At 34.6% G+C, this 139,506-nt stretch overlaps 5 protein-coding genes and 2 pseudogenes across 15 annotated transcripts; 5 read left to right on the top strand and 2 right to left on the bottom strand.

The window, feature by feature from the left end:
- The first annotated feature begins 3,884 nt into the window (after nt 1-3,884).
- LOC132376307 (amine sulfotransferase-like) lies at nt 3,885-19,544 on the top strand. The gene is made up of 6 exons (XM_059941977.1): nt 3,885-4,026; nt 5,867-6,075; nt 8,876-9,002; nt 9,950-10,044; nt 17,814-18,000; nt 19,423-19,544. Exons 1-6 carry the CDS (start codon nt 3,885-3,887, stop codon nt 19,542-19,544), a joined length of 882 nt encoding a protein of 293 aa, XP_059797960.1.
- A 1,216-nt stretch (nt 19,545-20,760) lies between these two features.
- LOC132376083 (N6-adenosine-methyltransferase non-catalytic subunit-like) lies at nt 20,761-22,113 on the top strand (annotated as a pseudogene).
- Nucleotides 22,114-31,411: 9,298 nt separating this feature from the next.
- ZUP1 (zinc finger containing ubiquitin peptidase 1) lies at nt 31,412-86,838 on the bottom strand. 9 transcript variants are annotated; one of them, XR_009506174.1, is made up of 15 exons: nt 86,473-86,838; nt 84,669-85,244; nt 82,100-82,210; nt 79,921-80,042; nt 78,174-78,342; nt 71,677-71,865; nt 71,225-71,390; nt 67,758-67,909; nt 66,393-66,613; nt 64,806-64,857; nt 49,318-49,411; nt 46,109-46,533; nt 33,649-34,727; nt 32,811-32,978; nt 31,412-32,646 (listed from the first exon to the last, which is right to left on the bottom strand). XR_009506174.1 is itself a non-coding variant. In XM_059941361.1 (11 exons), the coding sequence occupies exons 1-10, from the start codon at nt 86,486-86,488 to the stop codon at nt 64,810-64,812; spliced, it is 1,770 nt and encodes a 589-aa protein (XP_059797344.1). In that variant the 5' UTR covers nt 86,489-86,838; the 3' UTR covers nt 58,854-58,872; nt 64,806-64,809. The 9 variants fall into 9 exon arrangements, 3 of the variants coding, with proteins under 3 accessions (XP_059797344.1, XP_059797343.1, XP_059797345.1); XR_009506172.1 differs by lacking the exon at nt 46,109-46,533 and having other exon boundaries at nt 33,649-33,703; nt 33,790-34,727; XR_009506171.1 differs by lacking the exon at nt 46,109-46,533.
- LOC132376306 (transmembrane protein 230-like) lies at nt 41,837-42,266 on the top strand. The gene is made up of 2 exons (XM_059941976.1): nt 41,837-41,956; nt 42,003-42,266. The coding sequence occupies exons 1-2, from the start codon at nt 41,837-41,839 to the stop codon at nt 42,264-42,266; spliced, it is 384 nt and encodes a 127-aa protein (XP_059797959.1).
- RSPH4A (radial spoke head component 4A) lies at nt 46,516-61,980 on the top strand. 2 transcript variants are annotated; one of them, XM_059941358.1, is made up of 6 exons: nt 46,516-47,192; nt 49,624-49,858; nt 54,895-55,623; nt 56,700-56,853; nt 60,096-60,213; nt 61,733-61,980. In XM_059941358.1, exons 1-6 carry the CDS (start codon nt 46,516-46,518, stop codon nt 61,968-61,970), a joined length of 2,151 nt encoding a protein of 716 aa, XP_059797341.1. In that variant the 3' UTR covers nt 61,971-61,980. The 2 variants fall into 2 exon arrangements, with proteins under 2 accessions (XP_059797341.1, XP_059797342.1); XM_059941359.1 differs by lacking the exon at nt 56,700-56,853 and having other exon boundaries at nt 61,733-61,755.
- Nucleotides 86,839-87,950: 1,112 nt separating the features above from the next.
- On the top strand, nt 87,951-129,449 carry KPNA5 (karyopherin subunit alpha 5). 2 transcript variants are annotated; one of them, XM_059941974.1, is made up of 14 exons: nt 87,951-88,101; nt 93,691-93,824; nt 95,219-95,320; nt 95,434-95,533; nt 100,488-100,582; nt 102,768-102,899; nt 104,812-104,900; nt 112,819-112,918; nt 115,860-116,023; nt 118,055-118,133; nt 120,071-120,196; nt 120,781-120,908; nt 123,635-123,813; nt 128,617-129,448. In XM_059941974.1, the coding sequence occupies exons 2-14, from the start codon at nt 93,696-93,698 to the stop codon at nt 128,802-128,804; spliced, it is 1,611 nt and encodes a 536-aa protein (XP_059797957.1). In that variant the 5' UTR covers nt 87,951-88,101; nt 93,691-93,695; the 3' UTR covers nt 128,805-129,448. The 2 variants fall into 2 exon arrangements, with proteins under 2 accessions (XP_059797957.1, XP_059797958.1); XM_059941975.1 differs by lacking the exons at nt 115,860-116,023; nt 118,055-118,133 and having other exon boundaries at nt 128,617-129,449.
- An 8,695-nt stretch (nt 129,450-138,144) lies between these two features.
- On the bottom strand, nt 138,145-138,245 carry LOC132376488 (U6 spliceosomal RNA; annotated as a pseudogene).
- Between the last annotated feature and the right edge of the window lie 1,261 nt (nt 138,246-139,506).

Below are 139,506 nucleotides of genomic sequence, written 5' to 3'. Positions count from 1 at the left end.
TATTCGGTGGGTTAAAGTTTTCCCTGGCTGCAGGGCTGATGCCCTCACAATGAAAAGGAAAAGGTTAGAAAATGTGTTTCCCACTTGGAGTGTATTTTCTACAGTCTCCAGTGATCAAGACATCCACTTCACTGGACAAATCATACAAGCCTTAACAAAAACTTCATGAACTTCTTGAAATTATCACTGTCACTCTCATCCTCAATCATCAGCCAAGGTCAATGAAACTAATGGAAAAACTGGGCTCAAACAGAACAAAGATTAATTATATGGGATTAAATGAACTGCTAAATATGACTAATTTTTATGACTTGTCTGACATACTACTGGCTTCTAATCTTTGTTTTTCAGATATAAAAAAGCCCTTTTCCTCAAGCTACTCATGATTTACAACAATTTGGTAATTTACACTTGTGGTTAAAATTAAAATATTTTTCTTTTCTTGCTGTTTGGTTCCTCCAGAAATTGGAGACTCTTGGGTTCTGAGCAACCTTATCAGGTGAATGGAAAAAACTGTCTCTTGGCAGGTGCAGAAATCTAGATATTCTGGTGACCCGGAAAAGAGACAAATTTGCCCAATATATATATATCACAGGCAGAATCCGAAGGCAAGCCATTGGCATGGCTTTCCTGGCCTTGAAAGGCCTTCTAAAAGTTCAGTCTGAGATTCCTAATGAAAAGTTCCAGTGCAGCCAATTTAAAAGAGCCTATATGAGCAATTACTTTTATATGAATAATCAGGCCATGTTTATTGAAACCAGACTTCTTTTGAACAAATCAGCCTTAATTTAGCTGGATTTAGTACAAATGAGGATAATCCAGAGAGAAAAATTATGTTTCAATAGTATACGTTTGTGGATATTGAAGTTTTGTATTTACTGAGGCTTTGCATTTATTATCTATGTCCAAGATGTCTCCTTGTTGCTATGTTACATTATTATAAGGTTTAATTGAATTAGTAAAAGAATATTCTAAGCTTGTTTCTAAAGCAGATCACAGTAATCTATCTTTGGTTGAAGATCAGATGCCCTGTGACCTACATCTAAGAGAATATGCATACTGGAAAAGACATCATTTAAAGGACTGTCTCCAAACTAAATAAAAGGACTCTTATCAGGTACTCTTAACTAGCACATGTACAACAGAACTGAAGGGAATTGACCTCTGCATTGGACTGTCTATAGAAAAGACTGCTGACCCCAAATGACACCCACACCAGGATGAGAAAAAGACAATAGCAGTGGAAGACAGCTGACATAAAAATCTGGACCAGACCTGTAAGAACCATCCAACTAATTCAATTGCACTGTTACCAAGTGTTTGTCTTCCTGTCAAAATGGAAATTTATTGTTTTACTTCTAACCATACTTTTGACCCCAATGTTCAGGATGAAAAGAAAATCCTCTAGTGAAGTTGTCACAGAGTATAACTATTCATGACATGTATCACTGCTTGTTTTAAGTGTATTGCTAAAAGCACATGTACAATGCTTGTGTGACAATTAAGTACAAGTGATAAAATGTATAGCCCACACAGCATTTCCCCATTAGCATACCTCCGAGCCTGTTCATGATATCTGATTTCCCCCCAATGTGGAGAACTAGGTAAACTAGTTTCTGGAGAGTTTTTTAAATCATAAATGGGTGTTTTTGAATTTTGTCAGAAACTTCTTCTGCATCTATTGGATGATCATATGGTTTTTATCCTTCAATCTGTTGATGTGGTGTATCACACAGATTGATTTGTGTTTTGTACAGATGCCAAAATTAAGTAAACAGGACTACTGTGTACCTGAAGCTCTCTAGTATTTGACTCCTTTGCTTTTTCTGGAGTAACCAGATAATCTTAATGTCAACTAAATCTTACCCAATTTATTTATCCAAATTGAGCTAGCTGTTTACACCCTAGAACACTACTCATTGGCCAAGACAAACTCTGCAGGGAATATTTCTTTCTCAACCACAAGTGGATCACTATCATCCTTAAAGTTATATCAGAAGTGGATTTTGCTTCCTCAGTTTATCTGTAACAGTGAGTAGAAAAAGGGTAGATTCAGAGCCTTTTCAAGTCTCACCCTCTCTTCAGCATACAAATGTATTTATTTTTTTCTCCTCAATTTTCTGTTTTTCCCTCTATTCTTTCAGACTTCAGTGAATGAATAAGAGGGAGACATTAGATGTCCTATCTCTTTATCCAAGCACTTTCTTCTATATTCATCAAGGAGATACAAACAATATATGATTTGCCAATACTGAGATCCTATATGAATCTACACTCTTTTTCTCTTGTTTCTGTGACAAAAAGCTCTCTAATTTTCTCTCTCCTGAGACAGTGCAAGAGAGATTAAGCTTACAAATAGCAAAAAAGAGTGATGTTCAGAATGTTTCTGTGGGCTGCCTGGCACTCTTTCCTCTCTTCTCAGCATTCTGAGTTTATGAAATTGGTGTTTTTTAGGGCATGTTTGGAGTGGCTTTGTGGGGCATCAGGAGGTATGTGACAGTGACTCACACTGTCATCCTTGGCTTTCACTTCAAGTTTGATTGTTTGTAAAGGGATTAATTGTTTCTTGACATGCAATTTAGACAAAACCATATGTGCAGCTTTTTAACAAATTCATTTTCTTGCTGTTCACAGAAATTTTAAAAAGTGCATAATGAAAATATATGCTTGTTCTAAATCTAACGTTATTAGAACTTCTGGGATCCCTCACCTATTTCACATTCAACATTTCTCAGGCATGGCTAATAAAGAAATGCTTGCCTGGTCCAATTTTAAACTTTTTTTAAAAATTTTTATTTATTTATTTATTTATTTTGGCTGCGTTGGGTCTTCGTTATTGTGCAGAGGCTTTCTCTAGTTGTGGCTAGCGGGGGCTACTCTTCGTTGTGGTGCGTGGGCTCCTCATTGTGGTGGCTTCTCTTATTGTGGAGCATGGGCTCTAGGTGCGTGGACTTCAGTAGTTGTGGCACGTGGGCTCAGTAGTTGTGGCGCCCAGGCTTAGCTGCTCTGTGACATGTGGATCTTCCCCGACCAGGGATTGAACCCGTGTCCCCAGCATTGGCAGGCGGATTCTTAACCACTGAGCCACCAGGGAAGTCCCTGGTCCAATTTTTGAACAGGTGTATCTTAGACAGTTTGCTTCTGATTTTGGGCTTTCATTTTTAGATTTATTTCAGAATTCGGATAAAAAAACTCCTTTTGGAAAATATGACGATCACCATAAAACATCTTGCAACTATATAAGGGAACATTTCCAAAGTAAATGCAATTAGTATTTCTCATGCAAAACATTTCCCACAATTCATTTCAAACAGTGTATCAGATCTCAAAGCCTCAGAAGCTTCTTTCACAGACAGCAGATTATTTATACTCCAGAAAAAGAACCAAACAGAAATTAAAATTGTATTAATTAAAGAATTTTCTATTTCTGGAACAATGAAAAAATGTAAGAATAAAAATATAAAGTATTAAGAAAATATGATAAAGTGATTAAAAGCATGGACTCTGGCTAAATTGTCTGGCATCACTCCTGCAGCTGGGCCACCTTGAACAGTTTGCCGAACCTCTTGTGCCTTAATTTTCTTATCTGTATGTTTGGAATCATGATTATAACTCATTCATGGGGTTTTAGGAAGAGATGTTTAACCTCTTAGTATCTTAGTTTCTTAATCCTTGAAGTAGTTGTAATAACAATACCTTTAGCAACTTTGGGTTGCTGTGAAGAGTAAATGATTTAATGTAGAGAAGGTGGTTTGTATGCTAAATGAGTTGATACACATGGGACATTTTGCACATACTGAACACTCAGGAAGTGTTAGTCGTTATTATGAAATACTCAGAACTTTGAAATAATTGTATCTGTTTTTACTTGTAGGTGAATAATTATGGACAACACAGACCCGTATTTACTGAACTTTAAAGGCTGTTATTTTCAACGTTCTTTACTTGATGTTGACCTTATAGAACATTTAGATGATTTTGAAATTAGAGATGATGATGTGTTTATAATTACATATCCAAAATCTGGTAAGTTTGAGGAGTGGCCACCTGTTTTAGTCTTCACCATGGTTTGGTAATTCATGTGTACAAATGTGCCCTTTTCCAGACATTGATGGTAACCCATCTACATTTACAGAACTGTTTAGGATCACAAAAAGCTAAATAAATATCAAATCTCTATGCATTTGAAATGCATATATTGTCATTTCTGTTAGAATATATGAAGAGACCAAATATTGAACCAAGAGGAGATACTTGGTAAATACTGACCTGTTGGCTTGGTCTGAGAATGGAAGAAAATATATTTAAAAACCTAGGAAGATTTTTGTTACCATCATATCTCAGTCAGAACTAATTCCTAGTATTCTTTTCAATTACTCTAATTGCTTTTTATTTACCTAGAATAAAGCAATAATTTTAAACTAAAATGAATTGCTCTTAATCTTACATTCCAAAAAAAAAAAAAAGACAAAAACCCAGCCTTATTTTTTATATTTCACTTTTCAGAACATAGGATGATAGGATGACTGGTGCCATTGAAGCAATGTTGTATGGAGTATTTAATGTGGTTCAAAGATATACTGGAGTCTAAGGCAATAAAAAAAGTATTCCTGATTTTCATGAAAATGCTCCAGTCCCTTCCTTTTAATCTACTTTGAAACTCATGACCTTGTTTACTTTCCCCAAATTAGTAACACATTGCTTTACCCCTGAATTCTTCCACTCTCAGAACTTATGAGCACATCTGATTGAGCTCTTTTTTCCCTGCATTAGATGTTAGTGGTATCTCAGTTTGCTTAGTTTTAGGTCAAGCACTGCAGTCCATAAAAGAGTCTTTTTTTCCCATTAATCCTAGTCTAGTGTTTGGGACACAACACACCAGTCCCCAGTGCAGCTTGCTGGATTCTCGCTCATCTTGGAGAGGAGATTAGTGAGTCTCCCCAGGATTCACTATAAATTGCATCAAATCGATCACGTAGGTACATCGGTTGCATAGTGACATTGTGAGACTTTTGGCATCTCACATCCTTTTAGAACATTGATGGTATTTTCATGGACAAAAATGCAAAAATCCTAAACCCAGTATAAGCAAAACACATTTAGCAATGTTAAAACATAAATACACTATGACAAAAGTGGGTTTATTTCAAGAGTCAAGATTGGTTTAAAAAATTATTAATGTAGTTCACCCACATTACTGAAGTATAAGAGAAAGCCTGAATTATCATCTCAATAAAGCATTCAAAAAATTCAGCAGTCATTCATAATGAAAACCATTAGCAAACTAAGGAGAAAAGGGAACTTGATAAAGAGAGTTTACCAAAATTTCCACAATATCATGTGCAACAGTGATACAAATAAATACTACATTTAAAATCAGGACCAAGACAAGAATACCTGCTATCACTACTGTTATTCAATATTGTGTGGGAAGACTTATGCTACACAATAAGTAAACAAAAAAAGTAAAAGAGGACTTGAGTTCTTAACTTGTCTTCTAAAAGATAACACTCTAAGAAAGGAGACTAAGGAAAGAGAAACAAAGGTAGTCAGAGAAAATTGTGGAAACAGACTTTACTTGAAGTACAGGAAAGAGAGGACCTGAAAGATTAATCTGAATCACTGCTATCATGGAGTCAGAAGCATCACAGCTCTTCAGCGTGAAAAAGGAACTGAGTCCTTGATTTTATCTTCATTAATTTTAATGTAAATGCAGACAAACAAAAAATTGGGCAAATTATTGGCATCCTTAGAGTGATTAAGAGAAATAAAAGTTCCAAATAATTTTGAGAAGGACAGCCTTACTGTTGACATTTATAATTAAAAATTAACTCAGAGTTGAAAACAAGATTATTTGTTTTCACAGGTACAATCTGGACTCAGCAGATATTAAGCTTGATTTATTTTGAAGGCCATCGTAACAGAAGTGAAATGGTGAACACATGTGATAGAGTCCCCTTCCTGGAACACAGTTCACACAAAGTGGACCATGTCAACAGACCATCCCCTCGTCTCTTCACTTCCCACATCCCATATTATTTAGCACCGAAAGGTCTCAAGAAGCAAAAAGCTAAAGTAAGTCACAGAAATAGCTTATAGACATTTTTCACAGACAAAATTACTTTATTCAGATATTGTTTTCCAGCCCCATTCATCCACATCTTTTCAAATGTGATTACTATAGTCTTTATAATCTTGTTTTACATAATAAAAATATATACAAAATTATAAGTATATATATAAATTGGGTCACCATACATCATTGTTTGCAGTATAATTATGTAACATATAGTAAAAATGATTTTATGTCAGCATGTATAGTTCTATCTTTTAATGGTTTAGTAGGATTTTGCTGTATGACTACACAATATTGAATGTGTATTGATGGACAGGTAGGTGGCAGCCAATGAACATATCATATAGCAATAAACATTCTCATAGATCTTTGCACTTTTTTGTTCTGATGAAATGCTTTCCTAAAGGTAGAATTTTCAGGTTAAAGTGTCCAGAAGTTTTGTGTTGGTACTTATTATCTATTTGCCTTCTATAATGTATCAATTCACACTTCTCAAATAGCAAGAATGATTTTTTCCTCACACACCAGAGATTGTGTGCTAGGTAAAAGCAATCTCATTCTTAAGTCACTGCAACCTTTTTGTTTTTAATAAGTTTGAGCATCTTTTTATATATTTCGAGATCTTGAAATATCTATTATATTCTTTGCCCATTTTTCTCTAGCTTGTCTTTTATTTACTGTTTTGCAGAAGCCTTTATATGGGGGAAATATTTTCCCAATTAACAATTTACCTTTACAAATTGTTGAATGATTCTAATATTATATAATCAACCTATCAATCTTTCTTTCATAGCTTCTGGATCTTGTGTCTTGCCAAGAAAACATTTCCCCACCAAAAGAAAAAAATATATGCAAATACACTCCAGATTTTTTCTAATTAACTTTATGTATTTATTTTTTTACATTTCACTGTAAATTATATCTGGTAATACATGTGATTTGAAATACGACTATTGCATGATATTTGCTAGGGGGTTGGCCAGTTGACCATCTATGAGTTGTTAAGTATTTAGTCTTTCCTACTAATTTGAAGTCTGCACTTTGATATACTACATTTCCATAGTTCCTCCCTCTGATCCTGCATTCTTCATACCAAAATTGGTACGATCTGTTTAATATGTGACAGTTCTTCATATTATAACTGATAAGGCAAATTGCCATCAACTTTATTTTTAATACGTTTATTCCCTCAATAATATTTAGATATTGATTAGAATTGATCAATTATATAGATTAATTCTAGGACAATCATTAGCATTGCAGTACTCCAACATTTCATCCTGCATTATTCTGATGCTCTATTTATCAGGTCTACTTTCAAACCCACCTCATGTGCTATGTTTTTCTCTGCATGTTTTTTACACATTTTTTTTTCCTGAAGTTGAAGTTTTTTATTCCTATTTTATGGATATTATGAACAGGTAATTTTTTCACAATTATTTTTTCTGTTTAGTTATAAAGTAAATGGCACTGATTTTGGTACACTATTATATTTGGCTTCCTTAATTTCTCTTATTAGTTTTATTAATTTTCCCTATATTCTCTGGAATATATATATATATATATATTTTTAAAGATTTCCTTGTGCTGTTTTTTCTTTTGTTATTTATTTATTTATTTATTTTTTATTTATTTATGGCTGTGTTGGGTCTTCGTTTCTGTGCGAGGGCTTTCTCTAGTTGTGGCAAGCGGGGGCCACCCTTCATCGCGGTGCGCGGGCCTCTCACTGTCGCGGCCTCTCTTGTTGCGGAGCACAGGCTCCAGACGCGCAGGCTCAGTAATTGTGGCTCACGGGCTCAGTTGCTCCGCGGCATGTGGGATCTTCCCAGACCAGGGCTCGAACCCGTGTCCCCTGCATCGGCAGGCAGATTCTCAACCTCTGCGCCACCAGGGAAGCCCTGGAATATATTTCTTCTTAAAATAATAATACATTTTATATTCCTTTACTTTCCAATATTTGCATTTCTATTTCCTTAGTTAAAATCTGCAGAAAAAAACAGAATAATGGAGGTGATGATGAATGTTGTTCTCTTGTCTTTATAGCATTTTTAATATCTTTTCTTAGTTTTGTTTTTTTGTTTTGCTTTGTTTTGCAATTGATTTTTGAAGCACATGATGCTGAGAAATAATTTTTTCCTGTTCTTAGTTTACTTGGAGTTTTACTTTTTTTTTTCTTTTTGCTGTTCAGAAAAGGTCTACTCACATAAAATGCCTTTTTTGACAAATCTGAAGGTACCACGTCTCCCCTCCTCCCCAAACCTCCCTTCAATTTACAGTGAAATGAAATTCATTAATAATTTACTAATGTTCTATTTCTGGAATAAATCCTACTTGTTTATAGTTTAGTACTTGTTTTAACATACTGCAAGAAGAGTTTTGTTTTCTTTTACTCAGAAATTTTTATCTGTAATTATTTAAAAATATACTTTAATTTTTTGCGATTGCTCTATCTTTATTTTAGTATTGCTTTTATTCTAGTCTTGTAAAATAAGTTTAGAAGCTTTTGGTATTTTTGCTAAGTTATCAAGTAGTTATAAATGTAAATCAACAGAATTTTTTGAAGATTTAATTAAAGTCCATTATAAGTATATCTGACCCTGTTACCTTCATAATTCCACAACATTTTTCCTTTTTCTTATGCGTTTATTGAAATTAGTTGTCTTTCCCTAAAACAGCATTATGATTTTCCTAGATAAAATAAATTATTATGCATTCATATGATGTAATACTATGTAGATGTTAAAAAATCTGTTAAGATAACCAAGAATTGTTAAAATTGTTTCACTCTTCCCCCTGCAGATTATTTACATCTATAGAAACCCCAAGGATGTTTTGACTTCATATTTTCATTTTTCAAATTGGTTAGTTACATTTGAACCTTCAGATAACATAGAACATTTCATGAAAAGGTTTCTAGATGGAAAAGGTAACTATTAATTCATTTCTCAGGAAACATGTTTATGAGGCAATGTTGCTGTTTGGTCAACAATTCTCAAACCTGTGGAACAAAGTTTGGAGAGATGGAGAAGGGTAATCATAGAAGGGGGAATTGCACATAAGCGGTCACTATTGTCTGTCAACTTAATCTGTCACCCAAAGGCTTTTCTATCCTCAGCAGGACCACTCTGGGGATTGTCAAGGTTGCAAAGATATATTTTGACCAAATGAAAAGAGATCTACAAATGGCCTAGCAATTCAAACTGGCTAGATCCAAAGTTAGATCCAGGTGTTTCAATATAGCTAATGTTTAGGTTGGGTGAAGTTTTTGTGCTCTGTCATGGCCCTTGGGTACGCCTTATATTGCAGCTGTGAAATGTTCATTCCAGCACTGAGGAGGATTAATTGATGCAAGAGGCTTGTGGAATGTACAATCAGGGCTCCCACTCATTTCAAAAATTATATTCAGGTTAGCTAAATATTGGGTTGGCCAAAAAGTTCTTTTGGGTTTTTCTCTAACATCTTATGGAGAAACCCGAATGAACTTTTTGGCCAACCCAATATAAATAAATAGCTAAACTTGCTCTGCACAGATCTTAAAATAGGCAACAAGAGGGTAAATAAAGACTTATGTTTTCAGGTGGAGGAAGTAGGAAAAGGAAGGGGCTTACCTTAAAGAAATCTTCAAAATGAATTCTTTGAGATTGTTTTTTCTGAATTCCCTATTCCTCACATACACAGAGTACCTTGCAAAGGCAGGTTTCTGTGAAAACCATGTACTTGTTTGCCCAAACACCATTTTAAAAAGGTAACATAGATCTAGTCCCGTGGTGGGTGCTTGATTTGTCTTGATGATCCAGAACAGAAAAGAAAAACTGTAGTTTGCTGTTCAATAAGTGCAACATCTTTACCTTCTTATGCATTAATTTTCCACAGTGATGGGAAGCCTTTGGTTTGATCACATCAGAGGCTGGTATGAACACAGACATGACTTCAATATTTTGTTCATGATGTATGAGGAGATGAAGAAGGTAGGAGGAGTGTTTTGTTTTTAAAATTATTCCTTTGAGAGCCTTTCTTATCTTGGTTAATGAACTGCATTCTCCTAGTTATCTTTGTATCACTGTATAGACTATAACTGAAACTATGATTGTGCATAAAATTGAGAGTGGGAAGGGAGAAAGGTAGAAAAAGAGGAGGAAGAAAGAAAGGGAGAAAGAGGAGACAGAGAGAAAAAAGAACTAGAGTCTGTAATTGAGAGACATTAAGACAAATAGTTTGGGTACAGAGAGAAAGCCTACCCAGGTAACAGAAAAGATACAATCAGAAACGTAGCAAGAAAAGAAGAGTGTGTGGTGACAGAAGCCACTTGGGTGCGTCAAGAATGATTTTTATGAACTTTTTAATCTTTAAGGGCTGAGAAATGAAGTAAAAACAAAAGTTTAAAATGTCCGTTAAATCTAGTTACATGACGTATAGAATGAAGTACATTAAACCAGATTGGAGTGGGTTTGGGAATAAATTATGGAATCCCATATATACAGATCAGCCCAGGCACATATATATTACACCTGTCTTCTATATACCCACTTGTATATCTAATATTTGACTTCAAACAAATCATGTTTAAAATAGAACTTAAGAAGCTGCTTCTCTTCCCATGAAATGCACTGTATCTCAAGTGACCCAAATCAGAAACCAGCCTCATACTTATCACCTCCTTGACTCTTGCTTCTTCATTTCATCAATCAATTAACAAGTCATGTGAATTCTGTTTCTGATTCCTTTGTGGAAGATGCAAATTTATCTCAATCTCTACTGCCCCTTCCTTAGTTCAGGTCATCATTTATAGCAGCCTTCCTAACCGGTTTGCCTACCTTCAATCTCAGCACATCTCTGTTTATTCTTCATTTTTCAACCAGAATTATCATCTCAAAATGCAAATCTTATACCTTCCCTATTTTTATATTTGAGTTCCTCCACAAGAACGTGCTCATAACAAAAGTATTAGTAAACAATAGAATTTATTGAAAATTTGGACATAGAAACCACAGAGTAAACTATGAAACCCTCTTGTATATTTCTCTGTTCCGTCATCAATATACTATCACCAAGTACCTCTTTTAACTTACCTTTCACCAAGTAGCTCATTTTTTATGTATTTTAATGTAGGTTTTTCACCAGTCTTTCAAATAAAACAATTTTAAAGTATATAATGGGGAGAGAATCTTCTTTCAATTTCCCCTGTTGGGGAAGATAGACTTTAGTCAACTCAAGTTTTTCTGCTTTAAAGCTCTTTCTAAGAAAAGATCCCAATTTTCTCGAGCAATTAAGTCCCATCAATGTTGATGTAGATTTTCAGGCCTTTCCTTGTCTACTACCTCCCTTGGAAATTTCTTTTTTTTAAAATAATTAATTAATTAATTAATTAATTTATATTTTTGGCTGTGTTGGGTCTTCGTTTCTGTGCGAGGGCTTTCTCTAGTTGTGGCAAGCGGGGGCCACTCTTCATCGCGGTGCGCGGGCCTCTTACTATCGCGGCGTCTCTTGTTGCGGAGCACAGGCTCCAGACGCGCAGGCTCAGTAGTTGTGGCTCACGGGCCTAGTTGCTCCGCGGCATGTGGGATCTTCCCAGACCAGGCCTCGGACCCGTGTCCCCTGCATTAGCAGGCAGACTCTCAACCACTTCGCCACCAGGGAAGCCCTGGAAATTTCTTGATAATTTTACCTAACATTGTTTATACCTGGTTCTCCAATGGCATTACATCAGAAGCTCCCAAAGCCCATGTAGGTTATCTCAGAGGATTTTGTACATTTTTCATGGGGATGGAGGTGCTATCCCTAGCACCACAGTGACTGTGAAGAGACAATCTCTGCCTCCTGGCCTCAAGGATCCAGCAATATGTAGTTGAAATGGAGATAGAAATAGCTCTATTGGAGTGTAATTGCTTTACAATGGTGTGTTAGTTTCTGCTTTATAAGAAAGTGAATCAGCTATACATATACATATATCCCCATATCTCCTCCCTCTTGCGCCTCCCTCCCACCCTCCCTATCCCACCCTTCTAGGTGGTCACAAAGCACCGAGCTGATCTCCCTGTGCTATGCGGCTGCTTCCCACTAGCTATCTGTTTTACATTTGGTAGTGTATATATGTCCATGTCACTCTCTCACTTAGTCCCAGCTTACCTTCCCCCTCCCTGTGTCCTCAAGTCCATTCTCTAGTCTGCATCTTTATTACTGTCCTGCCCCTAGTTTTTTCATAACCATTTTTTTTATTCCATATATATGTGTTAGCATACGGTATTTGTTTTTCTCTTTCTGACTTACTTCACTCTGTATGACAGACTCTAGGTCCATCCACTTCACTACAAATAACTCAATTTCGTTTCTTTTTATGGCTGAGTAATATTCCATTGTATATATATGCCACATCATCTTTATCCATTCATCTGTCGATGGACACTTAGGCTGCTTCCATGACCTGGCTATTGTAAATAGAGCTGCAATGAACATTGTGGTACATGACTCTTTTTGAATTATGGTTCTCTCAGAGTATATGACCAGTAGTGGGATTGCTGGGTCATATGTAGTTCTATTTTTAGTTTTTTAAGGAGCCTCCATACTGCTCTCCATAGTGGCTGTATCAATTTACATTCCCACCAGCAGAGCAAGAGGGTTCCCTTTTCTCCCCACCCTCTCCAGCATTTATTGTTTGTAGATTTTTTGATGATGGCCATTCTGACTGGTGTGAGGTGATACCTCATTGTAGTTTTGATTTGAATTTCTCTAATGATTAGTGATGTTGAGCATCCTTTCATGTGTTTGTTGGCAATCTGTATATCTTCTTTGGAGGAATGTCTATTTAGGTCTTCTGCACATTTTTGGATTGGGTTGCTTGTTTTTTTGATATTGAGCTGCATGAGCTGCTTGTAAATTTTGGAGATTAATCCTTTGCCAGTTGCTTCATTTGCAAATATTTTCTGCCATTCTGAGGGTTGTCTTTTCATCTTGTTTATGGTTTCCTTTGCTGTGCAAAAGCTTTCAAGTTTCATTAGGTCCCATTTGTTTATTTTTGTTTTTATTTCCATTTCTCTAGGGGGTGGGTCAAAAAGGATCTTGCTGTGATTGATGTCATAGAGTGTTCTGCCTATGTTTTCCTCTAAGAGTTTGATAGTGTCTGGCCTTACATTTAGGTCTTTAATCCATTTTGAGTTTATTTTTGTGTATGGTGTTAGGGAGTGTTCTAATTTCATTCTTTTACATGTAGCTGTCCAGTTTTCCCAGCACCACTTATTGAAGAGGCTGTCTTTTCTCCATTGTATACTCTTGCCTCCTTTGTCAAAGATAAGGTGACCATATGTGTATAGGTTTATCTCTGGGCTTTCTATCCTGTTCCATTGATCTATGTTTCTGTTTTTGTGCCAGCACCATATTGTCTTGATTACTGTAGCTTTGTAGTATAGTCTGAACATTATGTACCATTTGTTAAGTGTTTTTTTGTCCCTAGCTCCCAGTTTGCTGTCTCTCTATTCATCTGAGTCTAGTCTACTATTAAAATTATTCACCAAGGTCTTCATTTATATTCATCAATTGGGATCTTTTTTAAATTGGCTATGTTATTTTTTATTAGTATCCATGTTTCTGTCAAATTTTAATTTTTGTCTTTTATACCTTGAATATCATAAGTGTAGTAAGTTAAATATTCTTTCAGATAATTGAAGTATCTGTAATAACTTCATTAAATTTCTGTTATCTTCATTTCTGCTTGTTTCTGGCTATGCTGTAGTATCTTTTTAAATTGAAGTATAGTTGATTTATAACCTTGTGTTTGTTTCATGTACATAGCAAAGTGATTCAGTTTTACATATATATATGTATATATATTTATCCTTCTCTCACCCTTTCCCCTTTGGTAACTATAAGTTTGTTTTCTATGTCTGTGAGTCTGTTTCTGTTTTGTAAATAAGTTCATTTGTATTATTTTTTAGATTCCACATATAAGTGATATCATATAATATTTGTCATTCTCTGTGTAGCTTACTTCATTTAGTATGATAATCTCTAGGTCCATCCATGTTGCTCCAAATGGCAATATTTCATTCTTTTTTATGTCCAAGTTATATTCCACTGTATATATATTCTGTATCTTCTTTTTCTATTCATCTGTTGCTGGACACTCATGTTGCTTCCATGTCTTGGCTATTGTAATTAGTGCTGTAATGAACATTGGGGTGCATGCATCTTTTCAAACTGGAGTTTTTGTCTTTTCTGGATATATGTCCAGGTGTGGGATTGCTGGATTATATGGTAACTCTATTTTTAGTTTTTAAGGAACTGCCATAGCGTTTTCCATAGTGGCTGCACCAAGTTACATTCCCACCAACAGTGTAGGAGGGTTCCCTTTCCTCCGCACTCTCTCCAGCATTTATTATTTGTAGACTTTTTGAGGATGGCCATTCTGACTGGTGGAAGGTGATACCTCATTGTAGTTTTGATTTACATTTCTCTAATAATTAGTGATGTGGAGCATTTTTTCATGTACCTGTTGGCCACCTGTATGCCTTCTTTGGAGAAATGTCTATTTAGGTCTTCTGCCCATTTTTTGATTGGGTTTACATTGTATTAGCTTTTCATGTATCTTGATTGTATGCTAGTTATTTTATATAGAAATTATTTGTAGAAATAATTCGATAACTAAGATTCTGTTATTTTAATTACCCCATCCCACTCAACCTCTTCCACTAACTAAAAGGAAATACCATTTACCCAAAATATAAATACTAAAGTACACATCAAGCTTACAAGGCCATTTATCCTGTTTCCAACCTACCTTTTTAGTTACATTTTTGTGAATCTATCAAGTACCAAGCATATTGAAGTTCAATACTTGTTGAATATAAAAGGCTTTTCAAGTTTCTTTAGTTTGGGACTTACTCTCAAACTCAGAAAGGAATTTTCCCGCTTTTCTAGGGACATTTCTTGTCCTTCTATCTTCAATTGGAAGAAATGTTTTTTCTTCCTGAAAATTGCTCAAATCTCTCCAAGATAAATTTATCTCACTTTCCTATATGCTACCATTGCACAAGGTGTTTCTGTTTCCAGTTTTTCCCACCAGTGTATTTATTTTTATTGTGCCAAAATATCTATAACATAAAATTTAGCCCTTTAACCATTTTAAGTGTACAGTTCTGTGGTATTAAGTGTCTTCACATCGTTTTGCAACCATCACCATCATCCATCTCCAGAGTTTTTTCATCTTGAAAAACTGCTACTGTATTCCAAGACAATCAGTCCCCCTTCTCCCATCTCTTAGCCCCATTTTATTTTCTGTCACTACAAATATGACAACTCAGTAGCTCATGTGAGTAGACTAGTATTTAATTTTTTTGACTTGCCTATTTTAGTTAGCATAATGTCATCAAGATTCATCCAGGTTGTAGAATATGTCAGATTTTCCTTTCTTTTGAAGGGTGAATAATATTCCATTGTGGTATCTCTATGCCACATTTTGTTATTCATTCATCCATTGATGGACACATGGATTGCTTCTACCTTTTGGCAATTGTGAATAATGCTGCCACAAACGTGTGTGACAACTATCTGACCCCCTCTTTTGAATTCTTGTGGGTTTATACCCACAAGTGGAATTGTTGGATGATATCGTAATTATATACTTATTTTTTTGAGGAACCCCCATACTATTCATACTATTTTCCATACTGACTGCACCATTTTATTCCTACTAGTAGTACATGAGGTATTTCTAATTACTCCACATCTTCATCAACACTTGTTATTTTATTTATTTATTTATTTAAATAATAACCATTCTAGTCCTTGTGAAGTATCTCATTGTGGTTTTTGTTTTATGTTTCCTTAGTGATTAATAATGTTGAGTATCTTTTTATGTGCTTATATATTTTTTATATATTATCCTTGGAGAAATATATTTAAGCCTAATTCATTCTGAGTTAATTTTTGTAAATGGTATAAATAGCATACCATAGTTATCCTTTTGCATGTAGACATTCAGTTTTCTCAAAACTATTTATTGAAAAAGCTGTCCTTTCTCCATTGAATGATCTTGGTACCCTTCTCAAAATTCATTTGATCTTATATGTAGGGGTTTCTTTCTGGGCTGTACATTCTGTTCCATTGACCTATCTGTCTGACTTTATGTCAGCACCACACTGTTTTGATAAATGTGGTTTTGTGGTAAGTTTTGAACTCAGGAGTCTGATGCCTCCAACTTTCCTCTCTGTTTTCACGATTGCTTTAGACTTTCAGGGTCCCTTGAGATTCCACATAAATTTTAGAAGAAATTTTCTATGTGCAAAATGTCACTGGGATATTGATAAGGACTGCATTGAATCTGTGAATCACTTTGGGTAGTATTGATATCTTGACATTATTAAGTCTTCCAATTCATCAACATTGGATGTTGGTCCAGTTATTTGTGTCTTCCTTAATTTTTTTTTCAGTGACTTGCAGTTCTGAGTACACAAATCTTTCACCTCTTTGTTAAATTTATTCCTAAGTATTTTTTTCTTTTTGCTGAACTTGTAAATGGAATTTTAAAAAAATTTCCATTTGGATTTTTCTTTGTTATTATATAGAAAAGCGACTGACTTTTGCCTGTTGGTTTTATACTGTGCAGCATTTTAAAATTTGTATATTAGTCCTAACAGTTTGTTTTGCAGAATCTTAGGGTCTTCTATGTATAAAATCATATTGTCTGTGAAGAGAAATAATTTTACTTCTCTTCCAGTTTGGATGCCGGTTATTTCTTTTTCTTACCTAATTGCTCTGGCTTGGACTTCCAGTACTGTGTTGAAAAAAAGTGCCTTGTTCTTGATCGTTGCAAAGTATCTTCCAGTCTGTCACCATTGAGTACAATATTAGTAGTAGGTAATTCATATATGACCTTTTAGGTGGAGGTAGTTTCCTTCTATTCTTCCTTCATTCAGTGTTTTGTCACGAAAAGGTGAAGGATATTGTCAAATGCTTTTTCTTCATCAGTTGAGATAATCATGACGTTTCTTTATCTTTTTTCTGTAAATGTGGCATTACGTTATTGATTATCATATGTTTAACCTTGCTTGCATCACAGGAGTAAATCCCACTTGATCATGGTATATAATTCTCTTAATGTGTTGTTGGTTTATTTTGCTAGTAATTTGTTGAGGATTTTTGCATTTTTATCTTTTGTGATATTGGTCTTTAATTTTCTTTTCCCATAGTGTTTTTCTGGCTTTGGTATCAGGATAATGCTCCTTATTTAATGAGTTTGAAAGTATTCCCTTTTTTTCAATTTTTTGGAAGAGTTTGATGAGTATTGGTGTTAATTCTTTAAATGTTTTGTAGAAGTCACCAAAGAAGCCATCCAGACCTGGGCTTTTCTTTCTTGTGCCCATGGTATTTAATTACTTGCTTGACTCTACTCCTCATGATACTGTGGATTCTTAATGAACCCAGATAGCATGTTATTATTCTCTTAACCTTCTCCAGCATCTAGCACAGTTTCTTAAACTTATTAGCTATCCTAATAGTGTTGGTTATTTGAATGAACTGAGCTGAGTTCTCCTTATAAAATCAAACAGTAGGATGCTCTAACAGAGCTGACAACCAGAGCACTCATTTTCAAAGAACAAATAAGGTAGTGATATATTCTCGTCAAACTTTAGACTTAGAATAACCCCAAGCACTTTCAGTTTTCCAATATGTGATAAAGATGTTGGTCTGTAACTCATGTATTCCTTATAGGATTAATAGACTCTTATACACACAATTTTTTCAGGATCTCAGAAGTTCTGTGCTTAAAATCAGCAGTTTTCTTGAAAAAGAACTGAATGAAGAGGACTTGGATGCTGTTGTGAACCAGGCTACATTTCAGAACATGAAGCTTGATCCACAAGCAAATTACGATTATATTCTAAAATCTGAAAACTGGACAAGAACAAATGAAGGAGATTTCTTGCGCAAAGGTGATGCTCAGTTGTTAAGAGGAGCAAAATGTTGAACGTTTTCTTGACTCCTTGGCCCCTAGATTAATTAAGGAGTGCTTCCAACATTTCTTTCCGAGCACTGCCATCTGGGCCCTAGAGAGGACCAAAGATTCTAACTGAAAATAGCCTCTAAAAGTATCCCTGGAAACAGAACCACTCTGACTTATAAATATTAGGTTCTTTCCTTCTAGTACAAGTGACCCTACTCTTGAAAATGTGTTACCAAGTCTTATCCGGAGGCAAAGGATAGATGTGACCAGAATAGCTGCAAGTCTTTGTTTTATTTTTCCTAGAACATCCTAGAAGTAAAGTTAACATGTATTTTGTTTTGAGAGATGGGGTTTGAACTCTTGTAATTTCCTCATGTGTTAGATTTCCTTCATTGTCAAAAGTAGACTGATACCCCATTAACCTAATCTGCTATTCAATTATTCAACAACGTGTTATACATTTTTATTGTGCTCCTATAACATGCCAGGAGTTGTTAAGAAAGAAAGTATTTTACTTCTGATACTCGTTAACCTCAAAATTTTTTTAATTTAATCTTTTAATGTACATCATTCTAAAACTTAATGGGTACTTCTCTAATTTATTCCTATTTTATTCCCTAAAATATTCATAAGTTAGCATTATGTGATGGGCATTGATTGATCTTAATTATCTAAAGATCTTATTGAAATTGATGTAGATATTGATATTTCTTCTTTTGTCCCATGTATCATCAGCTTTCACTTCTCATTGCTCAATTAGATTACATATAAAGCATTTTTCATGCCCATAAAAGCTTGCTTACTATTCCACATTCCAACAATAACCTTTACATAAGAAAATCTGATACCTTAAAAATGCCAAATTATTAATCTTCATTGTAAAATTGTCTTAATAATGATGGTTTCAAACTTTTGTCATATAAAACTGCAGCAATGGCAGCTCTGGCCAACCTCTGTGACTTTGATTTCATTACTTGAAAACACTTGGGTCCAATTTTTTTAATGAAGTAGTACTTATCTTGAAGTGTTGGTTAAGAATTATATTCATGATAGATGTAGTTTGCCAAGTGTGGTGCCTGGCACTTACTGAAATATTTTCAAATATTCTAATCTCTTCATGTATTTTAGCTTTATTTTTCCTTCTAAGGAAAGGCTATAATTTAATGCCGTGGCTGGTGGAAGTCTAATACATAAGGAAGTGGACGATAACTCTATTTTCTGTTACTGCATCCTAAGATTTTTTCTTAGCTCAACCCTGTATAAGAAAAAAGTAAGGTATCAAGCCCCATGGGGAACTAACAGATAGACCTTTAGCTTGCCTTGGAGAACAGATTAGAGTGGGTTGCAGGAAACTTTTGTCCTGATAGTGCTATCTCCTCACCAAGTGCTGTCCATGTGCTTATCTCACTAGGTACCATCGGAGACTGGAAACATCACTTGACCGTGGAGCAAAATGAAAGATTTGACAGAATATTCCAAATGAAGATGAAAGATTTTCCCTTGAAGTTCATCTGGGATATAAATGAGGAGTAGAATCAGTGTATAACAATCACATAAAAAATCTACTAGCCAGAAAGCATATTTTAAATATACATACTAATTTGCACTGCTCACATAAATGTTAATTATACGACTTCATTAATAACCAAAATGAGTAAGCTGTACTTACATTAGTTGCCATGAGTTTGATGGACATTTTGAACATTTTAAATTAAAATGATTTGAGTAATATTCGGCATTGGTAGCCAATATGACAAAAGGAAAAATAGCATGCAAAATGAATTCTACATGTCTTTTGATTTGAGATTGAGATTTCTCAAATGATTGAGATTTCTGTTGACTGTATTTTTTCTTTATCTATAATTACATTTAGAATTAATCAACATTAAAAGTCCTTTCTTTCTTCTAATTAAACATTAATTCTTTGGTTTAAAATCAGTATGAGTGTTGAAATAAAGAAAACACATGTAAACACATGCATCTGTTAATAATTTATGAGATCACAAAATTTGCACTGAAGATCGAAGTTTCAAAGGTGGATTACTTCATGTAATGGTGCAATTATTTAACTATTTGGATTAAAAATAGATGTATTCATAACATGTCACTCAATAAACGAATTCAAAGTGTATTTAATAGTTAAGGGCTTCCCTGGTGGTGCAGTGGTTGGGAGTCTGCCTGCCAATGCAGGGGATACGGGTTCAAGCCCTGGTCTGGGAAGATCCCACATTGCCACGGAGCGGCTAGGCCCGTGAGCCACAATTACTGAGCCTGAGCGTCTGGAGCCTGTGCTCCGCAACAGGAGAGGCCGCGATGATGAGAGGCCCGTGCACTGCAATGAAGAATGGCCCCCACTTGCCACAACTAGAGAAAGCCCTCGCACAGAAACGAAGACCCAACACAGCCGTAAATAAATAAATTTTAAAAAAAAGTATCCCTTGCTTAAAAACAAACAAACAAACAAAACACAAAAAAACCAAAAAAAAAAAAAAAAAGTTAAATATTTAAGATAAAATCATTTTGAAGAACTAGAAAAATATAGCTGAATGAGTTTGTAATTCCCAAATGGCGAAAAACTTGTGAAGCATAAATACATTGGAAGAGGAAACACCTATTGAAAAAATACTGGGTACACGTCGCCTGAAACTCCTGGAGAATTTTGTGTTCCACAGTCTCCGAGGAAAAATTGGACGGGGATTCATCCACTAATTGCCAAGTTTTCGAGGTAGTGGAAAACAAGTGTTGAGACATGGGCAGCCACTTGCAGGAGATCCGGGAGCGGCAGAAGTTACCGCGACAGCTTCTGGCGCAGCAGTTGGGAGCTGAAAGTGCTGCCAGTTTAGGTGCTGTGTTAAATAGCAAAGACGAGCAGAGAGAAATTGCTGAAACAAGAGAAACTTGCAGGGCTTCCTATGATACCTCTGCTCCAAATGCAAAACGTTAAGTATCAGGATGAAGGAGAGACAGATAAAGACAAAATGGAAGAATGTAAGGATGAATTAGAAATGCAACAGGAGGAAGAGAATTTGCCATATGAAGAAGAGATTTACAAAGATTCTAGTACTTTTCTTAAGGGAACACAGAGTTTAAATCCCCATAATGATTACTGCCAACATTTTGTAGACACTGGACATAGACCTCAAAATTTCATCAGAGATGTAGGTTTGGCTGACAGATTTGAAGAATACCCTAAACTGAGGGAGCTTATCAGGCTGAAGGATGAGTTAATAGATAAATCTAACACTCCTCTTATGTACTTACAAGCAGATATAGAAGCCTTTGACATCAGAGAACTAACACCCAAATTTGATGTGATTCTTCTTGAACCCCCTTTAGAAGAATATTACAGAGAGACTGGCATCACTGCTAATGAAAAATGCTGGTCTTGGGGTGATATCATGAAGTTAGAAATTGATGAGATTGCAGCACCTCGATCATTTATTTTTCTCTGGTGTGGTTCTGGGGAGAGATTGGACCTTGGAAGAGTGTGTTTATGCAAGTAGGGTTACAGATGTGAAGATATTTGTTGGACTAAAACCAATAAAAATAATCCTGGGAAGACTAAGACTTTAGATCCAAAGGCTGTCTTCCAGAGAACAAAGGAACACTGCCTTATGGGGATCAAAGGAACTGTTAAGCGTAGCACAGGTGGGACTTCATTCATGCTAATGTTGACATTGACTTGATTATCACAGAAGAACCTGAAATTGGCAATATAGAAAAGCCCGTAGAAATTTTTCATATAATTGAACTTTTTTGTCTTGGTAGAAGACGCCTTCATTTATTTGGAAGAGATAGTACAATTCGACCAGGCTGGCTTGCAGCTGGACCAACTCTTACAAATAGCAACTACAATGCAGAAATGTATGCATCCTACTTCAGTGCCCCAAATTCTTACTTGACTGGATGTACAGAAGAAATTGAGAGACTTAGACCAAAATAACCTCCTCCCAAATCTAAATCTGATCGGGGAGGTGGAGCTCCCAGAGGAGGAGGAAGAGGTGGAACTAAAGCACTTTGCTTTAGTTTCTCCAAACTGCAGGAATATTTTAGCCAACCTCCGCTGCAGTTGTCACTGTCTGGTTTTGTCCAGAATAAATGAGTCATCCTGTCTTTTGTCATGTGCATGTAACCGAACAGAATGGAACAACACAAATACCTTCACTTTCAGAGACTGAATTTATTCTGATAGATTTCAACTAATTACAAAGGCTTTTGCTTTTTAGAAATAAAGTGAGCAGTGAAAAAGACCCAATCTGGATTATCATACTAGTGCTGACAGTAGTTGATAATGGGCATCCTGCCACTGCTGTCACAGCAAGTGGGAAGCTGTTTGAGAGCCTTGATGGAATGGAGTTGGGACAGATGGTAAACTTCTCTTAGGCTTTTAATATTTTCTTGTTGAAACAATAAAAGGAGACTTCTTTTTTCTTCCTTTTTGAAAAATCTTAAATAACTCATATAATTTGACCACAGAAGAAATTGAGAGACTTGGAACAAAATCACCTCCTCCCAAATCTAAATCTGATTGGGGAGGTGGAGCTCCCAGGGGTGGGCAGGGAAGAGGTAGAACCTAGTAGGCAGACATTACAACGAGAAAAAAGAAATACTCATTATAATCTCAGTTGTGCAGCTACTGATGACTGTAATCAAACTTCCTAAAAAGCGAACAAGGACAAATATCCAAGTGCTAGAACTTTGGTATGGACTTGATCTTGGATTGAGTTTCAAAACAGTTTCATATTCCTTAACAAAATAATAGAATTGGAGGCAACAGAGACACCTGGTTATCAGGTACATGGTTTAAACATTTTGGGGAATAAAGTACTTGGTAATGAGGAAATGACATGCATCTTTAAACTTGTTATGGAGAAAACAATGTAAAACCAATTACAGAAGACCCTCAACTTAAGAAGAGAGCTTGGAAAATGGAACTACAGTGCCTTTTAAGGGACTGGTTTTCCAGATCAGTTAGTTGTGTGAGACTTTATGTTGTCATTTCTCTTTCTATACTGTAACTCATATTTTAAATGAATTTGCTGAATGAAATAATGCCATTATTGTTCTTGATAAATATATTTTTTATTTTGTGTATGATTTTTCTAATGAAACTTTAAACCTTTAAAAAAAATTGGAAGAGACTGAAAAGAAAAAATTTAGTAAATTCACAATCATTGATACTTGAAGGCACCATCGTCCATAATAGCCAACAAATGGAAAGAATCCAATGTTCGTGACAGTAAAATGAATAAGTAAATTGTGACATTTCATAAAAGGAGAAACAGTAAGGATGCGTGAATTACACTACTTGAAAACATTCATGAATCTCAGAAACATACTACTCAGTGGAAAAAACCAGACACTGATTTCATGCTTCATTATATAAGATTAAAAAATAGGTAAAATTAATTTATGGGTTTAGAAGGAGAGTTGGTTCTCTTTGGGAGATGGTATAACTGGCCAGGCAAATGAGAGCATTCCTAGGGTGTTGGTAATATTCTGCTTCTTGATCTTAGTGCTGGCTCCACAGGTGTAGACACTGTGACTTGTTGGAAGCCATCCAGACGCTGCAACGCCATGACAAGGTCATGGGGCGCTCCAGTGCGGAACTGCAAGGCGGAACCACACGTGGAAGGTGGACTACACTCCTCGTAAAAGCAATACTTATAATTTCTATATATGTAAATTTAAGTGTGGCAGGATTTGCCCCAAGGAAAAATCTTAGATTTCCTGACTTCCCCTTTGAGTACTGTTTGGCAAGGCCCGGTACCTAAAGAGGGACATTGGGAAACAGTGACTAAATCTGGACATAGGGAAATGTTTCTTTGGAAAACACCATCCTCCCTAGAGATACGGCCATATGAGGGTGTTTATGATGGTAATAATAATTTGTGGTTCAATATTAATGGTAGTTTAATGATATTTGATCAATTAACTGGTGAACAGATATGTTCTAGATTAGGGACAAATAGAAATGATTTGGAAAGTTATTCTTTAATAGATTATTGGGATCCTAATATTGTTTGTTGCTATATTAAACTGCCTTTGAGTAACAATATTCAAAATAGAAATTGTAAAATATATTTTAGATATTTTTATGGCATTATAAAAAAGGAATGTCCAAGTAGGAAAAGCTATGCGGGGGCTAAGGATATATAGAATATAAGGATATATTTAGACTTAGGTGTTAAGGTTGGTTAACCACCAAGAATAATTCTTAGAACATGTGCTGTACGTAATGGTAACCTTGGAATTTATCTTATGAGAAAATCTAGAAACTAAAAGGTATGGTTTATGTAATCTTTTAAGGAAATCTTTGTGGGTTCAAAATGATTCATTCTTTCGACTCAAAACAATAATATTACAATGTATGTTAATGATTTATGTAATTCTACTGTAATCTATATATGAGTATATGAAATAAAGAAAGCACGAGATGGTGCTATTTTTTTACTTGGCTGAGTCCACGAGTCTCAGTCTCCTTCCTGTTGACTTGGCTGAGTCCACGAGTCTCAGTCTCCTTCCTGTTGTTCATCGCCGACGCTGTCCATCCTTTTGGGGATCCTGGATCCTGTTGGAGCTGGACTCCAACAGTGACTATACATTGCACTGTGCATGTATAATTTGTGAAGTTTTCGGTATTTTTTCATATATTAATAGAATTTGTGAAATAATTCACAGGCATGAAAATTTTCTGGGCTACCAGACGAAAAAAACCCTTGCAGTTTGGAGAAAAGATAAAACATTGGGATTCATAACTGGCAAAAGTTTAAAACCCTAGGAATGCTCAATGTTAGAGTAAGGCAAAATGAATGTTGTCTCATATAAATTGTGACAAAACTAGTTCAAGTGTTCTTTATAGCAATTTTGAAACAGGATCAAAAGTCTTAAGAATGGTCACATTCTATAATCCTGTAATTTCTTCTCTAGGAAACTTCCAAACTCCTATCTGTTAAGTCAATTTTCTGCAGTTTAAATTTTACTTTCACTACATTTCTTTTTTTCAACTAACTACTTTTCCATGTGCATGCAATTAGCTTATTTTTATTGCACAGGTAAAACGTCTATTTACATCTTTGTGAAGAACATTAAATCTGAGATTTTCTCTCATTTTCGAAACTCTTTCTCCTTGCATCTCGGTCAAGCTACTTCTAAGCAGCTAATTTAAAATAGGGTAGTTCATTAAAATGATTCACAGAACAACAGAATAAGAATTTTCTTGAACTTCTTGAAGATCTAGAACCAAGAAGTATGAAACTGTCAGGGATTCATATCTTTTTGACATTTTTTTCTCTCTCTCTCTCTCGTCTTAGAACTTCATGGTCTCTCATCTCTGTTCTGCATGTGAAGGACGCATTCTTCTCTCCCTCTGTTTCTGAAGACTGGCTTTGCTTCAGCATGGTGGCAGTCATATACTATGTCCAAAAGTAGCAGAGAAGAACAAACTTGACTCCACATTGGAGGTATTCTTTTACCTCTAAACTTTGTGCTCTGTTGCCTGTGCTTAGTCATGCTGGCTCTGCACCTTTGTCTAAAAGAATGTTGCCTATAGCCTGAATATACATAATAGCCCTTTCTCAAGGCTCTGCATCCCAGGCTTGACATTTAAACACAAAACACTTTTCATTCATATAGAGATAAAAAGATGCAGAACAGAAAATAACATTTGTCTTGTTGAAGGTTTATAGGAACATGTGACCAGACATATATGGACAGCTGCAAGAGCAAAGGATTATCATGTCCTCTCTGGGGTCGGGTGAGCACCAAGAAGTCTGCAATAACCAACTACCCTTCCTCCCCTTTTAGTATAAAAGAAGCCTGAATTCTAACTTGGGTAAGATGGTTCTTTGGGACACTAGTATGCCAACTTCTCAGTCTGCTGGCTTTCTGAATAAAGTTGCTATTCCTTGTCCCAACACCTCCTCTCCATTTATTGGCTTGTTATGTTGAGTGGTATGAGCTTGGACTCTGCAACACAAATTTTCTCAGTTCAAGCAACAAAAAAAGATAGCTGTTGTTGAATTCAAATTCAGGAAGAGAAACTGAATGGCGTAGGTTTGGTCACTAGGCTTCCCTGAGCAGTCAACCTATGGTCCAAGCAAAATAGCCATGGAGTACAAACACAGCATATAGAAAGCTGTAACATCCTAGAGAGGATGAGATGGACAGGGGAAAAAATCTATTATACTTATTATGGCTGAATTATCCTTAAAGCATATGTGTAAGTCCTAAACTCCCTTACCTCAAATGTGACATTATATGAAATAAGGTCATTGTAGATGTAATTAGTTTGTTTTTCAAATACTGGAGTAAGAAGGGCATCTAATCCAATAATACTAATGTGCTCATGAGAAGAGGAAAGACACTAGGTTAAAGACAGTCATGTGATGACAGAGGCTAAGTTTGGCGTGATGCATCTATAAGCCAAAGGATGCAAAAAAATGGCCGCCAAACACCAGAACCTAGAAGAGGCAAGGAAGGATTCTCTCCTACAGGTTTTAAAGAGAGTATGTCCCTAACTGACATTTTGATTTTGGACTTCTAGATCCAGATTGTGAGGCAATAAATTCCTCTTGCTTTAAGCCATCTGTACGTCAGTATTTTGTTACAGCATCCCTGGGAAACTAATACAATACCTCAACTCAATTAAATAATTGCCAGTCTAAACCACAGCCATTAGGGCATGTTCTGGAGCAAAACCAAAGGAGTCAGTAAGGTAGCATACTGCTCAGTAGCTTTGATGCATGAGATAAATATCCAAACATATGTCAGCAAAACTGTAATAGTAATTGGATATTTAAGTCCATTCTCAACACTCTTATTCAGCATAGTACTGGAAAAGCCTAGCTAGGACGATAAAGCAAGAAAAGGCAAGAAAAAGTATATAGATTGGAAAATCATGTCATTTGCAAATGACGTGATAGTCTATGTAGAAAATTCAAAGGGATTAACAAATCTAGATGATTTTGAAATTAGAGATGATAATGTCTTTACTATAACATGTCTAAAATCTGGTAAGTTTGAAGAGTGGGACACGTGTTTCAGTCTTCACTCTGGTTTGGTAATACACATGTACAGACGTGCCTGTTCTAGACATTGACAGTAGCCTACCCACATTTATAGAACCTTTGAGGATCAGAAAAGAGTTAAATATATCATGAATTTCTATGATATAAGGCCGTTTGAAATGCAGATGGTGTCAAGTCTGCTGGCACATATGAAGAAACCAAATATTGAGCCAACAGCTGATATTTCATAAATGTTTAGTAGGAGATGGAACAAAATATGTTTGAAAACTCAGCAAGATTTTTGTTATCAGATTATCTCAGTTGGAACTAATTCCTAATATGTCTTTCAATTACACTAATTGCTTTATATTTCTCTATAATAATGCAATAATTTTAAATTAAAATAAATTATCCTCAAATCTTACATTGCAAAAAAAAACCCCTTATTTTTAAATTGTGCTTTTTTAGAACATGGGTTGATTAGTGCCATTGAAGCAATGTTGTACTGAGTGGTTAATGTTGCTCAAAGATACACTGGAGTTTAAGTCAATAGAAAAAAAAAAAAAGATTATTCTTGATTTTCATGAACATGCTGCAGTCCCTATTTTTACCACCTAGTTTGAAAATTATGACCTTGTTTACTTTCCCCAAAGTAGTAACACATTGCTTTATCCCTGGAGTCTTTTACTCTGCAAAATTCTTGGCACATCTATCATTGTTTTTTTCTGCCTAGAAGTTGGTGACATCTCAGTTTGCTTAGTTTTAGGTCAAGCATTGCAACCATAAAATCTTAAATCTTTTCTTTACCCTTAAAACTGCCCAGGTGTTTGAGACATCGCATACCAGTTCTCAGTCCAGCCTGCTGGGTTCTTACTCATCTTGGAGGGGAGATTAGTGAGTCTCCCCTGGATTCACTATAAACTGTATCAAATCTATCATGGATGTAAATCAGTTGAGTAGTGACATTTGTAAGATTGCTGACATCACACATCTTTCAGAACGTTGATGGCATATTAATGAAAAAATCCTAAACCAAATATAAGCAAAACAAATCCAGCAATGTTAAAAAATACACCATGACCAAGGTGGGTTTATTTCAAGCATAAAGATTGTTTTAAACATTTATTAGTGTAGTTCACTCTTATTACTAGAATATCAGAGAAAGCCTGAATTATCATCTCATTACTGCAGAACAAGCATCCAATAAAATTCAGCAGCAATTCATAATAGAAACTACTAATAAACTAGGGAGACGAGGGAACTTCTTTAACCTGATAACAGAGCCTACCAAAACTACCACAAATATCAAATGCAATAGACATTTATAGTGAGGAACAGGACAAGGATGCCAGCTATCACTACTTTTACTCAACATTCTATAGGAAGACCTATGCTACACAATAAGGAAAAAAAAAGAAGAGAAAGGGGCCTTGAGCTCTTAATTTGTCTATACTTCTAAAGGTAAAGCTCTATGAGAGCAGGCTAAGGAAAGAGAAGCAGAAGAGTCACACAAAATCGTGAAATGAAATGTTACTTGAATTACAGTTAACAGAAAAGGAGCTGCAGGATTAATTTGAATCACTACTATCATGAAATCAGAAAAAACACAGCCCTTCAGTGTGAAAAAGGAACTAAGAGCCCTGATTTTATCTTTACTTGTTTTAAGGTGAAAATATAAACAAACAAACATCTTGGGGAAGTTCACTGGCATCCTTAGAGTGGTTACAAGAAATAAAAAGCTCCAAAGAATTTTGAGATGGAATGCATTACTATTGAATTATTTATTAAAAATTAGTTCAGGTTTGAAAAAAAGATTAGTTTTACAGGTACCATCTGGACTTAGCAGATATTAAGCTTGGTTTATTTGGGGAGACATTGTAATAGAACTGAAATCATGGAAACACTTTATAGAGTGTGTTGATAAGTGTTGTTTTGGTGATTCAGTAGAGGCATTGAATAAAAAATCAATATACAAAATTATGTTGCATTTCTTCACACAAGAAACAAATTAACAGAAAGAGAAGTTAAAAAAGAATCTCATTTACAATTGCATCAAAAAGAATTAAAAAAAGAATAAAATACCTAGGAATAAATTAAACCAAGGAGGTGAACACCCATACATTGAAAACTATAAGACATTGCTAAAAGAAATAAAAAATGACGCAAATAAATAAAAAGATATTGCATGCTAATGGACTGAAAGAATTAATATTTCAAAAAGTCCATGCTACCAATACAATCTACCAATTCAATACAATTGAAAACTTTACTTACTTTTTTCAGAAATAGAATAACATTTCTAAAATTTGTATGAAACCACAATAGCCGGCAATTGCCAAAGCAATCTTGAGAAAAAACAACAAAGCTGGAAGTATCACACTTCCTGTATTCAAACTATATTACAAATCTCTAATAATAAAAAATTATGATATTGGTATAAAAACTGACACAATGATCAGTGGAACAGAATACAGAGGTCAGAGATAAACCAAGACATATATGGTCAATTAATTTACGACAAAGAAGCCAAGAATATACAATGGGGAAATGGCAGTCTATTCAATAAATGGTGATGGGAAATTGGTCAGAAGCTTCTATTTGACTTTCAATTTCCATTCAACTACAAAATTCAGTCACATGACTGACATAGACCATTCTGTTGTAAAGGAAAATGGAATTGCCATGGGGATCTCTTGGATCAATCAGGATTATTCCATTATTGAGCTAGACACTATTGCCAAAACACCACCAGAGATCTCTCAGCAGGAAAGAAAAGAAAGATTGCAATGAAGACAAGAACTGTTGGCTTCCACCTTCTGAATATTTTTAGCTAGTTTTGGTTAAAGTATGCCCTAGACTCTCCTTTTGAGTCCAAATCACCCACCAAAAAAAAAATTCAAGTATCTGGCTGGCTTTGCAACGCTCTCACAATATGGCCCCCTCCAGTTCCTCCAGCCACATCTCCCAAGTTTCCCATCCCACTCCTGTCCCCGTCAAGCTCCAGGGATCCTCAACTTCTACCTTTTCTGTGACCAGGCATCTCACACTTTCCATGCAAAGACAGATTGCATATATTACTTCATTTCTCTAGACTATGTTCTCCAGTTTTGCCTATCTAGAGAATCCCTGTTTTTCCTTTAAGACCCAGAACAAATTTATCTTCTTGTTGGAAATTCTCTGAAATTCCCCATAGGTCCTCCATAGGTCCTTGAACACAACTTCCAGCAGTTCTGTCATTGTTATTCCTTAGTTCACTTGCGCCATTACTCAGGGTGGTGTCTGACAAATAGCAACTACTCCCAAAATGTTTCTGCAGTGAGCACAGATAAAATGAAATATGGGCACCTTTAAAATATACCCAAATGAGCACTGTAACTGTAGACAAGTGAAAGATGAATATACCTTGACGGGATAAGAAAGTCACTTCTAACTGTGCAAATCTGTATTTTAAGCCAGCACCTACATTTTTTACTCTCATGATGACATTTCACTGTGCCATTTGTATGTCTTTCTTCTTATAATTTTCATAATTTATCATACTCCGATTTATTTGGGGACCTCAGAAGTTCTGTGTTGAAGTCTGAAAATTTCTGGGAAAAGAACTGAGTGAGGAGACCATGGACGATGCTGTGAGACAGGCCACATTTCAGAACATGCCCAAAGAGCAAATTACAAAAATATTCTGAAAAGCCAGCTTGGGATAAAAAGAAGAGAAGGCCATTTCCTTCCCAAAGGTGAAATTCAGCAGTGTATGGTTGTCTTGGTCCGTGGTACAAATGAACCAAAGTGCAAACTGCTGGGTTTCTTGCCAGAGTTTCCAAAAAGTGGAGCCCTCATGGTCCCCTTCCCTTCTCTAGACAGTTTATTTTCCAATATTTCTGCTTGGTGGTCTTCATGAGACTACATTATTTGCTTCCTGAAGGTATCTGATCAGTAACCTAAAATCACCTGGTCTACTGCACGGCTCTTGAAAATCTACCAATGCTGAGAGCCGTGCCAGAGGCAAAATGGATGTTCATTTCCTGTTTAACTTGTTGCCTCATTGACATTGGCTGCAGGATCTTCTGGCCATCACTGGCTGCTCTTACACCACCTCAATTGTGTGTCCTGAACCTCCGCCCGGGGAGAATTAACAGCAAAATTTGTACTTCTTTTCTTATTGGAAGGGACTATTACATGTTTTTCATTACACCAGAATCTCGTATCATAGAAATTTATAGTAACATCTCATTTACTTGGTAATTGAGTGTTTAGAATAAATTATTTGTAAAACTGATAAATATGAACATGTTAAAATATTTTTATTATTTTATACAATCATTCTAAATTATATTCTATGATCTTCTAACTTAGTACATAGAAAATGTGTAATAACAGAATTATAGACATTGATACTGGAATTAATTATAGGGTAATATGCCTCTATGTCAAATAGCAATAAATGTTGAGTTTGACTTCCCTAAGTTAGTATTTCTTTCCTTTCCTCTCAGGTTGTCTCTTTCCCTCTTCTTGAAAATATGAAGCACTGGTGACAATGCAGCCTACCTGATGAGGGCACATATTCTTTCCTGTTTGTCCCAGCACATTCTATTGTGTTCAAGATTCTAAGGCGATTGTCAACTGCTTTGCATGTTTTGGTTTTTGAAAAAAGAAAACTTTCTGTGCTTCTATGACTTTAACAAAACCTGAAAATTAGAGACTGAAATGGCTAAGAAGAAAAATATTGATAGTAGGAGCAAAATATCTTTGTGGAAGTGAAGCATATACCCATGTTCACTTTGCAGATGCACAAACACTTCTCTCTTGGGGGTTACCTGCCTGAACATCATTTGCATTGGCTTTTCCACTCCTGCACTAGGTTTTTGTTTGTGTTTTCCAATTTTTCAGTGTTTCACTTTACTTTAGTTGTTTATTCTCAGTGCAGTGTGTTTCTAAAATCAGTGCTTCTTTTCTGGCCTCTCCTATCAGCTTCTATTTGTCATGGCAACTTTGTATCTCTGTAAGTTTAGTTTAAGGCTGTCTCATACTTAAATAAGGAAAAGATGGAGTGAATTCAAGTCTGCCATTATAAACTGTGTAAATGTGGGCTGCTTTTAATAACCTCTCTGACCACCCATGTCCTCATCAGTAGATATTAGCTCAAAGATATCTGGTCTTGTCCCTTGCTTGCCCTCATCAGTAAATGTTAGCTCAATGATATATGATCTTATGGAATTTTTAAAGGACTGTAAGATACAATAACCAATGTTAGCCTGGAAAAAATTTGTGATCCTGTTTTATTAATTTTCCTTTTTCCCAGGTGGCTGACAGCTGAGTAGGGAGGCTAATTAAATCTAACAATAGTATAATTCCAATGATAAGTTTGCCTTCTTGCCATAAGCTGGCAGAGCCATGGCTATGTGGAAGAGTAACTGGGAACTTAGTGGAAATAAAAATAAAAGTGGGAAAATAATGTTTTATCCAACACTAAGTTATCATGTTCCTGTTCCCCCAAAACTTCACTGAAGCCATCTCTTTGTTTTTCTTCTCATATACAATTGGAGACTTGAAGATCACATGAATCTGGAGCAGAACCCAAATTTCACAAGCTTTTCCACAGGAAGATGAAAGATTTCCCTTAAGTTCACCTGGGAAATAAATTAAGAATAGAATTCTAAGCTTAGCACAAAAAAATTCCTATATAGCACTTTCAGAAAAAAATACATTCAATTACAGACTTTAATCTTTAACTGTCATTGGATCATTTCTGAAAAACCTCAGTGAATAATAAATATTAATATAGTGTATTTACATCTTTGGCATCTGTAGCCTGTTCATTTCCAGGGATTCCTCAGTTTCAGATTAAAAGTGGATTCCTCTTACTGTTTTGGCATATAATTATGGAATCCTTTTACTTGACTTTTAGTAATTCCTGAGTTCTTGGGCAAAAGAGATCATAACATCTGATGAATTCGTTATCCTGAAATAGAATCCATGTCAATTAAAAAAATTGTGATTGTGATCTTTTTCATATTTAAGATTCTAATTTTCATATAGTCAAATGAATCGATCTTTTATTTTATGGCCTTTAGCTTTTGAGATTTAATTAGAAGGATCGCTATTCAAATATTTTCATGTATTTACAAATCATATGTTTATTTACTCTGGATATTATTCTTATGTTGTAAGAAAACAATTTTTTCATATAGATAACAAACTGACCCAACATCATTTATTGAATGGCCCATCATTAACTTACTGATAAAAAGAGACATTATCATTTATAGATATTTATATGTACATAATTGACTCATGTATAATGACACATTATTCTGCTGATATACTTTTCTTTCCAAGGAATTGACATTTTAATTTAAAATAAATTATTAAACTCTCATAAGGAATAATGTTGGAATTTTTAAAAGATTGCTTTACACTTAAAAAGTAATTTAAAATCTGACATCATTACAAATGAGTCTTCCCAACCAGAAATAGTGTATGCTCATCATTTTCTTTCAGATCATTTGATAAAGAACTTAGTTCTTATAAAAGCCTTGCTCATTTCTTAAGTTTATTCTTAAGCATGTGTAGATAGTATTTCTAGCTATTGTGAATAGGATATTTTTTCAGTTACATTTCTAACGGCTTACTTCTGCTCCTGGATTTTTGCCTGCTCCTCTATAATCTGGGTTTCTGGTATTAAGTCTGGTTGAACGAGAAGCAATGCATTTAGTCTGAGGCCAGCAGTGGAGTGGATGCCACCAGCTCCAACCATCAGATTCTGCACTCACTTGTATCTCTCTGCTGATTCATGGCCAACGTAGGAAGGCTGGCTGCCTCACTTGCTTTCATTTCAATTGCTCATCACTCTATCTTTCCTAAGAAAAACAGTGATTTTCATAAGATGCTGCTTTAAACTAGGATATAAAGGGCTCTGATTCTTGCATAGAAAAGAATTTCTCATCCCTTGTGCCCCACCCCTGGTTCACCACCTCCCGTCTTTCTGAACTCCTTTGATCGAAGTGCTCGTAACTTCCACAAGTGTTGGCTTAGGAATGTTATACGTCTGGAGAGAAACGTTCCTTTTCTCCTCCTTTCTTTTTTTCTTCTCAAACAGAATTTGGATTAGCAATGGAAATGAAATCTTGTGCTTAAAAAAATAAATATTGGCACCTTCTGCATACCAGAATGGAGTTAGATTTTCACATGAATTATCTCCTTTATTATTAACAAAAAATGAATGAAGTAAGTGTCATTTCATAAATAAGAAAACAAGAGGTGTAGGGAGGTGAACTAAATTTCCCAAGGGCAAATATTTAGTAAGCATTAGCATTATGATGCAAAACCTGGTCTGACTGTAGAACTGAAAACTCTTTGATATTCTTGTCTTGCCTTTTAGCTCACTTTTAAGGATTAAGTTGGAATCTACTAAATCTAAGATTTCTGATATGTAACAATGGCATTTAGTAGATTTAGTAGATTAGTATGATTAGTAGACTAGTAAATTTAGTAGATTTTTATGAGTTTTAGTAGATTTTTATGATTTTTAGTAGATTTTTATGAGTTTTAGTAGATTTTTAGATTTTTATGATTCTTTTGTATTGATTCTACTCCTCATTTATGTCCCAGATGAAATTCAAGGGAAAATATTTCATCTTCCTTTGGAATACTCTGTCAAATGTTTCATTTTGCTCCATGGTCAAGTGATGTTTCCAGTCTCCGATGGTACCTAGTGGGACAAGCACATCAACAACAACTGGGTAAGAAATAGCACTATGAGGGCAAAAAGTTCCTCCAACCCACTTTAATCTCTTCTCCAACTTACTTCAGTCTGTTCTCAAGCCAGCTAAATATCTGTTAGTTCTCCATAGGCTTTGATACCTCACTTTCCTTTTACAGTTATCAGCTAAGAAACAAATTTAGGATGTAGTAAGACTGAAAATAAGGTTATAGCCCACTTCATTATCAGTTAGACTTCCAACAACCACTACCATTAAATTATAACATTTCTTTAGGGAAAAAAAACCTTAAAATATATGAAGAGATTTGAAACCTTAAATATGTTTTACTAAATGCCAGGCACCGTACTTGGCAAACTACATCTATCATGTAATATTAATTCTTAATACAACCCTTAAAACAAACGAGCAACATATTAAAAGGATTATGCACCATGATCAAGTAGAATTTACTTCTGGGATACAAAGATGGGTCAACATATGTAAATTAATTAATGTCATACCACATTTACAGAACAAAGGGAAACAAACCTCATGATCATCTCAATAGAGAAAGAGCATTTTATAATATCCAACACCTTTTCATGATTAAAAAAAACCTCAAAAAATAAAGAAGGGAGAAACTAAACATAAAAAGTCATATATGAAATAGCTACTGCTAACATCATAATCAATGGTTGAAGACTGAAAGATTTTCCACTAAGATCATGAACGAAGCAAGGATGCCTATTCATGCCATTTCTATCTAACATAGTACTGGAAGTCCTAGCCAGAAAAATTAAGCTAGAAAAAGAAATAAAAGGCATCAATTGGAAAAGAATAAGTAAAATTGTCTCTGGTCACAGACAACATGACTTTATACACAGTAAAACCTGAAGATTCCACACAAATATTATTAGAAGCAGTAAACAAATTCACAAAGTTGCATGATGCAAAACCAACAAACAAAAATCAGTTGCATTTCTATACACTAGCAAGGAACAATCCAAAGAAAAAAATTCACAAAACAGTTCGATTTAACATTGCATTAAAAAGAATAAAATATTTAGGAATAAACTTAGCCAAGGAGGTTAAAGCCTTGTATACTGAAAACTACAAAATAGTGCTAAACAAAACTAAAGAACACAAATAACTAGACAATAGCCCTTGTACATAAATTGGAAGATATAACAATGTCAAGATGTGAATACTACCCAAAGTGATCCACAGATTCAATGCAATCTTATGCAGTAGTCCACTAATATTTTTTGCACATAGAATAATTTACTATAAAATTCATATAAAAATCTCAACAGACTCTGAATAGCCAAAACATTCTTGAAAAAGAACAAAGTTGGAGGCATTAGATCTCTTGATTTCAAAACCTACCACCAAATCAGTTATCAAAATATTGTGGTACTGGCATTAAGACAGACAAATAGATCAATGGAACAGAATACAGAGCCCAGAAAGAAACTTTCACAATATCAAGCAAAATGAATTTTGGCAAAGGAAACAAGAACATACGATGGGGAAAATACAGCCTTTTCAATAAATGCTGTTGAGTAAACTGGATATCTATATGGAAAAGTGTATAAAGTTGGGCTCCTACTTATACCATATCAAAAAATTAACTCAAAAAAGGAATATATTTAAACATAGATATTTTACCAAAGAAAATATGCAGTAAATCAAAAAGCACATGTAGATTTTAGTAGAAATCTACTAAATGCCATTGTCTACTAATCTACTAAATCTACTAAAAATCATAAATCTACTAAATCTACTAAAAATCATAAAAATCTACTAAATCTACTAAAAATCATAAAAATCTACTAAATTTACTAATCTGCTAATCATACTAATCTACTAAATTTGTGGGCATAGTTTTCTGTAGTGTGTACTTTTCATTTATCTACAAATAAATTTGGGATTAAAAAGTAAAAATCCTTTCATCCTTCTAAGTGAACTTTATTCTTTGGTTTTAACCAATGTGAATGTCAAAATAAATAGAGAACTCACATGAAACACATACATCTATTTAATAATTTACCAGATCACAAAGTTTACATGAAAGAGCAGAGGTTCAAAGGTGAAATAATCATCTAATGGTTCTATCATTTAACTATTGGTTGAAAAAATACTTTTATCCATAACATCTCAGTCACTAAACTAATTCCATATGTATTTACTGGTTAAATAATTTAAGATAAAATCATTTTGAATAGCTAGAAAAATATAAGTGAATCTGATCATAATTCCCAAATGCGGAAAAGCCTGTGAAGCATAAATCAGTGGAAGAAACTTAAAGGAAAAAATTAGTTAACTTACAATCATCAACATTTCAAGGTACCACTATCCACAGCCATCAACAAAGGAAAGAACTCAATGTTTATGTACAGTGTACATTACTAAGGATGCATGAATTACAACCACATTGAAAACATACACGAATCTCAGAAACATACTATTGAGTGGAAAAAAGGCTAGACGCTTACTGCATGAAACATTACATAAGATAAAAAAATAGGTTAAAATAATCTATGGGTTTAGAAAAAGAAGTTACCTATAGGAGTGGTACAGTAACTGGTAAGGCAAATGACAGAATTCCTGTGGTCTTGGTAATACTCTGTTTCTTCATCTTAGTGCTGGTTCCATAGGTGTGGTCACTTTGTGAATATTTATCAGGCTGTGTGCATGTGATTAGTGATTTTCAATGTATTTTGTCATATATTAATAAAACTGGTGAAATAATTCATAAACATAAATAATAAACATAATTACAATGACGTCATTATAAATAAACAGCCTTTCAGAGTATGTATGGCCATACTTCAATATTTTACTTTTTATTACCAGTACATGCTCATTATGAAGAAACAGGAAAAGAAAAGTAGATTTGAATGTCATGCTTTTAAGGCACAGTGGAGAATGGATTACTTTTATTGAAGAATAGGTAAAGCATCGTGTTTATTACACAATGACACTATAGCTAAGCTAAAAGAATACGATATGCATTAATATAACCACACTAAGCAGTAATCGCAATACTCCCAAATCAGAGGAAAGAAATGGACAGAAAAAATATAAAATTTTAAACAGAATATTTCATCTCAACAAAATTGCTTCACAAAAATAAAAGTTAAAAATGAGGCTGCAATCAAAATAAATATGCAGTGATTCATTTGTTAGTCAAGCAAAATAAGTTATTTATTGATGTTGGGTTGATTAGAGTTTGAGTAAAGCATCTAAAGAAACATGGCTATAGTAAAATAAACATACCTAAGACTGTAAACTGTCTCCCAACATCCGTGAGTCTACCCTTGTCTTTAGTAGACATATATTACAAAGAATTATTATAAATTATAATCTAAGTTTGAATAAATTATAATAGAAAAGCTGTGGAAACTTTTTTCTTTCTTGTTATATAAACACATAATATTTGGGCTGCAAAACTAAAACAATTACTGGCCCATTACCAAAAAGTTTGCCTATGCCTCGTATTAGGCTCATGTCTTCTTTTTTATTTAAACAGTACAACCTGTACTACCTTTATTTATTTTAATATTTAAAATGTCCCAGAATTTGTCAGTTGCAATAAGTCCAAGTTGGCTGTGGTGTGCTTTTGACATGTTTCCAGTATTCTTTCAGTTCTTTCTGATACAGGAAGATGTTCTAGGCTCATTTGTACTTTCCTTGCCCCTCCACTGCAGTCAGTCATTGATTGTGACTGATTTAGGTATGCTTTAGGTATGCTCATTGCTCAGACTTCTCATTGCTTCCAGGTCCCTCAGCAGACAGACTTAGGTAATATAACATGGTACAATTTCATGTGATGATATGATGTGCCCCCAATTACTTCAATTCTTTGAGATCCAAAATGACAAAATGAAAGAAATGAATTGATTACTTGGAGTGAAGAAGAGGAACAAATTACGACATCACAATTATAAGGTCTTTCTAAACCGTTTCTCCATTTCACCTTTAGTTAAAATTTTGGGCAGACCATTATTGGAATAGGGCATCCTCTCCCACAGCTTAGGAAACTAAAACTTCACTGATCATTAAAAAGTTCCAAGGAAACAAAAAGTTAGTAGCATTCTTAGTTGCAGATGTAAAGTATCTTTTTTTTTTTTTTTTTTTGGTATAGAAATGAGGAAACTAAGACAATTCCTTTAATTGTAGATGTGGCACTGTGTTTTTCACTCTCATGTTATTACAGACTTGTCTAAAGAGAGATCTCAAGCATCTCTAAAGGCCCCTAAAGCATTCAATTCAATGAAAATTCCTGCTATGAAATCAGAAATTATTGGGTGAGCTATTCACCTTTATAAGTGTTCTAATCTCTTTGATTTCTACTTTTAGGGTTGTCATTCTCACAAAATGTATTAGTGCCTTAATTCACAAACATTAGGTAAAACAAGAGATAAGATGAACATTTCCAAGCATAAATTACCCTCAGATTAAATCCTATTTCCTTATCAGTGCTGATTTGGACATTGAAGGGATTAAAGATCTCCCCTGGAATCAAATTCTGTGTTTAGTGGAAACCTGAAAATCATTATCAAAGAGAAGCTTATGTAAGCATGATGACTGAGGAATGAGGAAATGTCCAAAAGAGATGTTAGGACAGATCTGCGACAAATTTCAGTTATTGTTGAATTCAGAAAAAATGGGCTGGGGTTGTGATAATTCCAACTATGTTTTTATTTCTCAATATTGCTTTGGCTATTTGAGGTCTTTTGCTATTTCATGCAAATCTTAAGATTATGTGTTCTAGTTTTGTGAAAAATGGCTCTGGTAATTTGATAGGGATTGCATTGCATCTGTAGATTGCTTCGGGTAGTATGGACATTTTAAAGATACTGATTCTTCCAATCCATGAGCACGGTCTATTGCTCCCTTTTACCTGTCTTCAATTTCTTCCCTTAATGTCTTATAGTTTTCAGAGTACAGTTCTTTCACCTTCTTCATTAAATTTATTCCTAGGTATTTTATTATTTTTGATGAAATTGTAAATGAGATTGTTTTTCTTCACTTTTCTTGATTATTCATTATTAGTGTATAAAATGCAACAGCTTTCTGTATATTAATTTTGTATTCTGCAACATTACTGAATTTATTTATTAGTCTAATAGTGTTTTGGAGTCTTTGGAGTTTTCTATGTATAATATAATATCCTCTGAAAAAAGTGAAAGTTTTACTTCTTCCCTTCCAATTTGAATGACTTTTATTTATTTTACTTGCCTAATTTTTATGGCTAGGACTTCCAATACTGTGTTGAGTAAAAGTACCAAGAGTGGGCATTCTAGTCTCATTCCTGATGATAAAGCTTCTGTAATGTCTACTTTAAAAAAAAAGATAAACAAATTGTAAGGGCATCATTTAGGATGGACAACCCTGGGTGTTTTTGAAAAAATAATTTAAATATCAGTGATTTTATAAGACCCTTGGTACATTCCACGGCATAGCCACTTTTACATAGGATGGTGCAAATAAAGACATGAAAAATATATATCAGCCCTGTGAGATATGTATAAAAGATCTTACTAACCTTATTTCATGCCCAAGGAAGTTATTGCTGTAGCTTTCAAATACATCTTGTTGTGTGTTGGATAGTTGCCAAAGTTAAGCAAGTATGACTACTGGTTACATGCAGTTCTCTTTAGTATACCCAACAGTTTTGACTCTTGCTGTTTCTGGAATAACTGGATATAATTTTCCTAATGTCAGCAAAATCTTACCCAATTTATTTATCCAAACTGAGTTACCTTCTGACACCCTAGAACAATATTCATTGGCCAAGACAAATTCTGCAGGGGATATTTCTTTCTCAACAACAAATTGATCCCTATCATCCTTAAAGTTATATCAGAAGTGGATTTTGCTTCTTCAGTGAACCTGTAACAGTGAGTAGTAAAAGGGTAGACTTAGAGCTCTTTCAAATCTCACCCCCTCTTTAGCATACAAATGAATTTACTTTCTCATCAGTTTTATATTTTTCCTTCTCTATTTTTTGAACTTCAGTGCAAGAATAAGAGAGATACAAAAGATGTCCTTTACACAATCACTTCCTCCATATTAATCAAGGAGATGCAAACAATATATATTTTGCCAATACCCACATCCCACATGAATCTACCCCATACCCCACTCTTTTTCTCTTGTTTCTATGATACACCAACACTTATAATTCTCTCTCTCCTGAAACTGTGCAAGACAGACTAAACATAATAAACCTCAAAAATAGAATGATGTTCAGAGTGTTTGTGTGGGCTGGCTGACACTCTTTTCTCAGCATCCAGATTTTCTGGAATTGGTTTTTCAAGTCTGTGTGTTTGTGTGTGTATGTGTGGTATTGTGGGGTGTCAGGAGGGACGTGATCGTGACTCACATTTTCATCTTTGCTTTTCTCTTCAACTATACTCCCAACTTATGACTTTTGCATTGTCCATGTTCTTCAGTATAAATCCTTCCTTTCCACATTCCACAGACTAGTTTCTCCAAGGCTTTTCCTGGAAAATTTGTGTACTAGTATCATAATCACTCTCCACCTACCTCTATTGAAACGGTACTTGATGGCTTATCAGCCAGTCTGTTCTAATTGAGTTCTCATTAGTAGAAATTGCCTGGATTTCAGCTTGAGTGAGGAAACTCTGGCAGGTTAGTAGGGCTTAATTGGATCTTTTAAATGGGAGTCAAATAACATCCCATGAAGCCTTCTCTGGAGGTTGAGATAAAACATTCATGGAAACCAAGACAGTGCTTTATCACTTATGTTTTTGATTCTGAATTTTTAGTGTGAATGTTTGGATTGTTAAAAATGCAGATTTTCGATCACAAAGGAATTTGGGAGTTTACTAGAACTGGCTCAAGAAAATAAACAAATAGAGCCAATATAACATCAGATTATCAAAGTAATGTCAACCTTGTATGATAAAAGACAGATTCCATCAAAAACAGGGCAGTCTCCCAGAAACAGTTAGTTAGGGGGAGGCAGATGAAGGAGAGAGGCTGAGGCAACCCACCGCGTGGTCAGGCGGCCGTTGGGTGGGCGCCCTGGCCTCGACGCCTCCGCCCTGTGTGGCAGCGAGCAAGCTCCCCACCCACTCTGCTGGTCATGGTGCCCACTGTCACCAACGTGTCTGCTGGGATCCGCAGCAGCAAAGTGAAATACTCAAAGCTCTCCAGCACTGATGATGGACACATTACCCGTCAGAAGGAAACTTTACCTGCCGAAGTGAGCTTCAATCGAAACAACGTCCAGGTGTCCTGAGATCTCAAAGTTCAAGAAAAGCCCTACGAACATTCCTTATAAGGCCATTGCCTGCGCCTCCTTACACTTTTTGACTGGTGTTTTTCTCATTATTACGGGCTGCCTCCTGCTGGCAGGCTACAGCAGCAAAGTTGGCGCCAACCGAGCCTTTCCGGTTCTGACTGTTGGCGTCCTGGTGTTCCTCCCCAGATTTTACCACCCGCTCGTCGCACACGGAGCATACCGAGGCTGCCAGGGCTACTCCTACCGTGATTTTCCAGACTGTGATGACTAGGCCCCGCCGCAGCCAGAAGAGTCACAGATGGGGGTGAGCAGAGTTTAAGGCATTTGGCAGATGCTGTGGAAATTGATGCCTAAGGATTAAGGAATTCTGCTGTTTTGCAAATGCTTGGCAAAACTATGCATTTTTGCATAGTTGCAAACTATGCGTTTTTGCATGGATTTTTATAAATCCATCCCCAAAATGTTAACTGAGTTTACAATTAGCCAAATAGGAAGCTAGGAGAGGACGTGCTCTATTTTTATTTTTCTGGCCCTTGCACAGCCCATGACAAATTTTTCCACTTGGATACGTATAGAGGAGGAATAACAATGTTAATTGTCTGAGGAAGTGAAAAGTTACTATGCAGAAGAAAATGTTGTTGCCACCACCTATTTAGAGCTGAACAATTCTTTTAAATAGTCCTCATCGATAATTTTATCTTGTGGCAAATGGAAAAATGCAGTACATTATGTTAAATTTCTTATTACCAAGTAATTTATTTGAAAAGTTTCTGAGTATTTTATCCCTCACACTTATCTCTAGCTTTGATTCTATGGATGATCTTGGTAAAATCAAATATCAATTTAGGAAAAATAAAAAGAACACTACAGCTGTGTTGTATGGAGGCCCCACGAGCTCTAGAGTCAGACAGAACTCATTTAAAATCCCAGATGCCAACTTTCCAGCTATGTAACCTTGGACAAATTACTTTAATACTCTGAGATAGAGTTGGGGACCGTAATTCCTACAGTTTGGGGTTCCAGTAGGGGTCAAATAAAATATTCTATATCAACAACATAGCACATATGTGTTTTCAAAAGCGTTAATTTCTCACTGTAAAATAGGGTTCTATAGAAGACTGCACATAAAATTAACTAAGTCATAAATGAATTACATCCATTCACCTCAAGCTAACATAAGAGAGCTAGTCACCCAAGAGAACTAGACTGTTAATCTGTAAAGTTATCAATTTAAATCAGGGCACAGGGTTACTTTTTATTTGTATGAGCTTCCTCTTGATTCCTATACAGGAATAGGGCAGATCCAGGCTTTGTGGTGCCTAAAGCTTATATAATTTGGAGGGGGTCTCTTAAGAAAAAGAATGCAAACTTATGAATTCGAAATTAGGTAGAGGGCATGGCAAGGGGCCTATACAAGTGTGGGGTCTTGAAGCATGCTATCTACAAGAAACCCACTTTAAATATAAAGACACATATAGAATAAAGTAAATGGATGGGCAAAAATACACCATGCTAACACTCATTAAAAGAAACTAGTGGTGGCTATATTAATTTCAGACAAAGGCAACTTCAGAACAAGGAAAGTTACCAGAGATAAAGAAGGTCATTACATAATGATAAGAGATCAGTTCTCCAAGAAGACATAACAATCATTAATGGCTACACACCTAAAAACAGAGGGTCAAAATACATGAGGCAAATACTGATAAAGCTGCAGGGATAAATAAATGAATCCACTATTGTAGTTGGAGACTTCAACACATCTCTGTCAGAATGGACAGATCCAGCAAGGAGAAAATCAATAAGTACATAGTTGAACTCAACAATACCATCAATCAACTGGCTGTAATTGACATCTATAGACCACTTCATCCAACAATAACAGAATACACTTTCTGCTCATACGGAACATTCACCAAGATAGACCACATTCTGGGCCATAAAAGCACTTCAACAAATTTAAAGGATAAAGAAAATAAGCATTAAAATCTTACAATGCCTGCTCTCAGACCACAATGGAATTAAAACTATAAATCAATAACAGAAAAATGGCTGAAAAAATCTCAAAATATTTTGAAATAAATGAAAATGAAATTGTAACATCAAAATTTGTGGGATACAACAAAATCAATACTTAGAGGAAAATTTATAGAATTGAATTCATATATCAGAAAAGAAGAAAGATCTAAATCACCTAAGCTTCAATCATCTAAGCTTCCACCTCAGGGCACTAGAAAAAAAAGAGCAAATTAAATTCAAAGGAAGCAAAAGAAGGAAATAATATAAATTAGAGCATAAATTAATGAAATTGAAAACAGAAAATCACCAAAACCAAAAGCTGGTTCTATGAAAAAGTCAGTCAATTAATAAGCCTCTAGCCAGGCTAAGAAAAAGAATAAAAGGAGAGAAGATGCAATTACTAAATTGAAAATTAAAGATGTAACATCACTAGAGATCCTATGGACATTAAAAGGCTAATAAAAGATACTATGAACAAGTCTATGCTCGTAAATTTGATAACCTAGATAAAATGGACCAATTCCTTGAAAAACACAGTCTGCCAAAACACACACACACATATATAGGCATATATATGAGAAAATTGAATCAATAATTAATAATCTTTGAAAACAGGCCCAGATGGGTTCACAGGTGAATTTGATCAATTCTCTACAATCTCTTCTAGAAAAATAGAAGCAGGGGAAATACTTCCTAATTCATTCTATGAAGCCAGAATTACTGTAATAACAAAACCAGACAAAGACATTGCAGAAAAGAAAACTACAGACTAATATCTCTCATGAATATAGATGCAAAAAACTGTTCCTTATCATGCCTTTCTTGTGGTCCTACCACCCTCCTCTGGCTTGTCAGTCCAAGAAAAAAGCCTCCATCATATCTTGTCAGCTTCAAGGGTGGAGAAAACAGAACTATGATGGGGAAAAAAATGCTATCCCCCCTTCAACCCTTGTATCAATTACAAAAAATCTCCAATTTATAATTCCAGTTTACCTTTCATTTTGTTTTTCCGAGTCTTATTCCAAGAGTCCTAATCTGGGACTCTGACTTCAAGGAGTCCCTGAACCAGAAGAAATTACATGCAACGTTTTGTGTGTGAACACTCATGTGTATTTTGGGGAGGGTAAATATCCACAGCTTTGAACAAATGATTGAAGAGTTCTGTGCTTCTCCCACCAAATTGGGGGTGGGAGGTAAGTATGATGCTCTTTCATGAAATTAGAATTTATGACCAACATGTTGCTAATCGGAAGTTATATCAAGTATTAATTGGTTTATTTTAAAAGAGAGAGAGATACAGAACAAATTAACATTAAAGACTTTAATTAGGGAATTCCCTGGTGGTCCAGTGGTTAGGACTCTTCTGCTCTCACTGCCAATGGTCAGGGAACTAAAATCCCACAAGCCACGCAGCCAAAAAAATTTTTTTTAAATTGTAATCTTAAAAAAAAAGACTTTAATTTACAGTTTTTAGTCAAGGCCAGATATGGTTCCATCCTCTATACCTTCTTTATGTTGGAGATGGAATAATATGAATTAATAGTCATGATCTTAAATATTGCAAAATTATGAATTCACATTCATATTATCAAATAAAGGTTACACTATACTAATATAGCTTTAGGGTTAATTTGAATTTCAATTATTAGGAAGCAGGTAACCCATGAATTGTTTATTTATATAGGATAAGCTTCTGCACTGCCTTCTCCTTGAAGGTAATTTTCTGCCTACTCATCTGGCAGATTCCACAAGAGGGAGAAGAGCAAAAACCAGGACTTCCTTGTTTATTGTTCAACAGTTGCCCAAGTTTGGTTGGCACAGATGAGACATCTTTGCCCTCTAAGTGGGTCTTGGACTCTGATGTTCTGCACACTAGAGTCTCATTGCCACCTGCACCTCAACATTACCAAGGTCTCCCCCTCCCTCCGTCCCACCATCCCTCCTTTCTCTCTCTCTCCCTCCCTCCCTCTCTCGTTCTCTCTCTCTCTCTCTCTCTCTCTCTCACACACACACACACACACACACACACACACACACACACACACACACACAAGCTCTGTAAATGTATTGTCCCTCCACTAATGCAGGACTCACTCTTCAACGTGCAACTTGAATCAAACTATCAGACTCTGAAAATCATCCCGCCGGGTCGCGGCTCCTCCTCTCTGCGTCGGACCAGTTCTCAGATTTCCAACCGCGACTGATGGACTGCAGATTGGATTGGCTGAGCTAGGTAGAGGAGCAGAGGCTCCACCAAATCACAAATCTAGGATTTTCATCTTTCTTGGTCTCCTCCCTAGAATCCTGGCAACAGATGTGTGTTATTTCTCTTAGGGGGAACCCTGCCTGGGGTTGCTATGGAGATAGGACGCTGCGACTTGCAGAGCGACTAGGACCCAGAAATCGCCTAGCAGACCTAAGCAAAGCCACTGCCTTGCGTTGCCTCCTTCCATATCTGCACGCCCCCTTCATCCAGAACTTTTTTTCTCTTGACTCCTTCCATGGAAGACTCGACCCCCCTGAAACAAAAAATAGAACACCAAGAACTTGGGGAAACAGGGCGGCCGTGGGAAGAAATGGTAGCAACCTCCCAAGATCCTGAACCTGGGTTATCCGAGGCCTCAGAGTCGGAGCAGGGGCCGGAAACTGGACCCCAGCCCAGGAGCAGCCCTCCTGGGATCCCCCAATCTGGAGCCAGCACGCCTGTGGATGACCTCGTAGGACCAGGTGTGTCATCTCCACCTTCCCCATCTCAGGAGCCCTCTTCTACTCCTTCTCCCCTGGCTCTGGCCGTGCAGGACCTTATGGCACCATGGCAGTCAGACAAGACCACTAGTGTGATTTCTGAAGCTGGGACACCTCACTTTGACCATTTGGAACAGTCATCTGATAAAGCAGAATCAACCCCTCATCAAACATGCCAATCAGAGGGAAACACTTTTCATCAATCTCAGCAAACCAAATGTCACCTGTATGGACCGAGGGATGTGAGCTACAACAACTCTAAACGGAAAGAGCTGAGATTTGACATTTTTCAAGAAGAAGACTCAAACAGTAACTATGATCTGGCTCAGCCTGAGTCTGGGGCTTCTGAAGGGGCCCCCAGCGTGCTTGAGATTGCCATTGAGAATGCTAAGGCTTACCTACTAAAGTCCAGTAGCAAGTCGGGCTTAAATCTGTAAGTCTTGGAGGAAGGGGGTTGGGGGAGAAATTTGGCAAAAGAAAGGGGGTATGAGTATCTCTGTGTGGGGATGTGTTTCTGTGGGTGAATGGAAATATATCTGAAAAGTCTGTATGAGTGAGAGAGTGACTTAATAACTCTTTGTATCATAGGACTCAAAATAGGTCACTGGTGGGGATTCTTCTAGCTTCTTTAAAGACCCTAGGTGCACAGAAATAAAATCTAGGAATTATGGAGTCTGGGGTTTGAAAGAAACCATAAAGATAGTGAAATCCAAGCATCTCTCCAAGATGCTTGTAAAAAAGGACTGTCTATCAAAATCTAAGCATTCTAAGTGCTTATATGGCTTGGTTTTGAGTCCCCACCCAGGCCAGTGCTAGGGTGATAAATTACCTGTGTTAACCTGGAACTGTCCTGATTGAGCTCTGAAAGTTCTGCATCCTGAGAAACCTCTCAGTCCTAGGCAAACCAGGAGAATTGGTCGCTATACAGGCCACCCAAAAATACATGCCATTTTATCCAGATCTCTTAAAATGTGGTGATCAATGGCCCAGGAATGTTCTGACCATCCCATTATAGCTAAAATTCAGATCTTATCGTTGAGTATAGATTTCTAGAGATTCTTGCTGCCAGGGTTACATAACAATAGAATCAACAGAATTTTAGGGCTAGAAGGGACTTGAGAAAACATCTAATACAATCCACTTGTTTTTTAAGTGAGGGGACTAAGTCATGGAAAAATTAATTTGTTCAAGATTTCTCTGGCTTACAGCACTCACTGACTCTTACCTTTCCCTCACTATGCTTTAGCCACATGGCCTCTTCAGTTCCCATGCTGCTCCCTCTGCCTGAAAGGCTTCTGCCCTAAGCCTTTCTAAGTCTTTGCCTGGCTGGCTTCTCATCTTTTAGAAGTCAACTTCCACAGAACTCTATTGTAACCGCCTATTCTTTCCTTCATAGCACGTAAGGCCATTTATAATTGTACATAGACTTATAGACTTATATTTAATGTCTGACTCTCCCACTAAAGTGCAGGCCTTCAGAGTGCAGGGACCATGTGAGTTTTGTACACCACTATATACTTAATGCCTAGCACAGTGCTATCAGCTATTTACTGAATAAAGAATGAATAAATGAATGGAAGTACGGGAAACACAGCCCTGACCTTTTGAATCTAGTTAATCCACCATGTAATTTGCTGAGATGCCTCCCGATTAATCAGCAAACATTAAATGAATGCCCATTCAGTATACAGTATGTGGCAAATGTTTGTAGCTATTACTTGGCTTTTAAAAATATGAGGTATAATTTTAAAGTCTGAAGAATAAGAAACCAATGAATATTTGATGTGAGAAATCTTCACAAAACCCAAATTAAAATATTATTTATAAATTACTGTTTTTAACTACAATTTACTTAAGTTTCAGGGATGTGATTTGCTGCTTAGCAGTGGATTCTATTTGAATTACTGATAAAAACTTCTTGTCACAATTCCCTGGGTTAAATAACAAGCATGAATTTACAAACTTTGATAAAATGCCAAAAGAGCTCATTATAAACACTTGAAAGTTCACAATTTAAAACTGAATACAAAACAAAAAATGGGAAAATTTCGTTTACTGAATGATTTTGTAACTGACATTACTTAAATAGCTAAATTTAATTTAATTTCCAAATATTAAGTCTCTGAGGTAACAAATGAATACCTTCCATAATATTCACTATTATTTTCTAAGTGCTTTAGAGCCTGTAGTTAAAAATGGCTTTTAGTAAAGGACAACTTTAACTCCATCTCTTATATGCGGACCTTATTTGACAGTCATGAAAGCTGTTTTTTTGTTGTTGTTGCAGTTAAAACAATATTTGCCTAAAATACAAAATTTCACATTGTTGAATAAAAAGCCTACAGAAAATCATTGCTTGCTTCTTTTTTGCCAGTAATAATATTTCTGTTCATTTATAAAAATAGCAATATTTTGAGAAAGAATATGATATTCTTCATATATAATATTTGTAAACTGGCCTTCACATTGGTTGCCCATATAATCTACATATTTTTCTTTGACATTCTTAAGATCCGTTAGATAGATACAGATATTAAAGAAAAAATAAAATAACTAACCTGGCGGTCCAGTGGTTAAGACTTCGCCTTCCAGTGCAGGCTGTGCTGGTTCAACCCCTGGTCAGGGAGCTAAGATCCCATAAGCCACGCAGCACTGCCAAAAAAAAAAAAAATAGAGAACTTGCTTTGATTTATTTTATGCTCAAAGTTTTTCTTGGCAGTGGTAGAAGTTACTGTGTTTTTCCACTAAAAATCTCTAAAGTCTTCGAGTTCTTGAAGTTTCCTAAAAACCCACTGAGAATGCATGAAATGTTTTTCAAATGCTTCTGACAGGGTTATTATCTGGAATTTTCTCTTTTTGGGTAGATATGATCATCTTTCTGAAATGCTGACCAAGGTCTTAGATAAGCGTCCTGAAAATGCTGTGGACATCATTGAAAATGTTAGCCAAGATGTGAAGATGGAACATTTTAGTAAAAAACTGGATACACTCCAAAATGAGAATGAGATGCTTCCAACCTATGAAATAGCAGAGGAGCAAAAAGCTCTTTTTCTCCAGGGAAATTTAGAAGGAGCTGACCAAGAAATGGAAGATGAAATAGTAAGTCACTCCTGTAAATTTGAATAGGTCAATCTTAGGGTTTTGAGGTGAGTGGGGTGTGGCTTTAAATTCATATCCACTGCCTTTTATAGCTTACTAAATAGTATTGCAACCTCATTTCACACCACTCATTTCCTTGGTTAGAGTTTCTTATGTTTTCACATAGTGTTTTAGTATTTCAGAGGCTTAGCTGTTTTATATGTTTGTAGGGTTAAACTGCTTGATATCAGAGAAAGTGTTTTCTTCATCTTTTATATTCTCCAAAGTACCTGGTACAGATCTGAGTGTGTAGCTGTTTCTTATTAAATATTTGCTGAATGAATGAATAAATGTCACATAATTTAAAATTAGGCTTTAAATCAGGTTGCATATTTTTCCCTTTAATTTACTGGAAAAATTAAAAGAATTTCTAATGTCATTTGCATTCTCTTCCAAGGCTACTTCTTCATATTGTGTCTTGACAGTATATATATTATGTCAATGAGACATAATAGAAGAGGAGAGAAATAAAATATTTCTTTTAATCCCCATAGATAAATTGCTGAAAATATTTACAAAGTTGGTGACAGAGATAAAAAGGTATCATTCGAGAATAAAATCAGCTGTATTACTGAAATTTTACCTCCAAATATTTCAAATCAGTATACGCTACTGTTTCCTAAATGCCTGCATGTTTGAAATTTATTCTACTGAGTAATTTATACTGTACATCTACTGAGCTTCTATGTTCTGTTACCATTAGACTATTTAAAACTGTCCTCATACTTGCAAATTTGATGTTTGGAGTAAAATATGTTCAGAAAAGGACATAGAATTCAGTCAAAGAAAGAGGAGGAGTAGGGATATGCATAGTAGGTATACCCTCTAGAGCTCCTTAGCTGTTTGTTATAGGGAGGCACAAATTGACACAGTGAGATATAGAATACTCAGAAAGAACAAGTGATAGGTGTCAAGGATTTGATATTGGCTGACCTTTTCTAAAAATATCTTACTCCAAACACTTGATTATGTAGCCACATATAGTATTGACAAGTTTGGGGGCAAACAGCATGTGGGGATCAAACAGAAGGCAGGCACTCTCATGCAGGAGTTTATCAAAGAAGGTTAGACTCCAGTATGAGAATAGGGCACTGCACTATCTATAGGCACAGTATTACAAGGCAGGGATCTGCGTCCTGAACTAGGTTTTGGGATGAGAATACAGATAAGCTGTTTTGATCCTGGAACCTGAGCCTCTTAACCAGATTCCATCAATTCCTCCTAATAAAGAGTAGGATTGGTTTTAGAGAAAGGCTGAACCAAGTCATCAGATGAAGATAAAAAGCTCTGCCTCAGAGAGTAGAAAGATGCAGGAACAGGAAGACAGTTAGCTCTTGGAACTCTGTCCCAGACTGATATGTTTAGAGTATTAATATTTCTATTCATGTCTTTGACCACACCAGAATTCCTGTTCTTAGTCTTCAGCATTCATTTATTCCTTCACCCATTGATTTGCAAACATACCTACTGCATGCTAGGTACTGAGATATACACATAAAAGACTTTTCTAACTTTACGTTGGTCACAGTCTAGTGAAAGGGTAAAAAAAGATTGTAAAGTTATTTGACTACTGCAGTAATAGAGATATGGTGGAAAAAACAGGGGCTTTCGAATTAGATCTGAATTTGAATCCTAGTTCAATCACTTATTCTCTGTGTGACTCTAAATGGCTAAACCTTTCCAAGCCTCAGGGATAATCACATGGCAACAACTTGAGGGGTAGAGGTCCTATATATAAAGGATCTGGCACATCCTAGAAACTTAATGAATAGTAGCAGTTACTATTGCATTGTTTTGACAAGCTATGATCAACTAACTTTGCTATTAGGATCTGGGCAACGCTTTGTAATGGCAGTGATATTTCATTTGGATCATGAAGGATAAGTAGAAGTTCACCAGGTGAAGACTATAAGGCATAAAATTCTGGGCCAAAAGCACAATAAAATGTCAGGAAAGATTGTTTAGCATTTGGGAAACTGACTTCAGATTTGAGGGATTTTGAGTGAAGGAAATGAAGCAAGCAAGGTGCTTTAAAGCTAGACTGCTCACTGTGTATTGATAAGAAATTGATCTCTTGCATACAGTGGGAAATTAATAGAGGCTTTTAGTAGAGAAAGCATGGTCTGACTTATGGTTTAGGAACATAACTTTGGTAGTAACGTGGAGCAGAATGAAAGAAGAAGGGTTTGAATGGGGACAAGTAAGACAGTATTAGAAGACTTCTGTGACAGGACAAGTAGTCCGGGTGGAGACTAGCATGTTAAAGAGCTTTTTAGGTGGTGGAATCAATAGGACTTTAACTAAATATGAGAGTCAAGGGAGTCAGAGGGAGCAAGGATGACTGAACTTTCTAGTTCGGGAAACTGAGTGATGGTGATATCTTTGGAAAATATTCAGATTGAAAGTTCTCGTAGTTGGCTAGGAATAAGGGTGTGAAATGTAGGAGAGAAGTCAGAGTGAGAGAAGTAGATTTTAAAAACCACATATCACTTGGGGTGGTGTGGGAGAAATCTTCTAAGCATAAAGTGCTGAGTGATGAGATGACTGAAATTTTGAGGACACCCATATTTAGGCCTCAGTTAATTAAAAAGACTAAGAAGAAATAGTTATAGAGGACAGAGTAGGATCAAGAATGCGTGGTGCAATAGATCCCAAAGAAACAGTCTTACAATCAGATGAGATTAGGATTGAAAAAAGTCATTATGCTTATTTTGACACTCTATTTTTCAACTCAAGTTATAATACAAATAAGAGCAGATCATTTGTAAGAAGAGCAAAGTACTCTTCATTTCTCAGGGTCTAAAGGTTGTCTTGCCAAGTTATCCCTAGCTCAGTTAAGGTTATTTTCTACTTTCTCAAAAATGTTTTTCTAGAGTTCACTTGAGACTCTGTTTTTATTTTCCTGTATTTCTTTTTTGGAATTATTTCTGCTTTTCTCATTTTAAACCCAAAATTATTTATCATAAGTAGAGCAAGCATCTGACTAAATTATGTCTTCAAATGTAGTCATGCCTGAGCATTTATCTTATTATACATTCCTTTTATTTATCCTGTATGTTACACCCATATTGATTTTTATTTACCCTATATCTTACCATATCCATATTATAAATATTTATTTAGTAAATGTATGATAATATATAAAAACATATATAAACGTATATTTATAAAAATTTTTTTCTAAATATCTGTAGGTAGGTTTTGCTATATTTATTTATTTATTTGGCAAATATGGCATTTTATTTTTTTTATTTTTTTTGAATTTTATTTTATTTTTTTTACTACAGCAGGTTCTTATTGGTTATCTATTTTATACATATTACTGTATGCTATATTTTATTATTTCAAGATATTAAAGGGGCCACTTAAATACTTCTTATAAGGAGAGGATGTTGGACTTTCTTTTTTCCATGATAGGTTATTACAAGATATTGAATATAGTTCCCTGTGTTATACAGTAAATCCTTGTTGCTTATCTATTTTATGTATAATAGTTTGTATCTGTTAATCCCATACTCTTAATTTATCCCTCCCCTCCCTTTCCCCTTTGGTAACCATAAATTTGTTTTCTGTGTCTGTGAGTCTGTTTCTGTTTTGTATATAGATTCATTTACATTAGTTTTTAGACTCTACATATAAGTGATATATAATATTTGTCTTCCCCTGTCTTACTTCACTTAGTGTGATATTCTCTAGGTCCATCCATGTTGCTGCAAATGGCAATAGTTCATTCTTATGGCTGAGTAGTATTCCATTGTATACACATACCACATCTTCTTAAACCAGTTGTCTGTTGATGGGAACTTGGGTTGTTTCCATGTCTTGGCTATTGTAAATAGTGCTGCTATAAACATCAGGGTGCACATATCTTTTGCAGTTAGTGTCTTTGTTTTCTTCAGATACATACCCAGGCATGGAACTGCTGGATCATATGGTGGTTCTATTTTAAATTTTTTAAGGAACCTCCATACTGTTTTCCATAGTGGCTACACCAATTTACATTCCCACCAACAGTGTAGGAGAGTTCCTTTTCTCCTTGTAGATTTTTTGATGATAGCTATTCTGACCAGTGTGAGGTGATACCTATTGTGGTTTTGATTTGTAGTCTCTAATAATTAGTGATTTTGAGCATCTTTTCATGTGCCTGTTGGCCATCTGTATGTCTTCTTTGGAGAAATGTCTATTTAGGTCTTCTGCCCATTTTCTGATTGGGTTGTTTGTTTTTTGATATTGAGTTGTATGAACTGTTTGTATGTTTTGGATATTAACTCCTTGTCAGCAGCATTATTTGCAAATACTTTCTCCCATTCCCTAGGTTGTCTTTATGTTTTGTTAATGTTTACCTTTGCTATGCAAAAGCTTGTAAGTTTGATTAGGTCCCATTTGTTTATTTTTGCTTTTATTTCTTTTGCCTTGGGAGACTGATCTAAGAAAATATGCTATGATTTATGTCCAAGAATGTTTTGCCTATGTTCTCTTCTAGGAGTTTTATGGTGTTGTGACTTATATTCAGGTCTTTAAGCCATTTTCAGTTTATTTTTGTATATGGTGTGAAGGAGTGTACTAATTTCATTGATTTATATGTAGCTGTCCAGCTTTCCCAATACCACTTGCTGAAGAGACTGTCTTTTCTCCATTGTATATTCTTATCTCCTTTGTCGTGGATTAATTGGCCATGGGTGTGTGGGTTTATTTCTGGGCTCTCTATTCTGTTCCATTGATCTATATGTCTGTTTTTGTGCCAATACCATGCTGATTTGATTACTATAGCATTGTAGTATTGTCTGAAGTCTGGGAGGGTTATACCTCCAGCTTTGTTTTTTCCTCAGGATTGCTTTGGCAATTCTGGGTCTTCTGTAGTTCCATATAAATTTTAGAATTAATTATTCTAGTTCTGTGAAAAGTGTCATGGCTTTTAAAAATAGAGATCACATTAATGTAGACTGCAAGCAGTTCTCTTATGGATAAAATACTAATCACAGCAATTGTATTCCCAGGCAGAACACTCTCTTCCAAATGTAATGGAATCAGCTTTTTATTTTGAACAAGCTGGAGTTGGTTTGGGCACAGATGAGACTTATCGCATATTTCTTGCCCTCAAGCAGCTTACTGACACCCACCCAATCCAAAAATGTCGTTTCTGGGGTAAGATCTTAGGTCTGGAAATGAATTATATTGTAGCTGAAGTGGAATTCCATGAGGGAGAAGATGAAGAGGAGGTGGAAGAGGAAGATGTACCTGAAGAGAGGGACAATGGAGACAGTGAAGCTGATGAAGATGAATTACCAAGGTCCTTTTACAAGGCCCCACAGGCTATTCCAAAGGAAGAAAGCAGAACAGGTGCCAACAAATATGTCTATTTTGTTTGCAATGAACCAGGAAGACCATGGGTGAAGTTACCAGCAGTTACACCTGCACAAATTGTTATTGCAAGAAAAATCAAGAAATTTTTCACTGGGCGATTGGATACCCCCATCATAAGCTACCCACCCTTCCCAGGAAATGAGAGTAATTACTTACGAGCACAAATTGCCAGAATTTCAGCAGGGACTCATGTCAGCCCTCTAGGATTCTATCATTTTGGTGAAGAAGAAGAAGAGGAGGAAGAAACAGAAGGCAGGCGAGATAGCTTTGAAGAAAACCCTGATTTTGAAGGCATCCAAGTGATTGATCTAGTGGAATCCCTATCCAATTGGGTTCATCATGTACAACATATACTCCCTCAGGTAGGGGCTTTGCAATTCTCAGTCTATCATCTAGTCAGCAAATATTTATTAATTCTGTCTACAATGCATACAATATATACAAGACAAAGGCCTTCAGACTCCAGACAGAGACAATTAAAAAACCTAGTGAAAACACAGAGTACTGTATAATTGCCAAGTAGTATAGACCTGTGATCCAAATGTAAATAAAATAAATATTTCTATGGAGTATTTGACAAGTTACATAAGGATTTAGATTTAGGTGTGTTGTGAAATTATTTTTTATATGTTAAATATAGATGGTACATTAATTTTGGTAAGAGTTCTTTTATTCTATTTTTATAATACAAGGAACTTATTTTGCCAAGAATGATAAAAGATTCTAACAAAAACAAGTAAACAGTGTTCTATAGCAGTTACATAGAACCTATTCTGCCAGTTGTTCTTAATAGCACTTTATATGTATTATCTCATTTAAAACTCACAACTGTATGAAAGATTAATATCCTTATTTTACAGAGGAGGAAATTAAGGCAGAGGGTTTAGGAAATGTCACAAGGGGAATACAGCTAATAAACAACAGGGTCAGATGTGAATGGGCAGAATGGATCCAGAGTCCATACTCTTAATCAATTTGTTAAACTGTCTCCTCTGCAGGTAGAAAATCTTCATCATACTTTGATGTACATAAGAGATATTCTTAAATACCTCTAGATGAGTTAATTAAATGAGAAATTATAAGCCCCAAACTCCATACCTAATCTTATTATCACATTTTTGTTATTAATAATAATAATAGTACCTTACCTTCACATAAATCAGTAAAATGCATTATTACCTTCTTCACTAAGGTTCTAATGATTTTAATATATAAATGTTCTGTAACTTCAAGAAGTGGGCAGATTCTTGAAATAAATAGTACAGTCTTTTGCTTAAAATAACATTGATCAAAACAGCTTTTGGTAAATATATGTTGAATGAATGATCAATATGCCACATAATGGGATGTCATGCAGATAATTACCTCAATCCAAAAGAATATTTTGATATTTTAAGGTCCTTGTTAGACTACTAAATCTTCCAATATTTATACCCAGGGTCGCTGTAATTGGTTCAACCCCATACAAAAAAGTGAGGAGGAAGAAGAAGCAGAAGAAGAAGAAGAAGAAGAAGAAGAAGAAAGAGAAGAGCCTGACTACGTAGAACAGGAAGTAGGGCCTCCTCTCTTGACACCAATCTCTGAAGATTTAGGTAATTTTACACACACTATATGTGTGTGTGTGTGTGTGTGTGTGTGTGTGTGTGTATAGGCATACATAAGTATGTACACATGTACATACAAGCAGACCTTGGAGGTATTGCGGGATAAATTCCAGACCACTGCAATAAAGTGAGTCAATAATTTTTTGGTTTCCCAGTGCATGTAAAAGTTTTGTTTACACTCTACTGTAGTCTATTAAGTGTGCAATAACATTATTTCCCAAAATATGTACATACCTTAATTAAAAAATACTGTATTGTGGGGGGATGAGAGAATTAGGTGAGGGAGATTAAGAGGTACAAACTTCCAGTTACAAAATAAATGAGTCAAGGGTATGAAATGTACAGTGTGGGGAATATAGTCCAAATAAAAAGGTCTTTGTATGGTGACATACAAAGTGGCTAAACTTGTCGTGGTGATCATTTTGAAATGTATAGAAAAAAATCACTATGTTGTGTAACAGGAACATAATGTTGTAGGTCAATTATAGTTAAAAAAACACAAATATACATGCAAACTCAAAGAAAAAGAGATCAAACTGGAAGAAAAAATATTGTATTGCTAAAAAATGCTAACCATCATCTGAGCCTTCAGTGACTCATAATCTTTCTACTGGTGGAGAGTCTTGCCTTGATGTTGATGGCTGATGACTAATCAGGGTGGTGGTTGGTGAAGGTTGGGGTCTTAAAATAAGACGACAAGGAAGTTTACCACATTGACTCTTCCTTTCACAAACGATTTCTCAGTAGCCTGTAAAGTTGTTTGATAGCATTTTACTCACAGAACTTCTTTCAAAATTGAAGTCAATCTTCTCAAACTCTGCCACTGCTTTATCAGCTAAGTTTATGTCATATTGTAAATCCTTTGTATTCGTTTCAACAAGCTTCACAGCATCTTCACCAGGAGTAGATTCCATGTCCATGTCAAGAAACCACTGTCTTTGTTCATCCATAAGAAGCAACTCCTTATCCATTCAAGTTTTATCATGAGATTGCAGCAATTCAGTCACATCTTCAGGCACCACTTCTAATTACAGTTCTCTTGCTATTTCCACATCTGCAATTACTTCCTCCAACTGAAGTCTTGATCCCCTCAAAGTCATCCATGAGGGTTGGAATCAATGTCTTCCAAACTCCTGTTAATGTTGATATTTTGACCACTTCCCATGAATCATATATGTTCTTAAAGGCATCTAGAAAGGTGAATCCTTTCCAGGTTTTCTTTTTTCTTTTTTTAATTTTATTTGTTAAATTCTCCCATTTATTTATTTTTTCCTTCCAGTTTTATTGATATAATTGACATACAGCACTGTATAAGTTTAAGGTATAAGACATAATGATTTGACTAAAATACATCACAAAATGATTACCACAATAAGTTTAGTCACCACCCATTATCCCATATAGTTAAAAAAGAAAAATGAAAAAAAATTTTCCTTGTGATGTGACGAGAACTCTCAGGATTTACTCTAGTCACACCTTTCATATATAACACACATCAGTGTTAATTATATTAATCATGTTGTACATGACATCCCTAGTACCTACTTATTAGGATGTTTGTACCTTTTGACCACCTTCCTTCAATTTCAATTCCCCCTCCGACAACCCACCATCTCCAGTAATCACAAATCTGATCTTTTTTATGAGCTTTTTTGTTTGTTTTTGAAGTATAATTGACCTACAGCACAATATTAGTTCCTGGTGCACAACATAATTCACCATTGTTGAAGCAGTCAGAACACACACAATATTTATAGAATTGAGTTCTCTGTTTTACATGGGCATGGTTTGTGGTACCCCAAAACAATTACAATAGTAACATTAAAGATCACTGATCACAGATCACCATAACAAATACAATAATAATGAAAAAGCTTGAAATACTGAGAGAACTACCAAAATGTTACAGAGACACGAGGTGAGCAAATGCTGTTGGAAAAAATGATGTCAACAGACTTGCTTGATGCAGGGTTGCCATAGAATTTCAATTTGTAAAAAACTCCATACCTGTTAAGCACAATAAAACAAGGTATGCCGTACTATGTATGTATACAATGTAATATATATTTTTATATATATACCAAATACTCTCTATATATTGATACTATATATGTATATATACACAGGTATTTCCTGCTTTTCAAAAGATAGCCTCCACCACTTTGCTTTTATGAGAGAACTACATTAGTAACTATTTTCACTGATAGAAATCCAGAGGATTTTCTCTTATTACGAAGAAAAAAAAAAAAAGGCAAAAATAGCGTTCAGCACTTGTTTTGCAGTGAGCAGTTAGAGAAGCAGCACACACTTCAGTCTGTCAGAGGGGCACCTCCAAGCTCCTTCTCCAGGAACTCCACTCAGCATCTCAGCAACAAGTTGCCATAGCTTTGAACTGTGCTTGTGAGCTTCTATGTTTTATCTCAGTTAATCTTGTCAATCCATTAGCAAGATGTGCCCTAAGGTAACTGCTTCTTCGCTCTATGTCATTTCAGCTTACAAAAGGTTACATAGGAATGCTCTACTTTTGGATAGCAGGGGAAACCTGTGTACACACACACACACACACACACACACACACACACACACTACAGTACATGGTGGGAATAAAGAATGTAATGTAGCTGGCCCCACCAAGAACTGTCTGGGACAGAGGTTGCAGGAGTGCACTGCAGAGGAAGTATAAGGTGGCTCTACCTCTTAGTGGAAATGCTGATAGTTATCTTTTTTATCATTCTTGTTTTGCATTCTACAGATCATAAACACATGACGTAGTTAAAATATGAGGTACTGTTTTTGTTTTTTTTCTAATCTACTATTGTTTTCATATTCTTTTTTTCTTCCTATTCAGTTTTGGAGCATTCATGCTTATAACCCTAGCTCTCTTTCATAATAATGATTTGGTCATCATGTATTTTTCCCTCCACCACATAGGCCTCCTCTTGTAAAACTTATTTTCTCTGCTTTACAAATGTACACACACACACATATATATATATACACATATATATGTGTGTGTGTACATATATATATGTGTACACACATTTTTTTTTCAAATTTCATTTTTCTACAACGATCATATAATACCCTCTTGATCTTATGTTAAGCTGCTAATGTTTTAACTTTATGTCAAGTGTGTGTTTTATGATTTATAAATACAGCTTTCCTGTTACACAGTATATCCTTGTCTATTTAGGAGTTAAGTCTACTTTGAATTTCTCTTTGGTTTACAGAGATCCAGAATACACCGCCTTGGACAGCACGGTTATCCTCAAATCTCATTCCTCAATATGCTATTGCAGTCCTTAGATCCAACCTTTGGACTGGAGCATATGCCTTTTCCAATGGCAAGTAAGTATGTGACAACTTACAAGGCTATTATTTTGATTATTTAACTTCTGGAAATTATAAGTTATCACTGGAATGTCAAGTGTGTATGGCATAAAATTAATTCAAACAACATCCATCTTATACAACAAGGCATCAAATTTAGAACATTAGAGTAATTCAGACTTCTGCCTTTTCATCTGAATTATCCAATTAATGGGGCTAAAATATGGTTTTTCTTCTATGATTATTTGAGTAATTGATATTCATTTCATGGAGGTAATTCTAAGCAGTATTTAAATTAGTTTAAATCTCATCATTTTTGTTGGATATCTTGATAAAAGATAACTTAAAATATGTATGATTTAGGCTATCACTTTCAAAAGAATTAGGATAAGAGGATAGTAAACGTCCTTTATTCCTCACCCAGAGCATACACTTTCATTTGTCTTATGCTTCCATTTCTTACTTAATAACCTAGTGTCAGAAGCTCGGCTGAGCTGGAGAGCTGAGCGGCCAAATGTCAGAGTAGCCATTAAAGCAACAAGCCAGAAATGAAAATGTTAAGCCTTTAATCACTTACTGTGATGGTGTAACCAAGCTGAAGGACTGATTCCCCCCCTCCCCTCACCCCATTTCATTTGCCCCCATGGAATGGCACACTGGTGGAAGGTCAGATGGGTCAGCAGAGTTGTGGGGTCATCTCAGTGACAAGGAAGTCCCCACATAAGGCTCTTGCAGTTTTAAGGACCTGTGACCAGAGAAAGGTGGGGAGGGCTAGGGAAAAGTACTGGGTACTGAGTCAAGAGTAGGGGAAAGTGTCTATAAAGTCTCCCCTTATCTCACCCAACCCTCATTAGGAAGCCTTGGCAAAGGGGTCTGAAGAAGACCTCTGCTGAAGGCCTCAGATGAAAAGGCCTGGGAATGAAGGCACCTGGGCCAGGAACACAATTGTGTTAAGAGCATGACAGGCCAGAGGGGCCAGGATCCTTGACCACAACGCTCTCTTAGAGGTTGCAGTGCACTGGCTATGCACCAAGTCTGGGGTGGAGAGGGCAGTTTTCCCCCCGTGAGGCCTAACTAGGTAAAGCTTTTGTAATTGCTCAAGGATGGACCTGAAAAATCACACAAAGGTTGTTAACCACAAGCCCGACTTCTTACCCAGCCAAGAGTTTTCAAGGTTGGCAACTTCTTAAGTCTTTCTAACTCTAAGGAAGGTATGTAATTTTTAACTTCGTTGCTTTGTTTTGTTTTTCTGAAAATAATTAAAATATGAAAGGCTGTGGTCCAGGTGTAGGGTACATTTTGACAGGGTCTGGCCCTATGTTTTCTTAACCAGCTTAAGCAGTTTGGATCATAGTAATTCCCTGTGGTAGAAGAATCATTTGGGGATATTTCATCTCTAATGCATTTAAAATATTCTGTACTGTTTTAACATTATGGGACTATGATACTCTAAGTACCGTATCCTTACAGAAAAGAAGGATCAATTTTTCTTACTGAAAAATTATACAATGATCTACATTTTTTTTTTAACTTACAGAAAGTTTGAAAATTTCTACATAGGCTGGGGTCATAAATATAGTCCAGACAGCTATACACCTCCAGTTCCACCACCAGTTTATCAAGAGTACCCCAGTGGACCAGAAATTACAGAAATGGATGACCCTAGTGTGGAAGAGGAGCAGGCTTTCAGGGCTGCACAAGAAGCAGCTGTAAATTCAACAGAGGAAAATGAAGAAACTGAGGAAGATGAAGATGAGGAAGATGATTATGACTAATAAAAGTAAAATTAGCCCAGTCTTATGAGACTGATACACACATACTCCTTATTTGGGACTGATATATATATATAGTTGCCTATATATATAGAGGCAACTATTGATGTGCAAAATATCATTCCTTGAAAATATAAAATTTGGAATTTCGTATGTGGAACTATTAACGTGTACTTTTAGAAAGACACTCAATGGATTTTTCAGAGGCTAAATGACATTTTCTTACATTACTGTTCTGATGGCTGCAGCTAATGGAATATGTGCCTCTATATTTTTTTTCTTTCTTTTTTTTTAAGTCTCAGGTTGAATTTCTAATATGGCAAACATGGAAATACATAACCCACAAAAGCTCCTTGGGAACTTAAATATTTTTTGAGCATCAAGGAATACTGAGACCAAAAATATTGATAATAACTAAATTAGAGCATGTGTTCTTAAGCAATCTGTGATACTGTGTGCAAATATTGTGTGTATGTATTCACATCTATATATATATTCCCCCCCTGTGGGGAGAGGATATATAACTCCACCACCTGCTCAAAGACTGTGGGAACACTCAAATTTTTTAACTCTTTTACTTGTTGCTTCTTAAAGAAATGTCTCAATGTAACTCTTCTTTCATCCTATAGAAATTGGTTTTATCTGATTTCAGGGAAAACAATTTGCACAGAGATGGCTAGCTGGGACATCCAAAGACTTCAAACTGATATTTTCTACCACTGCTTTTCTAAAATTAGTTATTTCCATTCACCAAAATAGTATTTTTAAGTTCTATATGTGATGTGCCAGGCACTGTGGGGCTACTGTTAAAAACTAGACATTGCTCCTGAAATCTTAGCGCTTACATTCAAGGAGGGAAACATGTAACAGTAGATAATTAGAATAGCAGGTATTGTGATACAAATATTATACCATAGGACAGTGTCTGTCAAACTCTGTGGTGAAGAACCAATTAAAAAAAAAAAACACAAAACTTCTAATCCATGGCTATTATCTGTGTAAAATAGAATAAAAGTATGTCAGCAATTGTAACTTCCATAATTATCTTGTCACAGACTGGTGGTTTGCAGCTCAGCAATCTACACTTTGAGGAACGTTGCTTATCAAACACTTAGAAGGTGCATTTAATCCAAACTTGAGCAGTTCAGGAAGCATTTCTAAGTGGAAGCCCTTCTAAGAGGAGAACTAAGGGGATAAGGGCCCTAGGCAGCACCAGCTGTATTTTGGCAAAGGTCTTTAGGCTGAAAGGAGTGAAACTTTGAGAGTGGTGAGAGAGGAAACCGGAGAGGTATGCAGGGCCCAGATTGTGTGGGATGTTTGGATTTTAACCATGAGCAATGAAGAGGACTCAACTAGAAGTCACAAAATCGCATTTGTATTTTAGAACGGTTTGGCTTCCGTGTGGAAGATGGACTGACAGAGGATCAAGACAGGGAGAACATTTAGGAGGTTATTACATTGTCTAGGTAAGAGATAATGATGGCATGAAGGAGCGTAACTGCATGGGGATATAGAGTAGAAACCTGTTTACCAGTCTGGATGACAGAATATTAGAAACGATGGTTTCCAGAATTTTCCAGCTGGCAATATTATTTTTTTTTAAGAATATGAAGTTTATGGTTTTGTCAGTTCTTGCTGTTAATACACACTAACTTTTTTTTTAACATCTTTATTGGAGTATAATTGCTTTACAATGGTGTGTTAGTTTCTGCTGTATAACAAAGTGAATCAGCTATACATATTATTCATTCTTGGAGTGCAACTTTCTGTATTTGACGCCATAAATAATATTTATAGAACTTCATTCAAATAAGTTCTTGTTCATTTTTTCATGGGGTAGTAGACACTTACTGCTTTTCTTTTTTGTTATTTAATATCCATTTCTTCATCTACCCGGATTTCCTTTTGAGAAATTGCCTCTGTCCCATGGCATATGGTCACATGCTAATCAGATGTGCCCTTTATGGAATCTGAAACTTGAGCAGACTTTCTACCTCTGCTCCTAACCTGATTGACCATGCTGTAAATTATGCCATATTCTAGCCCCTACTGTTGCCTTTGTTCTAGCAGAGTTCCCTAGTTACCTATGGATTCTGTGAGCTTCTGATAATTTGAATGAATTCTCTTCTGCTTAAATTGGCCAGAGTAGGATTCTAGCTTGCAACCTTACATGGCAAATCCAACATGAATCTGAAAGTTTCTTTCCTAAAGGACACATTAAACACAACACTCTACATCACAGTTGTATAAGTACGAGTGTAAATATTTAACAAAAGCAAATCCCTCTTTTTAGAGCTATGCCTATTAAATATTAAGGTTATTTCTAAGTAGTGAGGAGGGAATTTCATTACATATATAATAACAGAAGAAAGCAGAATGCTATAATGGTAAGAGCTTGGAGGTGCGCAGTCTGGGTTCACACTCTGGATTATGACCAATTTCTTGGGCAAATTACTAATCTCTCAGGGTTTCAGCTTCCTCACAGGCTAATAACAGTACTTGTCTCACAGAACTATTTTCTAGATTAAACTAATTAATACACGCAAAATACTGAGAATATCTAACACAAGTAAGAACCCAATAAATAGTCATGTGACTATAAAACAAAACCAGTTTCTGAAACATGGATAAGACAAGAAATATAAAACCCACAATGCAAACAAGATATTTTATTGGAATAACTACTAAACAATGGAGTACTAAAGGTATAATTTAGAATTTTAGAAATTAAATTATAAATGGAGTATTTAGAGAATTCAGAGATTCATACGTGTATTAAAAGTTTAATATCTGAATTTGGAAAATAAAGTAAAATTCCACAATCACTGAAATGCTTACTTCTTCAAGGGATCTTCTCAGCTGTAAAGACTTGAGAAGCTTGTCTCCTGGCCTTGAAAAGAAATTTTAAAAAATATTAATAGTAAGGGAGAAGTCAATTAATTAAAATATGTATTAATTATATAATACAAAAAAATCTGGAATTTTTTCCAAGATAATGAAAATTCCTTAAGGAATATTACAACTTCAAATTTAGGAAATTAGGAAAAACATTTTTAAAGCCAATCCATTAAAAAATTAAAGAAAATTCCAGATTAAGACAAAACACAAAGAATTAAAAAGAAAATATCACCTTTTTTATGGAATAATGAATCAAAAGTAAAAATCCTGGCTCAAAAGTCAGAGAGAGGTAAAAACAGAGAGAAGGAGAGATAGAGATGGGGCTACAAGCAGAGAAACACCACCAAGGTCTCACTTTCCAAGACCAGAAAGATAACAGCTAAATAAAATGTGCAGCTAGACTCCATGATATTAGGTCCGCCAAAAAGTTCACTTGGGCTTTTCCATAACATCTTAACCCCACCTATGATGTCAAAAGTTATCTGTATATTGGTGAACAAGCATCTTGGTATTTTATAACAGTTAAAATTAACCTCTAACTTTATTCAGCCAAATTAATGATAGGGTGAAAAAAATGAATGCAATTTTGGTATTTAAGTCATGGCAATGAAACATCTAATGTATTGTAATTAAACTGAAGAACCTCTTAAACAGTCCTTGCCTTTATATCCCAAGCTGTGATGCTGAAAAGATTACTCTAGCTCTATCTCTCATTTCAAACAATTTTAGTCCTTTCCCTCATGATCCTATTATTCTTCATAAACGCTCCTTTCTACTGCTCTATCTCTTCTCTCTTTAGAGGGAAACAAATGTGAAGTACTCTAATAGGGACTTTTTTTTTTTTCTTTAAGATTTGAGAACTGTGTATTTTCTAGACTTGATATGCTACCACATAGCTTCAGTTTATACAAATGGAGGATTTCCAATTCCTAGGAATTCTTCTATAATGTACTACTCATCACTTAAATATGCAAGGGATAAAGAGGTAACTGTACTGAAGTTAATTTCTGGAATTGTATATATCCAATAAGTAAGTGTATGTGTATGCACAGTTCTCGAATCTTAAAGAAAAAAATGTCCCTATTAGAGTACTTCACTCTCTCAATAGTGTGATATATATATCTCCAATAGATCATCCAACATATCCAAGTGCCTAACATAGAGCCTCAGGAATCACTAGAATCACACTTAATGAACAGTAATTATGAGACCAATATGAGTTAGAACTCCTTGGATTAAGTTAGCTTTTTCTTACCATATATGTTGTCATTTTTCATTACTCCCCTGACACTAAAAATTAAATTATGTATTATAAAATTAAATATTTTTATGAAGCTCCAAGTAAAATATTTGACAAAATTAGGTACCATTTGAAATTTAAAGAAGTCCATTCCAGAAATTAAATGACATACAAAATATCTTTGCCAACCTAATGTTATAGAATGAGGTGTTAGGAGTTAGCTAAAAATTTTATACTCTGAAGTTCAACCTGTCCAAGCTTCACATAATAAATATTTAGATACTTACAATTTTCTCCTCTGAAGAAAGAACACCCTCTACTGCCACTATCTGGTACTGCTTATGTTTTAAATTCCCCACAAATTTCCGAAGTTGCTTGACACTGCTAGCTTCTGTGTCTTGTTTTAAGAGTTTCTGCATTTCTCGAGAAGGACATCCAGGATCAAATACTAGTAGACATAATGTTCGGTTTTTTCTCTCTTCAATTCCAACAACTGTTTGACTATGACCTATCAAAAAATCAAATAAGAGCTATATATATATATATATATATATATATATATATATATGTGTGTGTGTGTATGTGTGCGTGTGTGATATCTACCTATATGTACAGCTATATACAGATGTAAGTTACTATATATACACACGCACATATATATATATATATATATACACACACTATATATACTTTCTATATATAGCATGTGTGCACGTGTGTTTAGAATATAAATACAGTCAGTCCCTCTGACATATAGGTTATCTGAGTTCTTTCAGTTCTAAGACACGAGAGTTTAGTTCTACTTCCTAACCTTCAGTTTTCTTTGTTCAATTTTAGTTTTCTAAAGGCTTCATGGCAAAAAATTCTTTCACTATGCCATATATTTTAGTTTTTCTTTCCTAATCCCATAGTCCTTCTTATTCAAATTATCTCAGATGAATGGATTTGAAATTTACCTACTGAAGAACAAAAATTCTCATGGTTCCAAAAGGTAAACAAAAGTCAATTTACATATACTAGAACTTCAATGGGAAGGGCTAAAACTTTCTAGCTTGTATACTAAACGATGAAATTCCTAATATTTACTTCTCCTTCCTCCTGTCAATCCAAATCATCCATTCGACAAATTTTATGAAATATCCATATGCCAGGCACTATTCCATGCAGTTAGCGATACAAAAGCAAACAAAACAAACACTTCTGCCTTCATGGAGCTTATATTCTAATAGGAAGTAGTTCTCCATAAGCAAGGTAAATAGGTAAAGTTTATATATATCATGTTCGATAAAGAAAAATAAAGCAGGGAAGAGGGATAGGAAGTGCCATTGTTGGAGGGGGGTAGAATAACAAGATGAAATTTTTAAAAAGATGGTCAGGGAAGGCCTCACTGAAGTGAGGTAAAGCCTTGGAAAATGTAAAGGATGAACAATAAAGGGAGAGTGAACCAGGTGGCCCTGAAAATACCAAGGATATCATCCATTACTGGAATGTATTATGATGACAATATAGCTCTAAAAATCAGAGTAATGTCACAATACTCCTCTCCTCCCATTATCAGAATCTTAACATATCCTAAAGCAAAAGCCAATGACTTGTCTTATAAAAATAAATTGTCTTATAAGTTATACTTAGTATCTGTAAGTTACACTAACCTTGATACTGAAGATAGATAGGAGGTTTAGATGTACACACTACTTTTGGACTCCCTTCTCTCTCTGAAGAATAGTAGCTCAATATCCATTCGAATAAGCGAGGGTGTGTACCCAAAGGGCCAGTTGACTTGTGAAAGTCAATAATACGACACCTATAAAAAAAATTGACAAAATGGATTATTTAGAAAATATTAAAAAAAATTTTTCATCAATGGAGTTATAAAATACAAAAACTTCTTAATTTAGAATTAATTTTATTTCATCATTTTCTTAAGGAATAAAAATTTTATTGTTTATCTGAAAACTGTTATTTTATGAGGAAATTATTTAAATAACTTTTAAGGTTGATGACAGATATAAAAGTTACAAAAATTTTCTGACACATAAAACTTCCATTAGTAGTAAATGAGGATCATACTTGATTTTTAAAAGTCTACATATAACCTGAGACATAGGAACTTTTACTCCAAAGTCTCTAAACCTGATGATCAATTAGAAGCCGACCTCTAATTATAATTCCTCAACAGCCATTTGAAGCTATCAAAAATATCCTAAATATTTTTCCTGTCAGTTCTCTCAAATTTCAATAGACAAGAAAAGAATACCTGTAAAGATCATAAAAAACCTGTATGTACCCCCATCTATACATCTATCTATCTCCTATTTGGCAACAGACCATGGTGGTATTGTTTCCTCAAGAGGAAGTCAACCATGAATAAACCAAACTATTTTAACCAGGAGCACTATTTACACTTCTCAACAACTATTTTTAAAAAGGTCAAATATAAGGAAAAGCAATTAAAAGCTTTATTTTCACTTTAAAGTATAGCACAGATATCCTATCCTTGTCTCTCTTGGCCATAAAGTTTCCAAATACACCAAGTTTAATGTTGATAACTTTCAACTGATTACTACTGAGCTTTAAATGTTGAAATGAACTTCTGGAAAAACTATCAAAAAGAACAGTGCTTTTGAGTTAGCAGTTGACAGCAGGCTTAGATTTAGAATGTGAATAGTATCCTACAGACTATAATTCACAGAGAGCAAAAGAAAGATATTTAAATAACTAGTAAGCAAATTCAGGGTATAGTAATAAAAAGGCTTTACAAAAAACTAAACTATTTCAGGTGCCAAGAAAACAGCTGGATTCATCAGGTACTTAAAAAAAATTTTTTCCTTTCCTTAAAAATTACTTAAAAGCTCAAAACATGATATAGTATATATAATCTGAAGGTGTGAACAGACTGGCAAAAAGGAAAAGAAAAAAAGAAAAAATAAATTTAGAGGGCATTAAAATAGTCCTTTCAATTTAATAATTCGAGAAAGTTATTATACACACATTCATTTTTCTATTTAAAATTTAAGAAATATTTTTACTTCTGAATCAATTAACATGATAGAAATGATGTAAAACACTGGCTAAATTACTTAGAAACAAACATAAAAGGAAATATAGAGTCATGAAGCTTAAGGCAAACTTTCCATTAAAGATGATCATAAGCGTCTATCTCCGATGCCTCTTGAAAGCCCAGGTCCGCCAATCAGCTTTTTAGTGCCTCATTCTTCACTTTAGGAACAGACAGCTAAGGATTTTTAATTAATTAATTAATTAATTTATGACTGTGTTTGGGTCTTTGTTTCTGTGCACAGGCTTCCTCTAGTTGTGGCAAGCGGAGGCCACTCTTCATCGCGGTGAGCGGGCCTCTCACTGTCGCGGCCTCTCTTGTTGCGGAGCACAGGCTCCAGATGCACAGGCTCAGTAATTGTGGCTCACGGGCCCAGTTGCTCCGCGGCATGTGGGATCTTCCCAGACCAGGGCTCGAACCCATGTCCCCTGCATTGGCAGGCAGACTCTCAACCACTGCACCACCAGGGAAGCCCAGGATTTTTAAAAGTTAGAAGAAAGCCTTCCAAATGGAAAAGACTAAAATAAATAGACATGAAAACAATTTAACATGGAGGATACAGAAAAATGCAAGGAATAGAAAAAAAATAAAATGTTGGGAAAAAAGTTTACAACCATAAAAGAATATGATGCTATGAAATTACCCCTTAAAATTAAAAACATGATTGTTAAATTGTTAAAATTGTTGGGAGATAACGTTGAGTAAATTTAGATAGTAAAACAAAATCAAAGAAAGTCAAAGAAGTTCAGTGGCCAACTAACAGGAGTTCCAGAAAGAAAAATAAAGAAAATGGAGGGATCATAATTATCAAACAACAGTTAACCTCTAAGCTCTGACTACATGCCAGTCATAGTCCTAAGGACATTATTATCTCATTGAATCATCACTACAAGTCTATGAAGCAGTAACTATTTACATGTTCTTTTATCAATGGTGGGACTAGGACAAGTTAAGTCATAGAGCTAGTAGGCAGAAAGCTAGCATCAATTGTAGGCAACCTTACTTCAAAAAGTGTAAGCTCTTAACCACTATACTGAGATCTTATAGCCTACAATCCAGATTCAAAAGGAAAAACAAATGCTCAACACAATGAATCAAAGCCCCACATCCAATGGTGAAATTTCATAGCATCGGGGCTAAGAAAAGAAAAACTTCCAGAGGAAATAAATAGGTTATACACAAAGGAACAAAAATCAGATGGCAGCTTACCTTCTCTTTAGTAATACTGATTGCTAGAAGTCAACAGAGTAACAACTTGATCTGATTTGAAAATGATTTTGAGTTAAGAATAATACAGCCACACAAACTATCACTTACGTAATAAGACTAGGTACCCTTTCTTAGGAAGTGTTCAAGCAAAAGAGAGTAATCCAAAAAAGAGAAAGACATGGAATCCAGGAAAAATCCAGGATCCAATTCAAGAAAACAGTGAAGAAATGCAACATGATTAGAGCTGTGGAAGGGATCTAGAAGGCAAATAATCCAGACTAGAGCAGAGGAAAGACGGCTTCAAGAAAAAGGTGTCCAGGAATAAGGAGCGCCTCAGATTTCATAAGTGGAGTTTTTGGAAAAATTTGACCATGATGCAGCCAAACTGTAAAACGGAAAAGGAAAGGCAATTCTTAACTCAAAGAAAATTTTAAAAAGCTTTTCAGGAAAGATATAAAATCAGCAATGAGTAATATTTACACAGTCATGATGTAAACTCTGACTTTAACTTAATAAAAACTGAGATTTAACCATATTACAAAAATTGAGGGGAAACAGACAGGAGATATAAGGAGAATGCAGTAGACAATGTTTAAAAGTGACAAACCAAGAAAAAGCCATGAAAGCATATTACTTAAAAACAATGGAAGTGACAGCTGCCTCTGAGAGACAGGACTTGAGAATAGAGAAGAGCATGAAATGGGGAATGAGTTGCTGGTTTTCATTGTAAGTCTTTCATTTTAATGCTACTTAAATTTTATTTTTTAACTATCCCTTTGATAAAAAAAACCACAATTAACAAAAATTTCCCAGATATGACAATAACATTAACTTGGTTTTTTAGGTACATACTTTATCCTTAGGGAGGTCAGAAGTGTATATACTTCACATGCTCCAATCCAGGCCTTTGTTCCCTGTAACCTGTTATTAAGTTGAGAGGCACCCTGGGGATCAAAACCTTCCTTCCATGCATCTTCAATCATAGACTGAATTTTTGGAATGCAAGGAACTGACACGCCTAAAATCATACAAAGCAAATATGTAATATGACAGTTAGTACTGAATAATATCATTTAGCAGTACACCATACATTCTACAGGAACCTACAGTTTTTAAGCCATTATTTCTGACATCTTCTACTGTATCATTTTCTCTTCCTTCAACCAGAATTCAGGCTTTTAATGTAAATATCCACTAAAATACATCTTTATTAAAGCTATTAATTGTGCCTACTATATATTAATTCATTGCACATCAAATGTACTTTATCAGATGATAAGTTCAGGGTACCGTATTTCACATACCTTTCAAGCAATCATCATATGCATCATTTTGCAATAATGATGAAAGCAGCATTTGGAAATTTCTGTAACCACAACCCCAGCCTTTGTCACCAAAAGATGAATGAAAGTGATCCACTACTGTAGAAAGCCACACACGCCTCACATCTGTGGCAGCATTCTGATAATACCTATAAAGTGCTTCCATAATTCCTAAAGTGGAAAAGAGATTTAGAAGGTTTAGAGGGATATCATCTTTCTATGGCTGTCTCATATATTTCTAATATCAATCTCTTTCTCAAGGGCCACATCTAAATCCTGTCAATTCCATCTTCTTTATCTTTTTACTGACATAATCTTGGTTATTTTCCTTCTTATTTACTACTATGCGAGTTTCCTAATACTAGCATGTTACTTATTATGCTGAATTGACACTGTTTGCTTCCTTCACCTCTGCATCTGCAGGGCCAGCACATAAAAGTACACTGCTGAATGAATGTTCTTGTCCCCCCATTTTATTATACATTCTGCTGGACATCATTCTTTCTGAAGCTCAGTCCTAGTCAATTTGCTCCCAATTTAAAAACTTCAATAGCTTCCTATTACCCATGGAATAGTTTTAATCCATGGTATATGAAGCCCACAGCAAGCTATCCTCTAACTTACCTTTATTTCAAACCACTCTTCTTGCCGTAATTTTGGCTGTGGCCTAACTGAACACATTAAACATGATTTTGACCATGGAGTTTTCATTCAATTACAATATTTACTAAGCACTTTTTATATACTTAGCACTATGCTAAGCATTGAGGATACAAAATATTATGACAATATTCCTTAAAATCTCCTGGACCCAGATTATAATAAGTGCTATAGTATGAATAACAAGGTGTTAGGACAGGGTACATCTGATTCTATCCCTTTCCTCCTTCTAGTAACTCTCCCTATATTTCAAAATCCTACTGATACTTTCAGAAGCAAATGCTACAGTCTTCGTTAACACTTTTCCTGATTCCATAACCCCAAACAAAAAGGTCCTCTTTTTCTGAACAATCACTACATTTTACTTGTTGTGCCTCCTAGGTACTGGTCATATTCTGTCATGGCAGAATACTACAGTTCTTTGTGTATACTTTACAGACTCTGGGAAGCTTATTGGCAGGGAAATCTTATTTGGATAGCCCGTACTTTCTCATATAGAACATGGCGCCAAAAAGGCAATCCATAAATGCTTTACTTGAATGAAGAGTACCCTTTAGGAAAATGGGTTTTTGTCTTTAAGAAGGCAGAGTCAATAAATCAAAACAGTTAAAGGAACCAAGAGTTGTAGCTGTGTCTACACTATGAAGGACAGAAATATAGACCATTATAACCATTTCCAGGGAACTTAAAAAGATTAGACTCATGGTCAAGAAAAAGAACAATTAAAATGCTATATAACCGAGTACTAAATGTTGTAGCATGGAATGGGTACTCTAGGAATTCAGAGAAATTAATGTGAGATTCAGTATCACAGACTTTGATAAAGAGATCAAGATTTGAGAGACATTTAAGAATGAGGTGAATAGAAAAATAGAAAAAAAAAGTAATGTACATTCTAATATACTTTGGCATAGTTATTACTAACTCAATGGTGCCTCATTGTGTAGGTAATACTGTCCTAGTAACCACATATCACTTGCTTTTAAAGGAAAATTTCCTCATAAAGTTTTTTATTTCTTAGCACCAAAATATCTTTAGATATTTCCCAAGATGAATCTACCTTCTGTTAAATTATATTCTATTCTATATACAATATAGAATGTTAAAATAATGAGACTCTTCAAATGAGAGCAGCTTCAATTAACATCTGCATAACTAACAAAAAATAAAAATTTTATTTGGAACTCTGGATTTCCTGGATCTGGATTTCTTTTTCCTTCCCAAGGTTAGGAAAGTTTTCAGAGAGCCAGTGTCTCCTGGAGGGGAGCCTTACACACGGCTGGTGTCCTGGTTTTTACGCCTGGTACCCCAGCTTTCACAGCTGCCACCCTGAGGGCCTGATTCTGGTGGCCAGGAGGGCTTGCATTCCTGGGTCTCACAGGACTATGGCAATCGGGACGACGACTCTTAGAAGGCCGCCACCTCCAGGGCACTGCACAGACAAAAAACTGAGGCATATCCCCAAGTCCTTCTCTGAAGGCAGCCTCTTTCTTTGTCTTAGAGCTTCAGCCTGGGGGGCAAGCTTCAGGATTGGCACTATCTAGTGGACTAGGGAGCTGCTCTCAAGGAACGAAGGCTGTGGATGCCCCCTTGGCATTCTCCCTCTGCCTTACTCCAGCTTACCAGTAACTTCCTGAAATGAGCCCATACACTTGTGTGCAACCCTGATTTTTGCGATTGTCACCGAGGGGACACTGCCATATCACCTGGTCAGCAGGTCTTATACTAGCAGTCCAACAGGACTGTATATATTTGCATACTTTTGAAAGCTGTTGCAGCCACTATTGAAAACAGTATGGAGGTTCCTCAAAAAAATAAAACTAGAACTACCATATGATCCAGCAATTTCACTACCATATGACACAGCAAGCCAATTTGTTATCAGAAGAAAACAAAAACACTAACATGAAAAGATATATGCACCCCCCATGTTCACTGCATAATGGTTTATAATAGGCAAGATATAGACCCTAAGTGTCCACTGAAGGATGAATGGATAAAGAAATTGTGGTACACATACATAGATGCAAAGGAATGCTACTCAGCCGTAAAAGAGAATGAAATTTCACCATCTGCAACAACATGGATGGACCTGGAGGGTAATAATGCTTAGTAAAATAAGTCAGACAGAGAAAGACAAATACTGTATGTTATCACTTATATGAGGGATCTAAAAAATAAAACAAATGAATATAACAAAACAGAAACAGACTCACATATATAGAGAACAAATCAGTGGTTAACCAGTGGGGAGAGAGAAGGAAGAAGGGGCAAGATAGGGGTAGGGGGTTAAGAAGTACAAACTACTATGCATAAAATAAATAAGCTACAAGGATATATTATACAGCACAAGGAATATAGCCAATATTTTATAATAACTTTAAATAGAGTATAATCTAAAAAGTACTGAATCACTATGTTGTATACCTGAAACTAATATAATATTGTAAATCAACTATACCCCCCAAAAAAAAAGAATAAAAAAAAAAAATGAATGTAACAACAACAACAAAAAAACCAAAATGAGAAGAGATAACACACACACACACACACACACACACACACACACACACACATACAATGGAATATTATTTAGCCACAGAACAGAATGAAATCTTGCCATTTACAACAGTGGAGGGACCTTAAGGGCATTATGCTAAGTGAAGTAAGTCAGACAGGGAAAGACAAATACTGCATGATCTCTCTTACATGTGGAATCTAAAAACACAACAACAAAATAACAAGCTCATGGATACAGGGAACAGACTGGTCTTTGCCAGAGGCAGGATGTGGGGGGGTGGGAGAAATGAGTGAAGGGAGTAAAAAAAAAAAATCTTTAGCACCAAATCGATTACTTCTAAATTTCAAGGTAGCTTATAAAAAGGACACAGTATGTTACAGGGCAGTGGTCTTCAATCTTTTACAGATATATTTATTTTAAATTATACATACACTACTATATTCTCCAGTAACTCTAAAACATATGCATAAACAGAAATTAAAGGATATCATAAATTAAAGACAAGTAGAAGTTCTAATATTTTCTTCCTATATACCCTAATGCGTCATATTACACATTTGCTGGGAAGTCCTATCCTGTATGGAAACTTCCTGCAGGGAGACCCTTGAAGTATAAAGACAGCCTTCAGAAACAGACCTATGGATATATGAAAATATGACATATGTGTTACAAATACATGGAGACAGTACAGATTTGCTAAATGGTACTGAGATAAACAAGCAATAACAACTTAGTAATTTAAGTATCACTATAAATAAGGGGAAAAATTAGATCCATACCTTCTCTTTCTCTCACTCCCCTTTTTCCCTCCTTCCCTCTCTCTCACACAGACATATGCACAAATAAATTCCAAGTCGATTAAGAGTCAAAATATGAAAAGCAAGGTATAATTTTTTTTTTTAGTAATGGCTACTTTATTTTATTTTATATTTTTGGCAGCGCCGCTTGCGGGATCTTAGTTCCCCAACCAGGGATCAAACTTGTGCCCCCTGCAGTGGAAGTGTGGAGTCCTAACCACTGGACAGCCAGGGAATTCCTGAATATGAAAGCAGGCATAAATTTTTCTTTTGTTTTGTTCTGTTTTTTTAAATTTTAGTTTATTTTATTGAAGTATAGTTGATTTACAATGTGTTAATTTCTACTGTACAGCAAAGTGACTCAGTTATACATATAATATTCTTTTTCATATTATGGTTTATCACAGTGAGTTGATTTTTATGTGATATAATTACTTCCAGCTGGCATAAAAAAATACCATGATCTATGTGAAGGAATTATCTTTTTTAAAAAATATACACTTTTTTTTTAACTTTTTATTTTATATTGGAGTATAGCTGATTAACAATGTTGTGATAGTTTCAGGTGTACAGCAAAGAGATTCAGTTATACATATACATGTATCTATTCTTTTTCAAATTCTTTTCCCATTTAGGTTGTTACATAATATTGAGCAGAGTTCCCCGTGCTATACAGTAGGTCCTTGTTGGTTATCCATTTTAAGGGTATAAATATTTAAAGACAATATAAAGGGATATGTTTATGATCTCAAAGATGGAGGAGTTTCTTAAACAAGACACTTAGAATACAAATTAAGGGAAAGATTGAGAAATTCGATTATATTCAAATTTAAAATTCTGTCTAATTGAAGACACCATGTACAAAATTTAAAGGCAAATTATAGATTTGAAGAAGATATTTGCTCCTCATATAATCAATGAAGAATTAGTATCTTGAATACTTAATGGACTTCCAAAAATCAATAAGAAAAGGACAAACAACCCAACAGAGAAGGGAAAAAGGAAGGGACTAAGTTATTTACAGAAGAAACTAACTCAGGAGTAATCCGAAAAATACAATTACGAGATGTATCCTCCTCTCATGCTCTATTAAGTGGCAAAAATTAAAAAGTGTCACGATACAAAGTATAAGTCAGAACACACTGATGCTAATGTAGATTACAACCATTTTAGAAAACAACTCCATAATACCCTTAACAAAGTTAATTATGCAAATACCCTTTAATCTAGTATTTCCAGTCTGGATGTTAGAGAAACTCTTGAGGGGGAAACCTGTTCACAATTTGTAAGAATAAAACACTGGAAATAACCTAAGTAATACAAGGAAATTCTATACAGCAATCAAAATGAATGAAGTACCGTTATAAGAATCAATATATTTAAGCAAATCCAATTAAAGCATACATATTGTATACCAATTTACATGTAGTTTAAAATATAAAAGATTATGTATTATTATGGAAACCTACATATAAGATAAAATTATTAAAACATATATGAGACTGATAAATACCAAATTCAGGATAATGATTCCCTTTGTGGAGGAGGAGAAATCAGAATGAATGAGGGGTATGCAAGGGGTTTAAAATACATATGAAAGGGTTTACTGCTTTAAAACATTAAATTTCATAAAAACTGGGTGGTGGGAACAAAGCTGTTTCCATATAATTTGGGTTTTTTTTTTAAACTATACTAACAGATATGTTTAAAAAAAATGTTAAAAAAAATCAGGAAAAATGGCATTCTTTGGAACAAGGCAGATCTGATTGTGAATACCAGCTGGGCCAATAACTAGCTATGTAACCTTACCTTGGGAAAGTAATTTAACCTAAGTCACAATGAACTCATCCAGAAAAATCTAACAGTACACAAGATTTTTCTTTTGAGAGTTACATGATACAATATATATGAAGGTCTTAGTATCCAGAACTGTACTGAACAATACGGTAGAAACTATTTACATGTGGCTATTTGAACACCTGAAGTGTGGCTTGTCCAAACTGAGATGCTCTGCAAAGTAAAATACACATTGGATTTTGAAGAATTGCAAAATATCCCATTAATAGTTTTTAATACCGATTACATGTTGACGTATTATGGACACGCTGGAAAAATATTAAAATTAATTTCACCTAGTCCTTTTTACTTTTTCTAATGTGACTACTGGAAATTTAAAATTATTTATGTGGTTCACATTCTACTAGACAGCAATTGTCTAGAACATAGTAAGCACTTAATAAAAACTTTTCTAAAAGGTTTGTTTTCAAATGTCAAATAAATTGACACAATATAAAAGTGAATTATTTTTAAGTGAATTATTTACTGTAAAAATAAAAGTTCAGGAGTTTTAAAACAACAAACAAAAAATTACTTGAACACACAGTCTCACCTAAAACTATATAAACTATGGGTTATGAAAATTAAGCAAAATTCAAATTCTGATTATTACTTCAGTGATGTATGGAATATTAAAACCATGATTTGGATGTTTAAATACTCACCAGAAGTTTTTGTTTTTTCATCATCAATACCAACAGCTAGTGATTCCATCATATCAGCTTTTCTTCTATGAAATTCAGATGGATGCATTCTTCCCCTATTTACTTCTATCTCCATATTTCGTAGCTGCTGTTGTTTGTACCCTCCAGAATTATTTAAACCATACTGTCTCTATTGAACATAAAAACAAATGACTTAATTTTTATGTCCCTTTACATCAATGAGGATGGAAACTTCCCACTATTTTTTATATCTGGAAATATATTTTGAAACATTCTGGTTTATAGACTTTTATACAAGTCAACTTAAAGATTTTTGTGAAAAATAAATCACACACACAAAAATCTCTAAGTTAATAGCCTTTCTCTACAAACAACCATCATGGCAAGAGACTTGTTTTCCTTGTAGTAGGGAAAGTAGAGAATCCTGTCTTCCTACTAATGGTACTGTGAAAGGCAGATGAGTTCTGACCATACTGATGATTTTTTCAAGACAACCTGTCAGTACTTGTTATTTGGTTCCTAGGCTAGCCTACAAAGGCCTACTTAATCCATTCAGGTATTCATTCTATGTAGTGACTGAACTATGTTTTTGCACACTGACAATAATATGTTAAAACAGCCCCTACGGAAAACATTTCTGAGATCTGAACAAGTAACCTGCAAACTTACATAATAAACTCCCTTAAACACTGAAAACTTTTTGTATTGATAATGTTTCAAAATTATATAAGGCAAAGAAGACTTAGGAAAAGCCAACTTTCTTTTCTCCTCTGAATCCTGGTGGGAAAATAATTTTGCAAATAAATGAATCATGAATGAGAAAAATAGCCTAAATTAGATATTCCAAAGGAAAAATAGCCATGTCTAAGATACTGGAGAAAAAAAAGTCAGAGGTCAAATAAGTTCAGGAAGATTATGATATGTACAATGCATATTAGTATATTAAAGGCTTTGAGAAGACCCCAAGTACACAAACCTGTTTAACTGGACACTTTCAAACCTATTCAATCATAAACCCTTTTTACTCATACATTACTCTATTAGCACATAGAAAAAGAACACTTAAAAACTCTGTGAGCATTATTAGCCCAGATGACATCATAGTCTACAGCAAATTAGGTCTGAAAAAAGTAGAAAAACTGTTAAAATTTTTAATGCATTAAAAATATAATAGATGCTACCAGTTTAGTTCAACAGATACCACCACTCACCTAAAATAAATGAAGTCTCAAACACCATCAAAAAGCATTTTCCATTAAAAATGGTTCTTTCTAAATGCCTGAATTGCAATCACTAAAAGAATTTAAGACTCAGGAGACATTAATTCTAAGTTTCTGTTTTAAGTACCTATACAAACACTAAAAATTCTGAGTCTTATTTTCCTAATTTTCCCCATCGACATAGGTTTATATCCAGGCTTTACCATTTAATACTGCCAAACCCTGAGCAAGTTAAGCTACTTAAGTACTTTGTGTCTCCATTTCTTCATCTGCTGTTAAAAAAAAAGGTCTAAAGTAACTTCATGGAGCAGTGAAGATTTTAAGATACTTTATATGAAGTGTTCACCCCAGTACATGACCAGAGTGAGTACTTATAAATGGTGGCTGTTATGAACTATAAAAAATATATGTAAAAAAATATTTTACATAATAAAGACAAAAATAATAGGCTGAAGGCATGATAGCATGTTTGAAAAATAAGAACTCTAACCAAACCAAAATAATATAATTGCTATTAATCTTTGTACCTGCAGCTTCTGAAATTCTTCCATTTCTTGTCTTGATTCTTCAGATCTCCTCTTTCTGTCTTCTTCTTGTTGAAGCTGTTGAGCCAATTCTAGATCTCTAGAACACTGGACTCTATCCATACCTATTATACATTTTTAATGTTTAGAATAAAATAACTACTGAAATAAAGGCTCACCTATATGTTAATATTTTTTAAAAGGAGTAAATGCTATTATTTTGCCATTTATTCATGACTATGATGTCACAGAAACACTGAGAACAAATCTAGCAGAACTTGAACTGCTTCTGTAAGGGTATAACCTCCACTTAAATCGCTAATACTCACTGAGTGTTTAGGCTGTGACAGGCACTTCTCATTAATTGTCTCATTTGGATCCTCATAACAACCTTAGGAAGTTAGGTATTATTATCTCCAAAGGAAACCAGAACTTATAGAGAAATTAAGTAGCACCCTTGAGTAGTGCCCCTCATTAACACAAATAAGGCAGATTGGTTTTCAAAAGAAATACTAGGGGGGGGAAAAGGAAATAATAAAGAGGGTAAAAATATAAGTTTGCAAAGTACAGATATTAGATCGTAACTTAATTACAGTCTGACCCCCAAGCAAGTAGTACAACTATGGAACATCTTGACCTTTTTCCTCTCTACCCAGTGTCCCACAGATCCATTAGTGAGTGTCTTCTGGCCAGCATCTCCTTGACTTCCCAATTTGATGGTTTAATTATGTATTTGAATATTCTTTCTCTCCTTTCAAATCTCTCAGCCTCTGCTACACCTTCCTAATTGGTCCCTACTTCCACTGGTAGAAATATGCAATTCAAAACTGATTCTTAGCATACTTCTGAAGCTGTCAACAGTGATTCACTCAGACCATATCTTTCTCTCATTACCCACTACAGGATTACAGAATAATTTATGTACCCATACAAAGCTTATCATAAACAAAGTAAGAACTATCAGACTCTCAACTTCAGAGATTTATTCTTCCACAGTAATTGGTAAAGAACCACCACAGTAGAGAACTGTTCCATCTTTACTCCAGTAACTCTCATGTTCGTATTAGGCTGAGTGAGCAGGTAATGCTATCCCTGGACATCACTAAGTGGTACTAGGATCACTGATAATGAACACTAAAAACCCCTGCATTAACAGGAGATGTCTATGCACCTTAAGAAACTGAAATCCAGTAGAACACAATTGGTTTCTCTTTAGGTCTACATTACATTTTGTTTCAATGGAATTGTGAAAATCATATAGGATCTTTCCACTTCTAAGGCACCCCCATGATTAATTAATCAATGCCACTATTTAAAAAAAATAGGGGACAGAGGAAAACTTTAGCATCTCTTATAAAACTAGTAGGTGGTAATAAAGAAACTAGAAGAGTACCTGAAAATGCACTTGAAAAACTTTTAAGTCTCATAGTTCATATTCTTTTTAAAATTATATGTGCCATATGGCAGCTTCCTAGTTCATAAACAATTTTTACTGACAAGATGCTAAATTCAACTACTTCCAGCTGCTGAAAGAATGGCCTCAACTTATAAATCAAAAAGATTTTTTAAATTGTACAATATTTCACTGTCTTCTAAATACTGATGTTCTAGGTCAAAACCCTGCATTCACACCCCTAGTTCAGTTGTTGGTCACAATAGTTCATCCTTTATAACTTTTCTGTGAAAAAAGTTCTTAAAAAAGTTGGGCTTCCCTGGTGGCGCGGTGGTTAAGAATCCGCCTGCCAGTGCAGGGAACAGGGGTTCGAGCCCTGGTCCGGGAAGATCCCACATGCCGCGGAGCAACTAAGCCCGTGTGACACAACTACTGAGCCTGCGCTCTAGAGCCCACGAGCCACAACTACTGAAGCCCGCGCGCCTAGAGCCTGTGCTCTGCAACAAGAGAAGCCACCTCAATGAGAAGCCCGCGCACCGCAACGAGGAGTAGCCCCTGCTCTCCGCAACTAGAGAAAGCCCGCGTGCAGCAACGAAGACCCATCCAAAAATAAAATAAATAAATTAAAAAAAAAAAAACAGTTGAAGCGTTATTAGAATTTTTTAAGGGACAGATTTATTTTTAACCAGTGTGGCTTTTTTTTCCCCTCTATAACACTAATCTAAAAAGTAGATAGTATCCTAGGAAATAGAAATTAAATCATGACATTCTTATCTTTAATAGGCATACCTTGTCCAAAGCTGCTTTCTTCCAAATGCAAGTCAACATGTTCCTGGAGAATATGGTAATTTGTACAGATGAGCCCACATATAGGGCAGTCATAGAGTGGTTGATTACAATCTGTATTAGAGATATAATTTAGTTGGTTTGATTTTTAAAACTTTTAAAATTTTCACCCCAAGTCAAAGACTCTACTACCCACTAACTTTATTAAATAAGTAAAAGCTCTTTGTAGTTGGATTTAAAGCAATTTTTCTACTTCTAGGGTCAAGATGAAAGCCTGAGCATAAGCACAAACTTCTTACAATAAAAGAAAATATTAATAATAAACATTTAGCTCTGTAGTCAAAACAAGAAAAGAAAAGTAAAAAGGAAAATCAAATGGTAAGTAGAGGCCAGTTCAGATATGGACTTTGGGGGCTGGATTCTCAGTACCCTCCAAACTGCGTGGTGACGTGCAGAATTCAAGCATTCAGCAAAAAAGCAGGACACTGGGATCAAATGCCCTAGTTGGGAGCACGCCCAAGACAGAAGAAATGGTACCTCTACAAGACCAAGACCTGGCTGATACTGGGTACAGAAAATGTTATTATGTTATTAGAGAACTGCAAATTAAAACAAGATAACACTACACATATATTAGAATGACCAAAATCTGGACCACTGACAACACAAAATGCTGGCAAGGATGTGAGCAAGAGGAACACTCATTCACTGCTGGTGGGAATGCAAAATGGTACAACCACTTTGGAAGGGTTTGGCAGTTTCTTACAAAACTAAACACACTGTTACCATATGATCCAGAATCATGAATTCCCTTGTATTTACCCAAATGAATTGAAAATTTCTGTCCACACAAAAACCAGTACATGGACATTTATAGCAGCTTTATTCATAATTGCCAAAACTTGGAAGCAACCAAGATGTCCTTCAGTAGGTCAGATAAATAAACTGTGGTACATCCAAAGGAATATTATTCAACGCTAAAAAAAAAAAGAATGAGCTATCAAGCCATAAAAAGACATGGAGGAATCTTAAATGTACATTACTTAGTGAAATAAACCAATCAGAAAAAGCTACATACTGTATGATTCCAATTATATGACATTCTGGAAAAGGCAAAAATATGGATAGTAAAAAGATCAGTGGTTGCCAGTGGCCAGGGGGAGGGAAGGATGAATAGGTGGAGCACAGAGGATTTTTAGGGCGGTGTGACTATTCTGTCTGATACTAAATACTAAATGGTGGGTTCATGTCATTATACATTCGTCAAAACCTGTAGAATATACAACATCCAGAGTGAACCCTAATGTAAACTATGGACTTTGAGTGATATTAATGTGTCAATGTAGATTCACTGATTTTAACAAACGTATCACTTGGTATGGGTTGTTGAATAATGGAGGAGGTTGTGAGGCTAAGGGGACGGGGGTATATGGGTACTCTCTGTACTTTCTACTCAGTTTTGCTGTGAACCTGAAACTTCCCTAAAAAACAGCATTTATTAAATTTCAAAAAATGAATCTACGCACTCTCCTTAACCTTTTATAGAAATTAACTCAAATGAATCAGACTTAAATGTAAAATTCAAAACTATAAACCTTCTAGAAGATAACGTGGGAAAGGTGACCTTGGGTCTGGCAAAGAGTTTTGATACAACACCAAAAGCACAACCCATGAAAGAAGAAATCAAGTAAGTTGAACTTCATTAAAAGTAAAAACTTCTGCACTGTGAAAGACACTGTTAAGAGAATGAAAAGACAAGCCTCAGACCAGGAGAAAGTATTTGCATAACACATTATCTGATAAAGGACTTGCATCCAAAATATATAAATTACTCTTAAAAACTCAATGGTATCAAAGAAATACATGATTCTAAATGTGTATGCACCAATAAAAGAGCCTCAAAATACATGAAACAAATCCTAATAGAGCTGAAAGGAAAAACAGACAAATATACAATTATAATTAGGGACTTCAACTCCCTTCCAAAAACTGGTAGAACTGCTAGACAGGAAATCAGCAAGGACATGGAAGATCTGAACACGATCAAACAACATACCCTAATTGACAAATATAGAACACTCGACCCAACAACCGCAGAATACACATTTTTTTCCCCAAGTGTCTATAGAACATGTGCTGAGATAGATCATATACCATACCTTAGGCCATAAAAGAAGTTTCAAGAAATTCAAAAGAACTTAAACCATAAAGTTTGTTCTCTGATCATAACAGAATCAAACTACAACTTGGTAACAAAATCAGAGTCCTAGGCAGTTCAGATGCCACTGGGCTGGTGGTAAATAAAAGAATGGCCTCTGCAAACTGGACTCTGAGTGTATTTCTCCTCAGAAAGTTTCTAAAACTATTTTCAATGTAGCTGAAACATTTATTATTTGCATCAAAACTCTTTTCCATTATTGTATTTTCATATTGCAATAATGGCAAATGAACAATGTTATAAACAAACTGAAAACACATTTGTAGGGATCTCATTTACAAACCAACTTTTGGGACACCACATATTAAACTGAGACTACTGCTACTTACTTATTATATAAAATGAATACTTTACCTTCTAATGGAGTGTCTAAAAGATCAGCATGCTCTGTTTTCACATGAGTTTCCATATCTTGACTACAACCTTCTATTTTTCCACAGAATGGACATTCAGGAGGACTATACATTGCTTCATAAATTGATCCTTTAATTTTAGTTCGGTCAGACTGTTTTTCCTTACTTTTCACGAATTTTCTAGATTCAGTTAAGTTCTCTGAATAAAAGCCTTTATGTTTTAAAACACCATTATTAGGCGGGCCTGGAGCTGAAATTTTCGGATGATTAGATGCACAAGCTGAATGAATACTTGAATTAACTTCCATTCTACACTGTAGGGTGCTGTCCTTCCTGCTACTTGAAGTTCCATACTGTATTGTATTAATCCTCTCAAAGTTTTTTTCTAGTTCATTTTGCTCAAAATGAGCAGTTTCAATATGAAAACACATTTCATCATAATTCACACCTGACAACTTGCAAAATGGACATGTAACTTCATTTTCCATGTGAACAATTAGGAGGTGAGCCTTCATGTCTGGTTCTGAGGTTACTGTTACACCACATATATTGCAAGATAGCATGGTACAGCAGGTAACTAGAAAAGAATACAATATTATTTTAAGTTAGAAAGTAGGAGTTGAAGAAAATACATTTTGTAAAATGATTTCGAGCAATTATATTTGTTATTTATAACTGGATTATTTAGATGAAGAAATTTTCAATGTACTTATTGTTCCTCAAATACACAAATTTATTTATAAATCTCAACCAAAATTTCACTACTGTATTTCAAGTTTATGGTTTCGATAAAACAAAGGCAATAATAATGCAAATTAAAGTAAATAATTTTTCAAAAATTTCAAAAAGTGTGTCTCTGGACTGAGGTAGAGAAAAAATAACGTTTATAAACTTGCAGGTAAAATAAGTCAAGTAAGAGAAAACAAAGAGAAGAAACCTTATCAACTGATATATCTAAATACAAAACTTTAAAATTATTAACAATGAATTGGGTAAACAAACAAATCTTTATAATAGCAGTTAACAGTTAAAAACCTTTACATATATCAAACCAATTCAAGCACCATTATTATCATTCTATATGGAGGAAACCCTGGCTCAGATATGTCACCAGCGCCAGAAAATAGCCAAAATGCTAACCCAGTCACGCTCCAGAGGCTGTACTCTCCACCCAAAAAAATAAAAGCCGAGTGAGCATAATAGAAAACAGCACTGATTCCAGAGTCAAAGAGAACTGGATTATAATCTCAGGTTTCATAATTTTAGGTGAGACATCTCACCTCTTTGAGGTTTGGTCTACAAAACGAGTTGTACTAAATCAGCCGTCATTTATGGGTTTTACGGACAAATAAAGTACTGGCTACTGACACAAAGGTGATTTTGCTAAGCAGTAATTTTCAAAAAGCAATCACCGTCACAACCTTTCTACTACAGAATACCGTTCAGCTAAAAACTATTCAGAAAACAAACAGGAAATAAAAAATAAGGAAACTATATTCAGAAAACAAACAGGAAATGAAAAATAAGGAAACTATTCCCATCATTTAAATAAATGTAGCTTTCTAAGAACTTCCAACTTTGTCCTTTTTTCCATTTCCCGTCAGATAAGTGAAAATTGTCTCTGATTTTAGATGAAAATTCTCCCAAACCCCCAGTGGAAAGAACGTCACACGCAGAGAAGTTTCTACGTTCCCCGGGCTGGGACACAGCTGGACGCAGAAGGATGCGCTTCAACTCCCCAACACTTAGATCACAACAAGGGGATGAGAGATGTACGGAGGCCGGCGAGAGGTGCCGGAGCCTACCCAAGCAAGGGTCCATGCCAGCGTCCCGGGCCAGGACAGGAAACCAGCCCCGATACTAACTGGGTCAAAGCGTTGGGCCCAGGGAACCAGGGCTGGACGGTCACTTCCTACCGGCCTGTAGAGCTGGCCACAGGCCGGCCACACTGCCCTGTGCTTGGCTTCCTCTTCGGATCCCGCGGCTGACGCCGGCTGGCTTGCGGGCAGGAGTGCGTGCGCGGCGTCGATTACCTTTCCCGGCCTAAAAGACTGAGGTAGGCCCTCTTTCTACCGAGAGACTCACGGTGAACCGAGAAGAGAACGAGGGACTCCGATAAGCTTTAGCCTCCAGAAACAAATTCAAAAAGCTCTTCTATTCCCCGGAAGGGAAGGACTCCCAGCATGCACCGCTCCACGCTAATCTGGGTTGTAGTGCATTCTGGGAGTCGTAGTCTTTTTGCACCTTCCCGACAAGGTTCCAACGCCTAATATACGAGGAGAGGGCAGGTCCTAGGGCATTACACAAATCCACAGTACCCACTATCCAGGGCCTGACTGAGTAGCACTCTATTACGTTATCAATAAAGGGCTTATAATGCTACAGCGTGCCAAACTCAGAACTATGGAGGATGACAAAGACACGTTCTTGCCTCAAGGTTACAAGATAACGCTATCTTGACCCCTGAATTAAAAATATGAAACAACTCTTGGGATTTAAAAAATACAATAGCAGAATTTTAAAAAAGACATCAATGGAGAGCTGTAGGATAACCCAAAAAATTTCTCAGAAAAGAGAACAAAAAGAACAAGAGATGGAAAACAGGAGTTTCTTCGGGGAAGGAATCGTGTTATTTATCTTACATATTCTGTGCCTAACACTACATGTAGAAAACAGTCTGTTTTCAATACTGCTTGTTCAACCCCAGGGTGGATTACAAGGCTATATATGTGTTATAATAATTTAGAGTACTTTATCTGGAGTTATTTATTTCATATATCAGTGACTACTTTTTTTGTCAAAAATCCACAGATGTTACAGAATCCAAAAATTTAAATAAATAGCTAACTGAAAAGCTTGAAACAAATGAGCAGAGAATGTAGGAAGGCAGGAAATAAAGCTCCATGAGGTTAAGATTTTTATCCGTTGTGTACACTGTTGTACCTCCAATATCAAACAATGCCTGGCACAGATTATGCCCTCCATCAATATACCACGTTGTAAAATGAACAAATGAATGGGTGGATGGATGGATGGGTGAGCAAACGAACGAATGAGTGAATGAAAGACTGAGAGCTGGCACGGAGGACTAGGGCAGTAAGACACACTCCTGCAACGGCAACCGCGCCGGGTTAAAATCCCGGAGTCCAGGCAGGAGCCGGCTCCCCCATGGGTGGGTGCGGCTGGGGCGCCCGCTTCTCTCCGCCCCCTCTGCTGGTCAGTGCCGCAGCCGCCGCCGCCGCCGCGTGCAAGGGCTTCTGGGAGGCAAGCCTTGGGGTCTCGGGTGAGGGGCGCAGGAGGCCGCCATCTTGAGTTGTGAGCCTGGTCTCTAGACTCATCGCTAGGGGCGGAGTGGTGACCCCGCTGTTAACCGCAGCAGACGCCGCAGCTGGGAACTGGAAAGTCAGAGCGCCGGATAAACGCCACATTAATAGGTAAGTAGGAGTGACACAGGACAGGTTGGGTGAGCCTCGGGTTTGGTCCCTGTGGGAGCTACTAGTTCCTGAGGCCACTATTTTGATCTACCCCTTCCTCTGCAAAGGGTTCAGGACCAGGCCAAGCTGAAAAAATCAGCTTCCCCAGAGGGAGAGAGCGGTGGCGGGGGCGTGGCAGCCGGACCTTTCTCTTGAGGAGGCGAAGTCGCGGGGAGCCCTGAGCCTCTCCGAGAGCCGGGCTGGTCCTCTGAAGGAGCTTCAGGCAGAGGATCTCTCATCCTCTCGCCGCTCTGCTCCACTGTTTCTCGGTAGTTCCTTTTTTTGGTACATGGTCTTGTCAAACGTTGCCTGTCACTTCTGGGGCTCAGCAGTCTGTCCCGCGGCTCAGCTTATTAGAAGTTTCACCGTGTCCAGAATAAGGCAGATTCGGTTCCAGGGGCCTACACATGTGAGGTCGCACCCTCTATACCTCCACGAGCTGCCCTCCAGCTGGATGCAGGTGCCTGGAAGGGCTCAGTCCTGACGCGGGCGAGCGTGGCTTAGATGCGTCTCTCTAGTAGTCGGCCAGCTCACTTCCAAGATGAAAATTTAATCGTGTCTCCTCGATAATGCATAAGAGATGAAAGGAATTGAAAGCTGTTAAACGGGATAGTGATACTTAGAAAGAATATGACATTGGCATTAACTCTTCGGCTTTTTGAACACATTTTTTTAAAAAAAAGCCTTGTGATTTGAGGTCTCTTAATTACAACATTCAGTGATTTATATTTTGTAAGACAGTGACTTTCCCTCTTGGTAAACAAACGGCTCTGTCCTTTAGATCTTCTGGTTGGTGCACTTTCCCCTTTGTACTGATCTTGTAATTTTACTAACAGCCACCCTAGCCCCTGGAAATGGAGGCTTTATGGAGACAAGAAATTCCGTTAGTATATATTAGAAAAAGTTCGGATTCCAGTTGTTTGCCCAACGTCAGCAGTTTTTCAAAGAGCAGAGTGAAAAATAAGCTTATGACTGAAAAAAAAATTCCTCTGGCAACTTTACAGTGTTTGAATAGCATTTATTATATTTACAATAACTTGTATGAGACAGCAGCCTTTGAAGTACAGTAGTTTTTTAAGCTATAATCCAGAGAAAGAAACAGTCCCCTTGGGTGAGGCCCCTTTAAAGATCATTTTCCTTGAACTTTACATCCCCTTTGAAGCAACTGCAGTGAGGATGCGATGTTAAATAAGAGACAAGAAGTTAGTACTACAGAAGAAAAAGGAACAAATGATGTATGAGTTGTTGGGGCTAGATTTTATTTGGTTAACATTTATATTGAAAGGTTTTAATGTCATTGCCCAGACTGATGGTATTAAGGAGTAGTGTCTGCTGTGTGTGTTGGGAGGCACAAGGTGATTCAATCAGATGTGGGGAGAAAATATTAGAACTTCTGTTTGTTTACCTTTTAAAACTACTCTGTTTTTTAAAAAAAATTCTATCTGTGAATTTATAATGGGATAGTTTATTAAGCTAGTGATACGTGTATATAAATAAACATATTGAGGATGAATTCCCAAATGTATTTTGTGTACATGGAATTCCCAAACATATTTTGTGTACATAGGATATGTGATCAAAAAGTTTTAGAGGCCAGTGGCCTAGAAGATGCCTAATGTATAGGTGGTAAGTATATTAAAGAGGTTTATTGCTGCGAACATTTCATTTTGCTAAGATATTTTATACTGTTGAACATAATTCAGCAACTAATGTTGAAGCCCAGTATGCTCTGTCGTGAACTCTGATCTCTGTTTTTCCCTTCCAAGAGCCTAAGCTTTTATTTTATTTATTTTTATTTTATTTTATTTTTTTAAAGGCATTTTTTTTATTTTTCACTTTAACCAACTTTAGGCACCATGTGGGTGCATTCTGGCTATGACTTTCTCCCTTCTTTTTAAAATTTATTTATTTATTTATTTTATTTTTGGCTGTGTTGGGTCTTCGTTTCTGTGCGAGGGCTTTATCTAGTTGTGGCAAGCGGGGGCCACTCTTCATCGCGTTGCGCGGGCCTCTCTTGTTGCGGAGCACAGGCTCCAGACGCGCAGGCTCAGTAGTTGTGGCTCACGGGCTTAGTTGCTCCGCGGCATGTGGGATCTTCCCAGACCAGGGCTCGAACCCGTGTCCCCTGCATTGGCAGGCAGATTCTCAACCACTGCACCACCAGGGAAGCCCCCTAAGCTTTTATTAATGCGACAGAATTTTTATATATGAAGTAGAGAATAATGCTAAACATTGTTATTATTAAGAAAGTTAATAATAAAAGTTCAGAGGCACAAAGTTTTAAATCCTTGTGAAGTCCTCAGCCCATTCCATTCGACCTTTAGCTCCACCACTAATGAAATTTCTCTCAATATCTTTACCAGTGACCTAATTATCAAATCTATTGCTTCCTTCCTATGGTACTTGGCTTATTGTAGGCGCTTAAATTTGCTGGATAAATCAATGAATGAACAAATTGGGTGACCTGTTTTTAGTGCTACTACAACTGAAATACTCCTTTATCTTTTGAATTACCTTCTTTTTCATGACTCTTGTTTTCTTCTGATCCTCCTATTTATTTTTGGTTTCCTTTGCTCTTTCCATTTTCCACTGAAATGTGAATATCCTTAAGATTTCTCCTTTGGGCATCTTTCTTTTATAGCTCTAATGCTCTTGGATTATCATTCAGCACTCTTTTCCTGAGTTTTGACTCATATTTTTAACTATCCATAAATAAAAACCTTCTGTTTGTGCCTTATGTACTGTAAATTTAACACATATAAAATTAAAGTCACTGTATACCATTAGAATGGCTACAATTAACAATAACAAAATTCTAACAATCCCAAGTGTATAGCCAGGATACAGAGTAACAGGAACTCTTATATGTTGCTAATGGGAATGCAAAATGTTATAGTTACTTTGTAGTTTGGCAGTTTCTTATAAAATGCGAAGCATACGCTTGTCGTATTATTCATCAATCCTACTCCTAGATATTTACCCAAGAGAAATGAAAACTTACTTTTACACAAAAACCTGTACATGAATGTTTATAACAGATTTATTCGTAACTGCCCTAAACTGGAAACAACCTAAATGTCCTTCAGTTAATGAATGGATAAACTGTGGTATATCTGTACAATAGAATATTACTCAGTGATAAGGAGGAATAATCTATTGATACATGCCAACAATATGGATGACTTATAGATGCACTATGCTAAATGAAAGAAGCCAATTAAGACTACATACTGTTATTATTTCATGTATTTGGAATTCAGGAAAAGGCAGATCTATGGAAGTAGAAAACAAATCAGTGGTTGTCAGGTTTTAAGAGTGAGAGAAGGACTAACAGGAGCAGCATGAGGAAGTTTTGGGGGGGAGTCATGAAGCTGTTCTGTATCTTATTGTGTTGGTTATGTGCCTGTGCATTTTGTCAAATTCATAGCACTGAAAGAGTGATTTTTGCTGTATGTAAATGAAAAATAAAACAAATGAATTCATTATTTTCATCTCAAAAACATGGAGGCAAGAAAATAAAACCACCACTCTGTTCCTCCATCGGTATTCCCTATTTTGGGTTATTTTGTCGTTATACTGAAATGGCTCACACTAAAAACCATGGAGTCATCCTCAACTCCTTTTTTTTTTCTTTTAATTAATTAATTTATTTATTTTTAGCTGTGTTGGGTCTTCGTTTCTGTGCGAGGGCTTTCTCTAGTTGCGGCGAGCGGGGGCCACTCTTCATCGCGGTGCACGGGCCTCTCACTATCAGGGCCTCTCTTGCTGCGGAGCACAGGCTTCAGACGCGCAGGCTCAGTAGTTGTGGCTCACGGGCCCAGTTGCTCCGCGGCATGTGGCATCTTCCCAGACCAGGACTCGAACCCGTGTCCCCTGCATTGGCAGGCAGATTCTCAACCACTGCGCCACCAGGGAAGCCAAATCAACTCCTTTTTCTTCCTTACCACATATTCCTTACATTCATTTGGCCTCTAATTCTTATTGAATCAATTTCTGAAATGTTTCTGGAATCAATCTGTCTTCTATATTTTCCAACGCAGCTACTAATTTAGTTTAGGTCTTTATCATCAAAGCTTGAAACAACCTTCACTTTAATTTTTTAAATTCTATTCCTTAGGATCAAGTCCAGATTTCTCAACCAGATTGCAGGAAGCATATGTTTTCTTACCTACCTTTCCAGCTTTATCTCCTGCCCCTTCTCCCATGCATCCTCTTGTTCAGGTACACTTGATTTCTTACTGTTCCATGTTTATGCCAGGCTTCTTCATGAATTCTGTGTTTACATATATTCCCTTTGTCTGAAATACTTGTTCCCTTCCTTTTCCCCTTTCATCCTCTTCCCTGGCAAATTCTTGCTCATCCTTTAAGACAGGATAACTGGGAAAACTTACAGAACTCCTTAAGGCACAGTTAGTTTCTGTGTCTTCTGTGCTCTCGCAGGATTGAATGCTTATGTTTTAGTGTACTTTACTACTTAAAATATAATTTGCCAGTTCGTTAATCTAGCTCTTCTACATCAGGGATGGCAGATAAATGCCCATCTCTCCTTCTCTCCTGTTTACTTCATAAGTGCTAATTGATTACAGCATTCTCTCTGGCTGTACATGGGTGTGTCATCAGAATTTATCAGAATAACATTCTAGATAGGCATTAATTATCTCTCATATTAAATTCAAATTGAAACCCTGCTTTAAACTGATTTTTTTTTATGTGTAAATGCAGGATAGGTTATAGTATTAGTAATTTTGTATTTGTTTCCAATAATACCAAAATATTAATATAATACTAAGAAGTGTTTATAATTCTTTTTCTAAAGCTATTATATATATTCAAATATACAATTTTATATTTATATAAAATATATATTTTAAATATACTTATAAAAATGTTTATATAAATGTTAATTAAAAAAACATTTATAATAAAACTACTTAAAAATAAAGTAGAAGTATTTCAGTATTTTAAAAAGAGTAATTATACTCTAGTACTGAAAACTGGTATGGCAGTCATAACTCAGGTCATGACCTGTGTGGCTTTAGTTCTTTAGGCAGTGCCTTAAGTAAATGAAAGAAGACAGACCCCAATAAATATGTGAGGTGTGCTTACTGAAGCCTGATACCATATTTTATTGAAAATAAGACAATTCATTGCTGGTTATTTCTTGATCTTTCCATAAGCTGTAATTTAGAAGTTTTTTACCCAACTATTTCATGATTAGTTCCTGAATGACAGTAATTTTAAGATGCATCTCACTTACAGAAAGTTTAAAATACCAGGGATGGGGGAGTTCATCTCAGAATCAATGAAATTAGGGTAATGACTTTGTGTTTAGACCAAAATCTGTTATTTGATAGTTAAGTTCTAAAATATCTGGTCATTTTGCTCCAATTTTGATATGGGGGTGAGGGAATGTATTCTTTGTACATAATTTTCAGAATGGGTTTTATTGGTCTATTTAATCCATGAGCCTGAATTTAATTGCCCTAGAGTAAACATCTTGTGTTGTTTTGAGAGTTATCGGTATCTGTTTTCTTCTCTCCTAATCTTAAGATGCCATGGCTAGTCCAGGGAAAGATAACTATAGAATGAAAAGTTATAAGAATAAAGCCCTAAATCCCCAAGAGATGCGTAGACGAAGAGAAGAAGAAGGAATACAGCTTCGAAAACAAAAAAGGGAAGAACAGGTAGGTGTTTTAAAATATAATTCTGTTAACATAAAAACATTATATAAAGAGTTTAGAAGTAGTATTATTATTGCTGCTAGTTTTTAGATAATTTTAAATGAAAAAAATATTTTAGGAAATTGAATATGGGTAAATATATTTTTTAATTTATTAGGCTCCAGTAATAATATTAGCAAATCCACAAATCAGAATCCTGTGCTATTTTTAATCACCGACAAGAATGGCTTTTCCGTTCCATTGATAAACCTTTTACATTAATATTTCTGCTCCAGTGCTAAGAAATTTTTACTCTTGAGCCTACTTAGATCACTTCCACTTGTCATTGTAAAATTTGCCCCCTAAAAAAACATTAATTGTATTCATTTGTTGCTTTGTGATTTTCATAGCTCTTGCCCCTAAATTAATTATAATCTTTTACTTATGCTATTCAGACTGTTTGTTCCTCCTATAGTCTATCAGGCAGACCTCTTAGCCTTCTCTGTTTGAACTTTATATATGTGACATAAAGAATAGAAAAATTAAAAGAATGCCTCTCAACATTTTTCATTCCAGGATATACCTAAATTTAGAAGTATTCATAAATAATTAGGAGGGTATGGTCCTCACATACATGAATTAAAACTAATGTGTAAAAAGGACTAGCAATGAAGAAAGTAGAAAAAGGCCTGTTTTAGAAATAGGATTATTTGTCGTTCCCCTATTTGTAGTAGCTAACATAGTCTCTACTATACTACAGTAGGTACTCAAAAAAAAAAAAATCTCTTGAATAAATGAATAGAAGGAGAACTGTGTACAGACTGAGGAACAGCAGAATTTATTTAGCTATCAAAAAGTATGTGATACCAGATTTTTTTCGTCAATTTTGATTTATGAGATGTACCTATAAATCTTTCTCAGTGACCTGACCATGTCTCTTTCCTCCTCTCTTTTTTTTCTTTATATTCACTCCTGAGTTAATAAGCATAGGGTCCTCTTTCCTGAGAGCTGCTCTCTATTCCTTGTTAATCTAATATACTAACTCTGTTAATATACCACATTATGTCACTCATATAACCGATTTGCTTTTTAACTAAGATTTTCTTCTTAGACATCTCATAATTTAGTATAGGCGTATGTGGTTTTCCAAGTGCTGTAAAATATAAATGTGTACTCTGCTTATGCTACTAGACATTGGTAAAAGACCTGAGATTAAGAAGCAGTCTACAGACAAGAGCTAATTTAGCCCCAAAACTTCTCATAAATTTGTTATGGTATGATGATTAAGAAATACTAAAATACTCAGAATTTTGAATGATAAAATTATCGTTTTGTTCAGTAAAGGAAAAATATAATTCTATGGGAATTTGGTGTTTTATGGAAAGCTCAATATATTAAGTTATTTCTCTTTATTACAGTTATTCAAACGCAGAAATGTCTCTTTGCCCAGAAATGATGAATCTATGTTAGAAAATCCTATCCAGGATCCGGATATCAGTTCCACTGTACCCATTCCAGAGGTAGATATTACAAAAACGTATTTCAAATTATATTTCAACAGTATTACAGAGATGATACAGCAAAATTACTAGTGCAAAATATTTAAATAACAATTGTATTTTCTGTGTTTTAGGAAGAAGTTATTACCACAGATATGGTTCAGATGATTTTTTCTAATAATGCTGATCAACAACTAACAGCAACACAGAAATTTAGAAAGCTGCTTTCTAAAGGCAAGAATTATTTTCAGTATGCTTATTTGATGTTACAAGAATTTGTAGTACAGTTTTATTTATTATATATTTTTTATTTTAAGGCACTTTCTTTGCCAGTAGGTCTTAATTTTTCTCTAAAATGTATTTTTAAATAACATCTATTTTTTAAACATTATATTATCAAAGTAACGCATGTTGATTGTAGAATATCTGCAAATATAAAAGGATTTAAAGAAGCAAATATAGTCCCAAATTAGCCCCATTGCCAAGAAAGTTATAAATACATATTTTTTAATTCTTGTAGAAATATTTTTCAGACTTTAAAAAATTTTTATTTTATTTATTTTTTTAAATTGAAAGTCTAGAAATAAACCCATACATCTGTGGTCAAAATCAGTTGATTTTTTTTTTTTTTAAATTAATTAATTTATTTTTGGCTGTGTTGGGTTGCAGCGAGCAGGGGGCTACTCTTCCTTGTGGTGTGCGGGCTTCTCACTGTGCTGGCTTCTCTTGTTGTGGAGCATGGGCTCTCGGCGAGCGGGCTTCAATAGTTGTGGCGCATGGGCTTAGTTGCTCCATGGCATGTGGGATCTTCCTGGACCAGGGCTTGAACCCGTGTCCCCTGCATTGGCGGATGGATTCTTAACCACTGTGCCACCAGGGAAGCCCTCAGACATTTTTTTAAAATGGCAGCATAACATCAGAGCATGACTGTAAAATGAATAATCAATCAATCAGATATTTTTTTCCAAATTTTTAAAAATTTAATTTGTATTTTATATTGGGGTATAGTTAATTTACAATGTTGTGTTAATTTCAGGTATACAGCAAAGTGATTCACCAATTTTTTTTTTTTTAAGTATTTGTTTATTTATTTATTTATAGCTGTGTTGGGTCTTCGTTTCTGTGCGAGGGCTTTCTCTAATTGTGGCAAGCGGGGGCCACTCACTATCGCGGCCTCTCTTGTTGCAGAGCACAGGCTCCAGACGCGCAGGCTCAGTAGTTGTGGCGCACGGGCCTAGTTGCTCCGTGGCATGTGGGATCTTCCCAGACCAGGGCTCGAACCCATGTCCCCTGCATTGGCAGGCAGATTCTCAACCACTGCACCACCGGGGAAGCCCCACCAATTTTTGATTATCATAAGCAAAGCTACATAAATCCTTGTATAACCTAAAGCTTCCTTAGTATGAATTTATAAAAGTGAAATCATGGGTCAAAGGGAATAAACAGTGTATTAATTTACACTCCCATCTTTAGTTTGTGCAGATATTCATTTCACTATATTCTTACCAACACAACTATCTTTAAAAAAGAAAAAGATGGTTATATTATAGTGCTTATAGTGTGGCAGTTTTTGAGCACCTAAGTTGAATATGTTTTATTATTGACCTTTATAATTTATAATTTGCCTATTTATGTTATTTGTCCAATTTTATATTGAGTTTATAAAAATTCCTTATTAAATAAAAATTTAACCCTTAGTCTATCTCATCTTCCATACATGGAATTTATAAGATTAGTAATTCTAATTATATTGAGCTGTATACATGAACTGATAAGATTTTGAAATTGCCCTTGGCTAGCTGCCGTATCTTCCTGAAAGACAAAATTTAGTAACGTATGAGGAATAAAAGAAATCTTGTGGTCAGTTCAGCACAGATTACAGGCTATTACCTTTGCTTTCTTATTGTAGTTCTTTTTCATAAGTACCTTTAATTTTCCTTTTCCATCCCTTATCTTCCAAGCAAAAGTAGCTTAGCAATGTTAGGAGACCCTATAAAATCAAGAGTAGCTTCCTCTTCCTCACCATATTCCACAGTTTTTGTTTTTTTAATTTGGATTTTTTTTAGTCAGATTAATATTTTTAAATTAAAACATTAATTTAAAAAAATAAGTTAAATGTATTAATAATAACACATCAATAATTTCTACATTACCATATTCTCTTTTAAGATTTCTTTTTGGCATATGTATTATGTTATAACCAATTAACAGAATTAATTTAAATTTAATTGTATTTAAGAATATTAGAGTTTGCCACCAGTTTTTATACCACAACTTCCCCATTATTGAATTCTTTAGTCATAAGATTTTATCTTCAGTCCTAATTCCTCAGGGTGTTCTGTGTCTTTTAAAATATAGTATCTTTTTCATAGATTCAATGATTTTTCTGTTTCTTATAGGGGGATTATGCTTGCCCAGGTTGGGCATATGTCAGGAATTATAGATACTTTCTTTTGCTGATTGATGTGAGTTCCTGCCAAATATTTAAGTCTAGAAGAATATTAGATTTACTATAATTTTCCTTGATCCATCAATGTAGAAAATATGGGGAAGGAGCTAGAACTAGAACTGGAGCTAGAAATAGAAATAGAACTCCTCTGATTTAAGTCATGATAGTGACCTTTTGCTAGAATCTGTTATTTACTTCCTTATCATGGCCACTCTTATAGATGTAAATCACAAATTGTTCTTTTCTTCAATCCCAGTTTTGTTTCTCCAAGGCTTTTTTGTTGTGGATGACTCTTGATTAGTCTTCAGTGCTGAAGCAGATATTCCTCTATTTTACTTATGTTTACATTGCCATATTGACTAAGTCTTCTCTGTAATAGTTCATCACCTTTATAAGATAAGGTAGGCTATTATTCTGTCAGTATAATATCAATGTAAAAGTTAAAAGTTCATGATACTTGTTAGGTTACTTGATGATCCAAGCACACTTTAATTGCTTTCTTTTAGATGAAAATAACTGTAAAGTAATTCCCCAGGAAGAGATCATATTTGGGTTCTTAAATCTATATATATATCTATGTCTATATTTCTTTATCTACATATTCAGGTAGTCTCAATACCCACTTCTCCCCACCCTCTAACTAGAAAACCAATTTTCTATGTTTACTTCCTTTTCTCAGCCTCCCCTTTCTTCTCTGCTCAAAAAGAGCAAGACAAAATTTTGTCCTTTACAAAAATAAGGGGAAAGTAGATTTAGAATTTTCTTTTGGGAAAAGAGAAAAAACTGGAAGGTAAAGATGGTAACCACAACCTAATAACTTTGTTTTGATTTTTTTAAAGATGGGAATAAAGGCTTTAATAATTATAACTATAAGAACAGTTTAAGCTATGGTCTGGAATTTACATTTTGAAGAATCCACACTTTTCATTTAGAACACCCAAACAAAACTTTATAGTTTTAACTTTACTAATTTTTCAGAAATCTTCCAATTTTTGAGCAAGTTAGAAAGATAGCAGATTTGTAGAAAAAAGAAGAAAAGGAAGAAAAAGGTCCATTCCTTTTTTTTTTGCCACACCATGCAGCTTGTGAGATCTTAGTTCCCCGACCGGGAATGGAACCCGTGCGCACTGCAGCGGAAGCGTGGAGTCCTAACCACTGGACCGCCAGGGAATTACCAAGAAGTCCATTCCTAAATAAATCTTTCTTAACAGTTGAGAACACGATTTCTAAGATTTAAACTGACTTAAAACTTAATAATAAGGTTTTTCTATATCAAGCAAGCAGGATTTGTAGACCTTTTATGGTTATCATTCATTTATTAATTCTACTGATTAAACATTATTTATGATCAGTAACATACTCAAACAGGAATTAAGAAAAGGAAGAGTCAAAAGTGGAAATGAGATTTCTCTTGTGTAACCAGGTGAACAGATAGCTTAGACAAATTTGGGTGGTGGGTACAGGGCAAGGGGAAGGAATAAGCATAGTGATATTATGAGTTTGGTTTTGTTTATGCTACATTTTAAAGAAGCTGTGGGGGAAAAAATGTAACCATAAGCACTTAAAAATGTGGTACAGAATCTAGGAAAGAAGAATTTACTGGGGTTAGATTTGTGAATGATAAGTGATAACTGAATTAGCAAAATAGAAATAAAATAGAAATAGATTTTCTAGGAGGAGAATAAATAACAGAGAAAACTAACCCAAAGGAACAACAGCGAAGAAGTTCCTGGAGAACTACAAGAGTGTACTTATTGCTGAAGCCAAGGGAAGAGAAAGAATTCTTGGTACTTATATTTTTGGGAGCTGAAATATCTTTGTTTTGTTTTGGCTGTGCCCCGCGGCATGTGGGATCTTAGTTCCCCGACCAGGGATTGAACCCGCGCCCCCTGCATTGGAAGCGCAGAGTCTTAACCTTTGGACCACCAGGGAAGTCCCAGAAATATCTTTGTTTTCAATTTACATATCTTTGTTTTAAAATTTCTTAGAGATTTTATGGTTCTCAAAAGTCCTCAGCATTTCATGAGAATTTATCAAGAATTCTAGGTAGTTCAATAGCATTTTTGTAAATAATAAATAATACCCTGACAAAATAGAACCTATCTAGCTGAAAGACATTAGGCAATTCATGGTTGATAGTGGAAGAGACATCCCTGGAAATGGGAGTATGGTTATGAAGAATTAGAAGACACATTATCCTTCGATTGGTATTTTGAGTATTGGACTGAAATATTCCCATATTGTGAAGGTGACCTCCTAAATAACCTTCAATTTATGAATTATAAATATTTGTATAAGTGGAGGATTACTGGACTGAATGTCAATATTATGACATAGTATGAGTGTGTTTCGTGTTTTGTAATTGCAATCATTGTTGCTTTTGTTGTGGTCATCCATTTACAATGCTTGGTGTCAGTTTATCTCTTGTAAAAATAAAATACAGTGTGTGTGTGTGTGTGTGTGTGTGTGTGAGAGAGAGAAAAAATAAATAAATAAATATTTGTATAGGAAATATTTTAAAATTTTCTTATCATTATGGTAATGAAAAAGAATTTGCTTTTTGTTTTTTTTTGCAGTAAACATTGCAATTATGAGAATGTTTATTTTCTTCAGCTACATCCAGCTAAGGGTTTTAAACTGGATCATTGAAACCTAGGAAAGAGTTATTTTATTGGCATAGGGTCCAGATCATTGTGTTTTTGTGTCTATGTAATAACTTAATTCTTTTTTAATTTTCAGAACCTAATCCACCAATTGATCAAGTTATACAGAAACCAGGAGTTGTGCAGAGATTTGTGAAATTTCTTGAAAGAAATGAAAATTGTACATTACAAGTGAGTTCTGTAGTTTACTTTCTTAATCTTTTTCCAGAAATGACATAGGATTAATGTGTCTAGTGAAATCAGCTTCTACAGTACTGAGTATATTGTAAGCATTCAGTAAATACTTGGCAATTAAAGGTGGTGCTACCTGTCTTGCCTTGGTCAAGGTTGCAATGCTAATTTTTTCTAGGAACTGTTATTTAATTAAACAATTTTGGGAAAAATATATAAAATCATTCCTAATATTAAGAAAAATTTTGTAGTTGTCAACCTTTAATAACTTTTGTTTTAGAAAACCATAAACCAAAATGTTAATTTAATGGTTAAATTTATTTTGGCTCTTAGCTAACTAAAGTTGTAACTTTTTAGTATAAACTCTTGTACCTCTTAAAACATTTTTATCTGACTGATTAGTTCTTTTTTTGAAAAAAGAACGAATCAGTATAATCTACTTAAAATGTGACCAAAGTTAGGTTTGTCTTAAAGAGCATTGCTTCTCAGTTATACTATAGTGAAAATTTTAAGATGTCTTCCAAATAATTGGCTACTAATAGTAAATTACTGAAGTTTACAAGTATTTTACTGTTTAAGATTGTTCTTCCTGACTTTCATTGCTATAAATATTCTTAAGTAAGTGTACAGGGTGGAATTATATCTATCAGGAATTGCACAAGACCTACACCTAATTTCTCAATGCTCTTGTTGGTCATGGAGGACTTTTACTAGTATTTGAGTAATAGTTGTTGAAATTACAACTTAGGATTGTGTTCCACTTATCTGAGTAATTTGAGAAAGGTCCTCACATCTAGATATAAGCAAAGGAATGTGTTGAACCTGTGACTATTAACCATCATGAGCTTTACGCTGAAAAACTGTTGAGAATGTTTACAACAAGGGTGTCTGAGGAAAAGACCCTTTTATTCACAGTATAGTCTTATTGTCAGTTAGTGTTCAGAGTCTTTAGGTGATAGTGCTGAAAGGACTGGAGATCATGATCTAGTCCATTTGCCTTATTCATAAGCTCTGGGTCCAGACTAAAACCTAAGCCTCCTGATAACTAGTTTATTGTTTGGCTCTTTAATTCTAAGTGATTGAAAGAAGAAATGAGTGAATATGAATGAATAAAATTGAGTGTTAGTTTAAGCAATACATTGTATAAGGCATTGTAGTTAAAAAATTGAGTAAGATATTGTCCCTCTCTGCAGAAATTCTTCACTGTGTTGGGGAAGACAAACACATAAACAGATCTGTGATACCATAGTACAGTTAGTGCTAACAAAACAATATACAGAGTGCTTTGGGAGCATAGAGAACATGGCAACTTATCTGGGTTTTTTTTGGTTTAGTAGCGTCGCATGGCTAGCCTTGAGGGTGAATGAGAGTTTAACAGGCTGAAAAAAGGAAAATTAATTTCAGGTTGTGAGAATAACATGTGCAGAGAGCATGCAGTATTCAAGAAGAATATTGGGGATTTGAGTGTTTATTAATCATTATACTTGAAACCTAATGAAATTCAGCAGTGTGCTCTTGGGGCAGCTATATGCTTTGCCATATTATCCAAGTTCACATGAAATATGCTAGTTCGAAACATTGATCTAATAGAGAGGCCTCAAACTGGGGGCCTACATGCCAGATTGACCCACAAACAAATTTTGTTTGGCCTGCACATGTTTTAAAAGATATCTGCTAATAATGAACTCTTTGACCTTGAACAAATCACCTAAATGTCTGGACTTACAATTTTCTTATTTCTTAAGTGAGGAGGTTAGGACTAGGTGATGCCTAGGGAAACAAAAATACCTTTTATGATTCTAAGTTCCATAGATATACTATTTATTACTCTATTAAGTAGTGTCTCATTTATTTTTACACTGCTTGCTTTAGAATACCTGGCTCCCTAATTGTAAACATTAGGAGTTTTATGAATTATAAATTCAAATGTGTTCATTTATTGCTCATGATTTTGTAAATTTTTATTATATTCTTCTCAGTTCTTATTTTTCCAGATTGAAGAGTCCTTTTTTTAAAATAAAGCATTTTTACCTATAAAATTTGATTTCACATTAAATCTTATTAATCGTAAGTCAGTCTTTCCCTCCGACTTGTTCAGCTGTCTTTACTCCCTCTCTTCTTCCTTTCTTCCCATTTCTGACATTTTTTGGGTGATTTCATTTAATCTACTTTTATTTTTCCTTAGTTTGAAGCTGCATGGGCATTAACTAATATAGCATCTGGAACTTTTCTACATACCAAAGTAGTGATTGAAACTGGGGCTGTTCCAATTTTTATCAAACTTCTTAATTCAGAGCATGAAGATGTTCAAGAACAGGTAAGTTTCTAATTTGACCTATTATATCTACTAGATTTTAACTTTCTCTTGAAAGTACCATTTGCGATTATGGTTTGAAATTCAGTTTTACCAAGTTGCCTGTGCATTACATTTATTAGAATACAATAATTTCTACTTACTGTCAAATTAGAAGGAAGGAAGAATGAACTGTCTTAGGCATAATCCTGGGTTTTGTAAACATGGGATCTCAGCTATTGGGAATTACTATTCCCATTTATAAAAGAGCATACTGAGACCCAGAAAAGTTAGTAATTTACCCAAAGTCGCAGTGAATGGCTGAACCAGGTTTTAAACCTGGGCCAGTCTGATTCCTTGTTCTTTGCATGTATGTAGATTACTTCATTGTTTCTTTTTAATATATCACATTATTTTGAATGAACCATTTTAGATTAAACTTTCTCATAGTTGTAACAGGGAAAATTTAATCACATATAATTTGTTCCATCCAGAGAAAGTCAAATGTTTTTATATTTTCGTTTTGAATCATTTTCATGCAAATTGATCTGTAGATCTCTCTACCATTCCATCTGTTTGTTTATATTTATATTTTTATGTGTATATTTTTTTCCCACTTAACACTAGTATTGAGAGCCTTTTCATATGGCATTAATTATTCTTCCAAGAAAATTTTACTGATTACTCATTATCCATTCAGGTAGGTACCATAATTTATCTGTTCCTCAATAGTTGTACATTTGAGTTATTTCTAGCTTATTAGTGTTAATAATATTGTGATGAACATCATTATATATCGGTCTTGATATTAATATGTCTTGACATATATATGTACCTCTTGATTATTTCATTGGGGAAAAATGACTTTACTCAGTCAAAGAAAAAATTTTAAAGTTCTTATTACATATTTCAAAGTAGACTTCCAAAAATGTTAACAAATTTATATCCCCACCAACAAAATACTTCACAGGTTGCAAAATGTCATCACTTTAAAAAATTTTTCTTAAAAAAATAGACAATAAACGTAGGTCTAGAGTAGATGTTAAAAATATTAACACATATTTTAGATGTTAAAATAAAATTTTACCAATTGAAAAAGTAACTTAATGTCTACTTTCGTACTTATATGAAAAGCTTGAAATGAGAATATAATGATCATGTGCATTTGTGTAATTTCTCATGTAATTGAAATTTAATATTTGAATAATCTTTTACTACCATTTATTTAACCTGGACTAACTCTAAACTTATTTTCAAGCATCAATTCAAGCCAGTTCTCACATTAGCTTTACCTTCCTTTTCTATGCTTTGTCTGTCCTTCCTTTTTTCTTTTACAAGTCAGTCCCTTCCCAGTGAGTGGATTCCTTGGCATAGGAGCAAACCTCTAGCATAGGTAATTGGAAGATTCACTAAATATAGATATACAGTTGACCCTTGAACAACAACAGGTTTGAACTGCGCAGTTCACTTACACATGGATTTTTTGTAATAAATATATACTACAGTACTACGCAGCCTGAGGTTGGTTGAATCTGCAAATGCAGAACCTTGGATAAGGAGGGCCAACTGTAAAGTTATACATGGATTTTCGACTGTGCAGGGCTTGGTGCCCCTCACCCCCTCATTGTTCAAGGATCAACTCTATTTTGTCTCTCCATGTAGATTCAGAGTAGACAAACTATCTCTTTGTTGAACAGAATAAACATTTAACTAGCATGTAAGAAAAAATTTTTAAATGCCCTATGCTTCAATTTGACTAAAAATATTATTAAAGGTACATATAAAGTTTTCCCTTCTTGTTTCCTACTAGCATGTTTTGTTTTAACATCTTGAAAACTATCACTTTTTTCCTTCTACACTAAAATCTCATTCTTAAGAGAGAGCATCTTATTTAAGATATTGTCGTAAAAGAATCTTTTTTTCTTATTTTTCTAAGGCTGTTTGGGCACTTGGTAATATTGCTGGTGACAATGCAGAATGCAGAGATTTTGTTTTGAATTGTGAAATACTTCCACCTCTTTTAGAGTAAGTACTTTAAGTTTATCATGATTAAATACTACTTTGGGAAAAGCAAACTGTTTTCTACACTATATTTCTACATACACAATTAGGTTCTTTAGTGATACTTTTAAATTTCGCTTATGTTTATCTAAGCCTGAAATAGCTTGAAAGTATGTAAAACTAACAACAACAAAAATTTTCAAATTGTATCATATCGGTCTTTTATGTTCTCTTAAGCCACACTTCACAGTGGTCCTTGCTTACTTGATGCTTACTGTGCTAAAATAATTATTCTACAAAACAAGGATAAGTAGTAGTTTTTAATACAATAAAAATTTAAAAGTTGCTAAAGCAGGGAATATTTAATACATGAACAGATGATGTATTGAGGATGTCAGGTTTTCATATTTGATTTTGAAATGTTCAGAGAACAAAGAGAGTTTTCTTTCAGAATTAGAATTTTACTTAAAATGACTTAGCTAGTAGTTTCTTTTTCAAATACCTTATACTTTTTTTAAAAAAGAAATTACCCTATAATGTAAGGTTCTTTACAGAAATGACATAAAATTATTTGAAAGATAGGTTTCTTTATCTATGTTGGTTATCATTTACTAAGAGGATTTTTATTTAGGCTAAATGCCAGTGGTAAGTAGTGAAAAAGGAAAAACTAATTGAGGAGATGATTGAAAGGGAAAATTTTACTCTTATCATTTCTAGGCCATTCTCCATCCTTTCCAAGCTGAGAAATTGGATAGGAAGAATAAATTTTTAGATACGATTTTGCAAAAGATATTTTATTATTTTAGGGAGCTTAACTTTCCATGGACAAAATGGATTTCTCAGCATCATTTCACTCAACTAACATTGAGTACCTACTATGTGGAGGCCACTGAATCACTTGTGATTTCATTTACTTTGGGCTTATCCAGAGTTAAGCTTTATGGTATTTGAGAATTTAGTTGAGCCATGAAGGAAAATACTGATTCAGGGTTCAATATCAGAGTTACTTTGAAGTTCATACTATTAAAAGCATCTCTTAAATTTTCAATTTGAGACTTTTTTGGCCTGATTATATGGTTTGTAGATTAACTGTGAGCACTTTGTTTCTCTTTTCACTTTTGCTCTCTGTCTCTAGGTCATTTTATTATTTGTTAATATCTTAATTTGTTAAGTTGGTAATGGTTTATGAAATAGTAAGTAAATATTTATTAGTTCTAATCCCTTTAAATGTTCTAAGGAGCTTTTAATTATGACTAAAGAAACCAAACTAAAAAATAAAACTAATGACAAACAAATAGTACCCAGCTACGTAGTCCTGGTTATAAACATAATAAATTTCAGAAAAAGAGTAGGTTAAGAAGGTTTCAAAGGTTCATTAAAAAATTGGGAAAGGTTGTAAAAAGGAAGTTATGTCAAGTTAGCTGCCAGATGTTCTCACTGTAGTTGGTCAAAAGGAAAAATGGTATTAACTTAAAAAAGATTATGGATAATCTGTAGTTCACACTGAAATTCACATTTAGCTAATGCTTAAGTATACATAAAATTTCTATTAATATAATATGGTTTTATCAATTCTGCCTTGGGTAGTTTCAGTTTGTTTTATTCTAATTCATTTGATTCTCAGTAAATTTAACCCTTTTACTACTATGGACTTTCTATACTGATATAGCTTTGTTGTTTTAACTTAATTCAACTTTAATTTATAATACATCATATCTGGACAAGAAAAGATTTGCAGTTTCTCATAATAATCCCATTAATACAAGTGAAGAAAAATAGTATACATCACAGCTTGGCCAACTACAGTCTTCACGCCAAATTTGGCCTGTCCCCTGTTTTTGAAAATTAAATTTTATTGGAACACAGTCACATCAGTTTGCTTACTTAATATCTATGGTTGCTTTCATGCTACATCAGCAGAGTTCGTAGTTGCAACAGAGAAAGGCCTGTGAAGCCAGAAGTATTTACTGAAAAAGTTTGTCAACCCCTGATATAGAAAATCAGTGTAACTAATTTATTTCTAAATGAGTTATGGTTTTAGGAGGCTTCAAAGACTCTTTATAGGAAAACCTTTAGAACATATTTTTTGTGTGTGTGATAAAATATACACAATATAAAATTTGCCATTTTAAAGTGTACAATTTACTGCCATTAAGTACATTCATAGTGTTTTGCAATCATAACCACTATCTAGTTCTAGAACTTTTTATCATCCCAGACAGAAACCCCAGTACCCATTAAGCAGTCATATCCCCTTTTTCCAGTGCCTCAGTCCTTGGAAACCACTAATCTGCTTTCTGTCTTTATGTATTTACCTATTCTGGATATTTCATATAAATGAAATCATTATAGTGTGTGACCTTTTGTGTCTGGCTTCTCTCACTTACCATATGGTTTTCAGGGTTCATTCATATGGTAGCATGTATCAATACTTTGTTCTTCTTATAGCTAAATAATATTCCATTGTATGGATGTACCACATTTTGTGGTACATTCGTCAGTTGATGGTCATTTGGATTATTCCCACCTTTTGACTACTGTAAATAGTACTCCTATGAACATTCGTGTACAAGTTTTTGTTTGAACACCAGTTTTCAATTCTTTTTAGGTATTACCTACCGGTGGAATTGCCGGGTAATGTAGTAACGGTATCTTTAACTTTTTAGGAACCACCAAACTTTTTCCACAGTAGCTGCACCATTCTACATTTCCACCAGCAGTGTGTGAGGGTTCCAGTTTCTCCACTTTGTCACCAACATTTGTCTGTTATTCTGATTTAAGCCATCCTAGTGGATGTGAGGTGGTATCTCATTTTGCTTTGATTTGCATTTCCTAATGACACTGAACATCTTTTCATACGTTTGTTGGCTATTTGTGTATCTTCTTTGGAGAAATATCTAAGTCCTTTGCATATTTTTAAATTCAGTTATTTGTCTTTTTGTTGTTGAGTTATAAGAATTCTTCATATATTCTGGATAGATTCTTGTCAGATATATGATTTTTAAATATTTTTTGCATTCTCTGGGTTGTCTTTTCACTCTTTTTTTTTTTTTTTTAATTATTTATTTATTTATTTTATTTATTTATGGCTGTGTTGGGTCTTCGTTTCTGTGCGAGGGCTTTCTCTAGTTACGGCGAGCGGGGGCCACTCTTCATCGCCGTGCGCGGGCCTCTCACTATCGCGGCCTCTCTTGTTGCGGAGCACAGGCTCCAGACGCACAGGCTCAGCAATTGTGGCTCACGGGCCCAGTTGCTCCGCGGCATGTGGGATCTTCCCGGACCGGGGCTCGAACCCATGTCCCCTGCATTGGCAGGCAGATTCTCAACCACTGCACCACCAGGGAAGGCCCTGTCTTTTCACTCTTGATAATTTCCTTGATTCACAAAGTTTTTAATTTTGATGAAGTCCAATTTATCTATTTTTTTCCTTTGTTGCTTATGTTTTCGGTGTCATGTGTAAGAAACCATTGCCAAATCTAGGGTCATGAAACCCTTTTGTTTTCTTCTAAGAGTTTTATAGTTTTATCTCTTATATTTGCATTTTTGATCCATTTTGAGCTATTTTTTTTATATGACATGAGGTATATGTGGACATCCACTTGTTCCAGCATGATTGGTTGAAGAGACTGTTCTTTCCTCATTGAATGGTCTTGACACCCTTGGTGAATATGAGTTGACCATCCATGTGTGAGTTTATTTCTGGATTCTTACATTCTGTTCCATTGATCTGTACGTCTGTCTTTATGCCAGTAACTGTTTTGATTACTGTAGCTTTCATGGTAAGTTTTGAAATCAGGAGGTGTGAGTCCTTCAGTTTACCTTCAATTTTTTTTTCCGTGTTGTTTTAGCTATTCAAGGTTCCTTGTAATTCCATGCGAATTTGATGCCTCACTTTTCCATTTCTAAAAAATACCTTTGGCATTTTGATAGTGATTGCATTGAAACTGTGTATCACTTATCACTTTGTGGAGTATTTCTGTCGTAACAAAATCAAGTCTTCCATCTGTGAACATGTGATATCTTTTAATATAATTAAGTATTCATTAACTTCTTCAACGATATTTCATAGTTTTTACTGTACAGGTCTTGGTTAAATTTCATCTTTAAGTATTTTATTCTCTTTGATGCAATTTTAGATGCAGTTATTTCTTGGATTTTTTGACTTGTTTTTTGACTTGTTCAGTACCCAATGTGTAGAAATACAGTTGATTTTTGTGTGTTGATCTTGTATCCTGCACCATTGTTGAATTCATTTATTAGCACTATTAGTTTTTTGTGTGGAATTTTTTGGATTTGAATATATAAGGTCATGTCACCTGTGAATAGTGATAGTTCTTCCTTTCCAATTTGGATGCCTTTTATTTCTTTTTATCACCTGACTGCTCTGGCTAGAGCTTCCAGTACAGCATTGCATAAAAGTGGCAAAAGCAGGTATCCTTGTCTTGTTTTTTATTGCTCTTTCACCATTGAGAATGATGTTAGCTGTGGGTTTTTCATAAATATCCTTTATCATATTGAGGTGGTTTCCTTATATTCCTAGGTTGTTGAATGTTTTTATCATGAAAAGGTGTTGGGATCTGTTAAACGCTTTTTCTGTGTCAATTGACATGATCACATGTTTTTTTCCTTCATGCTATTACTGTGGTGTATTATATTGTTTGCTATTGTTCATTGAATCATCTTTGCATTCCTGGGATAAATCCCATTAGTTCATAGTGTATAATCCTTCTAATATGTTGCTGGATTCAGATTCCTAGAATTGTGTTAAAGATTTTTCGTATCTACTAGGAATATACATACATACTTGTGATGTCTTTGGCTTTGATATCAGGGTAATGCTGGCCTCATAAAACAAGGTAGGAATGTTCTCTTCTATTTCCTGGAAGAGTTTGAGAAGGATTTAATTCTTCTTTAATGTTTAGTAGAATTTACCAGTGAAGCTCGACTTTTCTTTATTGGAAAGTTTTTGATTACTGGTTCAGTATCTTTTATTGTTATATATCTATTTAGATTTTCTGTTTCTTCTTGAGTCAGTTTGGTAGTTTATGTGTTTCTGAGAAATTGTTCATTTCTTCTGGGTTATCCAATTTGTTGGCTTATAATTGTTCATAGTATTCTTTTATAATTATTTGTATTTCTGAAAGATAAATAGTAATGTCCCCATTTTCATTCCTAATTTAAGTCTTTTTTTTCTTTGTCAGTCTAGGTAAAGGTTTGTTTATTTTGTTGATTTTTCTTTCAAAGAATCAACTTTTGATTTAGTTCATTTTCTCTAGTCTTTTTCTCTTCTCTATTTCATTTATTTCTGCTCTTTATTATTGCCTTCCTTCTGCTAGCTTGGGGTTTTGTTTGCTCTAATTTTTTTAGTTTCTTAATTAAGATGAAGGTTTATGTTATATTTTTTTGAGATCTTCTTTTTTAATGTAGGTGTTTTCAGCTATAATTTTCCCTCTGAGCTTTCACTGCATTCTGTAGGTTTTAGCATGTTGCGTTTTCATTTTCATTTATTTCGAAGTATTTCCTAATTTCCTTGTGACTTTTTGACCCATTGGTTGTGTAAGAGTATGTTACTTAATTTCCGCATATTTGTGAATTTTCCAATTTTCCTTCTTTTAGTGATTTTTTGTTTCATTCCATTGTACTCTATATGATTTCAATCTTTGAAAATATATCAGATTTGCTTTGTGATCTAACATAGAGTGTATCCTGGAGAGTGTTCCATGTGCACTTGAGAAGAATATATATTCTGCTGTTAATGAGTAGAGTGTTATATAGATGTCTATTATAATTAGTTGGTTTATAATGTTGGTGAAGTCCAGTATTTTCTTATTGATCTTCTGTCTAAGTGTTCTAGCTATTATTGAAAACTCTATTGAGGTTTTTAACTATGATTGTATAGCTGTCTATTTCTCCCTTCAAATTCTGTCAATTTTTGCTTTGTATACTTGCTCTGTTGCTATGTGTTATAACTTCATGATGGATTGTCATTCTTATCAATGTATAATGTTCTTCTTTATCTCTTAAATAATTTTTGACTTAAATCCATTTTTCTCATGCTAGTATAGCTCCCCTGGCTCTCTTTGGATTACTATTTGCATGGAATGTTTCTTCCAGCCTTTCACTTTCAACCTGTTTGTATCTTTGTATCTAAAATGAGTGTCTTGTGAGTGTGTTACAGATGGTTCATGAATTGTTTTTATTTGTTTTTTTAATGCATGCTGCCAGTCATTGCCTTTTAATTCTAAGTCAAGAGTTTAGTCCATTTACATTCAGTGTAAATACTAATGGGGAAGTACTTCGACCATTTTGTTGTTTTCTATGTGTCTTATGGCTTAAATCTTTTTTTGTTCCTCAGTTCCTTCCTTATTGCCTTCTTTTGTGTTTAATTGATTTTTTTTTTTTTTTTGGTAATATACTGTATTGATTTCCTTCCCATTTCCTTCTTAGTATATTTTTTAGTTATATTCTTAATGGTTAAGGAGTACAACTAACATCTTAAACTTACAACAACTTTGAATTTATACCAATTTAGTCTCAATATTATACAAAAACTCTGTTCCTTTACATCTCTGTCCTACAATAAGTTACTGTTGTCATAAATTACATTATTATACATTGTGTGCCTGTTAACATAGATTTGTAATTATTGCTCTATGTATGTATCTTTTAAATCATAGAAAAAAGAGAAATTATAAACCAAAAATAAAATAATACTGCCTTTTACATTTACCTGTGTAGTTATTTTTAGTGGTGATATTTCTTCATATGGTCTTGAGTCATTATTTATTGTCCTTTTATTTCAGGACATTTTAGTTATTATAGTTATTCTTATAAAGTGGATTTACTAGTGATGGAATTTCCTCAGCTTTTGTTGTTCCTTTATTTTTGAAGTGTAATTTTGCTGGATATAGAATTCTTCTCTGACAGTTTTCTTTCAGCCCTTTAAATATATTATTGCCTTCTGTCCTCCATGGTTTCTGATGACAAATCAGATATTGATCTTAATGAGCGACTTCCCAGTTAGGCAAAATAAAGGCAAGCCCTTCATTGGTCCTTCAGGGAGTACCCAGACAGGTCAAAACAGAGAAACACAATTCCTTGGAAACAAAGTCTCCATAGCCCCTTTTGGAACCAGAACTCACAGTGGGAACTCCAGCTTTTGTCTTCAAGGCTGCTTCCAGGCTGGGGAGGGGATTGGGCAAAGGCAAGTTATATTGCCAGAAAGCTCTCCTACCACATTTCAGCCCCTTCCTGATTAAAAGTTTACTTGCTTATTGTGAACTTTTACTTTCTCGGAGAGTTCTGATAAAGTTGATTCTGACAGAGTTTGCAAAACTTTTTTGGTGTTTTGGGGAAGGCTAGACCCCCAGAGTTCCCTTCTCTACCATTTTTGCTGAAGTCACTCCAGAACAAGAATTTTTTTTAAAACTAGGTTCTCTGTACCTCTAGCAGGTTGATAGCAGATTGCAGATGAAAATACTAAGATAGGCAATCTGTTTAAAACAAAACAAAAGAAAACAAAAAAACTATCTCTTCTCAACAGCTGATCTTCATTCAGTTTGACTCTATAGTTCTTCCTTCATGAATTTGTATAGTGTATTATTTTCATGGTTAAAAAAAGTAATCTAATAATATACTCTTTTTAAAATATATAGAAATTAATAAGTCAGTTTACCATGGCACTCTTTATTTTGAACATGTTTTATGTCTTATAAGAATCCATTCAGGTCATATTTTTTAAATTTGCAAAATAGAGCTGTTATATGTTTATTTTTGTTTCTGGAAATATAATGAATTTTTAAAAATCCCTTTTCCTATTTTACCAGGTCAGTTTGAATTCCTTATAAAATATATTAAGAATTTTTATTTTATGATAGTAGAAAATAGCTAAAGAGGAAAAATGAATGTGAAGTGACAATTCCTTTTTTCTTTTTCTTGGCAGGTTATTAACAAATTCAAACAGACTTACAACAACCAGAAATGCAGTATGGGCCCTCTCAAATTTATGTAGAGGCAAAAATCCTCCTCCAAACTTTAGTAAGGTATTTGTAAAATACACAAATTAAGGAATCTGTCTACATAAACTTTTAAGTCTCCTTATTATAGATTTTTAGAGATTAAAGGGACTTTACTCTTTTTTTAGTAATTATTTTTTTTATTGACTAGACAATATTTGCACATACATAAAATCAAAAGATATACAATGGAAAGGCTCACTTTATTTTCCAAAAACAAATGTCTGCCAAATAGCTAAGACTGAATAACGATTAACAGTCTTTTAAGTAAAAATGGTATTCCCATGGGAAAAAATAGCTAATTCAGCTTGTAACTCAAATGAGTGTTTTTCCTGGGGATCACCATCTTACTTTTTTGATATGCAGGAGTGCTCTATGTGTATTTCCCATTTTATCTCACAATATATTCAGAAGACATGTATTCAAGGGTTGAGATTTAATAAAATTAGTAATTTTTACTGCTTCTTCAAGGTTATTCTTCCTCCCCACTTTTTTTTTTTTTTTTAATAAATTTATTTATTTATTTTTAGCTGTGTTGGGTCTTCGTTTCTGTGCGAGGGCTTTCTCTAATTGTGGCAAGCAGGGGCCACTCTTCATTGTGGTGCGCGGGCCTCTCACTATCACGGCCTCTCTTGTTGCGGAGCACAGGCTCCAGACGCGCAGGCTCAGTAGTGTGGCTCACGGGCCCAGCTGCTCCACGGCACGTGGGATCTTCCCAGACCAGGGCTTGAACCTGTGTCCCCTGCATTGGCAGGCAGATTCTCAACCACTGCGCCACCAGGGCAGCCCCCCTCCCCACTTTTAACTACAAGTGTGTGGACATGGAGAATACAAAGATCTGTGGTACATTTTGGTATCACTGCTTTGATTTGTGCAAATGTGCTGATAGTTTTACCCACCGTTTCTTTTTTTTTTTTTATTTTAACGTCTTTATTGGAGTATAATTGCTTTACAATGTTGTGTTAGTTTCTGCTTTATAACAAAGTGAATCAGTTATATGTATACACATATCCCCATATCCCCTCCTTCTTATGCCTCCCTCCCACCTTCCCTATCCCACCCCTCTAGGTGGTCAAAATGCACCAAGCTGATCTCTCTGTGCTATGCAGCTGCTTCCCACTAGCTATCTATTTTACATTTGGTAGTGTATATATGTCAGTGCTACTTTTTCACTTCGTCCCAACTTACCCTTCCCCGTTCCCCGTGTCCTCAAGTCCATTCTCTACGTCTGCATGTTTATTCCTGTCCTGCCCCTAGGTTCATCAGAACCATCTTTTTTTTTTTTTAGATTCCATATATATGTGTTAGCATACGGTATTTGTTTTTCTCTTTCTGACTTACTTCACTCTGTATGACACCCACCATTTCTTTTATACTTTTCATGCAAATGTCAACAAAATGAAAAAGGCCAATTATGTGTTAGTATAATTATGAAAATAGTTTTGGCATTAAAGACCCCCTAAAGTTTTCAAGGAGGTCTGTGGACCACACTTTGAGAGCCACTGCCCTACGACACTTCTTAATATCTGCCTAAGTCCCTCATCTTTAAGTCTTTGCTTAGAAGTTACCTGTTCCATGAGCTCTACCCTAACTACTGTACTTAATGTAATCTATCACTATCCCCCAGCGACGGACCCCCACGTTTTACTCTCATTTTTTCTCAATACCTTTTAACATAATATGTGTTTATTATTTATATTAACTTTAAAAAAATCTTCCTCTAAAGTGTAAACTCTTCAGAGTTAGGAATCTTGGTCTTTTTTGTTTACTTACATATTCCAAACTTACAGTGTAATATCACATTAATAGGGCTTAAGACTTTTGTTAAGTAAATTTTCTGTGATTTTCTGTGAGAGAGATTCATCATTCAAATTTTTTTGAAATTTTATTTCCACAATCATATTTTATATTCTCAACAATAATTTTGTTTGTTCTTTGATTGCTCATCTTTATGTAGAATTTTGTTCTTTTATGGTTTCAGCAAATTTTCTTATCTGTGGGTTTATAATTTTTGAAGTTTTCTTTTTTCTGATGCCTCTCTTTCTACATTTTTGTTTTGTTTATGGTTTATTTGTCTTGATCTCTTTCCTGTTGGAGGCTCTCCTCATATATCTGGTGATCCTTGACACGCTGGAAATACTCAGGAGGCAGACACTAAAAAGCTGATTGGAAGATGGGTGTACAGGCTCGTTATCTTATGGGCTTCATTGTAGAATAATTGGGCAGCAAAACCATATTTTCTTTGAGGAACTCAAAATTTCAGTATGTTTTCTAAAACCGTTTTGTTTCTCTAGAGACAGATTTTCCACCCTCCTATTGGAAGGTGGGTAGATTGGGTTGACTAGGTGATACCACTGGAGATCTGGGAGCTGGGAATTGCAAGAGGGCTGGAAGTTTTCAATTCAATCAGTATGTAACTTTTACTTAATCTCTGTAGTTTCCGATCCAGTGTTTAATTTCAACCTCCTCTATGCTTGATACCCCAAAGTTCAGTTTCTGTAGTTCACCAGTTGTGGTCAGGTATAAATGTCTACTGGACTCCTCAAAGATGAGATTTGTATTGCTATTTCTTCTTTTCCTTGTTTCTGAGAAGACAGAAACAGAAATGTTTTTATTTTACTTTCTTAAAACTAGAACTCTGTAGGACTTTATTGTTTTTTAAATCATTGAGGGGGTGTGTGTATGATTTGGACATAGACAGGGCATCCCAAATACATATTTAATTATTTTTAAGAACTTTAAATTACCACATATCTTATTCAATATAAGATAAATAGGAGTCATAATCAGTTTCATATTTATATATAGTTTTCATGATCATAATTTTAAAACAATAGAATGTCTTAATTTCTCTGGTATTTTTGTGGCATTAAATTTTCATTTTAAACAGAGTAGAAATGATTTTCCTAAAGAAACTTTGTTTTAGATAGAGAAAAATTTTAAATACTGGCTCTTTCTTCCCTTCCAGGTTTCACCTTGCTTAAATGTCCTGTCACGATTGTTGTTTAGCAGTGACCCAGATGTATTAGCAGATGTGTGTTGGGCCCTTTCTTATCTCTCCGATGGATCCAATGATAAAATTCAGGCTGTCATTGATTCTGGAGTCTGTCGAAGATTGGTGGAACTTTTGATGTAACTATAATTTATGGTTAATAAGTGTATGATTGTGTTTTAAGTTTAGCAAGTAGAGTAATGGCCTTCTAAACATCTCAAGAATCACTATCTTCAGGAAGGACTGAAAAGCTACCAAGTCCACTCTGCAGAGTAGCTATAATACTGATAATTTGACCCTTAAACTTAGTTCTTATATCCTCTATTTGGAACTAATCAGTTTGTTAATGAATTTTACTAGTTTTAATCTCTTCAGGAATGGGCGGGACTTAATTCAACAAGTATTTATGGAATGCCTATTACCTGCTAGTGTTGTGCAGTGTATTAATGATGTATGAAATACAGTTCCTGCTCTCACAGAACCAATAATTTAGTTAATTGTTCATTACAGTAATTAATTTGTGTATAAGTCCGTGCAGTGAAAAACATTTAGTATTTCACTTGTATTAAAGATCATGTTTCTCTTTGCTGGGCTATTATTGCTACCTTCCTTAAAAAGAACAGATTTGCTTTACAAAGAAGTTAAAAACTTGTAAGAAAACTTGTTTTAGAAAGATATTGTAGTTTCCTCATCCTCTTCTTTTAAAAAAGTGTATTATCTTTCATCCTTTCTTCTTTTGTCAGAAGACCATTAGGTAGGCCCAAACAAGGTAGATGGTAGAAAAAGAGAGGTTCGATAAGGGGTGGTAGCCCTAGCTTGAGGACAGCATCTGAGGAGGATGGGAAGGCAGATCCAACAGGGGGGTCAGATCAGGACCCAGGTTAAGGAGGGCACCCACTAGAGCAGAGCAGATAAGCAGGCTGCAGCAGGGGTCGGAGCCAGCACACTGCGGGATAGGATAGCAGCTTAGCTGGGTCAGAAGACTGGTCGTATAGAGAGAGATTATGATAATAGAAGCCAACTTCTTATTCTTAGAAAATGGAGGTACACATATGAAAAGGAGAAAAGCCAGAATAATCTTGTGGTATTAGATCTGAAGTAGAGGTATCAATGTGAACTCATGGCTTTCATCATAAAGAGATAGATATAGAAAAAAATGTATATGTAAATATATGTGTATGTATGTTATGTGTCCTCTTAGGGGCCTGAGAGCAGTGACACATCTGTACTAACAAGATGAGCACACCAAATGCATAAATCTTGGTTTTTAAACACTATTCTCCACCAAGTAGAGTTAACAGGTTCTTGAAGAAATGACTAATTCCAGGGCTGGGACTGAGAAAAAAATAAGATGAACCCAGAAAGTAATGAGTATTCAAATAATAGAGAAATGTCAAAAGGACACAGAAGTCCACTTGAAGGGACTCCTACTGCTTAAACCTGGGATGATTTGAGCATTGAAATAAATTGTAGTAACACAACTTATTGAATAAAATAGGAATCCATGAGTCCACACTAAAATAAGTAGATAGATCAATAGATAGATAGAAAAGACACATAGTTGAAGTGATAGTATTAGAAAATCATCATGGGCAACAATACTAATAATTATTAATAATTCAGACAATAAATATCAAGATATGCTAAAACTCGTGGTGAAAGTAGGTTAAGGAATGGGATCTTACATAGTCTAAAAGTAGTATTTCTTCACAAAACATTAATTATAAAGGGAAAAACGGTAATGTTAAAGTGAAGAAATCTGGGAGACACCATCTTAAGTGACCAGAGGCCAGTGCCACTATAATGGACAAAATAGATACCATATGCCATCCAATACTATGTAATGAAAAGACTATATAGCATTTGTGACATCTCAGCCAAAAGCATATAACTTGGTCTTAATCACTGAACCAAAAAAACCCCAAATAACTAGCTTGTGATTGTCAAAGGGAAAACTAAGGAATTGTTTTGAGTTGAAAGAGACTAGAGAGGCATGGGTGCAACACATGATTCTGGGTTAGATTCTTTGTTATAGGAATATTACTGAGATAATTAGTGAAACTTGAATGGGATCTCTGGTTAGAGAGTATGCAAGAATTTTCTGTACAATTTTTGCAAATTTTCTGTAAATTTTAATATAGTATGTAAGTTCATATTTTTATTACTTTTAGGCACAATGATTATAAAGTTGTATCACCTGCATTAAGAGCAGTTGGTAATATTGTGACTGGTGATGATATACAAACACAGGTGAGTTCAGACTTTAATGTGATGAACTGGTAACATAATGAACTTTAAGAAGTTTATCATGTTTCATACCACTTGATTACATATTAATCAAGATGTTAGCATTACCATAATTATGCAGGCATCTACAATGTGACAGTAAGCATATTTTTGATAGTAAGCAATCCATCTCAGATACCTCTATCTGAAAGCACTATCCTAGACCTATATCGATGTAAAGAAGTACAAGATAGGAGTTTGGCTCTTGAGGGGTTTACAATTCAATTGAGGAGAAAATATATATTGAAACAAAGCAAATTACCTGAGGTAGTATGTTTGCTGAGAACTGATTTGTCAGTAAATAGTATAAAAATTTTAAAAAGAGATCAGTGTGCTGAGAAATCTTTGTAGATTCCATAAAGGAGTTGGAACTAAAGCTAAATCTTAAAAGTGGAGAAGAATTTCAGCAGACTAGAAGAAATTTATGTGACCGTAGGTACAGAGACAGACGTGTGAGTTATGTTTAAGAAGCGTTAAACTTGACTGGTAAAGAAACTGCTAGTGAGATGGTGATTGATTATAAATAGGTTAAAAGTGGGGTTGGAAATGGAAGGGTCTTTTATAGTAAATTGAAGACCAATTATGAGAATGGAAGGAAGGATAGCAAGGAAACATTTCCAGATTGGTAACTAACTCTGTGTATGTGTGTGTGTGTGTGTGTGTGTGTGTGTGTGTGTGTGTGTGTGTGTGTGTGTCTTTGTCCGCCTCTCTTGGAGGATGGTGAGGTGTCAAAAAAAAAAGGTGTGTTGTCAGATTGACTTCAGATGTGGGGTAGTCTTTCTTGAAGACAGAAGCTTAAACTCTGAAACATTAAATTCTCCTTTGTTTGCCATCATAAAGTAAACTTTTTATTCTAATCTACATTCTTTCAGTTTTAATATTTTAAAGTCATATTTAGATACTTACCTTAGTTATCAAACAGTAGATCTTTAGAAATTGATAGTTATTAATTTAAAATAGCTCTTTAAAATAAAATGCACTTCTGAACATACACTGTTTTCAGCAGAATTTCGGTGCACTGCTTCATGTTTTTCACCAAGTAAACTTAATGTAAATCATTGTGTGTACTGTGAAAATGGAACATAATTAATCTTGCCATGGAATAAAGAATATAAAGAGACAAAGCAGACTATACTTACTTAGAAAAGGAAAATGGAAAATGGAACAGTAAAAATTTTAATGAAACAGACTTATACACATTAAGGTTTCGTAACAGTTATGGAATTAGATACTTTCAGACTGTTTGAGATATGTTGATAGATAGATATATTTTTCCCTGTATTTTTTTTTCATTTGGCAAAACTTAGAGGATGGTTGCTGACAATTCACTAAATCTCTCTTCAAATAGTTGTATCAGTCGAACTCTGAATGTATTTGTAAACTTGAAGGACACACCTCTGAATTCGTTGCTTTTATTTGCAGATGAGTGGATTGAGAACAGGGCACTTCACTACACCAACATTGAACAACTTTTGGCAGATTGGGAGGGTAGAAGACAGCAAGTGCTTAAGTTTTACTTTGAGAGGAATTGCTTTTTTCTTTTTTCTTAATGCAGTTAATGATTTTTAATGCAGAATGATTTTTGTGTTTCTAAATAGTATTTTTTTTTGAAGTTTTGAATTTTATTTTATTTATTTTTTATACAGCAGGTTCTTATTAGTTATCTATTTTATACATATTAGTGTATCTATGTCAATCCCAATCTCCCAGTTCATCCCACCACCACTACCACCCCGCCGCTTTCCCCCCTTGGTGTCCATACGTTTGTTCTCTACATCTGTGTCTCAATTTCTGCCCTGCAAACCGGTTCATCTGTACCAAATAATTAGTATATTTTTGTGTATTTTTTCTCCAATAAAACTTTCTATTTCCATTTTTTTTGTTGTTGTTGTTTGTTTTAGGTAATTTTGAATTGCTCTGCATTACCCTGTCTCTTACACTTACTGAGTAGCTCAAAGGAGTCAATCAGAAAAGAAGCCTGCTGGACTGTTTCAAACATCACTGCTGGAAATAGAGCTCAGATTCAGGTAAATACCTTTCAAATCTGAAAAAACAGGAAGATCTCAGGAGTCATTTTGGACGAAAGTCAGCATTTTATCGGTGATTTTTTTTAGTGAGTTACTAAAAAAAGATTCTTAAAAGATTCTTGAACAGTGTTTTAAAGAACTGGACTTTCCCCCTTTAAAATAATAACATTTACTTGTAGTAGGCATTCTAGTACAGTGCCTGACACATAACATTTAGTCTTTAAAAAGGGATTGAATTTCATTAGGCTTAAGTATAAGTTAGGCAATGATCTTCCTCTCAAAGCTTTTAAATAATGATTTATTAGTGTCCCATCAAGCTCCTTGAGTCAGTGATTACTAATGCATTTTGATCAATCATATGCTGGTGCTTTATCATCTTTAAAATTTATATTCTGCAATATATTCTCCAGTCTTAAAAAGAAAGTATGTGAAAGTTTGTTGGAAGATTGGAAATAAAATATTTCCAAAGGTGTTTCCAAAAAGTCTGACAGTTTAAAGCCAACAAGTTTCAAAATTTGTTTACTTCCTAATATTTTTAAAATAGTATTTGCATTGATTATGCTGTATTATTTTTTTCTCCTCAGGCTGTTATAGATGCAAATATTTTTCCTGTATTAATTGAGATTCTTCAGAAAGCAGAGTTTCGCACCAGGAAAGAAGCAGCTTGGGCGATAACTAATGCAACATCAGGAGGCACTCCAGAACAGATAAGGTGTGAAACAGATTTTTTAAACTGTTCTATAAATGTAAATAGGACAAAATTTCAAGTATACATATTTTTTATTTGTTGATGAAACTAAAACATTATTTCTAAGTTAGTTTCATAAGCATTTCTAATATGAAATGACAGCATTTGTTGTATCAGTTATTCATTCACAGTGGTTTATTTTTTTCATTTAAAGTATAATTAACATCATTCTCCTTGGCAGACTATTTATGAAAAATCAGAGGTTAAAAAAATCTGAAGAAGAAGCCTGTGTTAATTTGAAAAATATACTATCATGGGCATTAAGTATTTTTTAGGCCATTAAACTCACATGCATATAACTTTATAAAATGGCTAATAAATTTAAATATCCACTTATTTAAAATAAAATTGAAATAGACATTCCTAATTGGTTGTTAGCTTTACCTATGGATAGTATCTCACTTTTATTTTTCCATAAATTATTCTTTTTTTTTTTTTAGGATAGCTTTTTGATTCTAGCCTTTTATTGTTTATTTATTTGTTTCTTTTACTAACAATATAAATAATAGGTATATGGGCTTTGAAGTCAGCCTGCTTTCAAATCCTGTTCCTTCAATAAAAGATGTGTGACCTTTACAAAGTCATTTAGTCTCTCTAATCCACAGTTTTCTTCATTTTTTAAATGGATTCAATAATGGATAGTACCTTGTGGTAGTATGTTGACAATTAAATGTAATTCATACATTTAAAATGCTTTAGCATGTTGCCTAAACATTAAGGTCTGTACTAAGATTAGCTATTATCATTATTATAATTTTTATTATCAATTCCTAAATCTCTTTTCGTCTTCTGCTTTCACTCTTTTTTTTTTTTTTTGGCTGTACCTCGTAGCTTTCAGGATCTTAGTTCCCCAACCAGGGATGGAACCCATGCCCTCTGCAGTGGAAGCACAGAATCCTAATCACTGGATCACCAGGGAATTCCCTGCTTTCACTCTTTTTCCCTCGATAGCAAAATTCTACTTTGCAATTCTATAAAAGCCTGACTTCCTACAGAATCTTCTTGTTCTGAGGATCCCTTCATGAAACTCAGGACTTTTTAGGTTTCTTTAAGTGACTATTTAGGAGATATTTTCTAATGCATATTTGATTTATTTCTTAATTTATAAAACAAGAAGGCAGACTGCTGTGCCATTTTACAAATCACGTAGAGGATTTTGAAATCTACTTATTGGGAGATCATTGTCTATTATTGCCTTCATTTCTACTGTTATCTTCTTTTCTCAGATTCATATCTCTACATGTTGATAACATCTGTCTCTGCTTTTTATTTTCCATTCCTCTTCTTTGATTTAATTAGTATTATTTCCATTTCATTTGTGTCATGAATACAAGCAGTAATAAAACAAGGTCTTTCATTTGTTCTAACTTGTATTTTTCTTTAATGCTGCTGTTATTTTTATCTGCTTAGGGGCCCAAAGTTTGTTTGTCCACCTATAAACAGTTGTATTTTTTTCAATTTATTTTCGTCTTTGTGTCTGTTCCGTATATTATTCCTTAAAATGTATTAGTATGAATCAAGTGTCCAAACTGAGATCATTATTTTTCTAGCCAGTTTTCACCATTTCATTAACTCTATATATATGGGAAGAAGTCTTGATCTCAGATAAGGTTCAGCATGCATATCACTAATATTTACTGAGTGCCAGTTGTTGTGCTAAGTCGTTTCAATTATTGAGCATCAGCAGTGCATCAGATACTTTCAAGTATTTTATTTACTTTAACTTTATAACTCTGTGAGATAGTTATTCATTCAGCAATTCTATTTGATCAGTCACAGTAATAGTGTATGGCAAGTGAGTGCTCCAGTGAAGGTATGCACAATTAAAAAAGCCAGGGGGTGGGGGGATGGAAACTAACTGTTATTGAATGCCTGCAGTATTCTCACAGCAACCTTCTGAGTTTGGTACTATTATTATTCCCACTTAAGATGTGGAAACTGAGGCACAGAGAAGTTACTCAAAAATCACACAACTAATAAGGAGTGGAATTAGGACTTGAAGGCATGCAGCCTGGCTTCAGAGCGTGTTTAATATGGACTTCAGGACATGCTTAATGTGGACTTTTTGCCAAGTGAACAAATCAGTTACTTTAAAGAGCTAATAACAACTAGAAAAGGAAAAAAGCATTAGGAAATGAGTAGAACAGTTTTTGTGATCATTATTTATTAAAATTATTCACAACATGGCCTGTTTTGCTCCTAGAAGCCTTCTGTGCTTCTGAAACATAGCAGATGTTTTAGAACATTAACTACAATTGTTTTTGTGGGAAATTTCCTGAAGTTTGATTTAGATGTCTCTTCTCCGTCTTCATTTCTACCTACCCCCATATGACTCCATGTGCTTCATGGGCTTGAAACCCATGAAACCTTGAGCCCATTATTCTTAGTGCTCATATGCTATGCAAAAACAGGTGTAAGTACCAATTTGCTTGCATGTATTTTTTTTGTAATATTTGTAATACCATTTATTGCTAATTATGTTAAATTATGAAACTAGGAGAGTAAGAATTTTCAGGTTCCTATGTAAGTAAAAATTTAAATTTTTTTGATGTTTGAGATTGTATAGGAATACTTAATTGTTTATGTAGCATTTCGCTGAAGAATATTTTCATGTCATTGCTATAAATAATATTTATTTAAATCTTTTAAAATGTTTTTTCCCCACTTTTCTTTTTTTAATTACTCTGAAGGTATTTGGTAGCCTTAGGCTGCATTAAACCACTTTGTGACCTATTGACTGTTATGGACTCTAAAATAGTCCAAGTGGCTTTAAATGGACTTGAAAATATTTTACGTCTTGGAGAACAAGAATGTAAGCAGAATGGAATAGGCATTAATCCATACTGTGCTCTCATTGAAGAAGCATATGGTAAGCAGTCAAAAATTTATAATTACTATCAATTTTTTAATTGAGATACAAGTGATATATTACATTGGTTTCATGTATATAACATAGTGATTCAATATTTGTATATACTGCATAATGAGCATAATAATTTTAGTTCATGTCATGAAACATAGTTAAAAATTTTTTTTCTTGTAATGAGAACTCTTCAGATTTACTCTCTTAGAAGCTTTCAAACATACAATACAGTATTATTAACTATAGTCCCCATTGCTGTACATTACTTCCCCAAAGCTTGTACAAACTAGAAGTTTGTGCCTTTTGGCAGCTCCTTTCACCCATTTAATTCACCCCCCACCTCCTGCCTCTGGCAACCGCCAATCTGTCTGTGCTCTGTATCTATGAGCTCTTTTTTTTGTTTGTTTATTTATTTGTCTTTTTAGATTCTACATATAAGCGAGATTATACAGTATTTGTCTTTATCTATGACTTGTTTCACTGACTGTAACGCCCTCAGGGTCCATCCAGGTTGTTGCAAATGGCAAGATTTCCTTCTTTTTTATGGCTGAATAATATTCCACTGTGTGTGGAATGAATATATATATATATATATATACCACATTTTCTTATCCATTCATTCTTTGATGGATACTTAGATTGCTTCCATGTCTGGGCTATTGCAAATAATGCTGAAGTGAACATGAGGGTTCATATATTTTTTGAGTTAGTGTTTTCATTTTCTTCAGATAAATGCCCAGAAGTAGAATTGCTGGATTATACAACACTTATATTTTTAATTTTTTGAGGCGCCTCCTTACTGTTTTCCATAGTGGTTGCATCAGTTTACATTCCCACCAACACTGCACAAGGGTTCCCTTTCTCCACATCCTTGCCAACACTTGTTATCTTGTCTTCTTCATAATAGTTATTCTAACAGGTGTAAGGTGATATCTTGTTGTGGTTTTGAGTTGCATTTCCCTTATGATTAATGATGTTGAGCATCTTTTCATGTACCTGTTGGCCATCTGTGTATCTCCTTTGGAAAAATGTCCATTCAGATCTTCTGCCCATTTTTTAATGGGATAGTTTGCTTTTATGCTATTGAGTTGTATGAATTCTTTATATATTTTGGATATTAACCCCCTACCAGGTATATGATTTGCAAATACTTTCTTTCATTTCATAGGTTGTCTTTTCATATTGTTGATGTTTTCCTTTGCTGTGCAGAAGTTTTTTAGTGTGATGTGGTCCCACTTGTTTATCTTTGCTTTTGTGGTCTTTTCTTTTGGCATCAACTCCAAAATTCAAAAAACCATCGCCAAGACCAATGTCGAGGAGCTTACCACCTATATTTTCTTCTAGGAGTTTTATGGTTTCACGTGTTACATTAGAGTCTTTAATCCATTTGGAGTTAGTTTTTGAGTATGGTGTAAGATGGTGGTCCAGTTTCATTCTTTTGCATGTAGCTATCATTTTCACAGCACCACTTATTGAAAAGACTGTCCTTCTCCCCCATTGCATATTCTTGGCTCCTTTGTCATAAATTAATTGACTATATATATATGTGTGGGTTTATTTCTGGGCTCCCTATTCTGTTCCACTGATCTGCTTATATGCCAATACTATACTGTTTTGGTTATTATAGGTTTATAATATAGTGTGTAAATCAGGGAGCATGATGCCTCCAGCTGTGTTCTTCTTTCTCAAGATTTCTTTGGCTATTTGGGTTCTTTTGTGGTTCTGTACAAATTTAAGATTGTTATATTTCTGTGAAAAATGCCATTGGAATTTTGATGGAGATTGTATTGGATCTGTAGATTGCTTTGGATAGTATGAACATTTTAACAGTATTAATTCTTCTAATCCATGAGCACAGAATGTCTTTCTGTTTATGTGTGTCTTCTTCAATTTCTTTCATCATAGTTTTCATTGTACAGGTCTTTCATGAACCTCCTTGGTTAAGTTTATTCCAAGGCATTTTATTCTTTTTGATGGAATTGTAAATGGGATTGTTTTCCTTATTTCTCTTTCTGATAGTTTGTTATTAGGGTATAGAAATGCAACAGATTTTTGTATATTGATTTTATATCCTGTGGCTTTACTGAATTCATTGATTAGTTATAAGTTTTTTGGTGGGGTCTACAATTTTCTGTATATAATATGCCATCTGCAAATGGTGACAGTTTTACTTCTTCATTTCTGAATTGAATGACTTTTATTTCTTTTTATTGCCTAATTGCTCTGGCTAGGACTTCCATTACTATGTTGAATAAAAGTGATGAGAATGGACAATCTTGTCTTGTTCCTGATCTTCGAGGAAAAGCTTTCAGCTTTCCACTGTTGAGTATGATGTTACCTGTGGGCTTGTCATATATGGCCTTTATTATGTTAAGGTACATTCACTATATACCCACTGTGTTGAGAGTTAGTCAGTTCTTAATTATCTACCATAGGCATATTCCCCCTCTAATTCTATAAAAATATTTTGTGTAAAAGCAGTATAATATTTTTGATATCTTTTTTTTACAGTTACCCTTAATTCTATTATCCTAACAATTTCTTTTTACTATTTACCATCCTTTTTACATTGTCCTTATGCAGAATTAGTTTACATTGATATAACTGCAGTCCATGTATAGTTTGGTGTTCTACTTTTAACGTTTTGGAGAATTTTACATTTTCTCCAAACAATACATAATTTCTATGATTTGCATAATTTTCTGTGATTTGCAATAGCCACATAATGTTATAAAAAGAGAATGTTGCATGCTGTTTTAGCCATAGTAAGTGGGGTTTTAGCCACACTCTTGTAGTTGACCATTAGTTTGTTTCCAATTCGTTTTGCACTTTACATATGCCAAAATAAACATCTTTCTGATGCTTATTTTTTATTTTTATTAAAATATTATATTATTAATATATTTTAATATTTATAATATACAAAATAATAATATACAAATAATACAAAATATAATATACAAAAATATAATATTTATTAATATTTTTCTTCTGTTGAGTTAATATTTGGGGATAAAATTTCAGGAATATTATTGCTGAGCTTGGGCACAAACTTCTTTTTAAGTTTTTGATATGTTTTCTCATTTTGCTTTCTGAAGGCATGTTACTCGGCAGTGTCACTGCCTCTTACTTGTTTTGTTGATTTTGCTGATTTAGCCAATGTAAAATGGTACCACCAAGTTGCTTTTATGTGTTTCTTGTTTTATTACATGTAGAAAGTGGTGTGTATTTTCCATGTGTTAGTATATTTCCTTATCTCAGTTACATCTTTATTATACTTTGTCCAGTTACCAACTTGTCTTTTTTTTTTGTAAAAATTTGAATTGATTTTATTTTATAGTTTATTTTAATACGGCTTTTCTCCCATCCTTTTTACCTTTTTAATTTAATGAGATAAACTGTGTTCTTTTATAATTAATAAATGGTTCAGCCTAATATTCTATTCCTTCAAAGTTTACAAAGTCATTGTCCTCACAGAGATTTGATGAAAATTATTTTATTTATTGGCTAGATTTTTCTGATTGGAGTCTTAAAATATTTAACTTAACTCACATGGAATTTATTTTAGGATAACACATGAATCTAAGTCAGTTTTTTTCCCTCTCAATATATTTCCATTAAATATTCACTTTCTGTCTTAAGTCCTATTATGTTATATGGTTGAGTCAAGCTTTTATTTGTGATTCTTGAACCAAGCCTGGGAGGTCGCTTTGCCTTTATTTCAAATTATATAATGTCAATGGTTAAAACATCATATAAATAAAAGATATCAATCACTGATTTAAGAATATTTCCTTACTACAATCATTATTTTGATCCCAAGTTATACTAGAGTTTAGGCTATTCTATGATTGTATATAGATATGACTACTTTGCTTATTCCTTATATCCTGCAATCATATAATTGAAGAGGTTTATCTGTAATAAGTAGAAAAGATTTTTAGCATCACCCAGACTTATATGTAGATTATTTTCTTGTAAGCAATAAAATAGAGCACTGTAGATTCTCCTTATACTATCGAAATGAGCTTTTTCAGTTTCACTTATAGGCTGTATTGGATTTCCAAATAGTATTCATTTATCCTTATTGATACCTTTTGGCTCATTCTGTGAGAGAACTTGTGTGGTAGCTTGCTTGTATTTTAGTTTTTTTATTTTTATTTTGTTGCTTTCCCTTTTTGTGCTTTTTATTTAGCACAATTACTCTGGAAACAACTTGTGGAGTTACGTAATGTAAAACTGTCATTTTAAAATTCAGAAACTAAAGTACAGAAGAACCAAACTTATTTGGGAAAAATCACACAACTAGAAGGGTGGAGTCTATGATCTTCCTACTCCCCAGCCTGTGCTTATTCTTCATACCACATTGCCCCATTCTTTCATTCTTGAAGTATAAGGCATAAGTGTTGGCTATCAGTATGTGCAAAAATTAGATAAAAGTTAATGATATCACTTATATGTAGAATCTAAAAAATACTACAAACTAGTGAATATAACAAAAAAGAAGTAGACTCATATAGAGTAAACTAGTGGTTACCAGTGGGGTGGGGGAGTGGGAGGTACAAACTATTGGGTGTAAGATAGGCTCAAGGATGTAGTATACAACACAGGGAATATAGCCAATATTTTGTAATAACTGTAAATGGAAAGTAACCTTTAAAAATTATATTTTAATCTTTTTAATTAGATAAAAATAACAGTCCAATTGCCAGTGGACTGATGGATGCTATTGATTCATTATTTTGACTTAAATATATGTTGAAATTCGAGTAACAACTTTGTTTCTGTACATATGCTTTGCATTAATAGGCCTGGATAAAATCGAATTTCTGCAAAGCCATGAAAATCAGGAAATTTACCAAAAGGCTTTTGATCTGATTGAACATTACTTTGGTGTAGAAGATGATGATCCCAGTATTGTACCTCAAGTGGATGAAAACCAACAACAGTTTGTATTTCAGCAGCAGGAAGCACCAATGGAAGGGTTTCAACTTTAACTTGGTAGGAGGAAAAATTAATGGCTAAAAAGGGTAGCTTCAGATATCTCCCCTTTCTTGTAATGTCATTAGGAATATTTGATGTGTTTTTATGTAGAACAAAAAAGAAAGACGTTAATGCACTTTTAAAAAGCAAAACAAAAAAGTTTCCATCCATATGCAACCTTTTATAGTTTTGTTGTTATTTTGGTGTGCCTGTATATATGTCTTTCATTGTTTTATCTTTTTCTTGTATCTATTTGTGAACAGTTAAATACATTATGAGATTATTTAATAATTTAAGCCTGAAAAGGAAAACTTTGGTAAAGTATTACAATAATGGTTCTGAATTTTTCTAGCATTCTTGGAAACTGCACATTAGCAGTACAGCTGTTGATAATTGCATTTTGGCAGTAAGTTTGACATGCCCATTCTTTACTAAATCTACCTCTCAAAGCAAAAACAAAACAAAAGAGCTTCAGAAGCATGAAACAGAGAAAAAGCTAAATGAGAATGTGAAAATAGCTATTACCTTAAATTATAAATCACTGTGCTATAGGTTATACTTTGCAAAAAAAAAAAAAAAATTACAACAGAAAACCTGTAAAAGTTACTTATAAAATACAGAAGAAATATTGTACTGATAATCAATTAAAATGTGGCAATTGTGAAGAGAGAAGCTGTTCTTCATGTTGAACACATTAAAATGATTACACAGCATTTAAATGTTTGTGTTTTTAACATATAAATGCTATTATATTAGTATATTTTGTATTTTAACCAAATATGCTAACATTTTTGAAATAGTGTTTTATTATTTTTTCACTGCTCATTTTAAAGAGCATCATGATAGAGATGCCGTCATGAATCTAAAGCAGTGCTGCACAGCAAAAATAATACTGTATTCCTTTCTCTGATTTTTCAGAGCAGTAATTGAAAAGTTTCACTTTCTATATAATAATGAACTTAGGTACTTGAATGGCAAAATTCTCCTGAAGAAATCACCTTGTTATGTGTTAAATTTTATTAAATGCACTTAATGGTCTGGACACAAAAGGATGATATTCATGAAAATTACTAAGGATTCTTTAATTGGTTGAACCCTACATTAGGATTATTTTCCCCTTTGGTGATCCTCAGAGGGTCAAACTGCTGCTTGTTAATGAACCATCATATTAGATTACATTTGTATCAGATTCGTCAATATAATGTATGTGTTTATGTATTAACAGCAAAAACCTCTTCATATTGTGAAACTTTAAAAAAAAAGTTTCAATAGAAAATTATATATATATATTTATTTACAGATACATATATATGTGTGTGTCTGTGTGTTTTTCTCAAAGTACTATACTTGGTAGTTTTCTAAGCAGATATGGTACTGTTGAATCAGTCTTTTCATTATTATAGTTATGTGCAGGCTATTTACATTTCCAGTTGTATACCTAAAATACTTGTTTAAAAATTAGTTTACTGATGTTTTAAGATGGGAACTAAAAGCATTTTTGATATGATTCATAGTCTATTCTGTAAAGAAAGATTTCATTTATGATAGCATTTATAATGTTTCTGCTCGGAATCAGAGGTATGTTACAAGAAGAAAATGTATATGAGTACTTTTAAATAGTATGACACTTTGTAAATTAAATATCATGAAACTAAGCTTTTGGCAAGACACTTAAAAACCTACAAGCTATAGAATACAGGTTTAAATGGTGTCCACGATGCTGACTGCATCTGCCAAACCTCTTTTATATTGTTAAGTAGAAGATTGTATCTGTGCCCTTTTTATTGTAGTAGAAGTTATGAAGTTCAGTATATGTATATTCAAAAGAACAGGGTAGTTATATTAAAGATCACCAAATTGATGGTGAATTTATCAGATAAACACTTTTTAGTGATGCAGATAGTCTAAGTATCAGGTGACAGGGTGTTCCACTCTTTCTAATCAATTGAACTTGTTAATGCAGCATAATTCATAAACTAACCAGCTGTGCCTGCTTTTTTTTTGAGGACCCTGTAGTCACATTAATAAATCTAAGCTAAGTCTTTCAAACAAAATAGTTCTTACAGAAGGAAAAATAATAGAAATAATAGAATGACCTTTGAGGGGAGGATTTTTAAAATTTTTGCCAGTGAAACAAGCATTATATCTCTAAGTATAGAATTTGACCATATTTTAAGCATTTATATATAAAATTGTATTTAATTCATTGGATCTGTTACTTGGGTAATTAATTTGATTAGATTTGAATGCAAGGGGTAATATGAAATAGTTGGTGTGCTGATGACTTTATTGAACCAATACTAGCAAATACTTTGTTCCTAAAAATTTTTTTAATATGACTACTCTTTTCAAATGTACTATTTTAAATGCTCCAAAATGTATTTTCATTAATCTTCACTGACCCTTGTGGGAAAAATTTTCTTTTTTCAACTTGCTTTCCTAAGATTTATTATATTTTAATCCGAGAGAAACTGTGCCAAAAAAAAATGAAAACATGTTGTAAAAGGGCAATGCATGCAACATTAATGTAAAAATCAAGAGAATACTTCAAAGAGTCCTTTACATTTATTTAATTAAATTAGGTGTTTTATTTTTGTCTGAATTTGAATTTTTACTAGCTAATCTATGCAATTATGCTTACTTGTTTTATATTTGTAAGTACTTGACTCAATGCCCTGGGGTTTTTTTTACTCTAAGTTTTATTTTGAAAATTGTTCCTAGAACTTAATTTTTAGTGTCATTTTGTTCACTTGCTGGTAGCACTAGAACAAGAAAGCAAAAAATAAAGACCAAAAAAAAGTGATAACATCTGTTGGCACAGAAACAGCATATCATTTGGTAACTGTAAAACCTATTTGCAGATAAAGGTTGATTTTTTGGATAAAGGACTTTTGTTGGACAAAGCATTACCTTTGCCTTCATATTTTTTCTTCTCTCAAGAAGGAGCATTATGGAAAAAGTAATTATAATACAAAGTCTCAGTGGATTTTTGTTGCTGTTCTAAATTCAGCAATCTACTGGCTGCTTTGTGAAACTGTGAAATCAAAGTAATTGTTGTTAACCTTTACTCATTTTAGTTCATAGCATTACTGTTTTATGAAATATATTAGGAGCCAATATGATGGAGCTCTAAAAGGATAATGCATCTTTAAATTCTAATTGGGAAGTGGGATGAGGGGAAGATATTCTTGCCAAACTAAATAAACCAACATTTGAGTAGTATGCAATATTATGAAATGTTACAGCACTATATTAAAAATAATAAAATACTATTTTACAATTGCATTTATATAAGTGTATCTGTTTCATTTGTTTTCACTTATGATTGTATATGCCTAATAAAGCAAAAATAGATGCCCTGATTCATTAAAATTCCATCCCCTTTCTAAAACCAGTAAGATTTCATTGGTAGCATTATCTGATAAAGTAGTATGTTGCTTTTATTTTAGAACTTGTATATTCATCTGTAACGGGGAACATATCCAATTTATCTTTGTATCTCAAGCCTTGGCAGTTAGTGGGACATTCACATGTTTCAACTGAGATTATTTTTCCTTTTCTGTTATTTTAATGCAATACAGTGCATTTATTTAAGGCTTAGAGTTTTAAACCTAATAAATAGGAGGGAATGTCTGATTTAACTTTCTTAATGTACTGTGAAACACAAAATCACACAGTAGCAAAGCTTAGGCCCTCCTAACTTAGTGTTTTTATTTTTTTCTTCTTACACTACCATGGTTTTCTGTTGTTCATTTTTTTTGGGGGGGGGGGGTGTTTGTTTGCTTTGGCTGGCCTCATTTCCTTCAGTATTTGAAACTATGTTAATCACAGAGTAGTGAAAGTAATTGGATCAATTATTTTTAGGGTTTCTTGCTCCTAGTAAAGTGGTCTGCAATTTTAGTGGGAAATGAATTCCTGAAAATGTATGAACATATAATGTACAGGTCAAACAATAGATTTAAACACGCAGTGGAGTTCCCATCCCAGAAATCCTTAAGTATACCCTTTAATTATGTGTTTGCTCAGTTGTATATTTGTTCTTTCATTTTTTTCCTTTCATATCTGAACAGTTTACCACTGAAATTAAATGAGCATATGATTCCCCCCTTTCAGGACATCTAATGATTTTCATGTTTGCTTCAGTAGTTTATGTTTTAAGAGACACATATATCATATCATTAGTAGCACTTTAACATTTCAATTTTCCATTCTGTTTTGAAATAAAAATTTCAAGTAGTTGCACTTGCAAGCACTGCTGTATAGCACGACCAGAACTAAAATGTTGATTGGGAGCAACCCCACCAAGTGAAGAGCTTGGAATGTTCACTAGTTTATGCATAAATATTTAAATTTGGAAACAGTAGGCAGTTTAGGGAATTTAATGTGCAGTTCCCCAAAGTATCTGTTATTTAAAAATTGGGAGTTTTAAACTTTGGACACCATTACTTTTGAGGGATCCCTCCTGTTCCCTTTCAGTTATGGTTGTTTTTTTAAACTGTGCTAAAAAAGCATGGCAAAATTTAATATATTCTTTGTTTAGGGTTTCAGCATGACTCACTATTTTCTGAGCATTCCATCTTTTAAATTGTTTTATTATAAAATATACACAAAGAGAATAATGTGTAAGAAGACACTTTGAATAATAACATGAACACCTGTGTATTCACCATCCAGCTTGATTATTATCAGTCCCTTGTAGATATTACTCTGGATTTTATTAATAATCCCTGTGCTTTTCCTCATTGTTTCATCTCATGTGTACGTATCCCTAAGAAATACAGATTCCCCTGCCTGTTTTCTAAATATGTAAACTGGAATGTTTTTTATATCTGTGGCTTTTTTGTTTTGGCTCAATGTTAACATTTTTTGAGATTCATTCATATTGATGCATGTATCTGTGGTTTGTTCATTTTCCTTGCTGTATACTAATCCATTTTTGTGACTACATCATGATGTCTGATAGGGAAAGTTCTATTTTGCTTTTGTTCAGGATCGTCTTAGCTCTTTGCATTTCCATATAAACGTAGCATTCACTTGTTCAATTCCATGAAAAGCCCCTTAGGGATTCTGGATGAAATTACATGTAATCCATAGGACAATTTTGGAGGAATTAACATCTTAATGATACTAACTCTTCCTATCCATGAACAAGTTATAGCTCACCATGTATTTAGATCTTCCTTACTGTATTTCAACAAAATTTTATAATTGTCTTCATAAATGTTATCGACAAATAATAAACAATCTATAATAGGAATAGAGAAGAGTTTTATTTAAGGCAAACTGAGGACAGTTATTTGCTAAAATAATATTTTGGACATTGGATTAAGTAAAATATTCTATTAAAATTAATTTCACTGATTATTTTGACTTTTTAACATGGCTATTAGAAACATAAATTACATATATGGCATTATTTTTCTATTCATTGACAGTGGTATAAGAAGCTTAATACAGTAAACTTCCTTTTTCTCCATCTCTGCCTTTGTGCTACTGTCAAATTTTTCTACATGTTATAAACTCCACAATGCATTTTTTTAAATTTTGCTTTAAACAGTCAACTATTTTTTAAAGGTTTAAACAAATTATAAAGGTTTTAAAAAATATATTTGCCCACATAGTTACCATTTCTACTATTCTTCAATTCTTTGTGTAGATCTAGATTTCTATCTGATATCATTTTCCTTCTGCATGAAGGACTTATATTTTTGTATTGTAAGTTGCTGGTGATCAATTCCGTTAGCTTTTGTATGCCAACATAAACCTTTATTTCACCTTCATTTTAAAAAGATATTTCTATTGGGTATAGAATTCCAAACACATTTTGTTCTTTCAAGATGTTGCCCCCACTGTCATCTTACTTGCTTTGTTTCTGACAAGAAGTTTGCTATCATTCTTAATCGTTGTTCCTTTGTGTGTAATGTTAACTTTTCTCTGATTTAAAAATTTTTTTCTTTATCACTGATTTTAAGCAATTTGATTATGATGTAACTTGGTATGCCTTTTTTTCATGTTTCTTGTTCTTGCAGTTAGCTGAGCCTCTCGTGTTTGTGAGTTTATAGTTTTCACCAAATTTGGAAATATTTCAACCATTATTTCTTCAAATATTTTAAAAATTCCGATTCCACTTATATTAGGCTGCCCAAAATAGTCATGCAGCTTACTGATGCTTTGTTCATTTCTTTTTCAGTTGTTTTTCAATATGTGTTTCATTTGAGATAATTTTCCTTGCTTTGTGTTCAAGTTCACTAATCGACAAGATTAGTGTCTAATCTACTCTTAATTTCATTAGTGTATTTTTCATATGATACTTTGTATATTTTATTTCTAGAAGTTCTATTTGGGTCTGTTTTATATCTTCCATGTTTTTTCTTACCATGCTCAGGCTTTCCTCCACTGTGTTGAACATAGCAAGTAGAATTATAGATGTTAATGTTATATTGTCCTTGTCTGCTAATTCTATCATCTGTGTCATTTCTTGGTCTTTCTTTTTATTGATTTTTCTCCATACTATGGGTTGTATTTTACATTGGCATGCGTTCTGTGCACATCTGGTAATTTTTTATTGGATACCAGGCATTGTGAATGTTACTTTGTTGGCTATTAGATATTAGAATATATATATATATATATATACACACACACACACACACACACACACACACACACATATATATGTATATTCTTGAGCTTTGTTATCAGAAAAATTAAGTTACTTGGAGAAATTTTTATTCTTTACATAAAGGCTTGCTTTTGAACTTTGTAAGGCAAGCACAGATAGCATTTTTTTAACTGAGACAATACTATTCCTAGTACTCTGATACTCTGTGAAACAGAAGGGTTTCCACTTTGTCTGGAAACTATTCTTGGCCATGTGTGAGCTCCAAAACTTGTTTCTCCTTGTTCTTTCAGGTGGTTCTTTTCATGGTATTGGGTAGTAGTCACTTGTGGTCATCAGTACTCAGCCGCAGATCTCTGGAGCTATCTGTGCAGCTCTGTCACCTTGATACTCTACCCTGTGAAATCTGGTTGTCTTATCTCCCCTGGCCTCCCAACCCTTTCTCCTCAACTCAGAGAGAATTCTAAGTTCCACATGGGTTTCCCTTCTATGTCCTGCAGTCTTGAAACTCTCTAGGCAGTAAAGTGGAGCAATCATAGGGCCCAACTAACTTATTTCCTCTATTTTACAGATCACTGTCCTTGAGTGCCTGATGTCCAGTGTCTGGAAACTGTCATTTCATATTTCTGTCTGATTTTTTACTTGTTTGTGGCAGAAGAGTGACTCTTGTCCCTATTATTCCATTTTGGCCAGAGGGAAAGATGACATACCAATTTATAATGTTCTTTTGGCTTTCATCCCTTTTATCATTTATAATTTTGTTTTCTTGTACCTTTTTTCTTTTATCTTGATGACATTTGCCAAATTAGGTTATAGTGATCCTCTAAATTCTATGTTTGTATTTACCTCATTAGTTTCTGCTCCTAATGTAACCGAGCAGGATGCTATGAGACCTTCCCAGGACAGACCCCATCCATGTCCTCTGCCTGCCTTTTGTCTGTAGAAAGAATTTAGTCAAAGAATAAAATCAATCAGAGAAGTGAGAAAATGCAGAAAGAAAGGAAAACAGTCAAGCAAGACAAAATAATAATACTTTAGCCATTAAACAGAGTCAAGGACCTTTAGTTCTTCCCCAAGGGCTGTAGATAATATTCTGAGCCCTATCCTTTGAGCTGTTTTGCAGATACTGAATCCCCCACCAGGTGGAAGAAGTTAACTGTCTGCTGCCCACAAGCATGTAGACTCCAGACCAGACCGGTTGGAACCAGAAGGGCCATGATGCTGACTCCCAATTACCTCACCACCAACCAATCAGAAGAATGTCCACAAGCTGATCACACCCTGCTCCTTGAACACTGTAAAACTCACTACCCCCTCCAGGGGGGGACACACAGTCTTGAAGGCGTTAGCCTGTTGTGGCCCCCTTTGCCTGGCAAAGCAATAAAAGCTACTCATTTCTACTTCACCCAAAACTCTGTCTCCGCGTTTCTATTCGGCACCGGTGAACAGAGGCTGAGTTTCAGCAACTCAGCCTTTCTTTTCTAAGAAAAGTGTTTTGTGAGCCTAACAATTTACTTTGAAGTACCACTTCAGCTGCATTCCACAAGCTTTAATATATAGCTTTTTCTTATCATTCAGCTCTAAGCATTTTAAAACTCCCATTATGATTTACTCTTTGACCAAAGAGTCATTTAGAAATGTGTCTTTAAATCTTCAAACTTTAAAAACATGCCCTTAATTTCTAAGTTGTGATGTGATTACATGTAGTTTAAAAGTGGATGAAATGTGCTTCATGACCTAGTATGTGCTCAGTTTTAGTGAAATGTTGCATGCATGCTAGAAAAGAATTTGTTTTATTAATTGATTCACATAATTTATATCTTTACTATTCAGCTTAATTTGTCAGTTTCTAAGAGAGGTATGTTAAAATTTCCCAAGATGATAGTGGATTTATTCATTTTTTTCCTTGGAGTTCTGGCTGTATTTACATGCTACGTTATTTTGTGCATACAGATTTAGAATTACTATATCATTTTTTCAGGTTCAAATAAGAATCTGTACATTTATGTGCTGAAAGAATAGAACAATAGTTATTACAAAGCTGATATTTTCAGATTACATGATAAGTGAATTTAAATAAAACGAACTAGTTGAAACTTAATTGAAAATATTTTCCCTTTCAGTGTTTGTGGTGGGAACAACGGACTTCCCTCCTGAAGGCTGAAGATATAGCAGTGTTATGTCAAGATGAAAAATATGATCAGATCAAAAGGTCAGGCATGGCTTTACACGATAAAATCTTCTGTACCAGTACACCAGAGTATGGCCACCATCCAAAGAGGCAGACAGCAGATGGAATGGAAGAGTATGAAACCTTTGATCTAGGATTTACTAATGTTAAAAAAAATAAGTGAAAGAGAATAGGTTGGTTAATAAAATGACGTAACTTAAGGGAAAACAGGATTCGTAACAACAAAAAAGCCCTGTTCTTAATCCCCTACTCCCTGCAGCCACAATTTCAGAATAAGAACATATACTTCATGTATTAATCTTTTATGCTGTTTATGAGACAGGCAAGGTAAGTATTTTTCTTTCCTTCTTGAACCACAGGAGTAACTAACTTTTCACCCACAAACAAGTGTTAGTCACTTGTGGTTTTAAGTTTAAGGTGTACAGTGTAATTATTTGACTTACAATTATTGTGAAATGATTACCACAGGAAGTTTAATTAATATCCATCATCTCAAATAGATATCCCCCAAAAAAGAAAAAAATTGGTTTTTTCCTTGTGACAAAAAAATATGGAACACTTCAGAAATCTGCATGTCATCCTTGTGCAGGGGCCATAATCTCCATTATCATTCCAATTTAGTATACATGCTGTTGAAGCAAGCACTATTGTACTTTCACTGTACATTTATTTTTAAAGAAAAAGAAAACAAAAGCTGGTCAAGCCCAAGTTGTCCAGACAAATAAACTCAAATCTTTCCGTCATGTCTGATATTATAATCTAGTATTTTAAAATTACAGCTGTTTTTATATTCCTTGTGTTGTCTGATTTGGGTAAAATGCCACTTGTTCATGACACAACCCTTTCCTAGGCCAAAATAAAAACAAATATTAAGAGACAAAATTTTATCTTATAATGTTAGAGGGAAAAAAACAGACTCTATTATATATTGATACTTAAGTGCTAACATTCTTATTTTTCAAACCTTATTTCTCAAAATCATAGTAACCTTGAGAAGTTTAGAGACACTGGCTCTGTTATTTCTTGCCATATTTATTATGTAGCAAGAGTAATTATAAGAATGAAGGGGTAAATACATATTTGTTATCCAAGTGTAATTTGGAGAACACATAAAACTTTTAGTTTATGAATTAACTCTGTCATCTAATAGCCTACCTGGTCTTTCATGGAATAATAAAATGCATATCCCTGGGGCAAAAATCTATAGTTCCAGAATATTCTCAGCTATCTGGCCTGCTACATGATAAAGTTAGACTGGAAATAAGAAAATGTTAGATAAAAGCATCTTGCTTTACCTGATCCACCTTCCAAGGCCCCTTTTGTAAGGAGTACAGACCGGAAAGCCTATGTCCCCTGGATCCTTTCCAGGGTATCAGCCTATTGCTGAATTTTAATTCCTTCATTTTTAAAATAGGGTCAAAAATACCTGTCTCAACACTCATTAGAATGATTTACAGACTTAATGAAATTATATCGAAGTACTCTGTACCTACAAAACATAAACTTATATAATAGTTACTTTGTATTGAGCATCTATTAAGTTCTAGGAGTAGTGCTGGGTGCTTTACATATATAATGTTACCTCTTTTAATCCTCAACACAACCCTGCAAAGTTGTTATAATTACATTGAGTTTATAAATGAAATATTAGAAGCTCAGAGGTTGAGTGATTTGCTAAGGTCAAACAGCTGGAAAAGGCAGAGTCAGGATTCTGGATATTACTTCCAAAGAGAGACTACTTTTTCCTTTGTAAACTAAGCAACAATGTCCTCAAGGATGTTAGATGTGTTCAAGAAAGGGGGAAAAAAAATCACTGAATAATCTATCCCACCAGCAAAATTGACAGGTGAAACCTATGCTCACATTTTAGAATAGACCACAGATCACCTGAAATACCCTGTATTTC

The sequence above is a fragment of the Balaenoptera ricei genome, chromosome 12, assembly GCF_028023285.1.
Source record: "Balaenoptera ricei isolate mBalRic1 chromosome 12, mBalRic1.hap2, whole genome shotgun sequence".
Lineage (NCBI taxonomy): Eukaryota > Metazoa > Chordata > Mammalia > Artiodactyla > Balaenopteridae > Balaenoptera > Balaenoptera ricei.
The sequence above is the reverse complement of the archived record's forward strand: the minus strand, read 5'-3'. Positions and strand labels throughout refer to the sequence as shown.

Bases quoted from the DNA above. Each gene is read 5' to 3' on its own strand.
- RSPH4A (XM_059941358.1), top strand. From the start codon at position 46,516: ATGGAAGACTCGACCCCCCTGAAACAAAAAATAGAACACCAAGAACTT. The intron at 55,624-56,699 runs GTAGGGGCTTTG...ATTTATACCCAG, and splicing joins TACAACATATACTCCCTCAG to GGTCGCTGTAATTGGTTCAA. The intron at 56,854-60,095 runs GTAATTTTACAC...TTTGGTTTACAG, and splicing joins ACCAATCTCTGAAGATTTAG to AGATCCAGAATACACCGCCT.
- LOC132376306 (XM_059941976.1), top strand. From the start codon at position 41,837: ATGGTGCCCACTGTCACCAACGTGTCTGCTGGGATCCGCAGCAGCAAA. The intron at 41,957-42,002 runs GTGAGCTTCAAT...GAGATCTCAAAG, and splicing joins AGGAAACTTTACCTGCCGAA to TTCAAGAAAAGCCCTACGAA.
- LOC132376307 (XM_059941977.1), top strand. From the start codon at position 3,885: ATGGACAACACAGACCCGTATTTACTGAACTTTAAAGGCTGTTATTTT. The intron at 4,027-5,866 runs GTAAGTTTGAGG...TTGTTTTCACAG, and splicing joins AATTACATATCCAAAATCTG to GTACAATCTGGACTCAGCAG. The intron at 9,003-9,949 runs GTAACTATTAAT...AATTTTCCACAG, and splicing joins AAGGTTTCTAGATGGAAAAG to TGATGGGAAGCCTTTGGTTT.
- KPNA5 (XM_059941974.1), top strand. From the start codon at position 93,696: ATGGCTAGTCCAGGGAAAGATAACTATAGAATGAAAAGTTATAAGAAT. The intron at 116,024-118,054 runs GTAACTATAATT...TATTACTTTTAG, and splicing joins AGATTGGTGGAACTTTTGAT to GCACAATGATTATAAAGTTG. The intron at 120,197-120,780 runs GTAAATACCTTT...TTTTCTCCTCAG, and splicing joins GAAATAGAGCTCAGATTCAG to GCTGTTATAGATGCAAATAT.
- ZUP1 (XM_059941361.1), bottom strand. The intron at 82,211-84,668 runs GTAAAGTATTCA...TCTCTAATACAG, and splicing joins TTTAGACACTCCATTAGAAG to ATTGTAATCAACCACTCTAT. The intron at 71,866-78,173 runs GTGAGTATTTAA...TTTCCACTTTAG, and splicing joins TGAAAAAACAAAAACTTCTG to GAATTATGGAAGCACTTTAT.